We start from the raw sequence: 144,179 nt of genomic DNA, 5'->3' as shown, positions 1-144,179 counted from the left end.
TCCAAATTAAAAAAACAATAAACAAAATATAAATGCATTGACAGTATTATTCCAAAGTAAATGGAAATGGGAACAGGGCACTGGCTCTGTGCCTTTTAAGTCGGGCTAATAGACAAGTAGGCCATATCTATTATACAGCCAACATTACACATTGTGCCTTTGATATCTATATGTACATTATACTTACAATAACTGTTTTCAAGAATTTTATGACATGCCCAAAATTTCATTTTTAATCTGTGCTCAAGTATCCATTGTCCATAGGCAAAAGGATCCAGGGAAAAGATACAAAAATATATTTTGAAGACAGAGTAATAGCACAGAATAATTTTCAATAACTGTCCTAATCTACAAAAAGTAACATTCTAACTTTATGGTCAGAAAAAAATAAAAATATTCCAATTAAATTGCAATCCTGTGCACATTCATCTGGGATTAAATTTTATTAAACATGATGAAGTTTTCTTCTGAATAGGCACATACATAGTGTTGCATTATTAGTTTCTTTTTCAAATATTTAAATGTAGAGTGATTTTTATGGTAACTTTACCAGTGAAAATTCTTACAGACCTTCATATTAAATAGCATCTTTGCTGATTTATATTGTAGACCAGTATAGTACAGTTGTCTTTAATTTCAGGAAAATTAATAGATAAGATACACGAATCCTGCCAATGCATTATTTTATAATCTCATCTTCAATTACTATTAATTGTTTAATCCAGAGTTGAATTGTTCATTACTCTGAATTGTTTAATCCAGAGTACATGTACAGGATAAAATGCAAAAGGAGAATTAATTCATCTATTTCATATTAGCAACAATCAATAGAATTCTTCTCTCTCAGCTACAAAAAGCCAACACTTTCACAGGCAAGTTCATTTGAGCAGAAGGAGGAACTATTATGGGAACTGTTTCAAGGCCTTCACACACCTTAATCCAGCCATGAATAAACCATTTAATTTTCCCAGGATTGTTAGACTTTCTCTTTTTCATTTTGTTCTTGTTTTTTTTTCTATCTTATTTTTATCTTAGATGCTCTGTTTTTATTCTGTTTCTTCCTATCAAGTGTGTGTGTGTGTGTGTGTGTGTGTGCTTCTAAATACTGTTAAGTATGCTTTTACAAACATTGAACTATAACATAATAAGTAATATCTTCCACAAATAGTGAATGTATTTAGTCAATGATTTCTCAGCTTCTAATTTTAAGTCTATGAACTACAGTGAAATGGCTACCGATTAACTTAGGGTGTAGGTTCAAAGAATTCAAAAGTCCCACTTTGGCTACATCTGGTAAATTTATAATATTTCTTTTTTTCATAAACATTTAGGGTTTTAGCCCACAGAAAGAACCTAAACATGTTTAGCAAGTTTCCTGATTGCAAACATTCACCAGCACATAAATAGCTTGAGGACAGAGCCACCAAGCATATGATGAGGCATTGCTAATTGTTATGATAGGGAACCCTGAAGGGGAGTTTGTTAGCAAGCTAAACATTGCTTCATTGTACTTCTGGAAAAGTGGTCCTGGAACAGTAACAAAATAAATTGTCAAAGAAAATTCCTTTTTATGCAATATTCCTCTTTGTTCTTAAGTGTTTTCATTAAATTAAGCTTAATACTTTCATGGACAAATTAAACCATTTTGCCAGATTTCTCACTTGCCCACCTTTTCTATAAAAGCAGCATTCAAACTTTTCATTAATCGCTAACATGTCTGTTGATATTATAAAAGAGTAGGTCACTCAACATAACATGCTTACCATGTTATTACAAAGGAATAGATTCTGCTTCAGGTAGAAATGTAAGAAATGTGTTTCTATTGACAGATTGCATTGTATTTCAACAGGAGGCTGGGCTGTCCCAATATGGAACATACAAACATAATAGCACAGCAACCAACTTAACCAGAAATAGAAGAAACTTAAAAAAAACACGAGAGAAGGAATTTTGGCAAAGCAGTTGAAATCTGTCTATGGCTCATATGGTTGGTCAGTTGCTTTTCTCCATGACTGCAAACTACTCTATCCCTCCATCCTACTTTATATTGGTTATTATTTTAGCCAACATACAAACATTACAATTTGTAAGCTGCATGCTAACAAAGACAATTAATTGTTCTCAGCCTTTTTTTAAAAAATGCTTTCTTTCCCTTGGTTGGGTTATAGAAACCCAGGCTTTTCTTTATTAAAACAAATTAAAGGTGCTAATTTAATTTAAATTAATTGATTATCAATTTTAAGTAATTTATAAAATAAATTTTATTAATTCTGCTGTTCAAAAGAACAACATGTAATTTCAAATATATGGTACAAGGATTCAATTTTTGCCAATAGTATGCTAGCTCATCATAATGTTATTTTATTTCTATAAAAACACGCATCACCTTGTTTATCAGTGGATAATCTTCTTCCCCTTCATCTTTTCCTCTTTGTTGCCTGAAAAATAATAATAGTAGTAGTAAGGCTTTGAACAGAGAAAAGATCACTGTTTGGGATCTCAGGCAAAAAATAGTTTATTATTTGGTGTAAAAATGTACTGCAAGATAATCAATGGAAATAACTAGAAAGATGCAAATCCATCGTGTCTCTGCATTTTTCTCCAGTTCCCTTTTGTTTTAAAGGCTATAATTTCGCTTTCAGATTCAAATGTGCTGAATGATAGGGTTAAAGAAACCTACAGTCTATTTTTAAATTTATAGATCTAACTGATTTTATTGATAGTTTGCTGACATCTAGTGGAAAAGGTATATATTGCAAGCTTCATGGTAGATGTTTCCTTGAAATGTCTTGTCTATCTTCTTCATTATTGAATCTGGCCAACTTTAAGCACTAAGGCAGCATGAACAATTTGAAAATCTATTTTCTTTCCTGCAACACCCTCTTCTTCTCCTTTCTCAAAAGATCCTCCTTCTAAAGATCTACACTTGTTTCATTAAACCTAGTTCACAGACTTCTCCCTTCTCTTTCATTTTTGGAAGGTCAGCCAGAAGCTGAGTCCTATGAGGCTAACTGTGTGATTTCTGGCAGGAGAGGATGCTTTTCACTATTCTTGTAATTTATACAGATTTGTAACTTGAAAAAATAGCACCTCTGCATTGAGGCAAATTTGTATATTGCAGCAGAACCTTATGTGTTCTGCTATTTCTGCATGCTTCCCATTCCACTCTTAGTTTTTGCCTGAAATACCGAAAGGACCCCTTAAGTGAAAGATATATTCTAAAACCATGACCAACCTGGATCAAAATGAGTCTCAGCAAGCATAATTTGTGAAATGTCAAGTTCAAATTCTAAATCAGTATCTTTCTTATATTAAAATGCATCAACATGCATTTGAGACAGTAACAAGCAACACCTGTTTCAATAGACCTAAACCTGAGAGTCTTCTCCTTAGGACTAGAAGAAAGCACTAGAATCTGACATATGGCAATCCCAGATTAATTTAGATTAGTCTATTTCAACCTGAAATCCTGTACGAAACCCTCACCATCCATGCTGGCTAATGGTGTTGAGAATTATTCATCCAAATATCTAAATTTAAGAAATCTGATTTAAAATTATGATCTTTGTCAGAATTTATTCTCTTTCAGCAAAATGTAACTCTATCACTGTTTAGATCTGCTTCATTAGTTTCTTGTTTCTTCTAATGCTGTTTATAATTATTGTAGTATTATGCATTTTATGGGGTCAGTTCTGTGGATTATTCTTTTTTAATGCTAGTCATTTAATGGATTGGTCATTTTGACTACTTCTGTTCATTTTTAATGGAGGAGAAACACTATGCTAACAATACAAATCAGTTAAAAATTATCTCCCATAGAGAAGAAACCTAGAGAATATAAATTCCCAAGAACAAGTCCCAGAAGATAAAAAATATTGGGCCCAAATTAGATAGGATCTACAAAGTCTGTTACAAACGCTTATGAATAGCATGGAATAGGGGAACAGTATGGATGAGGAATGTGATCCCAAAAGGAATTTAAATTCCTCTACACATAGACCCCAAAATGGGGTTTTACTATTTACAAGTGTGACACATAAAAATATTATTACATCTTCTCACAGGGCAATTAGCAATTCCAATAAGCCCTATCCTTATATAAAAGAAGTATCTACCTTAGACAGCAGCAAACTGATTTTAATTTATTATATTAGTTGGCACTGACAGCAATTTGTGAATCTCTAAAAATCATGTCTATTCATAAAATACAGCATGATTGGCATATAGAATAGCATGAAAAAGAGGATGGAATTGTTCTTTAGAAATTATTGTGCCATACTTTTGCTATATATTCTGACCTTTAGCCAACTTTTCCAGCAGGTTAATTAAGTCTGCACATTAGTCATCCCTGACAAAGCAGGCATATCCATAATTTTTACTGTCACAGATTTAATATAGTACGCATGTGATTAACCAAAGAGACTGACATTCTATGAAGCATATTTCACACAATTAATATTAGACAGTTCTCTTGATTTCCTGTGGAATTATTTTTTTCCATCAAATCATTTAGAGAGGTCAAACAATTATAAATACAGGTCTGTTGTAAAATACTTTGTTTTCTCATACACTTTTAATTCAGCATCCCATTTTGAGAAGGTAAATAGCAAAGAGATAAAGTTAAGTGACTTCTTTTTCGTTCCCCATCAGTTGATTGTTTTCAGTTTCTCAAGATTGTTTTCAGATGTTTGGGGTTTTTTTCCCCTAAATTCAGAGAATACTTGTGCTTGTATAACTGAAATCAAGTCCTTTGCTCCAGCAACCTTTATTTCCCAGCACATGTTTATTCTTAAACAAAGAATGAATATGGATATTTGTTGGGCAATAGAGATAATATCTTGTTTGTTTAAAAAATGTGCAATTCAATAAAATAAAGTCTCCATACTTTTCATTCAGAATGTATAATGTGTGTGAGAGAGAAAGAGAAAAAAAGAACAGAGAGAGTATGCGAGAGAGAAAGAGAGGTGGCAATGAGGTTGCTATGGCAATTACTTGTCACTAATGATAGGAGGGCAATTACTGCAGTAGATTCCCACATAGCTATTCAGCACACAACTTCAACTTCTCTCTGCTGTTCATGTCTTAAGTTTACCAGATTTGGCTCATTTTTACTTTGGTGCATATTTAAAAACATTATTTGAACTTATCATATTTTAAAAATCCCATCAGCTTCTAGTAAACAGAATTACTCAGGTGTCAAGCTGAGCTCTCTGCAAAACATGGTTAAAATGGGAGAGAGCCAGTTGGTTCCAAAGTTGAATATGGGGCTAGGAGATCCTATACAGAAGCAGGGCATCTTGGCAAATCTGCAAAAATTGGTATCCAAGCAGTATCAGGCAAAGGTCAAGAGCAACAAATAAGGCCTGGAGGTTCAGGGACAAATACATTTTGCTGGGCTATGCTCATGCTTGTTACTTGATTGTCATCTTCCTTAAAACATGTAAACAAGTAGATAAGATTACATATATTTCAAAATCATTAGGAGAGTGATAAGAGCAGAGCTGAAGCACTACAGCACAAGCTCCACGCTCTTGGGGAGAGGGAGAATCTATTATGTCATAACCCAAGTAAAAAGGAGGAGAGGCTTGTGTCAAAATGCTGGGACACTGTAATTCATCGGTCTGAACTTCCACTGCAGACTCTGCTGTTAAGCAAAACAGAAGATGGGGAAAGCCAAAAAGGTAGACTGATCAAAGCTAGCAAGAATTGTTGGGACAAAGACAAGTTATTCAAGCTAGCAAGAATTGTTGGGACAAAGACAAGTTATTCAAGTTGAAGAGCAAGACTTGAGGACATGACATTATAGGGGCAGATGTCTGGTCTGCAGCCTAGGTGGCAAGGAAAGAAATTGGCTAGGTTTAAGGTAGCAACAAAAAGTTGATGATTAAGAAAGGATGTCCTAAGAAAGCTATGGTGAGAGTCTGGTTCTACTCAGTAACGCAGTGATTCTGAACCTTGGTAACTTTGAGCGCATGCCAACTCCCAGAATTCCCCAGCCAACAAAGCTTGTTGAGGAATTCTGGAAGTTGAAGTCCACACATTTTAAAATTGCCAAGGTTGAGAAACAACGAAGTAATGCTTCCTTACTAAAAATGCATTGCTTGAAGGCAGAGATCACCATGGGAGTAAAAAAAAAAGTCTTTTTTTGCTTCCTGTCCTATTCCTATTTTGATGTTTAGAAGCAAAGAAGTGTACAGTATATGAGGGGTCCTTGGTGCTCTTTGAGCTTGGTTGTTTTCTTGCAGATGTTTCATTATCCAAACTAGCTAAGTGCATATAAAGGCTATGGAGGAAATCAGAGGTCTGTAAGATCCCCTTATATCCATTCCTCTCTTCTTCACTATCCAGAAGCCATTTGATACTAGTTGTAGTATTAGGCCTAGCATGGATGAAGGGGAAGTTATAAAAACTAGTCCACATCAATAAACATATCTTGTTGGTTAGGTTCTAGAATGACTTATTCATTTGCAGGAGTCACATTGTTGTAACTGAAGGACAAATGGGAGTTATTTGTGAGCCTCTGACTATTAAGGGTGAAGGTTCGTTCTCCAAGCCTGTTTGCTGAGGGTTGGTGCTGGCTCTGATTTGGATTCTGAGGGGTTCGCAGGCTTGTTGTAGGTTGATGTGACACATCAACCTTCAAATCAATTGCACTGCCAAACAGAGACAGTATTGACCCCCAACCAACCCACACAAGCCCCCCCCAACCAGCACTTCACCTCCCAATGACCCTCACCTGATGTAACCTCTCCATCACAATACCCATCACAAGAGTCTCACTGTTGATGCACACCTGACCCATCACAAGACCTTACTTAACACACCATACCTGACCCATCAAAAGACCAATCACAAGCCCTTGACGTGACCTCACCATCACAAGACCTACTGATCACACAAAGCTCTTATAAACAAAGGAACACTGACACTGATACCCCTAAACTCCACTGAAGATGCTACCTAGCCTGGTAACAAAATGTTTGTAAGCCAACCCACAAGCTCAGAGAACAAACCTTCACTCTCATTCTACACACAAGCTACAGATATTCACCACTGTTGCAAACCTCTGGTTATTATTCAGTTCTATCATAATTTCTTGCTGATGTAGCTGAAGTATGGAATGAAGAAGACCACAAAAAGCTTTTGTCCTAAACTTCATGAACAATCTTTTGTCCTGCCAGCAGCTAGATTCCCTTGAAGGTTGTAGGATGGGAAATGCCAAAGACTAGCAGAAAAAAGCCCATGATAGGCAAGAATTGTGGACAGTAACAGATAGAGCAACAGCCATTCTTTCTCACTCTTATTCTTATTCTGACCCATCTACTATACAGACAGGAGCTGAGAAATAATGATTGATGTTCTAGAAATTAAATTTTGAAATGTGGATGAGTTCAAAGTAATTAAAGCGTTATATAATATATTAAGGAAATTTGAACACATTAATCTAAAAAATATTAATGTATCAGGAGAGCTAAAGTTGCACATAAAATACCCCAAGCGTGTGAAAAAAATACTTGTCTTTTAAGGAGTGTGTGACTAGGAAATGAAAAGTCTAGTATATAATTGAAAGAGTAAAAGAGAAACAAATGCCATCCCAAAACATTTCCTAACAATAGTTTGTCTATGGTTTTGGTTTTTTTGTTTACAAAGAGGGAATTGAAGGAGAAAAAAACAGAATTTGGAAAGAGAAGAATGAAAAAAGACTAGAAATGGTCTAAAAGAAGCATTGAGGATAATTTAGTTTGGGAATAAATTCCCAAAAGAATCACACAAAGAAAAGGCCAAAGTGACAGAAAAGATACCGGTAATTGATGCAACAGACATATTTTTGTGTAGGGTAGAAGAAATATGAGAAAGTAATTGCCTTGTAAGATATCTTTCTGTTTTTAAATGGGAAGATTAAAATCACTGTAGGATATTGCTTAGTAGTTACAGTACTAAGGAGGAATGATAATTTTACAAGTTTAACAGAGAAGGGTGGAAGAAGGAGAAGACAATAGCAAAAATCATAAAGTTTCCTCAGATCGTGCACAATTCCTGGTAACTTCACAGAGATGTCTATGTAGTAAGATTTACTAAAGTTGCTTGCAAAATCTCATATACATATTCTTATTTGGTATGATCTTGCTTGGATTCTGTAATGGAAGAGATTCCTCTTTGCCAGATTGGAACAGGCTGTCCTCTTGAGAATAGTTTCAGAGCAGAGGTGTCTCCATTTCTTCGCTTTCATAGGACTTTAAAAAATACAGCTATTGTGCTATATAACATGAATAATTGACTCTTTAAACAAATCAGGTAGGTTCACAAGATTATTTTTGCTTGTCCTGTTTATGCATCAAGTGAGATATTCATAAGTGTAGGTGATACCAACCCTGTGTGCAAAACCTTTGCATTACTTGTGCCTCTTATATTCCTTGGAGAACAGTGGAAGTTACATCCAAAAGCCTGGCCCTTGGAACTTTGAATCTCAGTCTCACAGGGATACTTTTGACAGCAGAATAAAAAATGGTAGGGCAAGGAACAAAAGGAAATGTGCAAACTTTGCAAAATATGCCACAAACACCAGCTTGCAAAACTCAAACAACCCATCCTGCTCCCAGGCTGTCACATAATAGGAGATGCTGGAAATTGTGAAACAATGTGTTTAAGTATAAATACTCACCACTGGTTTGAAGAAGTAAAACTGTTTTCTTAGTTCAGTCAAGACATTGCTTGCTGGGGAAACTGAGAAGCCAATGGCCCAGACTCACCAGTGATTTATCCCTGTAAAATGAAAGCAGGCAATAATTTGGTGTGTAATATTGTCTATTACGTGGCACATAAAGGCCTGCATTGATTGTTCATACTGTAGCTATATAGAAAACATTGCAGAATGAGCCTGCTTTTAGCCTGATGCCTCATACAGTGGTAATTAAGGAGAACAGCCTTTTGATTTGCTACTATTTGCAGTTCTGCAGGAGAAACAGAGTTTAGGCCATCTTGTGCTCTGTGTTGCAGCAATGCTTAAATCTTCTGATTTGCCCAGAACAATTATGGGCAATACCTGTGGAGGATTTAATTGCTTGCTTTCTTATTTCAAGGCAATGAATCTTACTGTACACACTTTATTCCAAGTTATTTATTTCCTTAGGGTACAGCAAAAATTGGGAAGTATCCAACACATGTTCCGTGACGATTTAGCCCAAACTGTCAGTGCAGGGAGGGATTAGATTTGAACGCCAGAGCAAATCCCCAAAACTACAGAGCCCAGGAATGTCCCAATAACCACTGAGGGGCACATGACACGCACCACCCTGAAAATGACATGTGATGGTCCCAAATTTATCTGTATTTAGGATCACCCTGAGTTGTAAGATTTGACGGAGAAAGACTTATTTCCGAGCAAATCCAGAGGAGCAGAAGTAAAGTCCTTTTTAGTCTTTAATGATAAATGTGCCATGAATTATTAACGTGAAATGTCCTTCAAGCTTGACTCTCGGTGACTTCGTGGGTGCATCTGTGTAATGTTTTCAGGGCTAGTACAGAAGTGGATTGTCACTGCTTTCTTCTGGAAAGTTTTATTCATCTTCCCAGACTACCCTCTAGCCTAGAGTGCCTTTGTGATATCCCATTCAGGTACTAAACAGATACAATCCTGTTTAGCTTCTAAGCCCAGACAAGGTCATCCATAACTTAAGGTAAAGGTAAAGGTTACCCCGCACATGCGTTCTAGTCGTTTCCGACTCTAGGGGCCGGTGCTCATCTCTGTTTCAAGCCCAAGAGCCAGCGCTTGTCCGAGGATGTCTCCGTGGTCATGTGGCCGGCATGACTAGACACCAAAGGCACACAGAACGCTGTTACCTTCCCACCGTAGTGGTCCCTATTTTTCTACTTGCATTTTTATGTGCTTTCGAACTGCTAGGTTGGCAGAAGCTGGGACGAGTAACAGGCGCTCACTCTGTTACGTGGCACTTGGGATTCAACCCGCCAAACTGCCTACCTTCTGATCGACAAGCTCAGCGTCCTAACCCACTGAGCCACCGTGTCCCTTCATCCAAAACTTACCACTTGCTAAATAAATTCAAAACTCAAAACTACATACAAGGAGGCAGAAAAGTGCATTTGCTTATTCACTGTAGAAGAGAATGGGAACAGCTATGACAGAGCATGGTGTAACAGGAAGAAGTGTCAAGAAGAAAGAAATGGTGAAGTAATACAAGTGAATTGTTGAAAGTGAGTTATTGTTATACCATGAAATATGGGGGCTAAATTTGCCTGTTTGTTCCATTTGGCTACTAGAAAGTCTTTAGCCAAATCTATAAAATAATCCCTGGGGGTATTCTGGGTGTAGTTTTTCAACACTGGGCAGCAGTTGAGCCCCATAGTCTAAGAAGGGATTACAAGTGAGTAAATGAGCACACGTGGAGAGGAATGTGCTAGACCCAGTTGTTGCCTAGCTTGCAGGTTAGGAGACAAAAGTTTAGCAGGTAAGTGATTAAGATCTTGTCAGTTTCAGGCACCACTCGAGATGGTTGAAGGTTATGCTGTCTCTTATCTGACTGTTCCCTTGGCAGCCTCTCTGCCCATCTCTCCCAACACCTTTCACATATACATTACAGTTTTCCAATAGGAGAGAATACATGAGAATACATGAGGACAGTGGGCTTCAATCAATAGAGAACCCTCAATGACCCAACCAAAAAAGGACAACTCACATAAGAAAAACGGTTGATGCCCAAAAGTACACATACCCAACATATCTTTTCATCCAATTGTATCCTTATCAAGGACTCCAACATACAACATGCTAAAGAACTTTACAAAAAAGCCTGGATATCTTATGAAAGGAGTAAAATATTCTATTGACTCCCCACTGCAATGCATCCAGAAAAATCAAAGACCTAAAAACAAAATATGATGAAATTATTATTTCATTCAATGTCACAGCACTTTGCATTCATAAATCCAGAACTAGCAAAAAACAAAACAAAACATGGCACCAGTACTGCACAACACACCAGATCTAGCCAAATACACTAAGATCAAAATACGCAGAATCATGAACTTCAGCATCCCCGTCTCATTACTTACTTTCAGCTGGATGATTAAATATACCAATATACTACATAAACCTAGAATATATATGTGTTAAGGTATATATATAGCTCTCAAATAGCTTGCATGTTTTTGCCCTTGATTATCACACGTCTTTTTAACACTTATAAATGACTCTTCCCGTAATTTTAAACAGATCCCTTTAAAATTCTTTGCCTGCCTTTTTTATTAATAATATAATTAAATAATTTGATGTCATCCACGTAGGCCCTGTACAGTACTGTACCTGAGAGTTTAGATAATTTATGGGCAATTTAAAAAGCATTGTCCCTAATATCAAGCCTTAAAAAATTAATTTCTCTCTATTAATCCCCCCTTTGCCTCTTGTTAATTGAACTTGTATTTACTGTAAAAATATTGCTTTCAAAAGTCTAAATAAATATTTTCTAATAAGCAGCCTTATCATATCCTGTTTTCTATGTGGTCCCTGATGTGTTGATATCACTCATATGAACTGATTCAGGTAGAAGAAAAATAGCAGCAATAAAAACAGAGTAATAAATAGAATGAATGAACTGAACATTTGCATTATTGCAAAAAAAAATGTTTACACTACCAAAACAACTATTTTTAACTAAAAACTGAAGCTGGAGAAAGAAACCATACATTAGTTGGAATTTTGTCTGGGTTTCTGCAGTTATTTTTAAACAATATGGATCCACTTCTGTTTCAAACAATGATCAACAGATTACATAAAAACATAATTAAAAAGGAAAAAGGTCAGTTTTGCAGCAACTGTTGCCTCATTTTCATTATGGTGATAGATCATTTCATATCTAGGAGAAGGAAGTTCACATAACAACTCCAGTGCTCATCAAAACATCCATTAGCCAAACATTTTAAGATGCTAGATAAATGAAACTGAACTGTATACAGGTATGGAAACAAATCCTTCTTCCTTGCAATATGCCTTGTGATGTCAACAGCTTCCATGATTTACAGTAATTCACAATAACAGCAGCATGATAACATTAAAAATGCTTCTCTGATGTTGGTGAGAACACACGGTTTGGCAGCAATGCCTGGAAAAATAATTGAGACAATGAACTGAAAATTGCAATGAAAACAGCTAGAAGCCGAGCTATCATTTTACCTACAAAAGAGTTAGGCATGGTGACTAAAACAAAGTGAGTCAATTAACTTCATAGCCAAGGTCTGAAGCAGCTTCTAAATGCAAAACAATATGATAAACGCTATGACCTATTTGACAAAATATGGGACTTAATTAAAGCAATCAATATGTTGTTAAATACCAAGAATTGTAGAACAGATAATGACAGCATAATCAGAATGAAGATAAATAAATAAGTAAAATGAAGGTAATGAAGATAAAGGCAAAATGAAGATAAATGGACAAATAAAAGTGAAGATCAACACAACTTCACATGCTCCTTTTCCCCCTACTAAAATATAGCAGAGCAGTCAGTATCCACCTCAAGAACTATTCCTGGGGATCTGTAGATTTCTGAAATAACATAAAGCAGAGCAAAAAATGTTATAGCAATGTGGAATAATTATAATAATTTAGGGGCACTGCTTTGTTGGAAGAGCTTTTTCAGTTGACATCCTCACTATTTGGATTATACACACGCACATGGAACCAATTTCTTAGAGAGGTGATAGGCTTTCCTCAACTCGGTGTGTTCAAGCAGAGGTTAGACAGCAAACTTGGGGTACTTTAAGTTGAGTTCCATAGAACAAAGTTGAACCAAATCACTTTCATTTTGATGACAATAGATTTGAAAAATCTGTCGCTGTAATTCTGAAGAAAGAAAATGGATGACAGTGGGGGGGGGGAAATCTTGTGCCTGACTTTCCACTGCAAATCTGTTAGTTTTCATAATCATGAAGGAAACCCCCATATACTTGGGTTTATTCAAACATAATAAAAACCTTCACTCATGAACATGTGGATAATCAAATGCTAGGCAATCAGCCAAAGAGGGTCAGCCTAACATCTGAATGCTGCCTTTTCCAGAGTTCCAGAAAGCTAGGATATATCCCGCCAGAGATCTCCAAATTCCAAATTGCAATTTCAAAATCCATGATGGCAGAAAAACTCTATTAACTATATTTGTTTTAATTCACAGCAAATGAAATCAGATCCAACTGCACTTTGTCTTGGCCCTCCATTACTCTCTTAAATGCAGACCAGCTTGTACCCAACACTACAATGTATATCTCCTACAATGAACTACCTTTTTTCCCCCACGTCCTTGACACTTATGGAGCGGGGGGGGGGAACTGTTCTATCTGCTAGCTGGTTGGTTGACATCATATTCCAAAGAATATGATGTTAAGAGATTCAGGAGTAATCTATTTTAAGATTACTTAAAATCAGAAGAGGAAACAACAGAATACCACTTACTGTACATCTATTTGTATATACAGTATGCCATTTTCATCATGTATCAATTGCTCTGGAAAACAAGTCGGAAGCTGCTTTTGATCATCAAGTTAACAGACTGCATTACAGCAAAGGCCTTTGATCTAATCCAGCACATTTCATTCTTTCGAATGCAGCATCTGCTTTGTATAATACTTTTCACAATTGCATCCATCTTTTATATTTAGTCACAATTAGATCCTTACACTAAATGGGCAGTTTCAGTTATACTTTTTGAGGTAAGAAAGTAGCCATTTATAAGAAAAGGGCATGCTATTTAGGAAGAAATGCCCTTCTTCCCAACTCTAATTTTCTTTATCTGTCTTGACACATTTCTGTATCAAATGATGCTGATGTAATCCAAAACAGTAAAAACAAAACAAAAAAAAGCTTTCTGCTATCTCGTTTGTCATTTCATAGGAATCAGAACAATATTCAGATGTAAATAGGAAACACTACAAACAGCCTTCCTTGAAACAGTATTTGCAGTGTATTTTCCTTTGCATATTTTCATATTAAATCCTTATAAAAGCACTGGTGTTTCTTCATTCTACCTTATTTCTGCATACTAGTTGCTGCTGAGTTGCAGTAATTTCTTTTCCAGTATGTCCTTGTGGAGAGAGAAAATGTCTAAACTGTAACCCAAAATTAATTAATACCAGCACAAAAGGATTGCAAATTAAAAAACAAAAAAGAGAAGGAGATGAATATATATATAACAAGCAGAAGCAGCTTGCCTCTATATGGAAGGAATGTTTAATATGCCAGAATACATTTCTTCTTTCAGATTTAAAGCCAACATGTGAAGTGAAGTGAGGGAAGCAAGATCATAAAAGCAGATGGTCCTCTTTATACACACACACACACACACACACACACATAAAACCTTTGCAATTGTTTATTTGTTCATTCATTTTATATGCAGAAATAAATCACTCACAATAAAGTAACTCGAGAATAATAATCCTAATAAATCCACTCTAAATAGCTGGCTAACAGGGCAGCAATCAATAATAAGAACATATAACTAAGGACAAAAAATTAATTAATTTGGAAATAAAAATAGGGTAAGATGGCAACAAGCATGTAACTGTACTTTATTCATTATTGGGAATCTTGAAACAACTACCTGCAGATTATTAATAGATAACTTCTATATTGAGCTTCGGATCAGCATACAGCAATAAGATGATCCCTACTCTGTGGCTACAATCATGCATCATTCATACATGATCAAGGAGGTCTCAATATCATTTTCAGTATTAGTTTAGTTCAAAATGGCCAAATCGCTTTTTTAAAAATCTTCTACAGTATATGTGGACCACAGCGTCATCACCAAAAGATGTTAGGGAATACTACAGAAGCCACGAGTTATCAAATTGTGTGTTGTAGGCACCAAAACATATGTGTATTTCCATTCTAATAACATTCATAGGACTCCCAAATCAGATGAGAGAGGGAGATAAAGAGATAGATTTAAAACATTTTTTCAAATATCCAATATGTTGGAAGATTGCCGAAGCTTATAAAATTTTTGGTGGGACTGTGAAAATCTCATATTGTAAAAATATTATTAGATAACCGAGGCTGTGGATCCCCTTGCCCTAAACTAAGGGTTGAAAATTATAAAAATATTTGACTCAATCTAAGACTCTCCCCTGCAGAATTTACCCATCCTATGTATGGAGGTGCTAAATATGGTGGAATAAATATGTCAGAAGGAATAAGCCAACCAAAACTGGGAACCAAATGCATGAATGTGCACCATGAAAAAAAAAAAATTCTGAGCAAACTGACACAAGATAAGCCATTGACCATTCCCATTCTGGATAATAAGCAATAATTAATACACAGTTTAAATCTGAACAGCTAACAGATGGAATAATTACAGACTGATTGTATGTCAGTATATATGTGTGTATGTGTATATCACTGCTAACAAGAGAATATGACAAAGTTATTTTAGGATGTGGATTCGATTTTGGGGGGAAAAATGGATATTTGCGAGGTTACTGAAAACTGTGTTTCTCAAATGAAAGTGTTAGCAAGCAGTGAATGATTTAGAGTGTGCCTAATTAAAAACAGATACCCATACATAAAGACACAATGAGGGTAAACAAGTGGCAGAGACCAGATTTGTTTCTAATAAATGTGGAGGAAATCACAAAACAATGCAAAGACTTTCCCTACAAGGGCCAAAGTATCAGACATGCAATAAAACAAACTATTTGAGAGAAATGTGTTTTCCTCAGCACAAATTGAGCAGGGAGACAAAGGGAAAATACACTAATGAACATGCAGCTGGAAGATAAAGGCCTAGTAATAGTGAAGGAGACAGCAGCAAACGTCTTGCCTGAGTCTTCCCACAAATGTACAAAGCAGGATTTTACAACAGACTGTTTTGTGACATGGAACCAAACGAGCAAAAATTGAATTTCAAAACAGATCCCAAGGCTGAATACAACATAATCACAGCAGCGGCAGAGACAAAAAGATTAGTGATTGCCTGCTGTTAGTACTGCAAATTAGACTTCTTTCACAAAATAAGCCCATGTTACAAAGCTATGCTGGCATGACTGCATAAGGAAGCTGCTCCTGCAATTCAGCAAGAGAAGAAATTTTATGCAAGTTTAGGTTAAATAGAAGTTTGCAAACACAGGTAACCCAATGGGTTTCCAACTTGTCTGGTAATGCAAGCAGAAGGGACACTGTTCCATACCATTTATTCTTTCCAGTCTTAGCAAATCAGTTTCATGATCTTGTATATTCTATGCAATGTCAGTGAAACTTGCCATTTATGGCATTATGCTCATGCTGTTACCAGTAGACTCCACTGAAAGCATTTGCAAATGCAGTCCCTGTCAGGATAAACTACAAGGATATAATTGGTAAAATTAATTTTGGGTTCCTTAAAGTTAATTTTGTATTCTTTTCAGAGTTGTCAAAAATATTTCACCATTAGTTCAAAAAATGCAAATGCTATGTTTAATCTATGTTTGTATTTTGATTGCAATCAACATATGCCAAGCATTTACCAATGATGAAAAACTCAAACAGCGGGAACCTTAAATCCCCATTGAGGGGTTGATCATACCAAGAAAGAATGAAATATTATAGCATATGAATTAACTGGAAAGTTTGCAAGCTAACAAGGTGTTTTATAAGATATAAGGTTTCAGCCTTTTAACACTGAAATTAACTACATAGCTTAAGACTCATTTGTAATATTATGTATATCAATTATTTCTCTCTCTTTCTTGCCTTCCTCATTTCTATTAAAAGCAAAACAAAAAAAGTGTAAGCCATGAAAATAATCACTGTTGTGACTAATCGTTGCTGAAAATTTAGACAGCTAATATGGTACTATAAAATAAAATTGTTTATCTACAGAGCTTCTCTTTTAATTTTTTGAATGAAAGTCTCTTCAAAACAAAAGGCAAAAATCTAGTGTTTCAAGAAAGAAAAGGGAATCAGCAAATATATTCCTGGTCAGATTGTTTAGAATTCCGTTCAAATTATTAGTTTTCTTCTCCAGAGACAAACAAGATCTCTGATAAATGCATTCAGAATTGAATAAAGTCATAATTAAAAATGAAAGAAAAATGTAAAATAAAACAGCATGAAAAAGAAGGCATAAAACCTAGAGCCATGGAAGAAACACAATTTAAATAAGAAGAAAACTTTTAGAAACCTGTTTGGAAAAGATTCAAACACCATCAGACGTGGATAGAAATATTATGTGATTATAGACACCACCTCTTTTCAGAGTCAATGGGACAATATCCCAGTTGCAAAAGAACAATGAGATATGAGCTTATAGAAGGGCAGTGGAACTGATCTGAGGTGTTTTTCTCGACCACGTTCTACTGTAGATTTATAAATTAATTAAATACTGTATTGCAAATACATACAATGTTTCTCCCAAAGAAACCCAAAGCTAGGAGATTTGATGGTCCAAATATTTCTCACTGCTGCTTGGGAATGTTGAAACTAAATTTTTTAAAAAGTCATTTTTTAAAAAAATTGTTATTAGAAATGGCCATCAATGAACTGGAGTATACCGAAGAATAAATTACTTCATACTCAAGCACAATAGTCAATAAAACTCAGGCCAGAATTCTGTCAACATATTTAAACCATTGTAACATTTGGTCAAAAGTACTAAGATGGAAAAAAAATATTTAAAATTGAACCAAACATTGCTGCTAATTTTATTTCTGTGAAGTAGTAATTACATGAAGCAAAGAGGTTTCAAGAAAAAGAATTTTAAACCTTCTTCTTTTTTGGTTTTTACTACCCCTGCAAGCAAAACATGTTCCATTTATTTTTAAATTAAGTGAAAATTAAGCCAGGTGTGCTAGATAAGCTTTCTATACACAGGTCTAAATATTGACAAAGGGAGATGTGTCACTGGAAAAATCACCAGTCTGGCAATTATCACGTTAGCATGTTAAATAGAAAAAGATGTGAAGCTTCCAAATGTGTCAATACAAATTATTTCATACATTTAATCACTACTGAGTCCTGGAAACAACAGTGAATGAAGGTGTAATGACAGAGAGTGAGTGTAGAAATGTTTTCTTGTTCCGGGACTCTTAGAGAATAAGTCTGCTCCAGAATAAGATCTTGAGTAACTCTTCAGGTTTTGTAGCTCACATTTGAAGCAGGAAATCACTCTTGAGGCAAAGGAAGAAAAACTCCTCCACTTAGAATAGACTGGTATTGAACAACATTTTCTAGTAACCTAGGTATATTGTAGCTACAGATTGTTAACGTAATGGTGGGTTTTTCAAGTACCAAATTTTCTGGATGACAGTGAGGAGGGGGTAAATCTTGTGCCTGACTTTCCACTGCAAATCTATTAATTTTCATAATCATGAAGAAAAACCCCATATACTTGCTAGGCAGTCGGAACAATATGTCTGATGGAATATATAACAGACTCTAGGAAAGAAGAAAAGGACCATTGCAAATGAGAAATCTCAGCCCAAGAATGGGAAGAAGCAAGAGAAATAAATTTAAAGCAACCCTGCCTTAATTACAGAAGATATATCTTGAATAGAATTTGCTTTGATAGGCTTTCTAGGGTCTATTACCTTATTAGCAATAAAGACTTTTTTCCTGAAATCCAAATGGTTCTTATTTCCCAAGTTTATCAGTCTTGCTGAGTTTGACTTTAAACTTAAAAGACTCATTACACACTTATCAAAGAGAGATTGGATCTTGCATTTGGGCTTAGACATGACCTCTGATCCTTGTGCTACCTTGTTGTCAGCAGAACAAATGACAAAGACTTTATTTAGTATATGACATTGTTACATTAGCCAGGAGACTACAATGCTAATGCAGAGTAGTAGTTTGGCTGCCTGTTTACCAGCTCTGTTAGACACAAGCTTGCACGCTTCCCAAAGTACACCCCAGGAGGGTGAACTAGCTTCACACCAGAAAGAAGGACGAGCAACTTTTTCCTGCAGCATCATTCAAGGCCCTCTCCCTCTACCAAAGCCAAAATGGGGGCCATAACCAGGAAGGCTCAGTGCTGGCATTAGTCTAACTGTCGCATGAAGTGCCAGCTTGTCTCCATGCCAAAGAGGTACCTATTTATCTACTCACATAGAACATGCTTTTGAACTGTTAGGTGGGTAGAAGCTGAGGCGAGTGAAGGGAGCTCACCCAACCATGCAATAATAGGACTCAAACCACCAGAGAGAGATCAACTCCAGCATCATTAAGCCACTGAGCCATCACGCCTTGCAAAGACTTTATTGAGATATGGTCATCAAACAGACACACAAATTATGAGGTTGATAATTAACTCAATAGTTGGGCCAGGATTTCCCTCAATCACAAGTGACCTGCTGCTACTCCACAGCCAGTGATCAAAGTAGTTTTCATTTAACAATCGCAATTGGGACCAGCAACTTGGTTGTTAAGCAAAGTGGTCACTAAGTGAAAATCACATCACCACAGCTGTGCTTATAATTTAAGTTTGGTTTTCCTTTGCTTTTTGCTACTTATTTTAGCTGAACTGTGTTTTTTCCCCTCTTTCTCTTTATGGACAATTTGGTATGGGATAAATAAGCAAATGAAAATAAGAGCTGGGAGGCACCACAAAGATCATAAAAGTGAGGACATGTTGCTAAATTGTCTTTTTAGCACCACGCTAACTCTGAACAGCCATTAAGCAAAGCAACTGCTAAGCAAAGACTACCTGTACTCCATTCTTCTAGAAGTTGGGAGGGCTCAGGACCGGGGGGGAAAATTCCGTGCAAATTGGACCAAAATAATATTTATTCTTAGTTTTTTTTTTAAAGAAGGTGTGGCCTGATGGGCAGTTCCATTCTTTGAAAGCAACAATGCTATATTAGACAGCTATTGAGACTTTATACAGAGCTTCTTTTGATGAATCTGTTAGGAGAGCAATTGCTAAATGGGAGATTTATAAATTGCAGTAAGAAAGACACTAAATATATGAATATACAGCAAATTTTAAGTTATATACCAGGGAAGAGGATGAAAGGATTCTGCCCTAATTAATCAGTTTCAGGAAGGCCTTTTCATGAACCAAAGATGAAATAGTGAGAGAGGGCATACCACAGTCCTTGGAAGGACTATTTCAGTGCCATATGGTGATCAGTGATAAACTATAAAAGTTGAGGCATGGAATAAATAATCAGGCAAAATAGTTTCTTCGACTATTTCATACACACACACACACACACACACACACACAAACCCAGATGCCTATGCAAACAGAAGCAATGACCAAATAGTTGTCTTTACCAGAGAAACATTGAAGACATATTTTACTGTAGTGTCTTCAGGCATCTAATGGTAGCTTGCCTCACTATGTTTCTTTGCTCAGAGGTGGCTGGAAAGTGTCACATCTATGGAAATTTCAAAGGCTTTGCGAGTATGCCAAAATTGCCCCAAAACTTTTATTCCAGGAAACTTTCAGGCTTCTTCTCAAGATCTTTGCAGAAGGTTTCTCAGATGATTAAGGAGAGATCTGACTATGTGATAGTAGGCAGTTGTATTTTGTTATTCTTGCCAGTGTTTGCACCCTCACAGGCCCAGAAATACAACTCTCAGCTCTATGGGACTTTTGAACTTGGGGGCAGCTGCTAATTTCATTGATGAGGCCATTGTGAAATAATTTGGCTTGCTCATATGCAGCCAATTGGAAAGGCATATGAAAGTGAGATGATTGAATGCAGGCCCTTCCAGTCAGGTCACATCCTGCAACATATGACCCTCTACAACCAAGAATAAATTAACACAAACAAGTCTTGGCCCTCTATTTGACTGCTCCTTTGCAAGACCCAATGGTTTTCTGAATAGACTTCTGCAGACACATAATATTGATATTCATTAGAAGCAAAGGATATTTCTTTCCATTCTCGATATCATAAACAATACAATTTGCAAATTTTGGACTGTTCTGTTCTTCTCTTTGCCTCATAGCAACCTGAACCTTCTTTCTTGGTAAAGAAATATGCAGATTTTGCTGATGCTTTGAGGAAGCAGGAAGCTGTGACCTTGCTAGCCCATCAAATATGTTATTGTACCATTAACATGGTACCTGGTGCTCAGATCCCAGCTACATGGCAATATATCATGTCTACACAAGAAGAAGCTCTAAAGACATTTCTAGACAACAATCTAAAGAAAGGATTTATTTGCCTTTCTTCCTCTTCTGTATCTCCATGAACATTCTTTTGCAAAAGAAAGAAAATACCGAGTATTCTGTATGATTATAGAGTTCTGAACTAACTATTAGTGATTATTATACTGCCTTTTATTCAGACCTGCTGAAGGCACCTATTTTCATTAAACTGGATCAAAGAGGAGTTTAAAATCCCATTCATATAGGGAGGAGATGAGAACGTAACAGCTTCTTTTTTTTATTGAAACGTTTTACAATACATTTTTAAATACAAAACCCCCTCCTCCTCCCCCTCCCCTCTCCCCAACCCCTCCCTCCCCTCCCCTCCCCCCTCCCCGACTTCCCAGAGCTGAATACAGGGTATAAAAATACAAACAAGCATAATCTAAAATATGCTAACAACAATAAAACATTAAATTCTGTCGCACTTTAACTCTCCATCGTCAAAATATTAATAAAATAACTACTAACTAGTTATACATCATATAGATCCACTACTTATTCAAATGCTAAATGAAACTTTTTAGTCCCATATTTATTCTGAATATATTCAATCCATCTCCTCCATTCCACAATGTATCTCTGTTGCGATTGGTCTTTCAAATACGCTGAAATCTTTGCCATTTCCACCAAGTTAGAAACTTTTAAAGTCCATTCTTCTATAGTCGGCAGTTCTTCCTTCTTCCAATATTGCGCTACTAAAAGTCTCGCTGCCATAATTAAATTCAACATCAACTTAGTATCTATAACAGAACGTAACAGCTTCTGATAAACATTATAGGGAGTTTAAATGCATGGTCATTCCTTTTGGCCTTTCTAATTATTCTACTGTTGGAAGTCAGCACCCACCCACGCTCCTAGAGAAGGAAATATTTTGGGGAATATTAAAAAGGCAAAATATTATATTTCACCAAAGGAATAATGGAGAAGGTCTTAAAAATGCAGAAATGTCTCCCTCCCCCCAGCCAGAAACTCAGCAGAAACCAGGTCTGTAGAAATGCAGATGTGATAATCCTTTCAAAGGCTAGAGCCAGGAAGCTTAGAGCTGATGGGATTAGAAAGACAAGATCCCTAGAATCAACAACCCCACACCCAAAAAAATCCAACACAGGACATAGTCATCAGCCACAGTTACAGGGAACCAGGATATAACATTTGGGACATAATAGGATTAACCAACCACCATTAGAATACCAGAAAGGCACACTGAACCTCAGGTCAAAGTTCATGCCACACGAACAGGAAACTTCTCAAAAGCCCCAGAAGGTATAAAAACCCACCACCCCCAGCAACATGTGGTCAGCTGCTCCAGAGCCTCATGTCTTGTGATTCTGCTCTTCAATAAACTACAACCTTCTTTCTAAAGCAGTCTCCATTTTGTTTATTCCTTGCTTGGACTGGACCCTGATGAAGATTTTTCATTCAACACTACAGTGGACAAATATGTTGTAGTTTATTTGGATTGCATTTTGACTTTTTCAGAAGATTCTTCCCTGCATTCTACTCATGTCAAAAAATTGTTTAAGTTCCTACATGTCTCACTCCATTGCACTGCATGTACCACATCACTTAGTCTGTGTCTGGGTGTTTTGTCCCTGAGGCGGACAAACTTTTGCCTTAATGTATTCCTTGATTTAAAGTGTATAAATATATATTGTACACACCATTCCTCTCCAGTCAGTTACAGCAGAAGAAGCTTCTTGGATGAGAAGTGAAATGTTTTCAAAGGAAAAAGAAGGAAGTCCAGTTGCCTTTTGGAAAATAATAAGGCTTAAAATACAGCATGACACTGGCAAGAATAACAAAATACAACAGCCTACTATCACATAGTCAGATCTCTCCTTAATCATCTGAGAAACCATTTATTAGGGAATAGTATTGCCCTCATTTTGTAATGTGCCAGTCACAAAAATAAGCAAGGTGATTGGTCTGCTCTGCTGGCAGCTCCTTTCCACATATCACCAGCCAATATTGAAAACATCCATCAAAAAGGCAGTAAAACCAAATGAGGAGAATCTGACTTTGACACTCTGCCTGGACTTCTCTAAGGTCGTTGGTTGTCTGCCCCTTTCCCCATACCCCACCTGGTATCTCCCGAGCTAAAATGATGAAATGTAAAGAAACATATGGAAAGTAACAAGGGCAGAAATTACCTAAGAGTGGAAACAACCTGAGAGTGGAATACACCAGTGTATCCACTATTCTTATTTTGCTTTCATACAGAGAGAGAGAGAGAGAGAGAGAGAGAGAGAGAGAGAGAGAGAGAGAGAGAGAGAGGGAGGGAGAGGGAGAGAGAGAGAGAGAATGAATAAAAAACACAGTGAGATGGAAAGGAAATTCAGATTTCCCCATCCAGTTATATGGCAGGCCAAACCCAGATCAGACTCTTTCAAGTGCTAGTTTATTTCTCATCTGCAAAAATCCAGATACCTACGAGATGGGAATAAAGAGTTAGCACTAACTTCTTCCTCTACTCCATTTAGAGTAACCCTTGCAACCTAAATCTGGCAACCATCATTTAATTACTTATATGAATTATTTGCCTTGTTTGTGTCCATAGTATTCAAAAACTATTCACAGATGCATCCAGGATATTGGCTGAAGAGGCTGAGCACCCTGAATATTCACTGGAATATCTTATCCATGGTTATCGCTTAGCTATACAGATGATTTCATGAAATTTCCTTAGCCAGTTATTGAATTCTGTGTTTGCACAATATATTTTCTATGAATGAATCATGCTAATTCTGGAGAGAGAAAAGTTCCCCGAGAATGGGCTCCAGCACGAGTCCAAAAGCTTAGAAGAAGAATAAACCTCTGGTCCGGGTAACCAACTCAGATTGAATTCTGTAACATTATCTGATATTTGGATAATTGTATCATATATTTGTCTTCATTCTCAAATCAAGCTAATGAATGGCTAATGTCCATTAATCTATGTAGATGCCCAAAACCAAATATGTAACAAGGATTTAAAACTAACCAGGCTAAGCATCTTCTGCACATGAAACCATTAGATCTTTTTCTGGCTGATTAAGATGCTTGTAAGAACACAGCATTAGTTTTGTGTGAAAACACTTCCATTATATGCCATGGTTAGAAATGCTGGAGGATGGTAGAGATAACCTACCACAAAGGCAATATACACAATACTAACATGGCAAAAATTGTTCAGAGAGGTCAGAATTCAAATGTTTCAGACAGTTTTAGGATGGCAGTTGCAATGTATAAACTAATTTTGTAAGAGAAGAACAGGACAACATAACACTGCTGTTTCCAATTAAGATGCTTTAGTTTAAACTACAAATATTTTAAACAAAGCGTGCAATCGGCCTTAAAGGTACTAATGAAACTCAGGATATTAACCAAACATACAGAATATGATGAAAGATATGGAGACTTTAGGCAACAGTTTTTCCTATGTTTAAATTTTAAGAGCTGTTACTATAGCAACAGCAAGATACAGCATATGGTATGTCTGCTACCTCTGAAATAACAGAACAATTTCTAAAGAATTTACTTTACAATATGGTGTGAACACTTGTACTTTTTACCAATTTTTCAGAGTGTTATGTAAGGTACTTTTGTTCCCTGACATACTTTTCATGTTGAATGCTCTTTTTTCCTTTGCTTTTTTTCATGTTAAATAAACATTTTCCCTTTTTGTCTTTCCTAATCTTACAGATGAAAAGTTAGAAAAGAAGTATTTCAGTCCAGAAAAAAAAATCCTACAGAAATTCCTATGGTGGGAGAGAGGGAGGAAAGAAGGATAGAAGCCTCAGAAGTAAGAAGGAACAGAGTTGGCTACACTTTTTATTAAAAAAAATCCTTTTATATCAATTTAGGTCAGCTCTCAAACTATTACATTTTCTCTGGGAATACAGATGGGGAGATTGGGATTGGAAGTTTAGCTCCAGCAAATCCTCAACCAATCTCCTTTTTTGAGGTTTGAGATTCTTAACTTTTTAAAGAGTTGGCCTCAAATGCTAGAGGGAAAATGCGAAGAGAATTGTTCTGTAAGGTAAGAGAAAGATATTTTTTTTTCTTGCACTGCATTCTTCCAGACGGCTTCTCAACTATCCAGTTAGGCTTAAATGTGATCTGATGTTACATATTCTGAAAGTCACAGGGCAGCTGCCCAAAATTACAAAACTATACAGATTTCTCTTGTCAGATTCATAATGTATATTATAAATTATTGCATGCTTTTCATCATTATACCCTGTTTTTTTCTGTTTCTGGGACATTATCAGCTGGATGGATAAAAACATTCACCTAAATGGTATCAGGGGACACAGACTTAATTACAGTAAGCATTCTTCCACAGGAAAAGCAAAAAAAAAACCTTTGCCAAAAACAGGTCACAACTTAAAAGCTATGGTAAGCATACAGTGAAGGATTTATCTGATTAGCCGAGGAGAAAGCTTAATTCTCTGTAATGTTTTAACTGTTCTTTAATCTGGAATAGCCCTTACCTAAACTAGTCTGAAATATGGAGGAAGTCTCAGGGATGGGAGGAATGTGTTGATGAACTCAAAGCAAGGGGTGATCTAGTGATTTAGAGGCCTTTCAATCCAATCAGCTCCAGAGCAGAAATAAGGTATACACCTGCCCATTAAGAAATTTCAGAGCAAGTGATAGCTATAGAATTTTGGATCCTATGGCTTGACCAATCAAAACGCATGTGTCTTAGAATTAAAAGAAATATACGAAAACAGCATATCCAGGGAAAGTGTCATTATGTTGCAATAAAAATTCAAGACATCATCACTTCTTGTGCAACTGAAGATTTTCCATCTACAGTTATTTAGCAAATGCAACTTTCTTCTGGAGGATTTGTATACTTATGAAATCAGAGATTCCCACAATATGTGCTTGTCAGCCCTTTAAGGTTATCCAGATCAAGAAACTAATTACACAAGGTTAAAAAGGTAAAGGTAAAGGTTCCCCCGCACATGCGTGCTAGTCGTTTCCGACTCTAGGGGCCGGTGCTCATCTCCATTTCAAAGCCGAAGAGCCAGCGTTTGTCCGAGGACGTCTTCGTGGTCATGTGGCCGGCGTGACTAGACGCCAAAGGCGCACAGAACGCTGTTACCTTCCCACCGTAGTGGTCCCTATTTTTCTACTTGCATTTTTATGTGCTTTTGAACTGCTAGGTTGGCAGAAGCTGGGACGAGTAACAGGCGCTCACTCTGCTACGCAGCACTCAGGATTCGACCCGCCAAACTGCCGACCTTCTGATCGACAAGCTCAGCATCCTAACCCACTAAGCCACCGCGTCCCTTTACACAAGGTTAGAATATGCTTTATTGTTAACAAAATCTCGCAAATTTGATCTTTTTCTCTTTCTCATTCTTATACTTCAGGAAGTCAGAGAAGAGCCAACCTAAGTCTCTTTTTAATACTTTTTCCTTTCCCAGAGCTTTTGTAGAAGTTTAAGCAGTACTACTTCTGCTTCATTGACTATGCTAAAGCCTTTGATTGTGTGGATCATAACAAACTGTGGCAAGTCCTTAAAGAGATGGGCATACCAGACCATCTTATTTGTCTCTTGAGAAACCTATATGTGGGCCAAGAAGCAACAGTGAGAACTGGACATGGAGCCACTGATTGGTTCAAAATTGGGAAAGGAGTCCGGCAAGGCTGTATACTGTCGCCTTGCCTATTTAACTTATATGCAGAGCACATCATGAGAAAGGCAGGGCTAGATGAATCAAAAGTTGGAATTAAGATTGCCGGAAGAAACATCAACAACCTAAGATATGCAGATGATACCACTCTAATGGCAGAAAGTGAAGAGGAACTAAAGAGCCTCTTCTTGCGAGTAAAGAAGGAGAGTGCAAAACTTGGGTTGAAACTAAACATTAAGAAAACCAAGATCATGGCATCCGGCCCTCTCAATTCCTGGTAAATAGATGGGGAAGAAATGGAGGTAGTGACAGATTTTATTTTCCTGGGCTCCAAGATCACCGCAGATGGGGACTGCAGCCTAGAAATTAAAAGACGCTTGCTCCTTGGGAGGAAAGCCATGTCAAATCTAGACAGCACACTAAAAAGCAGAGACATCACCCTGTCAACAAAAGTGCGTATAGTCAAGGCGATGGTCTTCCCAGTTGCAATGTATGGCAGTGAAAGCTGGACCATAAGAAAGGCTGAGCGCCAAAGAATTGAAGCCTTTGAACTATGGTGCTGGAGAAGACTCCTGCGAGTCCCTTGGACTGCAAGGCTATCAAACCGGTCAGTCCTAGAGGAGATCAACCCTGACTGCTCTTTAGAAGGCCAGATCCTGAAGCTAAAACTCAAATACTTTGGCCACCTAATGAGAAGGAAGGATTCACTGGAGAAGAGCCTAATGCTGGGAAAGATTGAGGGCAATAGAAGAAGGGGACGACAGAGAATGAGGTGGCTGGATGGAGTCACTGAAGCAGCAGGTATGAGCTTAAATGGACTCCAGAAGATGGTAGAGGACAGGAAGGACTGGAGGAACATTGTCCATAGGGTCACGATGGGTCGGACACGACTTCGCAACTAACAACAACAACAAAGCAGTACTTCTGAATGTTTGCCATAAGATCATCTCTGTGGCTCCCTGCAGTACTGAAGCAGTGGAAGTCCACTCATTTCAGCAAAAAGCTAGATTAAGAACAAAACTTTCTAGCTTGTACAACATAGCAGACAGAGGTTTTCCATCATGATTGAGGCCACTTAGGAGGAGATAAGGAGTTTGCTAAGAGACATAATACCCTTCCTATGTCAACAGTGAAAGCCCAGCAAACATTCTCAGTTCTAAAAAGTACAGAAGACAAGTTCAATGTCTTGGCAATGCTATTTACTAAATCACAGCATCTTTGCACTGTTTGCCAGACAGAAAGAACTTTTGGCCAATTTCCTATACAAAAAATAAAAGAGGGAGGAAACTGGATAATTAAAGTGGCTATAAGAAATAGTGGATGCCACCATCCTTTCCACCCTGCATGCAAACTTCTGAATGATCTTTACACCGAATAAGATAATACATGACTATAATATATAGTTTAAGTACTCTTGATGTGTTGCAAGAGAAGAAGGTGGAGATAAAACGTGGAGCTATTGGCTCTGTCTACTATTTAGCAGCCTGTCCTCTGCTCCACTCTGCCCTATTGAAATGTTTCTGAAAGATTTTATCCCACAGAGTTATATTCCATATGTGTGAATATAAAGTAGGCTATGAACTGTATGAAAATTTACGTGTCAATAAATAGGTTAGACATTAAAGTACTATATGATTCTGTTACATATGCTTCAAAGACCAACATTATGTTGAATGCTTTCCTATATGTCTATGATCCTTTATGAAATGCAAGTTTTTTGCATTATTCAGAAAGATCGTAATTATAAATTCTTCAACTCTATTGTTACCATTCCTTTTACTCTAAGTTAGGATTCTAAACAGTGGTGGGATTCAAATATGTGAACAACCAGTTCTCTGTGTGGATGCCATTTCTGGAAGTCCATTCTGGGTCTGGACAACAAAAAATTAGCTACCGATTCTGCCGAAGTGGTGTGAACCGGCTGAATCCCACCACTGATTCTAAAACATTCTATCACATGAATGTTTTTTAAAATCATTTCCTCCAGTTTAAAATTCTTATAGCTCTGCTTCATTGGAACATGGCAAGGGTGTCAAAGTGGTGGCCCACAGGCCAGATGCTTCATGCACAGGCCACGCCCACCCTGGCTCCGCAAAGGCAAAAAATGTCACAATACATCATAATACAGGGGTGTGATACTCAATTTCATTGAGGGCCGCATCAGCATTGCGGTTGCCCTCAAGGGGCTGGGTGGGTATGGCCAGGGTGGGCGTGGCCTACTGGGTGGGCGTGGCTAGAGTGCATATGGCCTACTGGGTGGGCATGGCCAGCTCTACATCGTTCGCATCAAGGGTGCCTATGGGGGCCTGGGCAGGAGTGGGACAGATCTGAGGGTCTCTGGCAGAAGGAGGGTCTCTGGGCCAGAGCCAAAAAAGTGGGGGCCGTTCCCTCACTGTTTCCAGGATGGCTTCATGGGCCACATGAAACCAATTCGCGGGCCGGATCTGGCCCCCGGGCCTTTTGTTTGACATGTCTGTCATAATATATCACATGACGCAATTGAGTTTGACACCCATGGAATATGGTATATAAATCTGCTTTTGAACTAGATTTATGCATTTAGGTATATATACTGTATGTATAAATGGAGGAGATGTGGAGCCATATTTCTTTATAAGCTAGTTATTTGATTTAAAGATACTAGGGATGAGGCATTCAAGTGCTCATTTTACTGTCTTTCTTTTCAATATGTCCAACACAATGACCATTTTTTCAATTCACAGATGCCTTTAGAATATAAAGGAGAACATTCAAATTTTAATGGTATCATTCTGCCAAAAATAATTTGCAAGTGCTTATAGGCTATTAGCAAATAGGATTAAAGCCAGAGGTAATAGGATCTGAACCAAAAGTGGGGGCATTATTTTTTCCCTATCATCCCTTCTCTCTTTCATCTTCTTTCCTTCCCTCCCATATCTTCTTTACCCAGAGAGATGATAGGAGAGAAATTTATTGTTCTTGTTAAAAAAAAAGTTTGGACTTACTGCTTGAAAATAACTGTTGAAATTAAGCCAAGAGCTGTTTCCTGGCCAACTCTGCCCTTTCATAATGTTGCATCAAACATGTCCTTTTAATAGTTACCCTATGTGGAAAATAAATGGCCTTAGGGAAGGCACAAACCTTCAGGTTTACAGCCCCCTGTCTAAAGCCCAGTCCATGTGGTGGAGTTTCAACTGACCAATACTTGTAATTTCCATTTGCATTTTTAATGGAACTTTTTAAAGATAAAAAAATACTTTATATCCTCTGTTACAATGGAATATTTTCAGTCTTACCTTTCTTACGCAGTTCCAGGAAGGTTCAACTATACCTCTAGATCACCAATGATTTGCAGTAAATTAGCTGAGCATTCTGAACTATAAATAATTGAACCATTTTAGCATAGAGGCTGTTGTAATAAGAGATAGATAGATGGGTGCTCAAAAATAATTGTGCACAAGTGGCACTGCTGACAATGAAAATGAAGAGAAACCAAATAATGATAATACCTTTCTGACAGAGTTATTCATGACACATTTAAATTGAGGCTGAATATACAGATCATTACTACAGTAGATAGAATGGAAGTATTAAGTTAATATTTAAGCATGGTTTTAATGGCAAAGAGCTTCTGAACTACTTTTTTGTTTCTGTGAATCTTAAATTACTATTGTATTTAACATGTTAGTATAACTGCCATTAGCCTTGAAGGTTTGGCAGTGTATAAATTCATTAGTCAACAAATAAATAAGATAAACCAGCTATCATCAAAGCCTGTGAAAGGGAAAGTCTTGTTATCTAGAGGGGGCTGTTGATTGTTGACAAATTTGATTGAATGGTTTTAGCTGAGAACTACCAATGGCATTCTCTTTTAAGTAAAGTTTCCAACTCATGGGGAATAACTGTTGCATCCTATTTTGCTTTGGTCAGACCTTACTTGCATATAATAGTCAGTTCTGGGTACTGAAATTAGAACAAAGATATTAGAAGAAAGAAATTAGAACAACTATAAATAAGGACAATGAAGATGATCAGAGGATTATAAACTGTAACCTAAAAAGAAAGCTTGAAATACTTGGTTATGCTTAGCTTTGACTAAAGATGGCTGGGGGGCTGGGAAAGAGTTATTCAAATATATGAAAGGATATCACAGAGAAGAAATGAAAGACACATTCCCTCTAGTTCCAAAATAAGGTGTGTTAATATTGGATTTATGCTACCAGAAGATAGATTCTGATTGATGTTTTAAAAAAGCTCCCAAGATCACAACCAATTACCCAGAAATGATAGAGGTTGTGGCTGTGTTCAATGAAAGACTAAGTATCTATCTGGGCTGCTTTAGTTCAGGTTCCTACACAGAGTTGAAAGTTGACTAAGTGACATATATGGTCCTTGCCAATGCTATGATTACTTTCTTGGGTATCTATAGTTGAATATTCCTAATCCTATTATCTGTATATTTTTCACTTCATTTCCTTCATCTTTAAATGCTAAGCCTCTGAATAATGATGCAGGATATATATCGTTATGTTATAGAGATAGACATTCATAATAAACCACAGTAACATCAAAATGCCAAAACCTATATAATAAGTTCATCACACAAATGACACAATTATGTATTTCTGAGATAATATCTGGTGCAAGTACTTAGATTGCATCATTTGCATGATATTTCATTGTTGACCTCTCCCTGAAATATTTTCTGGATAGTATTTTACTTAAAATATCTAGAAGTAGTTACAGCCAATCTTAGTTGACATGCACATTATCTTTCCATGCTTCTTAAGCTCATATAATTAAATTCTGAATTTGACACAAAGTCACCAGAAATCAAACCTGACTCAAAGAAGACTTTATCTTTAACTTAATGTATCCATATCAGAAGTAGTTCTCATCAAATCATGAAGAGGACCACTAACCTCATTGAAAGGACAGAATCTGAAAATAGCATGCCTGCTCCCAATTTTCACTTCTGGATATTTTATTTATTTATTTATTATATTTGTATACCGCCCTTCTCCCGAAGGACTCAGGGCGGTGAACAGGGCACATATAAAATGCAAAATACAAAAGTTAAAAGAGAATTAAATAGGAGCCCGAGCTAAAACAATAAATAATGGTATAAAAAAACCCACAATAAAAACCCCAACACATCCCCCATCAGGCCAGGCCGGCTTGTTCAAATAAATAGGTCTTCAGATTGCGTCGGAAGGAGCGAAGGTCAAGCGCCATCCGGAGCTCAACCGGCAACTGATTCCATAAGTCCGGGGCGCCCACAGAGAAGGCCCTCCCCCTGGGGGCCACCAGCCGACATTCTCTGACCGGTGGCACCCTGAGGATACATATTTAGGCATAAATTTCATTACATACATGCAGTGTGCTTATGCCTGAGTAAATCAACCACAGAACTGTAGTATAACAGAATGAATGAAATTTCTTCTAACTCATGTCATTTTAAATGAAATGAAGGGATTTTATTATGCTTAAGCTTGATGTTAGTAATATTGATATTAGTAGTGATACTTTGTAATCATATATATATATCTTTGTTTCTGTGCAAGCAGCTTTGTAGGTGCTTTATATTGGGAAATTAGTTATATAAAAGCAAACGTTTCATGCTTTAGGTACAGGGGATTGCTTACATGAAAAGAGCATGGTGAGGGGAGGGGGAAAAGGAGTTATGGTGGAACCTGGGTTGTTGTGTATGAGTCACCATCTAGGAATTATTTTTCTGTATCTTTTGGTTCCTAGTACCAAGACCAGATCTCTTTGTTCTGGAAAGGTATAAAAGGTGGAAGACATCTTTCCCGGTTGTTGCCTTCATCTCTCTACCAGCCACGAAGAGAGATGTGGCCACCCAACTCTATTTTGATCAAAATAAAAGTTGTTTGCTTGCTGAAACCTCGGCTCAGGAGTTTCTTTTGGCTCTTTTAAATTCCTGAGTAATGCTGGGGCAATTGTGAGGCTAAATGTAAAACCTTACATAAACATACTAGAAATATTAATAACACCACATGCTTGTACATGGATGAACTAATATAATTTTTATTCTGTTTCATTTTAAATATATATATTTTCTTTCTCAACCTGTAACATGTCACTTCCTTTCTAGCAAGTTGATCCCAGGAGGTCCTGTAACTGCAATTACCCCATTTAAATATTCCACGTATCTGTCAAGATTCAAAAGTATTCTGTGGTGTCAGTTTAAATATAAATATCTATAATTCTAGTTAATCGCCATCACTTTTAGTCAGTTTTGAAAACTCACTTGATGTCTGTTTTGTGCTTGTGGCCACATGCTGTTTAGACTGCAGCACTTGACATTGATTTATTGGTTAAGATGTTACCCAAAGCAGGTCTGGCACACAACAGGGTTCTGATAGAGAAGTGGCTGAGCCTCTCACAGAAGTAAACTTGTCAATAACCACTTTTCCCTAATTGTTCAAGAAGTTGGTCTGCTTTTCATACCAAACTGTAAATGAGTTTAGAGTTGTTACACAAACCCTGTACACTGGGCTCTACTTACAAAACACAAGACCTTCTTTCTAAAGAAATCCCATCTATTTACTGGCGACTCACAGGCTATCGATATTCAATGATTTTTTTTCTTTCTGAAGCAAGCACAGATTCTGTACAGCCTGTAATGACATCTTGTAAACAGCCTGAATGACCATTCAACAGAAAACAAGCATTTTAGAGGTTTCTGAAACCTGCAGAAAACCTTATTCTGACCTAAGATGTGTAGAAAGCCAGCATGTTTATCTTTAAACTTAGATGTGTCCATGTGTCGACATGTATTTATCCTACTTCAATAACTCTTGTAGTGCAGATAAAAGTGCAATTATTTTTACAATGCAAGATTCAGGGTGCCAGAACTAATATCCTTATGCCCAGCAGCCAGAACTAGCACCAAAGAAAAGCACTTCAAAGCTTTTAATCTCCATGACAACCTACATCCCATTCTTCAATAAATGCCACTGTACATAAACATATCCTTTATGCATACCTACTATCTATTCATAAATATTACCTGTCAGTAATGTAAATACAATCAAGGCGGGGTGTCAGCCACCTGGGGCACCAGCACAACGTGGCCCAGGCAGGACTTTAATCTTTCAAACACCAAAGCTTGTCATGGTCTGCAGCAGAGCAGCATCGGCCTATAGCCAAAACAATCCATATGGTATGGCAGCAGAGGGGCAGGCAAATATAATCACAAGCCTCATGTGTACTGACTGGGATAACCTTTGGATGGTAGCAAAGAATTTCAAAACATTTTCTTTTTTGCCATCAAATAGCATGGGGTCAGGTTATCTGTGAAATCGTGTTTGTCCATTACCTCCTACCCAGTCAGGCAGAAAGGGTATGTTGCTAGCCATGTCAGTTAAAGAATTCTGTCTAGTCGGGATCAGGAAGAAGGCCTGATGGAGTAGATGGGTGATGGACTGGACTTCTTAGGAAAGCTGAAGAAGATTGGGGAGTAGACTCATTATATGCAGTCAAAAGACAACAGTTGTGGGATGCTATGATTTGTGGGGAAAGCTACTGAACAACAGATGATGCAGACATGCTCTCAGCCGAGACTTATGACTGTGGGGAGTGAGGTGCAACTGTTTGGAAAGATCCCAGTTATAATTTCAAGAAAAAGTTTTATCATCAAGAATCAGTCAAGGATATTTGTTCCTGGACGGATTAGAGATAATGATTGCATTGGGTTTGTGGTATATAAGAAGCCGTCTGTGGACTTTCTGTGAATTAAATACAACAATAGATCATTAACAGAGGGCTTTGAACTTCACCTTGTTGTTTGGATTACCTGTTAAATGCTTTCTTTTACATTAGATAGATGGTAGGCCAAATTCATTGTTTGATAATGGATTTTCATATTGACAGAGATGGGCAATTTCCAAATTTGATAAATAAATTTACAAAATCAGTATCTGCAATCTAAATTTGGGTTAACTAATACTGGCCCAACCCGATATCATTAGTGCCATCTTGCACCTAACAGTTGTTCTTGCTGCCATTTCTTCTCTATAGCAGCCTGGCTGTGACAGCACCAGGCCCCAGAATAGGTTTTTACCACTGTTTAAACGGTGCAACAATTATCAAAACTTCTTAAGTTACCGTAATTTCAATATCATTGTCTTTTCTTTTTTCATAATTTATATACTAGCCACTTTCCTGGTTTATTTCCAAGCTCAATTTTTTTTACTTTACATAATTCATTTTTATTTCCATTTATCTTGCTATTAACATAAGACTATTGTCCTTGCAAAAGCTTGATTTGTTGAGAAATACTTATCTTCTCTGAAAATGTCTTTAATTATTCTTCTTTTCTCTTTACTTCATTCAAAATAGCTTGTGTTTTCTTCTTTCTTTTTAAGTTCACTATTATGTTGTATAAAATAACCTCTGATAAAACTCAACTTGCATCCCAAACCTTTCTTAAATAGTGCTTTCACTTAAGTTATTTTTTAAAAAAAGTTCTTTTATTTTTACAAACCTTCATTTTCTATAGTAACATTTCATTTAATCACCATTTAAAAGAATTAATTTTCTTTTATAAACCAAACCAAAAAAAGGTATTTTGTAATAGTTCTATTTTAGAAGACATAGTACCCAAGTTCTTAGATCTCTTTATTAAATCTGACACTTTGAGCCTGCTGATATTGCTGCTTTCTTTTGTTAAGGTAAAGGTAAAGGTTCCTCCGCACATGCGTGCTAGTCGTTTCCGACTCTAGGGGCCGGTGCTCATCTCCGTTTCATAGCCGAAGAGCCAGCGTTTGTCCGAGGACGTCTCCGTGGTCATGTGGCCGGCATGACTAGACGCCAAAGGCGCACGGAACGCTGTTACCTTCCCACCGTAGTGGTCCCTATTTTTCTACTTGCATTTTTTTTTTTACGTGCTTTCGAACTGCTAGGTGGGCAGAAGCTGGGACGAGTAACAGGCGCTCACTCTGTTACGCGGCACTCGGGATTCAACCCGCCAAACTGCCGACCTTCTGATCGACAAGCTCAGCGTCCTAACCCACTGAGCCACCGCGTTCTTTTGTTACAGATATACTAACAAACAACTCAATACCAACTAAAGTAGGAGTCATCAAACCTGGCAACTTTATGACTTATGGACTTCAACTCCCAGAATTCCCTAGACAGCTGAACTAAAGTAAAAAAGCAAAAGCTTTCAAACTGTAAACAGATATCTATTATTCCACACTGTAAGGAAATCCCATAGTTTTTACATTTTTTGCTACATAAACATTATTGAAAAAATACAGCTGGTTACCCATCAAAATGCAGGCAAATACATTCATTCAATGAATAACCTTCGTTCACGTAGTAAAGTCTGTTTCCTTGTGAAATCGCCTTCTCTTGATCAGAACATATCTTTCTTGGTTCTTAAGCATTAAAAGGTGTTTGCACATTGATATCAAAATACATTTTTAACACATTGCACTGAATTTTCAGCATAACGTTTAACTACTCTGTGCTGCAACCAAACCTGAGTCTCAAGCTGAGTCTGACTTTCAGTGACAATACAGACACATGCATTGAGTTCCCATGGAATTTGTTTGCCACTGATTTTGTTTTGCTTTGTTTTGTTCTGTTTTCCAACCTACCCTACCGTGGAGGATTTCTCAGTGGTTTCCCATTCACATACTAGTCAGCGATTTAAAATCAGCCAAGGTTAGCTAAATGCTGCCATCTACCTGACTCTGAAGCTAAACAAAAGCTTAAACATAAGCCCTGCATCAAGTATTTTTTAAAAATGACGTGAAAAATCATTTTAAAATAAATGAACAATTTTAAGGAGTGGATGCTTCTCTTTTTTTTCATAGAACAGAAGAGGGAAAGGTTTTTTTTTCCTTATTGAATTAAAACTCTTATTATCCTTTTTTTAAATTGACTAATGCTAAAGAGAGGTTGGAATCAGTAATAGAATATTCCTAAAAAGAGCATACAAATCTGTTTAAGTAGTCCCACATAATTACCATCAGGCTAATCATTCCATTCCAAAATAACAACACAATTAAGTGTAAGGCTTGTGTAGATTACATATTTGTTGTTTGCATGATGATGTCATTATGCCTGTGACATCCTCATGGCTCATATTGACACCTGTAGCCTAGACTGAATCTAGAGATAAATATATTTCTGGGGAGTGCCTTTAGTAGAATATGAACTTTTGTTTGAAAATTGAGTATGCCTGTGTGCGTGTCCATGTACATATATTACTTAACTATGCTTCATTATAAATAAAGCCTGTGAAAGGGAAAGTCTTGTTATCTAGAGGGGGCTGTTGATTGTTGACAAATTGGATTGAACGGTTTTAGCTGAGAACTACCAATGGTATTCTCTTTTAAGTAAAGTTTCCAACTCATGGGGAATAACTGTTGCATCCTATTTTGCTTTGGTCAGACCTTACTTGCATATAATAGTCAGTTCTGGGTACTGAAATTAGAACAAAGATATTAGAAGAAAGGAATTAGAACAACTATAAATAAGGACAATGAAGATGATCAGAGGATTAGAAACTGTAACCTAAAAAGAAAGCTTGAAATACTTGGTTATGCTTAGCTTTGACTAAAGATGGCTGGGGGGCTGGGAGAGAGTTATTCAAATATCTGAAAGGATATCACAGAGAAGAAATGAAAAACACGTTCCCTCTAGTTCCAAAATAAGGTGTGCTAATATTGGATTTATGCTACCAGAAGATAGATTCTGATTGATGTTTTAAAAAAGCTCCCAAGATCACAACCAATTACCCAGAAATGATAGAGGTTGTGGCTGTGTTCAATGAGAGACTAAGTACCGTATCTATCTATCTATCTGGGCTGCTTTAGTGGATGTTTCTCTTTTTTTTCATAGAACAGAAAAGGGAAAGTTTTTTTTTCCTTATTGAATTAAAACTCTTATTATCCTTTTTTTAAATTGACTAATGCTAAAGAGAGGTTGGAATCAGTAATAGAACATTCCTAAAAAGAGCATACAAATCTGTTTAAGTAGTCCCACATAATTACCATCAGGCTAATCATTCCATTCCAAAATAACAACACAATTAAGTGTAAGGCTTGTGTAGATTACATATTTGTTGTTTGCATGATGATGTCATTATGCCTGTGACATCCTCATGGCTCATATTGACACCTGTAGCCTAGACTGAATCTAGAGATAAATATATTTCTGGGGAGTGCCTTTAGTAGAATATGAACTTTTGTTTGAAAATTGAGTATGCATGTGTGTGTGTCCATGTACATATATTACTTAACTATGCTTCATTATGAAAATGGTCTCTGAATCAAAGAGCAGGTTTGCAGAAACTCACTGCTGACATTTACAGGACCTTCAATTAACTAATCAAGTCAAGTCTTGCCTCCTTTTTTGGCCATATTATATTGCTGTGAAAAAAAATTACATACTTTGCTGTTCAGAAATGGGCTTATTCTTTTTCCTGCAAAGTGCCTAAGGAGAACAAAAAGTTTTAGATATGAGGTGAAGGTAATACTTTAAGCTATGGTTTCTTGCCATATGTAATTATTTTCAATGGAGCAAAATCATAGTAAGAATAGATTTATTGTCATATTTTTTCACCAGTGGGAGTGAAGAATGATTTAAGTTACAGGTACTGATTATGTAATTGCATTAATATAGGGCACACAGCCTACTCTGTCTTCTGAGTCATCTAGACTGACATGAACTCCCCACATACTTTGGGCTTCACAAAAGGAGAAAGGTGCTTTCTTGGGGAGCCTTTACATAAAAGCGAACATGTCATTGCCATATGACACCATTATGGAAATGAATGGCTAAAATAAACCATGGCAAACACATCATTTTCTGAAAGTAAACTTGGGAACATATCACTTTAAAGGAGATCTTCATATCACATTATTCATCCTTTACTGTCCTTTGAGTAAACATATACAAATTACTAGCTCACTAGTTTTTTTTATTGGTTTGCTTTCTAATCTTCTGAACAATCACTAGTCTGCAAGCTGCCATGGAAATAGAACTCTGGAAAGAGTGCAGAGAAGAGTAACAAAAATGATTAGGGGGCTGGAGACTAAAACATATGAAGAAATTGAGTATGTCTAGTCTAGTAAAAAGGACTAAGGATGGCATAATAGCAGTGTTCCAATATCTAAGGAGCTGCTAAAAAGAAGAAAGGTCGATTTATTTTCCAAAGCACCAGAAGGCAAGACAAGAAACAATGGATGAAAAACAAGGAGAGAAGCAACCTAGAGCTAAGGAGAAACTTCCTGACATGAGAACAATCAATCACTGGAACAGCTTACCTTCAAAAGTTGTGGGTGCTCCATCACTGAGGCTTTTAAGAAGAGATTGGACAGCCACGTGTCTGAAATGGTATAGGGTTTCCTGCTTGAGCAGGGGGTTAGACTAGAAGACCTCCAAGGTCCCTTCCAACTCTGATGTTAAACGCCCCTTTTGGGTGTTTATTCGCTCTATGGTCCATGAAATAATGTATCTATTTTAATTTACATTTTTTGAAATTACATCATGGCCCATCGTGACTTTTTAATCTTTTTGTTTAGCAATATATCCATTCCTAAAGAATTGAGGGCTGATTAACTTTCTACTAAGTCCTAATAAACCCATTATCTTGTAAATATTTTCACTTGTGAATTTAAAAAAATAGTTTATCAGCCAGCATTCTATAAATAGATCCATTTACTCTAAAGCTTTATTTTTCTTGGCAAAATAACCATTTTCACTGCGAAATAATCCCCAAAGTCAATTTCCTTTGCAAGTTCACCCACAAGAGGTAAAATCACTAAGTAGTTTATCCATTCTTATACCATAAATAGAACATGTATTTATAGTCAGATGTGGCAGTAAGAAATGTTAGTGAACAGATTAGACATTTAGGTTGTGTCCTAGACACACTTGGGAATAAGCCTCATAGTACAAGTTTAAATATAGGAAAACAAATTATGTTATACAGTTTTCAGCTTAAAGACTGTTTCCAATATGCTTTAAATTAGGTAAAACAGTCAAAAGGCTCTAATAAACATGGCACTATCTTAATATATAGTAGTCTAGAGAATAAAAACAGTGGTCCTAGTACCAGATACTGAATTGCTAGATTTTTTTTGAAAGAATGACTATTTTCAACATCTAATAATAACAATAATAATAAAGGAAGGAAAGGACCTTGGAGGTCATCTAGTCCAACCCCCTGGTCAGGCAGGAACCCCTATACCATTTCATACAAATGGCTGTCCAGATTCTTCTTTAAAACTTCCAGTGTTGGAACATTCACAGCTTCTGGAGGCAGGTTGTTCCACTGGTTAATTGTTCTAACTGTCAGGAAGTTTCTCCTTAGTTCTAGGTTGCTTCTCTCTTTGGTTAGTTTCCATCTGTTGTTTTGTGTCCTGCCTTCAGGTGCTTTGGAGAATAGCTTGACTCCCTCTTCTTTGTGGTAGCCCTTGAGATATTGGAACACTGATATCATGTCACCCCTCACCCTTCTCTTCATTAAACTACACATACCCAATTCCAGCAACCATTCCCTATATGTTTTAGCCTCCAGTCCCCTGATCATCTTTGTTGCTCTTCTCTGTACTCTTTCTAGAGCAGGGGTATCAAACTGCCGGCCCACAGGCTGGACACGTCATGAGGAAACTGTGCCCACTCCATTGCCGGCAATGTGGAAAAAGCTCTGATACATCGCATGACGTCACGTGATGTTGCGAGTTTGACATGTCTGTTCTAGAGTATCAACATCTTTTTTACATCGTGGTGACCAAAACTGGATGCAGTATTCCAAGTGTAGCCTTACCAAGGCATTGTAAAGTAGTATTAACATTTCACATGACCTTGATTCTATCCCTCTGTTAATGCAGCCTAGCACTGTGTTGGCTTTTTTTGCAGCTGCAGCACACTGCTGGTTCATATTTAAATGATTGTCCACTAGGACTCCAAAATCCCTCTCACAGTTGCTACTATTGAGCAAGGTACCACCTATACTATACATGTGCATTTGGTTTTTCTTGCCTAAATGTAGCACCTTTTTTCACCATTGAATTTCATTTTGTTAGATAGCGCCCAATGTTCAAGTCTGTCAAGATCCTTCTGTATATCTTAAGCCTATCTAGACAAAAGACATTACACGTTCTAAAGACTTCATTCATTCAAGCAAACATCTAGGGAGATTATCAGTCATCCAGGTCATGATCAGACATTTAGCTATGCACTTTGGGATGGAACACCCTCAGATGTTGCAGGAGTATGAAAGGAGTATTGCAGAATACAGGATTCAGGGTGACCCTCAAGGCACAGATAAACCTCCAAGTGGCCTCAACTACTCTCAGAAAGAGGGCTAATGACCACATGACTGCAAGAAATATAAATCCTTCCATTCTCCACCATTTAGTCAGAACTGAAGAAGCTTCTTGGATGAGAAGCGTAATGTCTTATAGCAAAATAAGAGTCCAGATGCCTTTTGAAAGAAACATTCATTGAAAGGGACATTCATTCAAACAATTACGAAGTATTCTTAGTGGAAGTAGTAGAAAACAGTATGTCTTTCAAGATCAATTGCATATAGAAGTCAAAGTTGCCATATTCAGTTGGACTTATTTCCATGTAAATATGCAAAGGATTATACATATATATTCATACACTGGCATTAAACTTGTTTGGAAAAAACTAGCTGAAGCTCCAAGTACTGTATATCTACTGATATAGCCTGAAATAAAATGGAAGATAAATCAGAAAATAAAAATATAAAAACTGCAAAAACTGCTTTCTGAGTGAATGTTTTATATTTGTCTATTAAGTCTTATTCTGTGATTTTCAGCCATTTCTCTAACCTATCAAAATAACTTTATATTTTATTTCTATCCCACAGAAAATTATTCCATTCAATATTATGTTATCTGCAAATTGGATAAGAATTTTTCCCATTTCTTTAGCCAAGCTATGGCTAAAAATGCTGAGTGGAGAGCCCAAGGCAGAACCTTGATGGCTTAACTGTGGCACGTACAGTTCATGGGACGCGGTGGCTCAGTGGGTTAGGACGCTGAGCTTGTCGATCAGAAGGTCGGCAGTTTGGCGGGTCGAATCCCGAGTGCCACGTAACAGAGTGAGCACCTGTTACTTGTCCCAGCTCCTGCCAACCTAGCAGTTCGAAAGCATGTAAAAATGCAAGTAGAAAAATAGGGACCACTACGGTGGGAAGGTAACAGCATTCCGTGCGCCTTTGACGTCTAGTCATGCCGGCCACATGACCATGGAGACGTCCTCGGACAAGCGCTGGCTCTTCGGCTTTGAAACGGAGATGAGCACCGGCCCCTAGAGTCGGAAATGACTAGCACGCATGTGCGGGGGAACCTTTACCTTTACCTTACAGTTCAGACCTAACCAAATGCTTTGCTGAAATCAAAATATATTAGATCTGAAGCATTCAATAAGCTATCAAGGACTTGATTAAAAAGAAAAAGCAGGGGAAAAGCCATTTTTGACAAATCATTTCTGAATTCTTTTAATTTCAATTTATTTAATAATTAATTATTTTAACCTTTCATAATCTGCTCCAGAATTTTCTTGGGTATTGATGTTAGTGTAATGGGGTTTTAGTTACTGGATTCTTCTTCCTACTTTTGAAAACAAGATCATTTGCCCTTGACTAGTCAACTAGCACTTATTATTCTTCAGGATAGATTTAGTTAGGACCATTAAATTCTGTTAATTCACTAGGATGCAGCTCATCTGTCTTTGAATTCAGAGTAAATGGATATTTTCTGATCTTATTAGTCTTAAACTTGAGTTCTTTTTCATCATACTATTCTGTACTCTATTGTAGAAGACGAACACAAAATAAGAGCTGAGTAATTTCACCTTTTCTTCATTACCTGTTGGCATTTTTGCATTTTTGCTAAGCATATTTATTCCTTTGAACCTCATTTTAAAAAGCCATTTTTATTCTTTCAGTCACAACACAATGTTGGAAAGTAATTATGTAAAGGAGTTCAGACCTCTATTCCCCCAACAGGCTACCTCCCTGAAATTAGAACAAAATGGGACCATATCAAGTGTGGTAGAAGAAACTAGCAAAAGAAATATTTATTCCATAAAATTTGCAGTTGATCCCATAGATGGGACAGGTGGGCACTGGCTTAGAATACTACAGAAATTTCATACGAAGGCTGAGCTATGCCTTGGTGGTTCAGGTGGTGGATAAAGATCCTATATGGAGCAAATGAAAGTTAAAATGAAGCTGCCTAAGAGATTTTGTTTAAATAAAATATATGTAAAAGTATTAAATATGCCTTATGTATGGTAGAGAGGATTAAATCTACAGCCTAATACAAAAATAAATTCCATTCATTAATTTCTGGTTAAATGTGTTACCTTCTAAATGAAGGAAGGTCTCACATGATCTGTTTGCTCTCTCTGAAATATGTTTGCCATCTCTGAAATAAGGACATGTGGAACAGCATTTCTCTGGAGATCTGATGGCTCTGACCCAGTTGATATTTTGCAAGGCATTAATAATCTGGATTTTCCCCACAGTCATTTAGGCCAGGTTGTTACAGGAATCCCAACAACTGATTTTGTTAGTTACTGTTTTATTGACATGATTAATTTGACCCCATATATTTGATATTATAAATGTTATAGATTTTTGTATTTTGTTCCATAAATTATATTATTTTTGTTATGACCTTATAATCTGCCTGAAATCACTTCAGTGAGATGGGTGGCTCTATAATTTACATAGATAAATAAATCTATAACTGAATGAATGCATGCATGCAACAAAACTCAGTAGTTGTTTTATCCAATACATTTTATTACTATTTATGAAAGTAGTTTCTTAAGGCAACTCAAGTTAATCATCACCATCAGCACACATATTATATTTTTCTGTTTCACCTTACAGTTAATACCAGCTAGATGAGTAAGCTAAAAAGTGAGTGCAAGAAAATATATCTTTTACCAGAAACAGGAGTGACCAGATTTTCACTTGGTTCAGTTGATTCAAATTTCATCAAGTTCATGAACTTACATTCAGATGGATGCTGGGAATATGAACCAAGGAAAAGGAAATGAAAAACAAGCTACGTTTCAAAGGTGAAGGAATGTGACACGATGATGTTGCATTCATATAAGCACATTACATTGTGGGCCAGATTAGAGCCAAAGAATGGAAACCTGAAGGGAACACCTGAGCTCTCCATGGGAAACACAGTGTAGGAGAAAATATCATTTCCAGCTACACCACTGCTCCTGTAGTTACTTATTATCCGGGTATTTTAAATTGCTGTTTTGGGGGGGAGATGGGGGGGTATTAGAGACCCTGCTGCTAAGAACATTTGAATTTAAAAAGCATCCAGCACAGCCAGAGTTTATTTCTGTATCAAAACATTCAAATAAGAATGGAAAACTATAATAGAAAAAATTTCAAAGCTTCTATAGTAAAGAAAACCAAAATGATACACCTAAGAAATGCTGGGTTGGGAATTAGGAACTATGGAGGTTAACTGCCACAATTTGTAAGCTGAGATAAACTTATATATAACTTCCATGTGACTCAAGGTGACTTAACAGTCATAAAATTTCAAACAAGAACAAAAGCAATAACATCTGAAGAGCAAGTCCATAAAATAACTAAAAATAAGATCAAATAGTATTAGAATGTAATACAAACCTACCATACTCTGCCCATCAGAGCAATGTGAGCAAACAGTTAAACACTATAAGGCTCTGTTAAACAAGTCAGTTTTCAGTGATTTCCTAAAAAGCAGAAAATTAGGGGTAGGTCTGACTTCTGATGGAAAGAGTATTCCAAGAGATAGGTCATTATTGGAGTATTTTCAAACAGCCACACACATTCCTTTTGAAGGGGGAAACTGAGGCCCATTCTAGATAGAGTGTATTTGGGCACACACATTCAGTATGAAGAAGGCATTGCTTGAAGAACCTGATAGACAAGCTAAAGCTAACATTTTGAATTGTACTTAGGAATTTAGTGGTCACCTTCAACTAGCAGACAAGACTGAAATCAATTAGTTAAGCTCAAAAGAATGCAATAAATTTTGCTACCTGGCATTTATTGAAGAAAAATTAAGAAACTGTAACAACAGAATTTCAGGGTCACCATGCTCCATGATCTAATCTTTTTTTATAGAATCAATATTCAAACTCATTTCCACGTTTTTCTTTTTCCCACCTCTACATGATGGACTGATCAATCCATATTTTGGGCAGAAAGTCTAGTTTCCAGTTATGAACACTTTTTCCAATGGACAGATTAGCTATCGCTTTGTTTTTGTAAGAACAAACTTTCATATTACAGGTCCTCGACTTACCACCATTCATTTAGTGACCATTCAAAGTTACAACGGCACTGAAAAATGTGACTTAAAACCATTTTTCATAGCTGCAACTTCTGCAGTATCCCCATGATCAAGTGATCAAAATTCAGATATTTATGATCTTTGCTGTGTCATGTGATCCCCTTTTGCAACCTTCTGACAAGCAAAGTCAATGGGGGAAGCCAGATTCACTTAACAGCCAGGTGACTAACTTATCAACTGCAATAATTCAGTTAACAACTGTGGCAAGAAAGGTTGTAAAATGGGGGAAATTCATTTAACAAATGTCTCACTTGGGGATAATGCAGCCCTATATAAAGCCAACACAGGAACCAGCAGCAAGCCAGATGGATTTTGGACAAACCATGCTTATACCTTGCAGGAATTGTTTTATTATTATTTTTTCTTCCCATCCAATCCCCTACAGACTCCGGGCACCAGTTAGGGACCATTATCACACCTCCAGCTTGGCCCAGGGTAGAGATATAGAACAATTTTTGTTAACATATCAACAATATCTCATCTCAAACCTTTGGGGAAAAAAATGGCTTCATATTGATTTTGGGCAGCGGTTTGATTACTTTTCCTAAAGTACTAGTGTTTGGAACTGCCTGCTCAAGAAGATGGAACTAGTACAAAATTGTCACATTACCCACAACCAGGTCCCAGTGTAAGTTGTCCATCAGAGAAACCAATGTGATTTCTGCCCCATACTCAGGCGTAGGACTCCTGCTAAAAGAGATCCAAGCAGTGGTGGGATTCAACCAGTTCACACCAGTTCGGCAGAACTAGTAGCTAATTTTTTCTTGCCCAGGCCCAGAATGGACTTCAGGAAGTGGCATCACACAGAGAACCAGTTGTTCACATATTTGAATCCCACCACTGGGTCCAAGTAATATATTTCATCTAGGATACTCTGCAACTCATAGGCTACTTTCCCAAAAGAAAAGGCTCAAGACTAGGCACAAATTGTCTAATCTGGTTACATTGAGAGATGATTTCTTCAGCATTGCTTTCTTAAGTGCAGTTAAAGACAGCCCTCATGTGGCAAAACTCATTCTAGAGAGGTTTTTAATTACTTCTCTGTAATCCACAGACTCAAACAGAACCCAGATGAAAACACCAAACATTACAGTTTAGTATTTGTAAAGCCTAAACAAAGATGTTTCATTTACTAAATGCTACGCATTCATTCCAGCAGATTAGGGTCTTTAACATTATTGTGTAACTATTGTTAATTGTGTTTTTGTGGTTGTTTTAACGGCTTTGCTGCCTGCATTTAGGATATTTGCAGAACTACTTTATTCATCTATCCCTGGTTCAATTAAGCCATTGTTTTTTGTTAGAAAAGAAACTACGGGATCAAAAATAACACTTCTTTCTGATACACATTGTCCTTGACTTACAATGGCATTGGATCCAATATAAGTTGTACTTTTAGCTGCTCCCAATAGTTGTATTATAAATGAAACACAACTTGGAAATAAAGATAACCAGAGTTGTAGGAAGAAACACTTCGTTCTTATCACATGTTTTCTGAGTTCACATATAAACTTGGTTCAAACAATTCACTAAATCAGGCATGTCAAACTCGCAACGTCACGTGACGTATTGGAGCTTTTTCCCCATTGCCGGCAATGGGGTGGGTGCAGTTTCGTTGTGATGCGTCCGGCCCACGGGCCGGCAGTTTGACACCCCTGCACTAAATGATTATTAGTAGCAATTTGTCTGCTTTTAATTCAGCATAGTATGTGAATCCAAGCCACTATAGTTTGCAAACCATGTTTTATGTCAATGAATTGTGTAAACTAAGCTAATTAGCATTTATTCAGTAAAGCATGCTTCAGCAAACTGCTATAGTTCATTTGGGTATTGATAGCTAGCTAGATTGTAATACATTCATCCAAATATATACAGGAAATCCTTGACATACGACAATAATGGAGCCTGCCCATTACAGTCATAATTCAAGTGGATCACATAATTCAAGTAGACCCAATTTTTCTATCTTTTTTCTGGCTGTTATTAAGCAAAAGTGGCAGTCATGACTACCCTGGTCATTAAGTAAACCTATTGTAAAAGGAGACAAAGCCATAGTAAACTTGCAAAATGCTATAAATGTGGTCATGTTGCCAAGCACCAAAAGTGTAGTTATGTGATCACAGTTGTTTTGGCATGCAATGCCCTATACCGGCATCCTGAGGAGAGAAGTTAAAACAGTTTATGTCAAAAGATTTCAGAGGTCTGTAGATATTTTCTCAGTCCTCTTTATGGTTCGTGCAATATACAGGTCCTCAATGGAAGGCAGGCTGGTTGCAGTTATTTGTTCTGCAGTCCTAACTATCCATTGAAGTTTGAACCTGTACTGTTTGGTTACTGTGCCAAACCAGTCATTGAGGTGCAGATAACATACTCAATAATTCCTCTATAGAACTGTATCAGTAGCTCCTTGGGCAATCTGATCTTTCTGAGTTGACACAGGAAGAACATTTAAATAATGGTTCTAATGTTAGGTGTCCATTTCAAGTCCTGGGAGATTTATATAACCCCAAAACTTGAAGGTCTCTACTTTTGATATTGTATTATATAATATTGTAATAGGTGGTAAGAGAGCTATCATCTCTACAGTTTAAAGAGTGTTCAGCTCCAGATTGTTATGACTGCAACCAGTTGGTCTACCTCTCGTCTACATGCAGACCTATTGTCTCAAATGAGACCAATGACTGTTGTATCATCTGCAAACTTCAATACTTTTAAGAGAGGGATCCTTCGAAATGCAGTTGTTGATATGGAGAGAGCACACAGCCCTAAAGGGCTCTGTACTAATTTAATGAGTATTCAATGTGTGATTTTACCTAGCTTCACCTGCTGCTTCCTATCTATTAGAAAGCTTATGATCTACCAGCAAGTGTGGTCAGATACAGCTAGCTGAGTCAGTTTAGAGAGAAGGATTTCCGGAAGAAATAGTGTTGAATGCCCAGCTACAAGTCTACAAGAAGGACCTTTGCATAAATCTTTGGGTGTTCAAGATATTGTGAGATGTAGTTCAGTACCATATTGACAGCATCATTTGCTAATATATTTGCATGGTAGGCAATGAATCTGTTATGGCTTTCAGGTGGGGCAGCACCTTCTATGCCCTTACATATTTTGTGCTGCTCCATTTATATTGTAATATATCATACAATTAATTTTGTATGAGACACAATGCAAAAAAGAAAGAAAGAATGGGAACAGGCATGATGCTATTCTTTTCCATCCCAGTTGTGCATAGCCTGTTTATCAGTCAACCTGCATTGACTATTTGACTTCCAAGTATAATTCAATGTGCTGATTATCACTTATATTATCACCCATAAATCTCTTCATGGCAGATGAAGAGTGACAGTTTACTTGCATAACCACCTATTTCCAACTGAAAGTACCCATCTCACGAGATCCTACAGACTGGGCACGCTCCAGGTCCCTTCCATAAAACAATGTCTTCTGTTGGTGTCAGCCCTATAGAGTAGATCAGACTTAAGAAAGTGTCACATAGGTTTAAAACCACTTGTATTACATTAGCTATAGTTATTGATTCTTGCAAGTCTGAATGTGCTTGCCTCTTCCCTCACCTTGAGACTTTTCTCAAATTAGTTCCTTAGAATGGACCTAAGCCTAGTTTGTCTGATAAATGTATCCCCACTGTCTTTCGATGGGATACAGTTACACAGAGACACTCCTTCCTGCAATGGTTTATAATATCCATTAAATTTAGCTAACTTGACTTTGGGCAAAATCATTCTCTGTCAGTCCTCCTCAGTTGCTGGTGTGGGGAAAATAGGACAAAAGTGTGCTGGATATGTTCGCCATTTTGAGCTATTTGTAAAAATAATAAAAGGCAGGATAGAAATAATTTTTTTGTAAAACTGACATAAAGATTCAGGATTATAATGGAAAGCTGCAATTCTTTGCTATTTAAAATAAGCCTCACTAAAATCAATGGGTTTTTACGAGTGGCTGAGTAGAAAGGATCTCGCTATATAAGCCCTTACAAATCTATTCACCTCTTCCAATAAACATGGGCTGGTTCCATACAAGGAGACTATTCCCAAGTAAACGTGTTGAGGGTTGCTTATTCAAGGGTCCCGGAGCAATGAAGATTTGAATCACGGATGGTTTTTGCCAACTTCACAATACTGTAAACCAGGGGTCTTCAAACTTGGCCCTTTTGTGACTTGCGGACTTCAACTCCCAGAATTCCTCAGCCAGGCATGCTGGCTGAGGAATTCTGGGAGTTGAAGTCCGCAAGTCATAAAAGGGCCAAGTTTGAAGACCCCTGCTGTAAACCGTTCCTTTGTGCAAGCAATGCTGAAACTCCGGCAGGAGCAACTGGTTTTCCGGCTGACATATTTACATCGCTGAAAAAATTCCACCCCCCTCCCCGAAAACTTGATGGGGAAAAAAAGAGATGACAAATTAGCCCAGCCTCTTCCCCGCCCCGACGTGGTTAGCCAATAGCCGCCAAATGTCCAATCAAAAAATTCCACACCTCCAGCCCCTCCCTCCGATCTAAGAATTCTATCCAGACCCGCGCAGTAGAAAGTCGGCTCAATGGATGTGGCAGCTTCCGACGGAGAAAGGGGGCGGGGCTCTTTTCGCTCCTGCCTCTTTTTGTGACGCAAGCGAATGTCGGAGTTTGAATAGCGCGGCGGTTATTTTCCGAGTGGCCGTGGGCGTCTTACGCATCTTGGAGGTGAGGCTTCCAGATCGGGCTCTTCGCTGGGCCCGAGACGGGCGGCTCGGGTGATGGAGTACTAGGGCAAGGAGGGGGAAGGTGTTTTTCTCCGGAGGGATTTTATTTTATTTTTTTTGTACGGCCCCCGGCTTAGGTGGAGCTGCTTGTGCGCGACTCTTTTGCGCTTTTCCTGGTTATGTTACATTAGGGCAGCGTTTTCCAACCTTAGGAACTTGAAGATGCGTGGACTTCAACTCCCAGAATTCCCCAGCCAGCTATGCTGGCTGGGGAATTCTGGGAGTTGAAGTCCACGCATCTTCAAGTTCCTAAGGTTGGAAAACGCTGCATTAGGGAGCTGCTCTGTAGGGAATAATAAGCCCGTCCAACTCGGCGAGATATACTCGCGGAAAGGTGAAGACTCGGATAAAACAACAGCAGTGCAAAATGAGAAATGGAGAAGAAAGGGCTGCGGTTTGTTGAGACTCAGTCGGCTTAAGAGAAGAAGAATTCCCGGACCGAGGCTTTACTATTTTGTTGCAGCGAAGCCAAAGAGTGAGGTTTTATGAGTAAGCGAGATTCACCCCACCCCCTTTGCCTCTTTGGACACTTGTATACCCGCGAGTTCGTGTTGGTGCGTTCATATCGATCCTTCTTGTTGTTGTTGTTAGCTGCGAAGTCGTGTCCGACCCATCGCGACCCTATGGACAACGTTCCTCCAGGCCTTCCTGTCCTCTACCATCTTCTGGAGTCCATCTAGGCTCACGCCTACTGCTTCAGTGACTCCATCCAGCCACCTCATTCTCTGTCGTCCCCTTCTTCTCTTGCCCTCGATCTTTCCCAGCATTAGGCTCTTCTCCAGTGAGTCCTTCCTTCTCATTAGGTGGCCAAAGTATTTGAGTTTCAACTTCAGCATCTGGCCTTCTAAGGAACAGTCAGATATGGATCCTACTCCCAAGTAAATTGGGTGACAATTGCAGAAACAGGGTGTATTTCTTTCCATTCTTACTCGTAAGGAAGACATGTTAATTTATTTGTGAAAAGATATGCACGAGGGCAAGGCTTTAAAGATTATAGTCAGATTAATAATTTTGTATTTTATTTATTTTTATTTATTTATTTTAATCCCATTTATATCCCGCCCTTCTCCGAAGACTCAGGGCGGCTTACAATTTAAGCACAAACCAATGTGCTTAGCAATAGCCTTCATTAATAGTTTTGTAGACTTTGTTAAGGTAATTGTTTGTAATTTCCACTTAATTTCTCTTTTGCCACGGTATTTCTTTCTCTGTTTTTTTAGCAGCCTATTTAAAACTTAGCAAATTATCTGCATTACTGGGAAATTTTGTTACAATTTTGTTATAAGATCCTAAGATTATCTGGTAGGCTTGGACTGTGTTCCAGCTTTGGAGTGAGGTGTTTATTTTAGTTTTTAACTGGTTTAATGGTTGAATTATATGATTGTTTAGCTTGTATTTTAATTGTTTATTGGACCAAACTCACCTGCAAGTGAGGGGGACAGCTATGCAAATAAATACCTTGAAAGAGTCACTAAAATCCAAAACAATTGACAGCTTTGAATATTAAGGTAGATAATAGGTGAGAATGAAAAGGCTGAAATTATAGGTAGATAGCAATGCTTTTGGTCAATACAAAAACTGGACTGGAAGTAGTGATGCAAATATTTGGTTCTTAGCAAAGCAAAGAGGTTGGCATCCAGCATGAATAACTTTCTATGTGTTGGCTGGTGGTTAAGCAAATTGTGGACTCCTATAGTAGCCTGTCGACTCAGGAAAATTGATACTCCTTGATACCTTTAATCTCTAGGTAACTAAAGGGAGAGAGGAGGTTGGCTTATTTCAATTTTGAGCATCAGCTGTTGTCTCCTATAATACTGAGCCAGTTAAACTAAACATTCATGCCTAAACATTGCTTTGATCTTAAAGGGTGCTCGTAAACTAAAGTTGATTTTTAAAAAAAACAGCAGTAACAGTACTGCTGGACCATGTGTGTCTTCTGTAACTTAAAATATCAGAAATGGTTGCCAGTTGTGTCCTAGGAATTAGTCCTATTGCTTTTATATATTGATGCTTGTGAGGGGGGAATGCCCCTATTCTCTTTGCAGCTTCCGGTACTGCCTATCCTATCTACCTGCTTATTAATTTCCCAGTATCTTTCCTCTCTCCACACAGCTTTTGCTAATATTCAAATGCAGCATATCTTTTAGCTTGTCCACCTCCCCCCAGATCTTTCCAGTGCTTTCTCTGCTTCCTAATAGCCAGGGTGTCCTTTTCCTATACCAGGGGTAGGCAACCTCAGCTCTTTTATGACTCATGGACTTCAACTCCCAGAATTCCTGAGTCAGCATAGTTGACTCAGGAATTCTGGGAGTTGAAGTCCATGAGTCATAAAAGAGCCAAGGTTACCTACCCCTGTCCTATACCAACCAGGGTCTTTATCTCTGCCACCACTTCCCCACAGAGCAAAACAGTCCCTTTTTGTTTTATGCATGGAGCAAAACTCCCTTGTTTTGTTCCATGCATGGACCAAAATAGCTAAATGTTTGGTTCAGGCATAGAAGCTGGAAAACCTGTTCCACGGTTAGGACAATTTCTTGCACTAAGTATATAAAATGTACCTAGTTTAAATATTAAAAACTATAAACTATTTTACCTGAAGTGCTGTTGAGCTTTTCATGCATTTATTTTTTAATTCCATTTATATCCCGCCCTTCTCCGAAGACTCAGGGCGGCTTACAAGCTTAGCAGTAGCCTTCATTTTATGTATATGCCTGCTTGTTAAGGCTTTCACACACACCCCCCAAGCGGCATTATTACAAAGTCAGCTTAATTGCCCCCAACAATCTGGGTCCTCATTTTACCTACCTCGGAAGGATGGAAGGCTGAGTCAACCTTGAGCCTGGTGGGATGCGAACCTGTACTAATTGCAGGCAGCTGGTGTTTCTTAAGGAGGCATTAGCCCACTGCTCCACCAAGGCTCTTTTTTTTGTCTGAATGTTGAAGGAATCTTGATAATAAGCTCACTTGGAGATACCAGGAAGAGGCTTTCCCCTCCCATTTGATTGTCTGTTAAAATAGTTCTTTGGATTTCTTGAAAGAATTTCAAGATAAGATTCCTGCAATGATTACCATTTATTGTAGGGTTTTTTTATGGCAGCCTTGAATGTGCTTGTCAAAGACATGGTCTTCTGTTAGGAAAATGATGAACAGTTAACCTACAGTAACTTAGAGTTGGAAACTTAAATTAAATATTAAAGTTATTATAAAATAAGTCATTTCACACTCTCTACCCCTAATTCTTTCCCCTTTCTTGAGAGGGCAGAGTAATTGCAAAAGATTTATTTTAAGCAAGTTGCCATTTTAGGAGGAATGACAAATGGATTGACTCCTGTGGTTCTGAGAGCTGATAGCGTTGGCTATGTGATGGTTCTGTCAAAAAGGTATTTTGCTTGTGAACTTCTGGGCATCTAATCTTACTCTATAGGAAACAGGTTGCTTTTTAATAGGTTGTCTGATCTAGCTGGGCTGCTCCAGTATTTTGCATATTTGATTTCTACCCAGGTATTAAAAGCAAATGGACCCTGCCACAAGTAAAAATACAATCCTATGCAGAAAAAAAGCCATTCTGGGAAAAGGTTAATCTTCTCATACCATTCTTTATACATAGAAAGGAGATGACATTTCAACCGTTTCATAACATTTTTCAATCTCAAGAATATAAATGTTACTATAAAGCAGCAGAAAGTTTTGTCTAATATAACTCTGTTCCTACAGTGGTCAACACTTATCTAAGGGTAACACATATGCAGCCCATAAACACACTGATACTCTGCTATTTATGTTCCTCAGTATTTGATATGTGGCACATTCTTTAGTTTACATCATAGAAGTAATATGTCATCCCCATGATTTTGAATTTTTATAGTTGATGGATACCACAACTACTTGGTCTAACACATTACATGGTGTAGTAGTAATTCTATTAGGAATGGAGAAAAATTATTTTCTGTATATTATGAATAACCATAGGTATTTATTTGTTTTGCCTAATTTTCCTACACTATAGTAAGATAGTAATTACTCTTTTTGGTCAATTAAAGGTATAATTATTTTCTGGAAATTGCTCCAGGTTCTTTCATTTTGATTGCTTTTGTCAGAAAAAAGGGCATCAGCTTTCTTTTTTTCAGCTCTACAACAGCCTTTTTGGATATGCAGTTATTAGTGCATAGTATGCCAGGTATAGGTTTTGCCCCATAAAACTACACAGAATATTAATCTAGTTTTTCTCCTAAAAATCTTTAAGATTGAGTTTGTGTTTTTTTATAGCAATCATATACAGGGATGTTGAAAATATGGTATATGGTATCTATTATACCATCAAAACCATGTGCTTGACACTGAAGACTCCCATCAGCCTGAGACTGGATTTTCATGTGATAATCAAGACTGAACTTGGTTTTAATTCAATATTTTATCTGAACATAACTATTGTGATCTACAAATCATGTTTTGTGGTTTACCTTTCCCATTTATTCACCAAAATGTGCTTAAACAAATTTTATGTTTAAATAGAAGAGAATATACAGTATGTAACTCAGGGTTGAACTGTGGAATCATTGGTGCTCTCTGAGCTTGGTTATTTGCCTGGCAACATTTCATTATCTGAGTAGGTAACATCCATTTTTCTTGATAGCAGAAGTTCTGTTACTGCTTTTAGTCACAGCTAAAACACACTCTTGAGAGCCAGATTAGAAAACAGAACAACAGGAGTTTCTAGTTCTGCCTTAGACATGAAGCCAGCTTGGTGACCTTGGGCCACTCGCTTTCTATCAGCTGTAGGAAAGTGGCAATGGCAAACCACTTCTAAAAAAAACCTTGCCAAGAAAACATCAGGAACTTCTACAGGCATTCCCTAAGAACTGGACACAATTGAACAGAAAAATACCACCTCAAAGCCAGAACTCTGAATCTAAATTATTAATTGTTAGGAAATATCCAGTCTAAGTGGGACCCAATTCTGAATGAGCAAGTTGAGCATCAGGATGAAATATTTTGGTAATTTCTAAGTTCAAAAATTAGATATTTTCTAACTCGCAGAACATAATACTGTATATTCTGGATAATTTGTTCTTGGACACTGCTGTTCATCTCCCCAAAGCTTTTTGCTGAAAGATAAAAAGGTAACATTAGCCTGTCAGAAGGTACAATGTGAACTTAAGACCCTTTCTTATCTAAATGCAAAGCACATACTGTGAACTGTGAAATGGAAAACTTGCATCTAAAATTCTGCCGCATCTTGTATGTTACAAATAGTTTATTTAAAACTAACATGGAAATGTTTTGTTCGTGGCATTGTACACTTGATTTTTAAAGCCATTTATGTTCACTATCTTAGATTGTCTTTTTGATTTTTATGATTATAATATAGTTTTATTTTCTTGATACTGTTACAACTGCAATGAACAGATGTTGAACTGCTTTATTTGATGCTGCAATGTTTCATTTAGAATGTTGTAATTAAAGCATGAATTGAGAAGATAGGTGTCAAATAATAAAAGCTATTTAATATACAAAATAAAAAAGGAAATCCACCTTTCAAAATTGCTTTATTTATTAAATCTGGAAATATTCATTTTTCTTAGCCAAATTCCAACTGCCATTCACCTGGGTTCCAAGAATTTAATGGAAGTAAAATACTATCTTAACTTCATTTTAGTAAATTATCTCGCGGCGATGAGGACAGCGAAGTCTAATTACTTTGCTGCCCTCATCGCGTCTGCAGATAATCGCCCGGCCACCCTGTTTAGGGTGACTCGCTCCCTCCTTAATCAGGAGGTGAGGGAGGAGCCCTTGCAGGGGCGGGCTGAGGAGTTTAGCTATCATCTGATGGACAAAATCGCTCAGATTCGAGCCGGTTTGGATTCTGACTGGGCAGAGACTGACGGAGAGGAATCGAGCGGTCTAGAGAATGTTACCTGGAGTGAATTCGATCCTGTGACCCCAGATGAGGTGGACAGGATCATGAGGAGACTGAGTTCCGCCACGTGTTTATTGGATCCGTGCCCCTCCTGGCTGGTATATGCAGCCTGGGAGGAGACACGAGGCTGGTTCCAGGCAGTAATAACTGCTTCTTTGAGGGAGGGTACCTTCCCTGCCACCTTGAAGGAGGCGGTGGTGAGGCCCCTCCTCAAGAAGCCTGCCCTGGACCCAGGTATTTTGAACAACTATCGTCCGGTCTCCAACCTTCGCTTTCTTGCGAAGGTGATTGAGAGCGTGGTGGCACTTCAGCTCCCTCTGTTCCTGGAGGAAACTGATTATCTGGACCCGTACCAATCAGGTTTCAGGCCCGGGTACAGCACGGAGATGGCATTGGTTGTGCTGGTGAATGATTTTTGCCGGGCTCGGGATAGGGGTTGTTCCTCTGTCCTAGTCCTATTAGACCTCTCAGCGGCTTTTGATACCATCGACCATGGTATCCTACTGCAGTGTCTCAGGGGGTTGGGAGTGGGGGGCACTGTTTTACAGTGGTTCTCCTCCTACCTCCTGGGCCACTCGCAGTTGGTGTTGACAGGAGGGCAGAGGTCCGCCCCGAGGCCTCTCGTTTGTGGAGTTCCTCAGGGGTCAGCCCTCTCTCCCCTCTTGTTCAACATCTATATGAAGCCGCTGGGTGAGCTCATTCGTGGTTTCGGGGTGGGGTATCATCAGTATGCTGATGATACTCAGCTTTTTCTTTCCACCCCGAACCAACCCAGTGATGCCCTCGACGTGATGTCCCGTTGCCTGCAGGCGGTCCGGGTTTGGATGGGGAGAAACAGGCTTCGTCTTAATCCTGCCAAGACTAAGTGGCTGTGCATACTGGCATCTCAGATTAACCAATCTTTTCCATCATTAACTATGGGGGGTGAGGTATTACCCCCCTTGATAGGGCCCGCAACTTGGGCGTCCTCCTGGATTCATGGCTCAGTTTGGAAGATCATATAGGAGCCGTGGTCAGGGGGGCTTTTTCCCAGGTTCGCCTGGTGCGCCAGTTACGGCCCTATCTAGACCGAGATGCCCTACGCACAGTCACCCATGCGCTCGTGACCTCCCGGCTAGACTACTGCAATGCTCTCTACATGGGGCTGCCCCTGAGGACCACTCGGAGGCTTCAGCTGGTGCAGAATGCAGCCGCACGAGTTGTGATGGGAGTCTCCCGATACTCCCATGTAACACCTCTTCTCCGCGAGCTGCATTGGCTTCCAGTTGCCCTCCGGGTGAGATTCAAGGTGCTGGTGATGACCTATAAAGCCCTAAATGGCATGGGCCCGGATTATCTGAGGGAACACCTACTGCCAGCGTCAATTTCCCATCATCCTGTGTGCTCCCACAGGGAGGGCCTCTTCAGGGTACCACCGGTCAAGGATTGCCGATGGGCAATCCCCAGGGGGAGGGCGTTCTCTGTGGGCGCGCCTGCCCTATGGAATCAACTGCCAACGGAACTCCGGACTGCCCCTGACCTTTGTTCATTTCACCGGGACCTAAAAACCTGGCTCTTTGAGCTATCTGGTCTGGACTGAGGGGTTTTAATGTTTTTAAATTGTGATTTTAATTTTTGGGGGCTAGACTTAATTTAATTTTATTTTAATTTTATATTGCATTGTTTTTAAATTTTGCCTTGTAAACCGCCCTAAGTCCTTCGGGAGTAGGGCGGTATATAAACCGAATTAATAAATAAATAATAAATTAATTTGATGCCGTTATTTCCTGATGATTATTTAATTGAAAAGTATGTCAGCTGCAATTATTTGTTTCATTTGCAAAATTTTAAGTTGTTTTTTTTTCCAAAAATGATATTTGTTTAGTCACATTGTAACACAAATGTGGTTAATCTTTGTGGAACACTTTTTTCCATGTAAAATCCATTGATTGAACTCAGGTAAATTGAACTTGCATTATATGTGCAAAAGATTCCAGAGATGCTTTGTAAAGCACATTAGCATGAACAAAGCAATAACTTGCTTTGTAAGGCTTCCTTGTTAATCTGTAATCTGTAACTATGGGCACCTTTTGAAACAAGCACATGAGGCTTGCAAAGGATATGGTCACTTCACTTTGACAAATTTTTGCTCATATTAAAACGCTATTTTGCCTGTCTCTGTCATTACAGCCCTAATACAGAAATCACATTTACCAGTGGGTAGTTCAGTTTTCCACATCTCTGCACATAGAAATGTGGAAGATCATGGTGTAACGTATCTTACAAATTTCTTCTTTGAGAGAAGTGATTAAAGTTAATTAAGAGTGTAATTTCCACACTCCATGATATCCCCAAATGAGTTAAAATTCTACATTCCTTCATTATCTGTCCAGGAAATTTTATCTGTACAGATGATATCATTGTTCAAGTACTTGGAACTTGTGGACCCTGAATACCAGTGGACCTCATTGGGAAAGGAATCTCTGTTTAGAAGCATCAGGAGAAGTAAGGTTATTTGTAATCATCCAGCAAAGAAGAAAGAGTTAAATACCTGAATTGCCCAGACATGTATTATTTAATGTTCTATTTATTTGTTATTGGAATGAATTTCTTTTTTTTTTTCTAATCTGAAACTGACCAAGCACATTTCACTGGAGAATTCCTTAGTTCTTCAGACAGGGTTATCAAAACCTTTTTCCCACCAATAAAATAATGAAATATATTTAATGTAATAAATACATCAAGTTGGTCTTATACATATAAGAGCAGCTGCAGTTCAATGAAATGAAGCCAGCAAATGTATTTGTTTATATTTCAATTTATATGACTGCCCATCTCAAATATGTGACTCTGGATGATTGATTGAATATATTCCATCACGTTGTTGACTCTTAGCGACCATATAGGTAGATTTTCTCCAGGAATTGTGAATCATATTACATCCATGTGATTTTTTTTAGTAAAAATATAAGAATAGTTTGCCATTGCCTACTCTCATATTATGACGCCTTTGCCATTGCTGCTAAAGTGATAATGTGAATCCACCATCTTCCTATTTTGTGATTGCTTAGCACAGGTGCCTGTTTGCTTTTGATGGATAGCTGGAATGACATATATATATATAGGCATACATTTCCAATGTTCTTCACAGATTTTTCCCAGGAACACTCATCACCCTGAGGCAACATAGTAGGACTTATGGGGACCAGGCAGCTAACAGCAGTTAAAAGCACCATAGAACAATTTTAATTGTGTATGGACTTCTAAAATTTCCAACCAGCTTGGTAACTGCTAAGAATTATAAGAATTGATGCCCAAACATCTGAAGAATTTGGAAGGCTGACATAGAATCAGATTGTTTTGAGTATTATTTTTGATTCATAGGGGAACTAACATTTCACTTTGTAATATTTTTACTAACAATAAAGAATATGCTTTTCAGATAAAATAACTGTCATTGTGTTTTTTCTAATCTATAGAATGCATATGAAGGAAGATTGGTGATCAGACTCAGTCAAGGCGGAGAACACAAGACCCCTATAATTTACACAAGCTTCTAGAAAACAGCTTTAAGTTCTGTGAGTACTTTGAAATGTGATATTCAGTTATTGTTGCGCTGAAGATTTGTCTTGGAGATCATACCCCCTCATGAATGAACAAAGAAGAAGTGTGTGTGTGTGTGTGTGTGTGTGTGTGTGTGTGTGTGTGTATTTAAAATTTGTTCCTCCTTGCTCATTCATTAACTTATTGTATAGAATTAGACCGACTAATTAACTTTCCAAAACCTATTTTCTTTGAAAGACTTACAAACTAAATACAAATTGCATGATCATCAATAGTGCCTTAGTACTGTATTCAAAATAATCATGAGAAAACCAATGGTTTGTTACTTCTCTCAAACATTAAATTCTTCTTAAGTTTTTTTTTTTTTTACTATTGGAATCCTGGTAACAGGCCACTTATTTTGAAAGTGTAGGGGAGATGTAATTTGTTTTCCTTATTCTGTCTTAATATTTCTAGAAAAGGTGCTCTGGGAATTGGGGGGGGGTAAAACCTCAAATGTGGGACTAGAAATAGTTTAAAATGCTGAGATAGGGCTTTTGCCTGCTTCTGTAGGCACCTCTGTATTCCTATTTTCAAGAAGAATACAGATTCCATCCGATTTACAGTTTTCACCAAGATAAGAACCTTACATGTGTTCCATATACAAATATTGAAACTGTTGCATGTACATTATATTTCCTAACCAACAGAAGTTGTTTTATTTTCTCACGTTAAAAGTATTTGAGTTGGTAAAAAAAATATTACTGCAAATTCATTTATTTTATTTTCAGTTGACAAGAATAAATTGTTTTGTCTCCACTTGTTAGATTTGCCTTTAAATCTCTATCTCCAAACACATAATATAAAGGTAGCATAAATTAACAGCTCTAGGAGGAAAACTCCAAGCAGAATAGTATTGATTTAACATAATTTCGTAAATTTTCCTTTGTTCACTAAATTATTTTCCAGTTCTTTGAGTCTTTTTAAAAATGTAGTTTGGATTTGACCCTTAGCATTATATTCCAATAGGGTTTGCTACTCTGTCTAACACAGTATTGACTTATGAGATCCCTGACTTGAGTACTTGGAGGACAGTTGTAATGCCTCAGAGCAATACCTTTGTGACCTAATTGTGCCAGAGTAGTAGCCTTTATGATCTATTGTCTCATCTGCCTCCTTGCTTGTTCATTTGATATAAAACATTTAACTCCCCTCTACTCCCCTCCCCTACCCCTCCTTCCCTTTCTTGTTTGCTCTGTCTTTTTCTTCTTTTGCTCCTCATCATCTTTCTTATCTGGATGAAGACTGAATGCAGGACTGTCCACAAATTTGCAGAGAAAAGAACAGCAAAGAATACCTTATTTTTTTTCCAGGTAATTTTGTGTAGTCAAAAAGAGACTGTATTTGTATTTTTGACTTTTGGTTTATGCTAAATTGTACTGTTGCTATAAATCAAATAGTTAGAAATAATGAAAAAGTTCTACAAGTTGCTGATAAAGCTGCATTCATGTTACAATTGAATTTATATAAAATGAACAGTTCTTTATTTTTCTTATCATATGGTTTGTTTTTCATTAAAACTGTAGAGCAGGGGTGTCAAACTCAATTTCATTGAGGGCCGCATCAGCATTGCGGTTGCCCTCAGGGGGCCGGGTGGGTATGGCCAGGGTGGGCGTGGCCTACTGGGTGGGCGTGGCTAGAGTGCGTATGGCCTACTGGGTGGGCATGGCCAGCTCTACATCGTTGGCATCAACGGTGCCTATGGGGGCAGGAGTGGGCCAAGGCAGTGGGGGCCGTTCCCTCACTGTTTCCAGGATGGCTTCGTGGGCCGCATGAAACCACTTCGCGGGCCGGATCTGGCCCCCGGGCCTTGTGTTTGACATGTCTGCTGTAGAGGATTAGATAATTCACAAACTAAAAATTTAATATCATATAGCAACTGATTTTTCTCTCGTATGACTTAGTTGAATGGAGAACTCTAGAATGAGTAAGAACATTATTGGATGCCTCCAGAATCTATGTAAGTGTTTCTCACTATTTATGTTTGATTTAATTAATGTAGCTTCTAGCCTGGTGCCTTCAGTTAATGAGTCTGCAATAGCTATTCTGGTTGGGATTTATGGAAATTGTATGGTTCCCAGATTGCAGAACACTAAACTATTTCTGGCCTTTCCTGTACTTAGTAACCTTGGTGATGAAAGAACTGATAATTTAAACATGTGCTTTGGGGTGTTTTTACAATCAAGCACAGTAGTTATTACTAATAATCATTGCATTTTTAATAACTATACAAACACTACAATGTTAATGTTTTGAATTCTAATTGGATTAATAAAGTTTAATGCTAAGTTCTCCAGATCAATAACTATGTCTTGTACTTGCTCAAAGACATGGTCATGGTAGTTCTCCAAACTGCATTTTCTTGAGAAGGCTGTTAAGACAGTGGTAGACTTGGCGCTCTCAGGGTTTCTCAAGGAAATAAATTATTTAGATGTGATTCAGTTGGGTTTCAGGTCAGGTTACAGCAGTAGGATAGCATTAATCATTTTTATGGCAAGTTCATAATGGTATGTTGTATATGTCCTAGCCCTCCTTGGTTCCTTTAGTGGCTTTCAGTACTGTAGATATGAAATTCTACTAGATCAGCTGGGAGAATTGGGAGGGGATACGCAGACATGGTTTTTGTGGTTGTTTTCCTTTCTCTTAGCTGAATTTCAGTCTGTATTATGGAGGGGGAGGTTGACAACTAGCCCTAGGCCAGGGGTAGGCAACCTCGGCTCTTTTATGACTGATGGACTTCAACTCCCAGAATTCCTAAGTCATAAAAGAGCCGAGGTTGCCTACCCCTGCCCTAGGCCCTCTACCTACTCCTATTTACATCTATATGAAGCCATTGCATAGGATAAAGTATCAGAATTTTGATGATACTCAGTTATGGATTCCTGCCCAAGTGATGTTTGAAAAATCTAGATGGGGAAGAAGAGGTTTTGTCTCAATTTTAGCAAGACTAAATGGCAGTGGGTTCAAGAGCTCCCTTCAGCTGGACATCTTCTATTATTTGTATGGAATAGCATTCCCACAGACAGAGTTGATGTACAGCCTGAGAATCCTGCTAGAGCCACAGATCTCTTTGAAGCAGCTGTGCCCAGGAGGCTCCTTGCACAAAACAATTTTGTACACTAGTTACATCCATTTCTAGATCTGGAGGCCCTGTTCACAGTCATTGATGCCTTAGCCATTTCCTGATAGATTATTGCAGTCCGCTCTGCATGGGGCTGTTCTTGAATTCATTTGGTAGCAGTGGAGAACATCCACATAATACCACTGCTACATGAGCTGCACTGGCTTCTGGTAAGTTTCTAAGTTTAGTTCAAGTTGCTGGTTGTCGCTTGATATAGAACCAAGTACTCGAGAGCTTATCCGTCTCCAGTGGTTTCCGCCCATTGTGGCAGATCTGTATGGTGGGCATGTTCCACATATCTTCTGTGAAACAGTATTATGGGAAACATGCCTTCCTGAAGGCTTTTCCATTAGCCAATTAACCAAGTTACTTCTAGAGCCTAATGTGTGCATCTTGTTATACTGTCAGAATACTTGAGATTCCTTACAGAGAATCTGTGAGGAGTCTCAACTATTTTAAATAGATTGGTGTTTACTCTATTTTTTATTTCATTATTTATGCTTTGTTGGCTAACTGGTGTTAGTTGGTTAAGATATAAATTTGTAGCCATATAAATTTGCTAAATAAATAACTTTCCAAGTGACCTTGGTTATATATAAATGCAGTCAGAAGTAATTTCTGGGGTTGTAATTACTATAATTTACTTGTCTTAATAGTTCAGAGAAATTTATAAAATATACAGAACTATTGCATGATGTTCTGGTTAACTTGTTATATGCCCAATAACCAGTAGAACTACTTAGTGTCCACACAACATTCTTTTTATCTTTTAGCCTGTGAATTCTGTCAACGGACTGATGACTGTCCTGAAAAATATGGGGAAAAAAGGACCTATGAGGACTATAATCTCACTGTTCATTATTACTGTGTGGTAAGTACTTCTTGCTACACCTGAAGAACTTTGGGAGTCTATTGGAAAGTTAGATAATCTACAGGCTGCTCTTATGGTATCTGTGTTATAATATATGTCTATTTAACAAAATCAAATAAATAGATTTTATTAGCGAGCTCAATTTCCTTTCAAATTACTAACTAAAAGGAGTACAGGTAGGTGCATAAACCTAGCTGATATAAGATCCTGTTGTTCCTTCTTTCAATCTAGGAAATTCAAGAGAAATGTGAATCTTGAAATATTCTCAAACTTTATGCATAATCTTTCTGACAATAGAGAATTCTTTTTAACGCCATTAAAAACATGGAACATCTGTCTTTTCTGTTGAGAAATGTCACCCTTCACATTAGGCACTGCTGTCCTCTCTGAATTCAGTTTAAGGTTATTATTCATATTCAGCCAATTACTGGCCATACACTAATATTAGGCAATCCACATGGTTACCTGAATACATGTTATTCCTGGCTGAAGACACATCCGTAGACAAGAAAAGGTGTCTTAAAGAAGCGGTCAGGGAGTGACACAGAAAGCTGAGCCTCAACAGCAAAGGGTGATGTCAGCATGGGAACAAAGGGGTACAACCCCATTGCAGGAATAATGCCAAAGCTCCATGTGCAGATGTGTCGTGTGAAAGTCAAAAAGGATGCAGGTTTATTCTGAATTCATTGAGAGTGAGAAGCATGCAAAGATTCTCAGCAATATATACTATGCTGAAGCAGAAAAAATAAGCTTATTTTTAGCATGAAAAATTGCCAAAGATCTTTTATTTGTTTATATGCCACCCATCTCCCTGATGGGGTAACTGGGCAGCTTACAGAACATAAAAAGATAAATAGAAAGCAATTAAAAATTTAAAAGTATGCACATTAAAAATTTAAAACTATGCAACTAGAAAGTGGCAACGATCTGGACATCATTTTGTACAATAAAGTTGCAATGCTAGCTTTACACTTGATAGTGAACCTTTTTGAAAACAATGGGAATTGTCAGCAAATCATGTCTGTATTTCCTTAGAAGCAGGTTTTGCCATAAATGAATTATGGGAACTATCTGAATTTGTTCTTAGTTGGCTGGAAAATATGGACCAATTGCAAAAAGGTATACTGGTAGTCTTTGCTTACTGACCACTCAATAACCATTTGAATAATTGTGTTAAAGAAGGATATTTACAAGCAGTCCTCAAAGATACAGTTCTCACAGTGTCCCCATGGTCACATGATCATGGTTCAGGCAGTTGGTATCTGGTGCACATTTACAACAGTCACAGCATCCCGTGGTCACATAATTGCCATTTGTGACCTTCACAGTCGATTTCTGACATGCAAAGTAAATGGGAAAGCCAAGCAGAAGTTGCAATCATGTGACTTTGCACTGAAGTACTTGTGAGATTTTGTTAACAACCACAGCCAAAACTGCTATATTAAGTCAGGTACAGTTACATGACTTTTCAGTTTACAGCTGATGCTTAGTGACTGTTGTGGCTCCCAATTGCAGTCGGTAAGTAAGGACTACCTGTGCTGAATAAATGGCAACACCTATTGCCATATTGTGATGACAAACATTGCAAACATCATTCAATAATTTGCTGAAAAATCACACCTAATTATAATGCAGCTAAACCTCAGTAATGATTAAATTATATGCTTTCTTATGGTGAAAAGTTAATGCAGATATGTCTGGAATGTCACTTGATTTAATTCATCATTAAATTATAGTTAATGTCAAGTGGGATTTGGCAGAGAGGTGAAGATGAAGAAGGCTTTTATGGTTTTTTACCTGAAGATATCCAAAAAGAAATTAATCGAGCTGCAAGACTGGTAAGAGATTTTGAATAATGAATCTGTTCCAAGGAGTTATAAATATTCATAAATTTAAATATATCCTAAACTTACATTAGCAGTAACAGATGTAATTAAGCTATTTTGGTTGAAAAAGAAAAAAGTAAGATTTTGTTCTCAACTATGCAATTGGAACTGTGTTACTTTTAAACCAGCTGAATTAATCAGGTCTTTGCCTTAGATATGTCCAAAGCAGGTTTATAGTTTCTTGCAAAATGAGCTTTTCATACAAAGGTTCAGAACAGCCTTTCTTAACTGTGTTTCCATGAAGCCGTAGGGACTTTATGAGAGAGTGTGATATATTTTTTTTAATATTGCATGCCACAAAATACAATAGGAATGTTTAGTCCTGTGACTCCATTATCAACCTCTGCTTTGTTATGGTTATGAAGATGGTGAAATGTAGGTTAGAGGAGAATTTATTTTGAAATGTTTATATTTTTTGTGATTTTCGTGTAGACGTTTTCTGAGCCCTGAAAATTATTTCAAGAGTTCCTCAAGGATTAAAAAAATTGAGAAAGGCTGGTTTGGAATAAGATTTAAATGGTGGTCTATTGCTCTTTTTTCCTGTGTGTATCCTTGCTGTAATACACAGAGCTACCATACTTTTGGGAACGCATTTGAAGAGGGAGCAACAAATTGAGATGAAATTAGGTTCTGTCCTCTAAACAGAGTAGCAACCATTAAGTACTTAATTTAACTTCAGTATTGTGGCTACGTTTCATAAATCTATTGACTAAAATAGGTGTCTAGACGAGCAGCAACAATAGTGTTCTGCATGTTTACCAGGTCTACTTGTTTTGGGATTGCTTTCACCTACCTAACTACAAGTTACCAAGTTGTGATGCGATGGGTGTTTGTTTATCAGCTGGTTTGTTGCAAAGCCTGTTATTGATTAGGTCTGAGAGGGAATATCAGACTTAAGCTTAATGTAAAAGAGAAGATACTTTTTATTTTATGGGATCACATTCTTGAAAACAAAATGTTAGACGGTTATATTCTAGACTGGCTATGCAATAGAGTTTATAGGATTTGTGTCTGTAGGTGATGAAATGAAAGAAAAGAACCGTATGGTTTATTTGAAAAGCTTGCAATTTATAGGAGTTGATAATAATATTTTATTAAATAATTTAATAATTTATATTAAGATTAGAATTTATGCAGGTATATTACATTTATGAATTTAATAATTTATTAAAAATTGTCTGCATCAAATATTAACAAAAATATCTGGGTGCAATTTGACTGTCAGTGATTTTTTACCAGTGTTTTTTCTTGTATAAAGTTTGATGTAAAATACTGTTTATCAGTTCATTACAGATTAGATTCATAAGTATTGTGGTGAAGTCTTCTTAGTTTACAATTATTTAATATGGTATTTTTTTTAGAAATGTACTGTCTGTAAGAAAAAAGGTGCTTCAATTGGTTGTATAGCATCCAGATGCAAACAAAGCTACCACTTTCCTTGTGGAATAGAGAGAGGATGCCTTTTCCAATTTAGAGAAACTTTTCCGTAAGTTTATTTTGCTTCATTATTTCAAAACTATTTCAAAAGTACTGGAAATACGTTTTCTAAAATTGCAAGGTTCCACTTAATAATACCAGATTAATTTCAGTTAATATGAGAGCACATTGGTCCATACAGCTATATCTGAGAACATCTTTTTCTAAAGTGCATGATTTACCTGAGTAACAATTCTGGTTGTTTTTTTAAGTGATGTGATTTATGCAATTTTATCTCTGATTTAAGGTCATTTTGTTGGAAACATCGACCCACTCAAAAACGTCTTGCTAATTGTAAAGGATCATCACAATGTACAATATGTTTGGAGCTGGTTGAACAAGCACCTACATACAACATTTTGACAAGTCCATGCTGTAAAAATGCTTGGTTTCATAGGGAATGCTTACAGGTATGTCTGGATTGAGGTAGCAGAAATTCTTTTTCACTACTAAAAACAAAATCTGTAAATTGTTATTGTTAAAAAGTAGGTCTGTATTCAGAGTAGGTTGGAAGTGAAATGGAAATCAGTGTATGACATGTTCCAGGCAATTCTTATAAGTTTGATCTACAAGGTTGCAATGAAAAGTAATGCCTCCACCTCCATAACTTTAGTTCATATGAGGATATTTTAATAAATGAAATAGGGAAATAATCTTTAAAATGAGCTCTTTTGTTACCTACATTTACTTATCCACATAATCATCACCATTCATTATATCCTTATGCCAAGGATGGACAAGCTTCTGAAAGCTGTCACAAAAGAACTCCATACTTTGTCTCTTCAACCAGGTCCTGGCAGTCCTTTCCATTTCTTCATTTGACTCAAACAGATGCCCATAAAGGTATTCCTTCAATTTGGGGAAAAGATGGAAGTCGCATGATGCCAAGTCTGGACTTTATGGCCAATGGGGTAAGGTAGTAAGATCCAGTTTCACAATTGCCTCTTGGGTGGCTCATAAGCTACGAGGCCTACCATTGACATGGTACAACAAAATTTTCTTCTTGTACTTCCAAATTCTGCTTACATTTATATTTCAAAAGTTTGAGTATTGCAGTGAAGTACTTTGAGCTCATAGTGGTGCCAAATTAAAAGTAATCTGTGTCCCAAAAAACTAGTCATGTATTTTCCTGCCAAACTGGGATTTTGATTTTTTTTTTACAGGTGTAGCGTTGTGATAATATTTCATGAACTAATGCTTCATTTCTGGATCATCAGGATAAGTCCATGTTTCATTGGCTGTCCTGATGCTATGAAAAAAATAATCATCACCTTCCTTCTCTTAGCATGACAACAATTGCTGGCAAATTTCAACTCTTGAACGTCGCCCATCATCTGCAATCCATCTTGCCCAACCTTCTGCTACTATATTGAAATACATTGGTAATGTGACTCACGTGTTCCTGCTAAGCTGAATGATAAGCTTGACAGCAGTGTCCCTTTGAATAATCTGCCAGTTGTCTTTAATCAATTCAACAGCATTTCTCATGTGTTGTCATAATTGTCCATTTCATTCTGACCACACAAAGTAGATCTTCCCTGTTCACCATTTTCTTTTGATCCAACAGCACACAGTAATTTCAGTGCAGTCATTGCCATTAAAAAAACCATATTCTACAATGAAAGTCCTAAGAGAGACTACTTCAGTCAAAAATTAAACATGGAGTGTTGCTTAAAACTCACTGATGAATACTTGCAGGCTTTCATTTCAAAGAATGAAAAATATCAATGTAACCTTTTGTCACAGTGATCTTCTATCAACTGAAGTGAAAGGGCAGACGTTAAAGAACATCTTGGAGGTTTTAGTGCATTAGTATTGTCATCTTGGTGACTGTGAAGGCATTACTTTTCATTCAACCCTTGTAGTTAGTATTTATAAAATATAAAGGAAATAGGAAAAAAAATGTCTCACGCTTTTATACCTGCATCATTTATTTGTTCTTATAGATATTATGCTTTAATCTTTAAAGGCATTTAGTTTTTGTGTGAAGTAAATAACTTTTATTGATCATTCTTTATTTTTCTCTTGGATTCAGTGTCAAGCTCTCAGTGCAGGGGTATATTTCTTTAGATGTCCTGTATGTAATAATAAAGAAAAATTTCAGAATGAAATGTTAAGAATGGGCATCCATATTCCAGAAAAGTAAGTCATTTAAATTATTATATATTATTTTCTCTTTTTTTATTGAAAAGTTTTACAGTACATTTTTGAATACAAAACCCCTCCCCTCCCCTCTCCCCAAACCTCCCCAACTCTCCCCTCCCCCCTCCCCGACTTCCCAGAGCTAAATACAGGGTATAAAAATACAAACAAACATAATCTAAAATATGCAAACAACAAGATATTAAATTCTATTGCATATTATTTTCTTAATTGTATATTTATATTATATTTTATGCTGTATTTTGCTGTTGTTTCTTGTTTAACAAGAAAAGCTAAACTGTAGAATTAAAGTATTCTAATAAATGTTTGAATGATTCAGAGATGCCTCCTGGGAACTGGAAGAGAACGCCTATCAAGAACTTCTTCAGCATTACCAACATTGTGATATTAAAAGATGTCTTTGCAAAAATGGGAGAGACTACAATGAATCTGATAGGTAGTAATTTATGCTGTCTTTCTCACCATTCATGTATAATTTCTTCGTAGTTTTTCAAATATAGCAAACACAAAATTGCAATTAAAAAAATCAAATGATTTATAATTGAGTAAGCCAAAGAAATCCTGGACCATTTTCTGTAATTGCTGATAGGGATTTGTTTTCTATTTATAATGATCCTATTACTATTACTACCGGTACTACTACGATGACGACTATTATTATTATTTAGAGTTTTATCCCACTTTTATTACTGTATAAGTAACTCAAGGGAGGGAACATATATAATACTCATTCCTCCTTCTATTTTCCCCACAATAACAACCTTGTGAGGTGGGTTGGAATGAGAAAAAGTGACTGGCCCAAGGTCACCCAGCTGCCTTTTGTTCCTAAGAAGGGACGAGAATTCACATTCCCCTGGTTTCTAGACCAGCATCTTAATCACTGCACCAAATTTATTGTATTTGGCAAAGTCACTGTTTATTTGAAATGTTGAATAATTCTATTTTTATTATAATAATAGTTATGAAAAAGTTAGGTTTTAAAGGAAATATACAGTAAGTATATACCTATCTGCAATCAGATAAAGATTAAAGATCTCATCTATATGCTACCCTTTGGAGTTAATGGGATGTCACTTCCCAGTGAAGCTAATCAAATGGTGAAAATTTGGCTTTTTCAGAAAGCTTTTAAGGATGACAGCATAGATTATCTGTAGGAATGAGTTGCCCATAGATTAGATTCTAAAGGGCTTGTGACTGTTGCTGTAGCTTTTTCTGTGACAGTTCTTGTTTGTAATGTATGTCAGCCTGTTTCTTAGCAGTTATTCAATAACAGTGCATTGTAGAACAAAATGTAGTTGAACAGTTGTATTTTTTTTTTATTGAAAAGTTTTAAAAATACAGTTTTCCTTTAAAAAACCCCCTTCCCCCTCCCTCCTCCCCTCCCTACCTCCCCCCTTCCCCCCCCTCCCCCCCTCCCTCCTCCCCCCCCACCTCCCCCTAACCCCCCTCCCCCCCCGGACTTCCCAGAGCTAAATACAAGGTATATATATATAAAAAAGCAATCATAAACAACCATATACTAACAACTATAAATTCTAAAATCCATCACTCTCTAACTTATATAGGATCAAACAAAACTTAGCATTATTAAATATATATAGAAGACAAAATAAAAAAAGAAAAAAGAAAACGAAAGAAGACTTATTCAAATGCTAGGTAAAACTTCTTGACCCTATACTTATTCTGGATAAACTCAATCCATTTTCTCCATTCCATAATATAATGTTCTTGCGAGTAATCTTTCAAATAGGCCGAAATCTTCGCCATCTCTGCCAAGTCGGAAACCTTTAAAATCCACTCTTGTATAGTCGGCAGTTCCTCTTTCTTCCAATATTGACCTATCAAAAGTCTTGCTGCCGTAACTAAATTCAACATCAACTTAGAGTCCACAACTGTAGCGTCAACAATTATTCCCAACAAAAAAAATTGCGGACAAAACTTTATCCTCCGTTTAAAAATCTTCTGCATATTCCACCAGACTTTTATCCAAAAAGCCTTGACCTTTTTACATGTCCACCATATGTGAAAATATGTTGCCTCTTCATCACCACACCTCCAACATTTAGGCTGATAATTCGGATACATACTTGCAAGCTTTTTAGGATCTAGATGCCATCTATAAAACATTTTGTAAAAGTTCTCTCTTAAACTTTGAGCTTGAGTGAATTTTACATTCCTCACCCAGATCTTTTCCCACGTGTCCATTGTAATAACTTCCTGAATGTTTTGGGCCCATTTTATCATACAATCCTTAACAAGCTCTGTTTCTGAATCGATCTCTATCAATGCAAGATATATCCGTTTAATATGTGCTGGTCCTTGATTTCTAATTTGCTTTATCAAACTTTCATCAGTCGTTGCAAATCCATTTTTTTGATCTTCTTTCCACCTGGCCTGTAACTGAAGATATTGAAACCAAGTCTGAACAACCTTCTCTTCTCGCAAGAAACTATATGATTTCAAGCACCAAATATTCCTTTCCAAACTTAAAATTTCCTTGTAAGTAGTCTCATCATGTTTGAAACCAGCATGTATATTTTCTATTGCGTGTTTTGGGATTGCCCACAATGGTATCTTGCTGCTTAACTTATGTCTATACTTCTTCCAAACTCTCAGCAATGCCTGTCTTAAAATATGCATCCTAAACACAGTATCTACCTTCTTATCATACAACAAATATGCATGCCAGCCAAACAACAGATCATGGCCCTCAAGATTTAATAACCTCGATTGTGTCAAATTAATCCAATCACTTATTCCTACTAGTGCAGCAGCTTCATAATATAATTTAAAATTAGGCATTTTAAGGCCACCTCTCTCACGAGTATCCTGCATAATCTTAAGTTTAACTCGTGGCTTTTTCCCTGCCCACACAAATTTATTGATACCACGCTGCCATTCCTCCAAGTTAGAGTCTTTCTTAAGAATCGGTATCATTTGAAATAAGAATAAAAATTTGGGCAGGACATTCATTTTCACTGCTGCAATCCGTCCCAACAAAGACAATTGCAATTTTTCCCAACTCTCCAGTTCTTTTTGAATTTTCCCCCATAACTTTTCATAATTATTTTTATATAGCTTTGTATTAGAGGGCGACAAAATCACCCCCAAATATTTAACCCTTTTAACAATCTCAAATCCAGTTAATCCTTCTAGGAGAGCCTTCTGCGAAACTGTCATATTTCTAGCCAAAATTTTAGTTTTCTGTATATTTACTTTAAATCCAGAAACCTTCCCATATTGTGTTATTATCTCCATCAGGTCCACAACAGAGTTCTCTGGCTGGGTCACTGTAACAACCAGATCATCTGCAAATGCTCTCAATCTGTAATCCTGATCTCCAACTTGTATCCCCTTAATTTTTTCCGAATTCCGAATCTTAACCAATAATATCTCTAATGTTAATATAAATAACAAGGGCGATAGCGGACAGCCTTGCCTTGTGCCCTTCTCAATATTACATACTGTTGTCAAACTATTGTTAACTATAATTCGGGCAGTTTGTTTTTGGTATAATGCCCTAATCGGTTGTAAAAATTTTTCCCCAAAATCCATTTTGTCTAAAACTTTCAACAAAAATTGCCAGTTCAATTGATCAAAAGCCTTTTCAGCATCTAAAAAGATTAGCGCAGCAGAGATCTGGTTGTGCCTTTCCAAAAACTCTAACACATCAACTATATGTCTCACATTGGTTTTCATTTGTCTTCCACTAATAAACCCCGTTTGGTCCCCATGAATCACCTGTTGCAGAACCCTCATCAGTCTATTAGCCAAAACCTTAGCAAATATCTTATAATCTGTATTTAAAAGCGATATCGGTCTGTAATTTTTAACTAAAGTAGCATCCTGGTCTTCCTTCGGAATCAAAGAGATAAAAGCTGTTCTCCAAGACGGGGGCACCTTTCCCCCCCTCTGGATTGTCTGGAACAGTTCCTTTAACGGTTTTATCATCTCTAATTGTAAGTTTTTATAATAGGCCGCAGTCAAGCCATCAGTGCCTGGTGCTTTATCCACCTTCAGTTCCTTAATAGCTGTAAAAATTTCTTCTTCTGTAATCAGTTGGTTAATCCCCTCTTTTTGTACTTGCGTAAGAACCGGGATGCTAGCCTTCTCCAAATACGTATCAATATCTTTTGCATTAATGTCCTCTTTAGTATATAATTTCGAATAAAAATCCACAAAGGCATCCTTAATAAGATTCTGTTGATACACAACCCTTCCTTTATGCTCAATCTTATCTATATTAGATGCCCTTTGTTTTTTCCTCAGTCTATAAGCCAACCATCTGCCTGGCTTATTAGCATTGCAAAAAGTATTATGCCTAGCAAACCGCAGATTGGTCGCCACTTGATCAGCCATTAATTTATCAAATTGTCCTCGTAACAGTCTAATAGCCTCCTTGATCTTCACCTCCTCTGGGTTCAAAATCAAAGCCTTTTCTTTTTCCTTTATTTCATTCTCCAGTTCTTTCCTTCTAGTTTCCACTGCACGTCTATGTCTATTATTCATATATATCAACACCCCTCTCATATAGGCCTTGCTAGCATCCCAAACCATATCCATAGAGGTACCCTTATTCATATTCATCTCAAAAAAATCCTTCATCCGCTGTTTGCATTCTTCCACATTTCTCTGATTTCTAAACAAATTCTCATTTACGCGCCATGAGCGTCTATCTCCTCTTTCCTTATCAATCTCCAACCACACTGGACTGTGATCAGAGATAATTCTTGCGCAGATTTTCACCTTTTTAGTTCTCAAAAGAAGATCATTAGTCAACAAAATAAAATCAATCCTTGAAAAAGATTGGTGTCTATCAGAATAAAATGTATAATCCTTCTCCCGCAAATGTCTCTCACGCCAAATATCTCGCAATTCCAGGTCATCCTTCATTTCAAAAAAAGATTTAGGCAGTCTAGCGTGACTTGGAATGCGTTTAAAGGCTCCAGCCTTATCCAACTGTACATCCATAACTCCATTCCAGTCCCCCATAAAAATAAAGGATTTATAATCCAACTGGGTAAGCTTTGTATGAAGTAAACTAAAAAAGTCAGCTTGTTGTTGATTTGGAGCATATAATCCAACTAAAAGCGTCTTTTTACCTTCAAACAACAGCTCAATCATAACATATCTTCCATGCTTATCTGCTTCAATTAGGTCCGCTGTTAAGGCACTTTTAACATAAACAACCACTCCATTTTTCTTATTCTCTGCAGAAGCAACAAATTGCGTACCCAGCCTCGAGTTCAATAAATACTTTTGATCCAAAACTCTAATATGCGTTTCTTGCAGGCATATAACATCTATCTTAAATTGTTTTAAATATTGAAAAACTTTCTTCCTCTTCTGCGGTGAGTTTAGTCCATTAACATTCCAGGTTAAAAATTTAGTTGCCATGTATATCCTCGAGAAGCTCTTGGACCACAGCTTTGATAGGACTGGTTACTTTAGGCCGTGCTCCTCCCACAGCTTGGCTATGAATGCGATGTGAAGAATCTGAAGACTTTTGCTGATCTTGTTCTTTTATTTTCTTTGCTCGTTTTAAAGCAGCACGCGTCACTCTTTGCTCTCTAGGATCATCCAAAGAGATTGTAGCTTGATCTCCTCCAGCACCATTTTCCTCTGTTTCCTCCTCTTGTTGTTCTTCTTCTCCAGATCCCTTTCCAGCTTCCAGGAGCGTTAATGGGGTTGCTTTTAAGACATTATTGTAGAAATCACGTGCTTGTTTCACAGTAGTCAGCCTATACCTTTTACCTTCATACATCACCATCAGCCCCTCTGGAATCTCCCATCTGAACCTTATATCTCTTTGCTTGAGCTCTTGCACAAGAAATGTATAGTCCTTTCTTCCCCTTAAAATCCTTGGAGGAATTTCTTTTAAAACCAAGACTTCTTGTTCAGCAATCACAACCTTAGCATCATAGGCAGCTTGTATAACTTGATCTCTAATTTCTCTTTTTGCAAAATAAACCACCACATCTCTAGGCAACTTTCTCTGTCTGGCAATCCATGAATTCACCCGAAACACTTTATCCATAGCTGCTCTTATTTCAGATGCTGGCTGGTTCAATACCCCTTCGAGAGCCTCAGAGATCAGCTGCTTTAAATCTTCTTTAACATTCTCTTTTAAACCTCTAATTCTGACAGCAAACTGCATCTGGTAATATTGGGCATGGCTTAACTCCCTTTCCAACTTGCCTCTTTCAATTTCATTCTCCCGTGCTTTTACTTCTAGTATAGCATTCCTTTGAGCCAAATCATCCACTTTTTCATCTAAATCTTCCACACATTCCGCCACTTTATGCACTGAAGTCAAAATGTCTACCTTCATCACGCTGTACTTCTGTTCCATCCTCTCTTCCATTCTTTCCTCAAATTTCTCCAATTTCTCCTCCATCTGTGCAAATTTATCAGCAATTGATTGATTAATTGATTCCAAAAGTACCTGGGCATGTTTATCCAAGGCATCTCGCAAATCCTTCGATGTCAGCACTTCAGGAGGGTGCAATGCCTGTAGTGATGATTGTTGCACCGGCGAGGATCCTCCACTCCGAAGAGTTTTAGAGGGAGGTTTAGCCGCCATCTTTTAATCCTCAATTATGACGCACTTTCAATTAAAGTTTAAAAAGTCCAACAAGTTAGAGAGTACAGTAAAATAGTCCTCTTCACCTTTTCCTCTTGTACCGCTCTGCCTGCTCCTTTAAATCATAGTCCTTTCTTCAGGCAGGGCTGGTTCGCAGACGCCTGGCTCTGCTCCAGGAAGTTCGGAGCAGAGACGACGGCCAGCTGGGAGCAACCCAGGCTTCGGGGGAGTTCAATCCTTCAGCCGCCCAAGCTCAAAGCTCAGGCGGCCTCGGAGAACTCTACCCCTACCTGGGGCCTCACCCCCTCCTCTTCTCCCGAGGAGGGGGCTTCAATTTCGCCCGAACAGCTGATCGGCGCTGTTTCGGGCAAAAAAACAAACAGCTGAGCCGCGGGCAGCCAGGGGAGGCTGTCTTCAGCGCCGCGCCGCCAGCGGAAGTCAACAGTTGTATTAAGTATCAATAAATTCATTTCCTGATAGAAAGGCAGTCTAGAATGCTTTAAAATGCTATTAGTCTTTCACTCTTGCATTTTGTTCCACTCTAATAAATGTGTGGTCTAATTCCTTTTCAGAAAGAATGATATTGCCTATGTAGCTTTGTTGAATTAAAATTATTGTTAGAATTTATAATACATTTTTGCTTTTTTTTTTTTAGCAAATGGGAAATAAAACGCTGTCAGTGTTGTGGTTCTAGTGGAACTCATTTGGCATGTTCCTCACTAACAAGCTGGGAGCAAAACTGGGAATGCATGGATTGTAGGACCATCCTTGCCAAATCAAATGGTAAGAATCTACTGCTCGTAAAGCTTGAATTAACTGAAAGCTGTTAATAATTTATGGGGAAAAACACATTTGATTACTTTGTTATACAGGAAGTGCTCAGAAATGGCGAAAGCGTTCTTTGAGTATTCCAGAAAAAGCAAATGGAGACAGTCTGATGGAAGATCCATCACCCAAATGCCCTAGACAGTCTCCAGGATCCCACCTTGGCATCCATATCAGGCATGTGATTTCCATCTTCTCACAAGCATGTGAAACTGTTTAGAGGGTCAGTTTGGTGTAATTAAGGTGTGGAACTAAGAACTCGGAGATCACAATGTTCTAGTCCGCTTCTAGACATAGCAGCCAGCTGCATGATTTTGGGGTCTCCGCTCATTCTTGCCTCACAGGTTGGATGTGGGTAAAATAGATGGAATCATGTCACCTTAAAGTGTACAAAAAATAAATAGGATATAAGAACAATAATAAATTACCTATAGGCTGCACTTATGCTACCCAAAATTGAACATGATATAAATAAGCTGAAATGTGCCACAATGAGTCCAGGCTCATACACTGTGGGTTTTTTTTTTCATTTCCCTACATAACCATAACAACTTGATGATTTTATTTTCTTAATTTATACGGTTATGTCACTCACCTGACAATCTGTAGTAAATATTTGAAACAAATCCTTAAAAAATGTTAATTTCAAACCATATTTCAAGAAAGAATAGATTAGCCACAGCTTTGAGTTGAACTGTAGGTTGTACTGCATCAAAAGCTTCCAAACATTTGTGCTCAATCTATTTCTTATGTGTCAGTATTTTGCTAAATTATAACTAATCAGAATGTATGTTTTAAGGTAAACAAACAAGCATTTTATGGTGAATTCCATGCATCGCTTACAAATTGCTTAAAGCAGGATTTTAACCATCAAAAAAGTTGCTCTCTTAGAAGCTTATGTGCTTGTTGTTTGTCAGGAATCCATAAATGTTTATGTCACGTTAACAACCCTTTCTATGAAACCAGTATAGTTCTTTTAAGGTCATTTTTTAAAAATATAACCTTTGATGAATTATATAATATAGATAAAACTATTTAGATTATGAAGAATTGCATTCAAAGTAATTTTGGGGTTAAATATGCTTGAATGTGTACTTTTTCAGTTTTTGATTTGTAAAAAAATCTGTAACGAGTAAAAATTAAGTTATTCTTGAGGATGTTCTTTTTCCCTTCAGGTCCCCAAAGATGGTATGTTCCAATGGTTTTACTCAGTGTTCACAATTAGATCTTCCCTCGTCTAATAACAGATTTTTACCCCCATCTGCCTTCATCAGTCCTTCAGTAAGGAATTTGTCTCTAAGAAAAATGTAAGTTAATAAAGAGTTGCATTTAATGATTAAGTTTTTTTAAAAACTTTTCTTTAGATCGTATTGCAAATTGCTTTGAATTCTTTTATCCCAAAAGATTCCTTCCAATCATAGATCAACCAAGTTGATAAATAAAAATTTCTTCAATATTTTAAGAGACGGCATTCTCCAACCATACCTCAGAATTGGGCCATGGAAAACTGAGTGGGTATATGGAAGCACTTATTGAATACCACCCTCTCCTGCAACACTTTCCCATTATTTTTCATAGGACTGATTTGGCTCTACTAGTTTGCTTTTTAAAAATAGTTTGCCTTCTAATACAGGGAACTGTAAAGTAATAATAAATATAATTTTAGCTTTTAGGATCCTGCCCGTTGTTTCAAAATTAGTGATATAGACTTTGAATCTAAATGGATTTATGCAGATAGATAGAATCTTCCATTATGAGACAGGATTACAATCCAATGATCTCAGATGTAGAAGGGGAGTATTTCACTCCCATAAATATTTGGAAGTGACTACACTATTTCAGGAAGATTATGCTCCATTCCACATTTTCAAGAGTTATAAAGAGCTATACTTCTGTTGATAGAAATATTACTTAATCAGAATTCCATTCAGGACTTTCTGCTATCTCAATAGAAATGTGATTTTAGATGCTTCTTTAATAAGTCTTTTCTCTAAACTGGTCTCAAATTAGGATGCAGAATAATTCTTTTCCTTCCCTATTTACAATTAGTCCATTATTATAACTATTAAATAATTTTATACAAATTCGTCCTGATACTTGCTTGCCATCAGAATTATTGCTGAAGTTCCTAAATAGATGCTTTGCTATCATATAGGCAGCTTGCAATGCACAAAAGAGAAGTCTCCAATATTCTGAGGGAATTAAGATTACAGATTAATACCAAACCAACAAGACTGAATATCAACAGACAAAATATCTGGGGTAGTGCTCTAAAAGGATTTCAGAAGCGGAACTTCAATCCTGCTAATACTATTGAAGTAAAGTATATAAACTGCAGGAATGGAATGGAGATGGGTCTCTTTTGTTCATCAAAGGAAGATTTTTTTCAATTACTGATGCTTCATCTTCAGAATTCATCATTATTTGAAGGGGGCTACTCAAAGAATTTGTCCTTTGATTCTCAAGGTAAGCTTGACATAAATATTTGAAATATACACCAGCAGAGGATGTAGCTTTGATTGCTAGCTATGTTTAGACATAAATAATTGTGGCAGAAGTAGGAGTCTTTATTCTAATATTAACTTTTTCAGATGTTTGGGCTAAGTACAGAACAAATAGTATTTATTGTAAGTTTTGTCTCAAGTTCAGGGTAAATAGTGTCCTGTTTCACAATGTTTTAGTTACTCCCAATACTCTGGAATTGGTGTGGCTCATTTTAAAAATTCTTTCAAATTGTGAAGGCTTGATTAGTATGTTATCTCACAATGCATCACTTTTGCCTTTCATTAACTGGAAAAAGCTAATGAATGGTGAAGAGTTCATAGTGTATGTCAGGCATGTCAAACTCGCAACGTCACGTGACGTATCACAACTTTTTCCCCATTGCTGGCAATGGGGTGGGCACAGTTTCAGTATGATGCATCCGGCCTGCGGGCCAGGAGTTTGACATGCCTGCTGTATGTTGATAGACTTTTCTTCACCATTCATCAGGACAGCTTACTCCAGCCAGTAAGAATTAAAATGAGGCTTACTGGTACATTGTGAGATAATATATAACCAAGTCAACAGGAGAAAGGCTTTTCCCAGCCTTTCTACCCTTCAGAAACATTGCATTCACTAGTTTTCTATCCAGAAAGCTAGCAAACGTAGCATTTCTGAATGGTTGAAAGAGGCTTTCTACACCATTCAGAACAATTGCAAGAAGAACACCAGCGTTCATAATGTTTCTGAAGGCGAGAAAGGCTGGAATGATCCTTTCTACTGTTCAAAAATGTGATGCTTGCTAGGTTTCTGGCTAGAAAGCTAGTGGACACAATGTTTCTGAATAGTAGGAAGGCTGGAAAGAAGCTCATTTTTTTCCCAGTGGGAGGAGGGGAGAAATCCAGTGCTTGGCTGGAGGAAAGTTTGCATCCTGAAGATCATTGTTTACCCAGCCCCCACAGGAGTTCCCCTTCTTGGACGGAGGGGAGAAGAAATCCTTCCGCAGGTGGCAGCAGCTTGTAATCTTCCCTGCAGGCTTCCCCATTGACTTTCTGGGGAAGCCAGCAAAGAAAATTGCAAATAGTAATCAATTGTGCATGAACACAGGATGCTTGACAACCAGTCATAATTGTAAATAGGTTGCCAAGCACCCAAAATACTATTACATGACGTGTGTGTGTGTGTGTGTGTGTGTGTGTGTGTGTGTGTGTGTGGCAGTTTTAACTTCAAGGAGAGGATGTAAATATTTTTTTCTGAGTGTCTTGTAACTTCAAACAGTCATTAAGCAACCAAGACTACTGCAGTTGTAGTTCAGTTTCCTCTATTGACCTCAGCTTGCTAAGACAATATTTTTCCCTGGGTAGTTGCAGGCTTTAAAGCACTTTTCTTATAATGGTTTTGGGGGATGCAGTAATAGAAAGAATTAAAGAAGTTAGAGCTCAAACAGAACTTGTTTTTTTCTCCCATAAAACTAGTTTTATTGAATGGGTTTTATTGAATGAAATGTAGTGATGGGATATTTAAGGATTCAGAACAGAATGTCTAACTATCAACAGGGAATAATAGTCACCTGTGTAAAAGAAGAAGCAAAGGGCATACATTAAAAGGAATCATCATAACGATCATAAATCATAAATGAAATTTCAGAAATGACTTGATTCTATTCTTGCTGATTCCATTCTTAGATTCTAAACTGAATATCCAAGTTCACAAACAAATCATATCTTATATTTATTTCTCAGAAGAGATGAAAGAGCCATTTTTTGGCCTTATAAACTTCTAATTGTAACTAATGATGTAGAAAAAAGAATACTAGGTTTTGGTCTAAATGTCCATGGAGATTCACAATCATCCAAGTCATGGTTGTCCCAAACGTGCTTTTCAAAAGGCAACCAGACTTTCTTGTTTTTTTCTTTGAAAACGTTTTCCTTCTCACCCAAGAAGCTTCTTCAGTTCTGACTGAATCATGGGGAATGGAATGGATTTTGGTCTAACTTTTTTCTCATATTAAAAGTTTCTATCAGTCATATTCAGTAAGTGTAATATACCATTTTTACTTGCAGCTCTTAAAGATAATCTATACTTCGAAGCAGGGAAAATGATTGCAGTTTCTCTGGTTCATGGAGGCTCATCTCCTAGCTTCTTTTCCAAAACCTTGTTTCACTGTCTCGCCTATGGCACAGAAAATGTGAAGCCAACAATAGAAGATGTTGCTGATGTAAACATTTTGCAGGCAATAGAGAAGGTGAGCAATCGCTCTGTAAGACAGTAAGATATATAATCGTCTAGTAAATAGGAGGAGAGAGAGTCCTCATGATTGTGTGTTGTGGTGTGTTGAAGGATGTTTTTGACTGAGGTGGCACATAGCTGAGTGGACGTTGGACTTGTAGCTCTGCTTGGGCTATTTTTGGACTTGTTCAGACTGAAGGAGCAGATTTCAGGATGAACCACACTGCAGAATTAGTCTTGCCTACCGAGCTGAGATGCATCTGTCAATCTGGCAGCAGTTTTTTCAACAAGACAGTGTTTTTTTCCACACCAGCTCAGTCTGCTTCTCAGGGACCTGTTCAGGCTGCACTGGAGGATGGGCTGCTGCTCTGGCCATACCTGTAATACCAACTGCGCTTGTGAACAGTGGTTGTGGGCATGGCGCTCCTTTCTGCACCATTTGTTTATCACTGATGGATGCTAAGGCTTTGGAGGTATGAGGGTAGCAGAGGGGTGTTACAGTACAGTGGAAGACTATTGTCTACCCCCTCTGCTATGGAGATCATTTTGCCTATTCTAGTAACCCAAAGGAGGAAGAAAGCAATTGTAGATCATGTCATGGCTTCTATATGATGGCTAAGTGCCTTGATTGCTAGCCTATTGGTTTTCCACTGAGGAGTGAGGACTGATTTTCCCTCTGGGTGAGAGCCAATTGGTGAGAACAGCAGGACCAGGATCCCCTGTGAGTGCTAGCGGTGGAATAGCAGGTGGTTACTGGGAATCATTATGACACTGAGAATTAGTGAAGTTAAAGTTCCTCAGGGTACCTAGCTTCTCCTCCCAGAAACTGGTTTAGAAGACAGTGGGAGATCTCTGGCCATGGGAATTGGGGGACCTCCATTTGGGGATAGGGCTGCCATTGGGGAGATGGGATGGAGCAGAGTATTACAGTGGTGACCGACCTGGAGAGATATGGTGGGAGGAAGGGAACAGGTTGTTCCCAGGGAATGTGTTAGCCTGAATGGTTCATTAATGTTGCAAATATGCTTGGTTTTCTTCTGCAGATAAAATCTGCCACAACACTGGGCAGCTTAGAGTCAGCAATAACTGATTGCTCTGACTATCTTGCTTCTATTGGATGTTTGAAATCTGTAACAGCACTATGTGACAAGAATATATTGGTGAATGAGATTCTGAATCACCATGTCATCAAAAGAACTCTCTTACCATTTGAAAGGTTTGCATGCTCTGGAAATCATTCCTATCATTTTTTAAATTTTAACTAATTAACAATTAGTTAGAATTTCGACCTGTTTTGCAAGAAAATATTATGTGATGTCCTGTAGGTATACATTAAAACATGTTTGCTCATTATGTCTTATTTTCACTGAATTGCTTTTTTTCTCTAATCAAGTAGTATTGAAAAATTAACGAATAATTTTGGTAAAGTGTAGGTTAAAAAAAACCTGTTACTCAACACTTGGAAATCCTTTGAGGATTGTTTCAACAATCATACGTTATTCAAGCAAAAAGGTTATGAAGCTTTCTAATATATTTCAAGAGATTTTAGTAGATTTGGAACATATGGGTGGAAGGATACAGAATACAGGTTATGAGTAAGAATGTATGGGCTTGCTTTTCTAATTGAAACAATCACAGGAATCATTTTAGTAAACATAATTGTAAATCTTCTTGCTAATAGAGATTAGTTAGAAGGTTTTTGCTTTAAAATAACAGGAATCTGATGTAAAAATAAATTTGGTAGCATCCGCAAGGGTTTTTTTGTTTTTTTTAAAAAGCACTAAAGACTCACAGCACTTTCTTTCTTTGCATCTCTCTTTCTATTTCCCCAAAAGTTTTAGACAAGGTTTGAAAACACTTGGTGTTTTGGAAAAAATACAAATGAATCCCAATGCATTCTGTAGCATACTATGTCACAAACCGGAGAAACTTTCAGCAAAACTTCTTGGTGATCTCTTTACAATTCACTGTTTATCAGGACCAGACAAGGCCAGATGCCTTGATTTCTGGATGGGTTACTTACAGGAGACAGAAGGTAAGAAAATGGGATATTGCCTACCTCTAGAATTTTGAACTTTTGAAATATATTTGTACCTGTAAAATAAGAAACATCAGATTGCACTGTTGGTGGAGAAAGGCTTGTTTTGCACTTTTATTTTACATTATATTTGCAATTAGGATTTCTTGCAGTCAAAATATTATTCCATTTCATCTATAACTTCTTAACTAATGTGATATTTTGATTAACTACAATGGCTTTTTCAAAATAATCTTCATATTTCTTGATGTAGGTGGTGAGTCATCTGTAACTCTAGAGGATATCTTAGTATTTGCAACTGGCATCCGCAATATTCCACCCATTGGCTTTGATCCTGACCCTTCAGTTAAGTTTCTGCATATAAAATATCCCATTGGAAATAGAGATTTTAACTGCTTAGAGCTTCCAATAACAAAATCTTATGAGAATTTTAAAAAAAATCTGGATATTGCCATCCGACGTGCCCTATTACAGTCAGAAGTACGTTAGTCACTACAATGGATACTGAAAATTCAATGATGAAGCACACAGGAAGCTTGCTACTTGCCTACTGGAAAACAGACATATTCATCCTCACAGGTTTAAAACTTGATCATGGAAATGCATAGTTTCAGTCTTTACATTTTGAACAGTGTTTCAAAATGATGAGCAAACAAAGCTTTTAAATCAATTTTCCATTATATTTGTTCTGGATTTTGTTTTTGCAAAGTAACTGGTTCTTAGTGATTGTAGTGTACCTTCCATTTTATATCATAAATGTTACACATCAAAACTTCTGCAAATGCATTCAAGAACCCTTTCCAATTTTCAGTATATCTACTTTTATACGTATATTGTATAAAGATTTGAGGTGTGGGTTTATTTATGTGGATCCCTGAGACAGGAGATGTTAATTTCACACACACACACACACACACACATACACTCCTTTAAAGTATTCTAGCTATTAATTATAAACACGAAAAAAGAAATTAAAGATTACCTCATGTTATCTTTTCTTAAATATTTGTAATGCTCTGAACATTTGTGGAATTATGCCCAAATAACTGTTTCCGTTCTGTAATCATTCTAATTTTTTTAAAAAATATATAGTTTTGAATATGAAAGGATTTTTAAAAACTGCATTGTAGGAATTCTGTATTCAGAACAGCTATAATTGGCATCAGATGTGTTTGTTAACTAAGTTTCTTTAAGTTCCACCCGTTATGGCCAGAGGGATTGTAGCATTATTTTGGCTATAGCAGACACGATAAACTCGTGATGTGTGACATATTGGGATGTTTTGCCATTGCCAGCAATGAGGTAGGCGCGGCTTCTGCATGGCACGTCCAGCCCATGGGACGGTAGTTTCACACCCCTTGGCTATAGTGAGAGAGGTCTAAACTTTAGTCTCTTTTACACTAAAACAGCTATTTCAAACTTAGAATAGGATATTTCATACTGAAACTTCTACAAGACTATGCACACTGTAGCAAATGTACATAGATGTTTTAAGAATTATCCTCACATTTATGTAAATTGAAGTAAATATTGGTTTAAATTAGATATTTAGAAGAAGGCTGAAATGAGTTAGCTTTATAAATGTCTCAGAAATACCAAAGTTAGAAATGCCATTCCCTAGTCAATCCTTAACTAGAAAGATTATGCATTTGATTTCATTTTTCTAAAATATATCTATTATGTTGGATGCATTACGCACCGTATAGAGTATTAAATCTTATGAAATAGGTGATGGAATCATTTGTGCATCCACATAACACTTTCACACACATGTATGGAAACACCAACCTCTTTAAAGGCTTTAATCCAAAGTGATATGACATTGCATTTACTAGGAGGAGAAAAAAGCAAATTCCTGTTTTCCCCTGGGCCACATTTCCCTGTTGGTTTTGTTGGGTTGTGCTGTCCTGAAAGATTAATCACAGTAATTCATAATTTAAAAGTAATTTCTGTCATCACTTATTAAATTGCACAATAGAAACCTCTGGAGCTTATCTATGCTGTTCTAAATTGTTTGAATTTCAATTATTGAAAATTAATTGTGGATAAAAGTATACAGTATACACTATTCTGAAATGTTCAGAAAAATATATAACAGACCATAGTGATAGCTGCTTCATTAGTGGAGCTTCATACTTAGCCAGCATGTATATTAGTAGTTTGCAATAAATAAACAAAGCTTGCAGTAGGTACAGGATATTTATTTGAATCACTTAAATTCATCTGTAGAGGAAGCGCTCAAGGCAGGTTGGAGTTAATATTTCAGCAGAGTGGATGGAATGCTTCTACTCCCACAGTTTCTAACCACAAATTTCAATTTTTTTATATTAAAAAATAAAAAATGTACTTGAAAGGGAACATTTATTTCCTGGCTTTCATACATCTAGTTGTACTGTTGTTCAGTCCTCTTCTTTAAACAAGCAGTTTGGTCTGGGACCTTTTTTTTTTGATGTGATTCACATTTGATGCAAGTTTTTTCCTCAGTGTGAATTAGTTGAATTCTGGCTACCCAACCAGACAAAGCTTGTGGATCAATGACAGAGTATATTCCAGAAGTCCTCAATTTATGACAATAATTGGGACTGGAATTTCCATTGCTAAGCAATACGGCTGTAAAGCACAACTACATTGCTTAGCAAAGGCAATTCCTGAAGTCCTGATTGTTATGAACTGAATCCCACAATTGTTGGATGAAGCGACTTCCTGGCACCTTCCCACAACCAAAGGGAAAAGTGCAAGTCCCAAGCTGGCAGGCAGATAAGTAGCTACTGCCAGGCAGGAAAGGGTCCACGAGAGGTGCTGCGCAGGTGAGGGAGTGGTGTGGGAGGGATGCAATGACTTATTCCAACAATTTGTAACCTTCCCTGCAGCTTCCCCATTGACTTGAGCATATGATTGCAGGGTGCTTGGCAACCCACTACGTGCAAACTGGTTGCCAAGTGCTCAGATTGTAAGCATGTTACTGCAGGATTGCTGGGATGGCCAAAGCTCCAAATCATCATTATTGAAGACTACTGTAAGTTTGAACAGTTGCTGAACAAATGGCAGCTACCTGAGGATTGCCTGGATATGGTATTTTGTAATTTTTGTTTTTTAAAAAATCAGTTGTTATGCATACTTTTGAATATTCCACAAGTACTATGCTTATGTAAATACCTTGGAGATACTTTTTTTAATATACTTTTTTCTTTCCATTCAATCTTGTTGGATTTTTAGAGACTATTTGGACAAATTCTTACAGGGTTTTTTTGTGTGTGTGTGTTTGTTTTTGGCCAGAAGATTTTCAGTATTTTCAATTGCCTATTTCCTAGGGCTGAGAAAAAGTGACTGATCCACCATTACGCAGCTGGCTTTATGCCCAAGGCAGGACTAAAACTCGTAGTCTTATATATGACGTTGCCTAGAAGATGTTTCATGTTTATATGGTTGTTTTATATTTTCGTTTGAAAAGTGAGATTTTTATTTTAGCATTTTGGCAATTGACAGATTTAGTTTAAATATCTTACTTATCTTTATTGATTTCCACTGAGGTTTTGACTGTATTTTGGAAATTAATCAGAATATTGTTTTAAAGGAAGATATGTCTGAGAAATATCTTATAAATGTACAAAATTGGCAGTTTGCTCCCGGTCGTGCTTTTTCTACACAAGGACTGTATTTCAGCTAATTTCTGATTAGTTCTAGTGGAAACAAGGTTGTAATATAAATCACAACTATTAACAATGATAAAATATAGGTATAGTGGTAAAAAAGCCATTTTTGTTCCAAAAGTTCATAATGGGTAAGGACAACTAGAATTAGCTACTAAATGTTCCATCTCAGCAAAGTTTATTATTGCTCCAGTCACAAATTATTTTACAGTGAAATTGGTGCAATATCATACTATTGTTTTATGACACTCATAGTCTATAAATATTGAGATATCCATTGTTGCCCAGAGTTGATAGTGGATGTTTTTCTTATTATCTATTCTTTGTCTTTTGCCATGTGATTCTATCATCTAGCACACGGGTATCAAACTCGTGACGTCACATGACGTGTCATGACCTATCGTGACTTTTTTCCCATTGCCAGCAATGGGGTAGGCACAGTTTCAGCGTGATGCATCCAGCCCGCGGGCCGGCAGTTTAACACCCCTGATCTAGCAAAATGTTATAGCAGTTTATGGGGATGGACAGTAAGGAAATATAATATATCATCTTAATCATCTCTCAATGTAATTTATATGTACAGAGTGAATATCTCACATTCTTCCAATTATGATTATAGTACTTGAATTTGAAATTTGATAGACTGTATAATACTCTTATCTACTGATTATAACAGATAAGTACAAAGCATGAAGCACTGTATATTAACAGGATTTATATATATATATATATATATACATATATATATATATATATATATATATATATATATATATATATATATATATATATATATATATATATATATATATATATATATATGTCAGCACAGGACAACAATATTCCTTTTGAGCTCAGGTACTTGAAATAAGATTCATAAATTCACTATTTCTTCTTACACAAATATCTATTGAGAAAAATTCATGTGAAAAAGCAAACACGTACTATTGAAAGATGAAACGACATTAAGAAAAAGTGGAATATAAATCTTGTCTGTACAGTTACAAATTTGTAAATTATGTTTTGTGTAAAATTATTATTTCCAGAAGTCTTTTGTAACTTTCAATGTCAGTTGTACTTTGCTCTTAACTTACTTGTAGCGATATATGGGACAACTATCTTGTAAAGTGCAATAAATCAAGGATTTCTAGTTAAAAGTATTTCATGTATAATCCTTAAGCACAGTTGGTACTTAATTTTTTTGAGAATAATTATTGTGGGTCTAATGACAAAAGTAAATGTGAGATAAACCTATAAAGGTCAGATGAATCAATGGATATCACAATTTGATCCAATGTTACTTATTTAGTTTTCATGTCCAAATAAAAACTTCAGTGTTATTTATAGTTTCTTTGGAATACATGAAAATAATTATATATAATTCTCGCCTCAAAGATAGTGCAAAGGCTGTTTAAAGTTGCTGTCTCATCAAAAAGAATTTACTTTGAAAGTGAAAACTTTAACCATACTAACAACTTTCAAAGTGAATTTGTACTATTGCAATACGTTACGTTCTGAAAAGTTCAAGTGAAACCTAAGTCCTAATAATTTCAGATACCCTAAAGCAAGGCTTTTCAGCCGGTGGTACGTGTACCACCTGTGGTACTTTGCCACAAGGCAGGTGGTATGCAACTGCTAGCCCAGTGTAGCAAGGGAGGGGAATGAGCCGATGCAACCCAAGCCTGAGGGAGAGGCAGCTGCAGCTGTAGGACTGTCTGGGCTTGGCAGAGGCCCCAGGAGCCAACAGGTCTCCAGCTGATTGGCGCTTCTGGAAGAAGCACAGAGCTGGAGGTGAACTGAAGAAAAAGGGGGGGAGCAGAGGAGAGGCTATAAAAGGAGGTTGTTTGGGCAGGAAAGGGGGGGGGACAAAAAGAAGAGAGGTCAGCCGGAAGGGAGGAAACAGGGACAGAGAAGCAGCAGCTGTTGCTGGAAGAAAAAGTCCCCTGGTTCGTTTTCTCCAGCCAGGAGAATGCAAACAGCGCTGATGAAATGAAAAGCTGGCATGTTGGAAAGGAGGTGGGTTTCTTTCGTTCTGGATCAGCTGGCAGCTTGATTGGGTTACCATAAAGATTTTTGTACAGTTTTTACAGCGTTTTGCAATTCAGAGGGTCCTTTGTGTGCTTTGGTTATTGAAATATTTTAGTCTGTATTTTAGGCTAGCAATGAGTGCAAGTGTTGATTTCTGCAGTTTTAATCCCTTTAAACAAATATAATTAGTTTCACCCCCTTATCTTGAGTCTGTTTTCTTTTAAGGTAAACAGGTTTAATTTTAAAGCTAAAGCTTTTCGCAATTGCCAGAGCCTTTCAGTCTTGCATTGCAACATTGTGACACATGACACCCCTGAGGCAGCTTAGAGGGGAAAAAAGCCAGGGTTTATGTTTTTATTTTGTGAGCCTCTTTTGCTTTGCCCTTTTCCTGTGCCTTTAAGGATACAGGGAAGGGATTGGGGGGGGGGGTGTTGAATTCTTATTACACTGTGGAAGGAGAGCTAACAAGGGCCGACCAGCTAGCTCAGGAGTCTACAAACTTAGCAACTTTAAGACCTGTGGACTTCAACTCCCAGAATTCCTCACCCAGCCATGATGGCTGAGGAATTCTGGGAGTTGAAGTCCACAAGTCTTAAAAGAGCCAAGTTTGAAGACCCCTGAGCTAGCTGGTAGTGGTGCATATTAATAAACATGGATAAATTCATCATATATTTGTCAGTGCAAAGGGAAAGTAATTCAGCAAAGGAACAGCCACCAAAGAAATTAAAACTGGTACTTTTTTCTTACAGTTTGTAATATTTTATTAGATTATAGAACAAAATACAAAAGCAAATAGTAGGACACAGTGGGGAGGAAAAAGGGGGGAAGTGAGGGGGAGAAGAGAAAAAGAACAGACTTCTTCTGTTGCAGTAGAAGGAAGCATTAACATTGTACCTCAACTTTTCTAAAGAACCCATATGCTACAAGAAAATGAATGATTGATTAGTAGTAGTAGAGTTGGAAGGGACCTTTGAGGTCTTCTAGTTCAACCCTCTGCTCAGGCAGGAAACCCTACACCATTTCGGACAAATTTTGGAGAATTCACAACTTCGGGAGGCAGGTTGTTCATTGATAAATTGTTTTGTCAGGATTAGTTTCCATCTTGATTCTATCCCTCTGTTAATGCAGCCTAGCACTGTTTGGCTTTTTTGGCAGCTGCAGCACACTGCTGGCTCATACTTAAGTGATTGTCCCCTAGGACTTCAACATCCCTCTCACAGTTACTACTATTGAGCAAGATACCACCTATACCAGGGGTAGGCAACCTCGGCTCTTTTATGACTCATGGGACTTCAACTCCCAGAATTCCTGAGTCAGCATAGCTGACTCAGGAATTCTGGGAGTTGAAGTCCATGAGTCATAAAAGAGCCGAGGTTGCCTACCCGTGACCTATACCGTACTATGCATTTGGTTTTTCTTGCCTAAATGTAGCACCTTTTTCATCATTGAATTTCATTTTGTTAGATAGCGCCTAATGTTCAAGTCTGTCAAGATTCTTCTGTATCTTAAGTCTATCTTCTGGAGTGTTGGCTATTCCTGCCAGCTTGATGCCATCTGCAAATTTGATAAATTTCCCATCTATCCCCTTGTCCAAATCACTAATGAAGATGTTGAAGAGCACTGGGCCCAGAACACAGCCCTGGGGCACCCCACTACACACTTCCCTCCATGTAGATGCAGTTAGATTAGAATAGTGTGCCAATCCAATTCCTTTTGCCTGATAAAAGATAGCTGTAAATGAACAAGGAATCTACATATATTGTTTCTTCTAGTACACTTGAAATTTCTTTTCCTATGCAAGCACAAGCATATAGAAATCAGATCAGGAGAATTTAGTACTGTTTAAACAATTGTATTACACATCAATCATAATTTGAAAATGAAAAGCTAATTCTAATTGAATTAATATGGAGTGTTTTGCTTTTATGGCAAAAGCAGCAAAAGGTTGTCATACAAAAACACTTCATATGTGAGATTTCTAAGCAGTAAAATTAAACATTGCCATGCCATTTGACTTGGTAATATTAAACTATCAGTTTAGCATGCCTATGATGAAAAAGGTATCCATCTATCCTTTTGATCACATTCAGATGCTGAAAATGGCTCTTCGTAGCTGCCCTAATTACACAACAATGAGAACTATCAAATGCTGAAAGTAATAATAGACATTTTGTCAATGGTATCAAAGGCTAGATTCATGATTTTTGAAAAATGGGTGAACTAAATCAATTGAATTCTCTAATTGTGTGTATCTATTTGTAAAATTGACTCGGCATCTTCCATGTCTGATTAAATCTTGAGCAGTAACAAAGTTGGAGATCTTAATATTCCAGTTAAGACAACTGTAATCAGATGCTTCTTCCAGCAATCCATAAATGTGACAAACTGATCTTTAAGTGTTAAGTTTATTTAAAATTTTAAGTTTTTAGGCCTTCTAAAAGTTATATTAAGGCATATTTGCAACCAATGTTGTATAATCAATTTATAAGAAATTGGCCTGTTCCTGCCTTTTGGTGAAGGTGTGAAGCCATAGCAAGGAAGAATAAATTTCTTGGATCATTTTTCAACTAGAATTATATTAAAATGTGTGTAGAAGTTATTTGTTGCCATATTCAGTAAATTACTCAGAAATCTACGGTTTTGATGCTATGACCAGACAATATTTAGACAAAAAAACAATTCCAGAATGGGAACGGATAAAGGGAAGACACTAATTTTTTTAACAAAAGTGCTTTAATTCTAACAAAGATTTCTACTGAAAAAATGAAACTCATATAGTTGATATGTAGAAAAACTATACTTTAAAAATATGGGAGTTAATAGGGCTTTAGAAGTCATGTTTTAGATTCTGCCTGGAAGCAAAGCTAAGAAAACATTTTCTAACAAAGGAGTTACATGATCCAATAAAAGCTTTTCTATTGCAATCGTCAGAACACAGCTTCTGAGACAGCACTATATAATTATTTTATCAAAATGGAATGTAACTAAAGTCATTTTGCCAAAAGATTTTGTGCAGGTATTACATTGGCTAAATCTGGAAAAGTGCTCCTTAGATTCAAGGTTAGAACTGGGATTACACCAAAACTAAATCCAAATCCTATTCCCATTTTCCTTTTTTATTTGCTGCAATTTCAATTTCATTTATTATCAATGTCAGACATTTATTTAAAAATAAATTGCTTTGAAGGAAATCAGCTCTCAGGTGTTTTTTTTTTGTTGTTGTTGTTTTTGCTAAAGATGAGGTAACTACTGGATCCCAACTATCCTGATAATAGAAACAAGATTTGTTACAAAAATGCTTAAATCTTCCTTTCTTCATAAATTTAATGCCTAGAAATTAGACTTCAGATACAGAAATTGCCTGTGAAGTGCAGGAATAATTAACCATTGCTAGAAGAAAGAGGGGAACTTAAATCATTCTTGGTATTTTGGAGAGACAAATACAATCTTGTACAGTCTTATTTCGTTTATTCCCGAAGCAATTACGTTCAGTGCCTGATTCGAGGTAGGCACAGGGAACTGTGGCTCTTCTGATGTTAAAGCCAGTTCCAGTCAGACCTCAGCCACCCTGAAAAATCAAAGAGGTAAAGGGATTTAGTTAGCATTCTGAAAAGTTGTAGTTTTGCTTCTGTTTTAAGGTGAAATAAGTGAGACTAAAGTTTAAAGAACAAGATCCTACGCCTCCTTTCCAGTTTTAAGAATGCCGTCGTCGTCATCATCATCCTAGCGCTTTTCCCGCAGGTGCGGGGTCCGGTAGTTGTAAGAATGTATTGGAGAGGGGGAAAAACACGATCAAAGCTTTTTTTTTTAACTTTTAGAATGTAAGGCAGTCCCCTAAAAGCAATTGCTGCCCGAAGCGACAGGTTTTGACAGGATGAAAGCTTCAATGCGCCAATTCGCTTTCACACTCAAAAAAAAAATCCCATAAAACGGTGCCGAGGGTTATCGATCCAGCTGTCCGGCACCAGCCATCCGACCAATTGTCGCCAACAAGAGCCTTGGTGGAGCAGTGGGCTAATGCCTCCTTAAGTAACACCAGCTGCCTGCAATTAGTGCAGGTTCGAGTCCCACCAGGCTCAAGGTTGACTCAGCCTTCCATCCTTCCGAGGTAGGTAAAATGAGGACCCAGATTGTTGGGGGCAATTAAGCTGACTTTGTAATAATGCCGCTTGGGGTGCGTGTGAAAGCCCTAATAAGCAGGCATATACATAGAATGAAGGCTACTGCTAAGCTTGTAAGCCGCCCTGAGTCTTCGGAGAAGGGCGGGATATAAATGGGATTAAAATAAAATAAATAAATAATGTCCGAAACGAGAATCAGACCCAGAACACGACAGGAAAATGCCAAAGCCTAACTCGTAACTTCCTCAAGAAGCAGAAGCGGAACACTGATTCCGCCAAGATGCCGCATCGCTTTCTTCCTTTCTCCGAGGGAGCAACCCGGGCCGCAGCACCGGCGCCGACAGGTCGAACGAGAGACTCGGCAGACTCCGCCCGCCGCGCTACCGCAAGAACCCGCGTGAAGCCCTCTCGCGCGCCACGTCTGCCGGCTGGTGATGGCGCGGCGGTGAGGTGGGCGGAGTCGGCCCGAACACCAGGCGAAGATGGCGGCCAGTATCCGGGAGAAGCAGACCGGTGAGTGCCCGGCGTTAGGTCGCCCGCCGAATTCTTTGGTCTGGTCGCCTTACTTTCTTCGGCACTCCTGAAGCCGGGGCTGGCTCGAAAGAGAAGGCTTAGGAGTCTCCTTCGAGTCCGTCCGGTGTGGATTGCGGCCCTCCCTTCGTCGCTGTAGCTTACTTTTTGTGAGAGAACTGATTTTCTGCCTCGTCGTGAGCGAGCTGTCTTGCCCAGCCTCGCCTGGGCTGACTGAGCCCCCACTGCCGGGGTGCCCTCTATTGGGATGCTCCTTGTGTGCCTCCCGCTTAGGGTGCTTCTGGAGGCCTGCCTTTATTTTCGCTTTTCCCTAGCCTTGGCGATTATCGGCTAGGAAGGATTTCGTGAGCTAAAGTTTAAGGCAGGGGTCTTCAAACTTGGCCCTTTTATGACTTGTGGACTTCAACTCCCAGAATTCCTCAAGTCATAAAAGGGCCAAGTTTGAAGACCCCTGGTTTAAGGGCATAGTGCAAAACAGGAACCCGGCCTTCCACCAGTACTGCGTTGCAAAAAGGATTGTTTTGGAGAGAAACCCATACTTGAATTAAATTTTAGTGTGGTGTCCCGGTTTAATCTTTTAAAAATCGACAAGACAGTTTCAAAATGAATCGGGTATAAGAAGTGCGTACTTGGAGTTTGTAAAACAGAAGGTCCTTTAAGGGGACACTCCCCAACCAGCTGCCCCTCAGAGTTGATGCATGGCTGCATCTATCATTCCCACCCAACAGTGGTTATGTTCATTGGGATTAGGGGGTTTGTCATCTAAGCCATCTGGAAAACACTTGGATCAGGAAAGTTGCATTAGAGTCAGGTTGTTTTTTTCTTCAAGGTAGACAATAATCTCTCTTACTGTTAAATTGTAGGACTTTTATAGCTTGCTTTACAGCTCGATATCGTAGGTGAAATATTATTTTCCAAATAAAGTCCAAGTCAAATATGCTTCGGAGGTTGAGTTTAGAAGTAAAAGTTAACTGCTATTATGCTACAAAAAAAGGAAGAATGTGTCCAGTTCAGAGCAATTAAATTATATATGGAGTTAACATATAACTTTAAACTAATCTCATTTTGCACTAATCCATATTGAACTCGTTTTGTCAATTTCTTTCAATAAGCTTCATTTGGAGGGATCCTTTGGTAGGTTTTCATGGTGTACTTGAGTTTTAGGATATACCTTTCTTGCTCTCATCAATTTAGTAACTTGTAACCGCTATACCTTTGCATAGGGGCTTTTCAAAGACATTTACAAAGTTGAACAGGTTGCTTTTAGAGGTCATATATTCCTAAAAGGTAAGATGTTGACCTATTAGCAAAATGCCACACTGAATGTGCTAGCCTAGCCTCCCAAGATACAATATTCTAACACTTAGATGTGACCATAAAAGGTTATTTTTCTTGCCCCAACTGGGACACATACAAAGAAGGGCTTTTCATCATGTCTTGGTAAAATGGCAGTATGAAAGGAGATAAATCCTAAGGTATCAAGAAATTAAGCTTTAAAAATGTCACCTAAATTTTGAATCATGCCTAGAAACAAACTGGCAATCTGTATAGGACTGGTATAATTTGGCCATTTCTATGAATATTCATCAATATTCCATTTTGGTTAGAAGTCTTCATTCCAGAAATTGCTCTAAAATGCAACCATAACTAGAAATATTAAACTTGCATGGATTTATGTATGCTTGTAAATCTGCCAAGAAATTTTGCATATAGAGGAATACAAGCCTAATAAATAAGCTTCCATCCAAAAAAGGTGCCGGAACTCCATTCTGAGCGTTCTATGAGAAAAAAAGCCCTGGCTACAGCTAACAGATGCTTCATCTAATCTGATGTCTTCTAGTTGTGTCTGATCACAGCTCCCATTATTCCTTGCCACTGCATCCAAAGATCATGACAATTAGCAATGGTAGAAATGTTAATAGGTGACAGGTTGAAAGAACACCCTTAAAACTTTGGAAAGCATGCCAGAAAGAGGGACTTTCCTGATGACAATCAGGAAATTTTGGGCAGTCCTTCAGTCATAGTAATTAGGTAGATGGAAGAGAGAAACACCATAAAGATAGATACCATAAATAATAAACCAAACAAACCTAAAAATGGGGATGTCAATATAGGGAAGAGGGTAGAAATATAATACCAACTTGCTGTGATGGCATGAAAGAAGCTACGCTAAAAGTAGGCCTCTGTAAAACTCACACCTTTCTCTGTAAAAATGCCAGATGGGTTTGCCTTCCTGTCCATTGAAACCTCACTGCCAAGAATCAAGGATGAGCACCCAGCCACACTGTTAGATGCAGTGGATCACTGTTCCAAGACTTATAACTTGTTGGGTAAACCATTTTCCTATCCTAGAAATACTCAGTGAACCATTCCCTGGCAGCACCACAATAGCACACTCAAAAGGCCTGGTAAAACATGGCAGGTCTACTATACATTGTCAGTTTGATTCCTGGTGAGCCTGGGTGGACTTTAATGGAAGAGTCCAAGACAGGCCTGTTAAAAATTTCTCCTCATCCATTTGACTTTTGGTAACAGCTGCTTGTTATATTCCATCCTAATTATTTTATTATATAATAATGTGAAGGAGGCATACATTTTATTGCTCTCCCTTAGTTATTGATTGGGGGGGGAGTATAAATGAAACTTTCTGCAAGATTAGTGCTTACCATGAGAGGGGGGCAGTCTACACATAAACATGTTTTTATAAATGTCCCCTCCAATATGAGGAGAGCAGCAGAAGAAAACTAAAATTACCAGTCACAACTATGGTCACTAAGCGAGGACTACTTGTACATGGAATAGATCTTCCAATTGCATTTACTCTGCCTGCTGCATCTGATAAAAATGGTGCCAAGGGCTTAGTGAGACATTTGTATAATGTCTTGCACATGTTTTCATTTCTTTTATAGTTGTCAGTTTTAGATATTAATGTCCATAAACAAGAATTCCTCTAGTCCTTTAATTTAAAAGAAGCATTTGTGTAATAGCATATTCAAAAGACTATAGGCCCATTCTCTGCATTGCCCTCCAAATATAAATATTTTAAGATTGCGATCATTATAATTATTAGCAAATAAAATGGAACTCTTTCTTTTTTCAGGGGCTTTGAAGCGCATGTTGAATTTTAATGTGCCACCTGTTAAAAACACTACAGGTGAACCAGTATGGAAAGTAAGTCAAGTTATGAATTGATCTTTTATCCAAGATAATTTATATTGTCAAATTAACTTCCTTGTCATATTTTTGGAAAATATATTTTATAATTCTAGCTAATAAAGTGACATGTTGTGAAGCAACATTATTTGTGAAAAACAAAGAAGTAAATAGAAAAAAAATGACAATTGAAAATTAGTTGACCTGAAATTTTGATGAAGGTTGTATAAAAAAACAGAATTGTAAACATCTAAGAACATTTATTTTCAAAACTATTCTTAATATTGCAGCTAAAACTGTTTAACCTACTATTTTGTTTATATTTTCTGTTAATTCATCCCTTCCTTTGTTTAAATAAAAGGTATACTTATTTTTTGAATGGGAGAGCTGTATAGTACCATATTTTTAGGTAGTTGAGGACTACCTGTAATATTAACTATATAATAAGTGTTAGTGGGAAAAGAGCATACACAGAATTTATTAAGATTATATACATAGTATATGTCTTAATATTATTTGTGTTTCCATTTTAGGTTCTTATTTATGACAGATTTGGCCAGGACATAATATCTCCATTACTGTCTGTGAAAGAATTAAGAGATATGGGCATTACTTTGCATCTGTATGTATTGTGCATATTTGTGTCTGAATATATATTGTAGTACATAGTATTTGAAAGATTTTATGTGATTGAAAGTTTATCAGATTAAGTTGTAAATTGGATATCCTACCAGTGGGGCAGTAGATGAAAATGTTATAAGGGCTCAATACTAATCAGAGCCATTACTCTGTCTTGAAGCACTAGCGTGCCAGTCAGTATAATGTTAAACAAATTTGATGAGATTGATGACAAAATTATTAGTTTGGAAGATACTGAAGAACACCAAGAGAAAAAATATATGTTTTAATCATGTATCAAAACAGTCTTTCAACAGAGTTCAGAAGTGTTCATGGATGTTGCTGATAGGAGAAAATATATTTCATTAAATAGTGTATCTTATTTTTTTCCGGGCTATGATACAATCACAGAGACTGTCATGGAATAAATAAAAAACTTTCTTATTAATTAGTCCCTGTTCTTGAGTTTTTGAATAGAACCTAAAATGTATCTTTTACACATTAATGTGTTCAATGTTGGTTTAACTTTTTAAAAATGTTTTGTTATAGATTGTTCTGTTTGCATTTTTGCATAGTTAATTGTAGCCAACATTTATGGAAAGATGATAAAAATAATAAATAATACTCAGCTTTTTTGTAAAGCTTAATCCCAAGTAAGAATTCATAGGATTAAAATGATATCTTTTTTCTTTAAATGGCTTTTTAGTTTATTTACTTGGTATTAAATAACTTAGGTTTCTTTTCTTTTCAGTCTTCTTCATTCTGATCGAGACCCTATACCTGATGTTCCCGCAATATATTTTGTAATGCCAACAGAAGAAAATATTGATAGGGTGTGCCAGGTAGATTTAGCCTATTTAACATTTTCTATAAACAGTAACAAAATTGTAATATAGAATTCAAGGGAATACAAATAAGATAAGAGGGTGACAGCTGTGTATTCTGAGGAATTGTTAAGAGATAGACATTTCATCTCAATGTTAACGTGTGAGGTATACATTTGGAAAAGTGATCATCCAATCCTGGATTTCTTGGTTTTCAAATAAGATAAACTTGAGTATAATCAAACTTATGGCTTGAATTTTTGGATGATAAAAGCTATCTTCAAAGCTTAACTAAACAGCTGGCTACATGTGGTACTAATAAAAACAGTTTAGATTTCTTGATAATTGACACATTTCCAAGAATGATGGAGTCCTTGCAAGAGATGGACCTATAAAAACTAGGAGGAATGTGACTTGAAAATGCTTTGAAAACCTAATGGTAGAGTTTTAAACTGAATACTGTTGGAAGAGGAGAATACAACCCAGCAAATAGGCACCATCAAGTACTAAGAACTAGATTAGAAAAGCAGGATGTAGAGTATCTGATAAAAATGTATATAAAAATAGGAAGGAATAAACTAGTTATTCTACTTTATTTAAATGCATGAAGTATGGAAAACAACAAGAATCGTGTGAAGGAAATACATATGTGTTTGAGAATCAGGAATTTGAGCCTGAGAATCAAGACAAGAATATTAGTCTAATAATATACGGTAGAGTAAACAACAGATATGTTATTGTTAGAAGATGTTACAGATTTTAGACGGTACATAAGTAAATTGCATCCAAAATTTGAACAGAACCAAATGTCTTGGAAGCTGTCATGAGTTTTCAAAGGCTGAATGCATCAGGCAGAAGTTTTGTTGGGGCATAATCCAAAGATCTCTGTCTTGGGTAGGTCATCAGCTGGTCTGTATCCAGAGTTTCCACAGGCAGGAATTTGGGGTACAAACAAGCGAGTTTTCAATAAGCAGAGTGGTATTTCCACTGAAGGAAGCCAGGCTAGCAGTTGCCCTTAAATAGAACCCATGTCAATGGACTCGGTAACTGTTGGGAGTTTCCCTGGCTTGTTAACTGCTGCTCTGCTCTCTATTCTTTATTGCATATGGCACATACTGGAGCTTGATGGTCTTTCCAGTTCCAGTGATTTCCCAATGAATCTACTTAAGGTATTGGAATGCTGGATGCTTCTTTAGGATGAGGTCCATCCAGCTCTTCTGGAGCAAGTTGGGTCAGAGTTGGAGCTGATCCTAACACTCCTGGACCTCAGTTTCAGTAATCAGTTGTATTTAATAATGCCTATTTATTTCTAATTTCTCAATTATGCTTCTTTGAGCTCTCCAAATAGCTTTTTATTCACAAACTGAAGACGGAGCTAATGAACTGAAGCACTAACTGAACCTGTCTTTGGAATAATTGGGAGGGAAATACCCACTTTCTCATGTTTCTTCTATAGAAAATGCTTCCTGGCCATGATACAAATTCTTCAACCAGCAGATGTGGTCAACTATATTCATATTTTTAAGAACCATCCACATCACAGAATTTTGATGAATTATTCCATATTTTGCATTTCTGTAGCCCAGGTGACATTCATTTTAAAATAAATAAGCACTTTTTCACGTAAAAGCATTTTTTAACAATATATTAATGCAGGCCAATCTTATCAATAAGGAACTAAGAATATTGAAATTTCAGTACTAATACATGACTCAGCAAGGGACTAGAAAAATGTATTTAATCATGATGCAGGACATCCCAAATTTAATTAAAAATACCTCCTTGGTTTGTTTTACGAAATGTCATACAACCACATCTGGTCAGCTGTTCAGTTTTATGCATCCATTTTCAACTTCTCATGGCATTCATTAAAGGTAATTTCTATATGCTTAAATTGATAAGAAAATAAAATTGTACTCCTAAATAAGGCAAGTTCTTGACAGTTAATTTGTCCAATGGAGAATTGCATAAAATAATTACATCTTTACTGTATATTTTACAGTAATATTTTAATCTTAAAGCATTCTTGTTTACTAAAAGCCCACTTATTTAACATTATTTTTTCTTTTTTTCTTTCAGGACCTTAGAAATCAACTTTATGAATCGTATTATTTAAATTTTATTTCTGCCATTTCAAGAAGTAAACTGGAAGATATAGCAAATGCTGCTCTTGGTGCCAATGCAGTTACCCAAGTTGCTAAGGTACAAAATATAATTTTAAGTTATATTAACACAGGTGAACATGACACACATGCTTATGTATTTCCAAGAGATGTATTTGGCACAAATCTATAATTAGTCTAAAAATACATCTCTGAAGATATATTGCTTGTGCAGTGACTGGTACTGTATATCTTTAATTCCAAAAAGTAGTTTCAGCATTTAAATCTCTAACACATATGTCGATTTGTGATTGCCTGATGCTGTATAAGGCAACAAGACTATCTCAAGAACTCAATGCGACTGTGGAACACAACACTGGAAGTCAACTCAAAATATCTCACACAAATGGCCATCAAGTATGGCATACACCAACTGATGCACTGTGCATATTGCTGTTCTGCATAGGTCATATAATCACAAGGACTGGATATGGATACGCAGATGTTCAGACCAGTTGCAAATAACTTGGTATCTCACAGTTACATGGAGACCATGATGACGCAAGAAAGATAGCAATATCCAAGTACCAACAAAGGATAAGCAGGTCCTGAAAACCTAGCTCAATGGGAAAAATAAGATCACCCTTACCACATTTGGTCTGCCAGTCATCAGATCCCCTGCCAGTATAGTGCACTGGCCACCATAATATGGGCATGAAAACTGTTGATGTGAAGACTCAAAAGCTCCTCACAGTGTACAAAGATTTCCAGGCCAAGTCAAGTACCCAAGAACTGCACACCAGCTGGAAACGGCAGGTGGTGTCTGGTGAACGTCAAAGCCACCATCCTGGACAAAACCCAGAACATCCAGGAATATTCCAGAAGCAGCAGACTTAAGAGGAAGATCAAGCAGAGAAAGCGCCATAGCAAGACAAACCCTGCATGGGATGTACCAGCGACAGATAGCTGATGTGGCAGACATTAGAGAATCTTACCAGTGACTGGAAAGGGCTGAATTAAGAAACAGCACTGCAGCACTGATCATGTCAGCACAAGAAGAGGCAAGACGCACAAGATCATAGAAGCAGACATTTATCACATTTGATAGAAGTTGAGGTGCAGACGATGCAGAGAAGCTTCCAAGACAGTCCAACAGACATAGTGATAGGATGTAAGATGCAGGCAAGAACAGCATATACTGAACAGCATGATCAAGTAGCTGGCATTGGGTTCAGGAATGTACACAGGGTATGGGCTCAACAGAAGATCGTAGAGAATAATGGAACTAAGATCTTGTGGGACTTCCAGATACATTTAGGCAGGTACTGGCCAATCAACCAACATCATGGTGTAGTCGAGGGCCAGAAAACAGCAGTGGTGTTAGATGTAGTGGTGCCAAGTACAAACAACATCAGTATGGAGTATGAGAAGCTGGAGAAAGTACCAAAGGAATAACTAGAGAGAATGTGAAAAATAAAGGCCAAAGTGGTTCCAGTGGTGATAGGAGCACTCGGGGCTGTGACTTCTGAGTTGGGAGAGTGGCTCCAGTGTGATCCCAGAATCTGTGATATCAGAGTCCAGAACAAGGCAGTGCTAGGAACGGCTACGTTACAGCACAGAGCCCTCTAATTCCCAGGTCTCTGATAGAGGATCCAAGATTGAGGAAGGCTCATACCATCCATACGGGTAATAAGGTATTTTTTTTCAAAGAGAAAAAATGGGTTACGCATAAAGACATATAGCCAGTTGCAAAATTAGTTGAGATAACTGTCACATATCATTTATTTATTATGAAACAAATAAATACTCACAGATGGTGGCCGTGGATGGCTTACAAAATTAAAAAACACAGTACAGAAACCCATACAATACATACTGAAGTGGCAACAAACAGAATACTTCTGGAAAAGTATCAAATTGGGAATAATCTTATTTCTGGAGAGAGATACTCTATAGGGAGGGAGTCGCCACAGAGACGCATAATGCATGTGATAGTTTTGTTTTATTGGAAATTCTTTGCACAAGTTGGAACACCTATATTTTTATAAATTCTTAGCTACTATAATCCTCTGTATCATATCTTTTTGTAGGATTGCTAAAGAATAGTAAAAATGAAATAATAATGTTTATAACTAGAATGTTTTCTATAAAGTAGATGTACGCAGTATTTGGATCCAAAGGAGGAAAAGTCAGGAGTTAGTAGCTCCTTGAAGATACTGCTGCCCTGTGATTATGTCCTCCTCAATACCTCTTTAATCCACACACGTACTTTTCCTGAGATTGCCTCGCTACTGAATGTATTATTTCACTATGCTTATTTCGTGTGATATTTCTCAAATATGTTAATTAAATATGTGTAATATCTACAAAGATGTTTCTGTAGTGATGATCATTTTGTCTTGATGTATAGGTTTTTGACCAATACCTCAATTTCATTACCTTGGAAGATGACATGTTTGTGTTATGCAATCAAAATAAGGAGCTTGTTTCATATCATGGTAGGTGATTCTTTTATTTAATGTAATGTGTGGTATTTAAATCAATATTTGTTAGACTTTTTTTCAGCCTACCCTTTAAACTACATTATTGAGAGTGTAGTACAGTTAAACTGTATAAGATCTTAACCCTGTAACTCTTTACATGCATACAAATTTTCTATCACTGATACAGAATTTTGCTATTAAACACTTAAGACCAAATCATTAACTATACATTTGCTATTAAGATGAAAATGGATCTTAATGAGACAAATTGTCTTTTTTAAAAAACCTGCACTCTTTTAGCTCCTGAAAGAATGTCCCAGAATCTTAGGAGTTTTGAATATTTCTTACAAAGAACAAAAGAAGGATGTTTGTTGGTTGGATAATCCTCAGAATTTCAAAAAAAATTAATCCTTTGAGATGGCTTATATATTTTCTTTCCATTGGGATAGATGGAAGAGAAATAATGATAGTCAAACCTAGGTTAGGCAATGAGGGGGGGGACGGGTTGCCTGATCCAAATCAAGAAAATGAGAAAGAAAAATGTCATGTTTATTAAATCCTTCGGTGCATCTACCTATCAGTAGACTGGTTTATCTAGCCTTCACTTATCTGGTGCTCTCTACATTAATAGCATCAAGATACTAAATATCTCTTTTTCATTATGCAAAGAAGAATAAGTAGTGCTTTTCAAGTTGTATGTGTTGCTTTTGTAGAAGTTTATCTTTGAGTGTAGGATTTCTTACTTTATTTCTTTGCTAGAAATAAATCACTCTGATTATTTTGTTTCCTTCTTGATACTATAGCCATTAACAAACCAGACATAACAGATACAGAAATGGAGACCATTATGGATACAATTGTTGACAGCCTTTTCTGTTTCTTTGTTACACTTGGTAAGTGTAAACTTCTTTTTACTTTGTTGTACTATTATTAGTAAAGATGATTACTTCTACTTCAATATACTATCTGGAGTAAATAATAAGAAAACAGGATTTGTCATCTATTTTGTGTATTTCCATATTCTTTTCTCATTTTCCCATTAGTTGTGTTATAATGTTTAAGTTTATCCTATCCAAAGTTCCCCTTCATGGATTACTGCCTTGTCGTGGCGAAGGGGCTTGCGTAATTCAATGAAGCTATGAGCTATGCCGTGCAGGGCCACCCAAGACGGAAAGGTCATAGCAGAGAGTTCTGACAAAACGTGATCCACTGGAGAAGGAAATGGCAACCCACTCCAGTATCTTTGCCATGAAAACCCTATGGACAGTACCAAAAGGCAAAACGATATGACGCTGGAAGATGAGCCCCTCAGGTCGGAAGGCGTCCAATATGCTACTGGGGAAGAGCAGAGGGCTAGTACTAGTAGCGCCAGAAAGAATGAAGCGACTGGGCCAAAGCCGAAAGGACGCTCAGCTGTGGATGTGTCTGGTGGTGAAAGGAAAGTCCGATGCTGTAAAGATTTTTTCTCCATAGGAACCTGGAATGTAAGATCCATGAATCAAGGAAAGCTGGACGTGGTCAAACAAGAGATGACAAGACTGAACATCGACATCTTAGGTATCAGCGAACTAAAATGGACAGGAATGGGTGAATTTAATTCAGATGACCATCAGGTATACTACTGCGGGCAAGAATCCCTCAGAAGAAATGGAGTAGCCTTCATAGTCAATAAAAGAGTAGGAAAAGCAATACTGGGATACAATCCTCAAAATGACAGAATGATCTCAGTTCGAATCCAAGGCAAACCATTCAATATCACAGTAGTCCAAGTCTATGCCCCAACCACCAGTGCTGAAGAGGATGAAATTGACCGGTTCTATGAAGCCCTACAGCACCTTATAGAACTAACACCAAAAAACGATGTCCTTATCATCATGGGGGATTGGAATGCTAAAGTAGGAAGCCAAAAGATAACTGGAATAACAGGCAAGTTTGGCCTTGGAGTACAAAATGAAGCAGGGCACAGGCTGATAGAATTTTGTCAAGAGAATACGATGGTCATAGCAAACACTCTTTTCCAACAACCCAAGAGACGGCTCTACACATGGACATCACCAGACGGTCAACACAGAAATCAGATTGACTATATGCTCTGCAGCCAAAGATGGAGAAGCTCTATACAGTCGGTAAAAACAAGACCAGGAGCTGACTGTGGCTCAGACCATGAGCTTCTCCTTGCAAAGTTTAGGCTTAAACTGAAGAAAGTAGGGAAAAGCACTAGGCCAGTCAGGTATGAATTAAATCATATCCCTGTTGAATATACAGTAGAGGTGACAAATAGATTTAAGGAATTAGATCTGATAGACAGAGTGCCTGAGGAACTATGGACAGAGGTTCGCGACATTGTACAACAGGTAGCAACCAAAACCATCCCAAAGAAAAAGAAATGCAAGAAAGCAAAATGGCTGTCTGAGGAAGCTTTGCAAATAGCTGAGAAAAGGAGGGAAGCGAAAGGCAAGGGAGAAAAAGAAAGATACGCCCAATTGAATGCAGAATTCCAGAGAATAGCTAGAAGAGATAAGAATGCCTTCTTAAATGAACAGTGCAAAGAAATAGAAGAAAACAATAGAATAGGGAGGACCAGAGATCTTTTCAAGAAAATTGGAGAGATGAAGGGAACGTTTAATGCAAAAATGGGCATGATAAAGGACCAAAATGGCAGGGACCTAACAGAGGCAAAAGAGATTAAGAAGAGGTGGCAAAATTACACAGAAGAACTATACAAGAATGAGCTTAACGTCCCTGATAATCACAATGAGGTGGTCACTGACCTCGAGCCAGACATCCTAGAATGTGAAGTGAAGTGGGCCTTAGAAAAGCTGAGCAACAACAAAGCTAGTGGAGGTGACAGTATTCCAGCTGAGCTATTCAAAATCTTAAAAGACAATGCAGTAAAAGTGCTACACTCAATTTGCCAGCAAATTTGGAAAACTCAACAGTGGCCACAGGATTGGAAAAGATCAGTTTACATTCCAATTCCAAAAAAAGGCAATGCCAAAGAATGTTCAAACTATCGCACCATTGCACTCATTTCTCATGCTAGCAAAGTCATGCTTAAAATCCTACAAGCTAGACTTCAGCAGTATGTGGATCGAGAACTACCAGAAGTACAGGCAGGATTTCGAAGAGGCAGAGGAACTAGAGATCAAATTGCCAACATACGCTGGATCATGGAGAAAGCTAGAGAGTTCCAGAAAAACATCTACTTCTGCTTCATTGACTATGCTAAAGCCTTTGATTGTGTGGATCATAACAAACTGTGGCAAGTTCTTAAAGAGATGGGAGTACCAGAACATCTGGACACGGAACCACTGATTGGTTCAAAATTGGGAAAGGAGTCCGGCAAGGCTGTATACTGTCGCCCTGCCTATTTAACTTATATGCAGAGCACATCATGAGAAAGGCAGGGCTAGATGAATCAAAAGTTGGAATTAAGATTGCCGGAAGAAATATCAACAACCTAAGATACGCAGATGATACCACTCTAATGGCAGAAAGTGAAGAAGAACTAAAGAGCCTCTTGTTGCAGGTGAAGAAGGAGAGTGCAAAACTTGGGTTGAAACTTAACATTAAGAAAACCAAGATCATGGCATCTGGCCCTCTCAATTCCTGGCAAATAGATGGGGAAGAAATGGAGGTAGTGACAGATTTTATTTTCCTGGGCTCCAAGATCACTGCAGATGGGGACTGTAGCCAAGAAATTAAAAGACGCTTGCTCCTTGGGAGGAAAGCCATGGCAAATCTAGACAGCACACTAAAAAGCAGAGACATCACCCTGTCAACAAAAGTGCGTATAGTCAAGGCTATGGTCTTCCCAGTTGCAATGTATGGCTGTGAAAGCTGGACCATAAGAAAGGCTGAGCGCCAAAGAATTGAGGCCTTTGAACTATGGTGCTGGAGAAGACTCCTGCGAGTCCCTTGGACTGCAAGGCGATCAAACCGGTCAGTCCTAGAGGAGATCAATCCTGACTGCTCTTTAGAAGGCCAGATCCTGAAGCTAAAACTCAAATACTTTGGCCACCTAATGAGAAGGAAGGACTCACTGGAGAAGAGCCTAATGCTGGGAAAGATCGAGGGCAATAGAAGAAGGGGACGACAGAGAATGAGGTAGCTGGATGGAGTCACTGAAGCAGTAGGCGTGAGCTTAAATGGACTCCAGAAGATGGTAGAGGACAGGAAGGCCTGGAGGAATGTTGTCCATAGGGTCGCGATGGGTCGGACACGACTTCGCAGCTAACAACAACAATCCAAAGTAACATTTTCTCAAAAGAATCCTCATCAGCTTGAACCTTAAATTTAAACTTTTTTTTAATATTCATCATGTTTTCTATTTTCATGGAGGGAGATATGATATTGTAAGCATTAATTAGATAGAATTGATATTGTTCATTTGTATGAAATTTGAAATTATTTCTTTTTCATTGTTTTACAATTAACATAAAGTTTTAGATCATGTCAGAATTTTTAAAATACATTTTTCATTGGAAGTCCTGAAATCCATGTTAAGAGACAATATATATATACTGAGGTTATAATCAGGTATTAAACAAGCTGCACTGGTCTCCAGTTTATTTTTGGACTCTATACTAATGTTAATTAGTTAATTAGTTAACTAATGTTACATTCCAGAATGATTGAAAACAGAATATTTGAAGAACTTCCTTTTCCAGTATATACTGGGCCATTGATTAAAATTAACTTTGGAAGCCCTTTTTTGTATTCTATTAAACTTTTAGGACTATCTAAGGCTGGGGTTTTGGTAGCTTTGCCAGTGCTTGGAAAGTCTACTCCAGGAGAATATTAATGTCATTCTAGCAGTTAGTAAAGGCCTTCTTTTTAAGCAGAGCCTCCAATATATAATTTTCTTATTGTTTTATCAATTTGCTGTTTTATTTTCTGAAAGGTGCTATAGACTTTGTCTGTTTTTTTAATATGTATGTATGTTTATATGTTGTTTTAGCAAAGTTGTGGCCCACCTGTTTCTTTAATAAAAAATGCACTGTGCAGCATTGCAAACAATATGTCATCTACCTTAAATATATGCTAGACTTGATCAAAGGATATTTATTGAACATTATTTTTATAGGAGCAATTCCAATAATTAGATGCTCAAGAGGAACAGCAGCAGAAATGGTGGCAGTGGTGAGTTATGAAATATCACAACTGAATTAGGGATTGAAATAAACATTGTAGGTGTTTTAATAGAAAATGTAGAATGGATTTTATACAGTAGTTAGTGTAGTTTCTGTAGCTTATGGAAACAAATTTCATCCTCTTTCAAGGGCCCAATCAGACCTTTGATTTTATTTATACCAACTTTTGGACTAATATTAGTAGGTCTTATTTACTGACTGCACATATTGTTCTATTACAATGTGGACAAATGCTTATATTGTATAAGTATTAACAGACTATGTGTCTTAACACTTTTTCACCTAATCTTACAGTAGGTCAGTGGCGTTTTTATTTGTATATTCGACTTGTATTGCAGAAGAGATTTGGCATTTGCTTGATAGTAAATTCACGTGGATGTATCAAGTCAAGCACATTTGAAGAATTTCCCAATTCATCTTATTCAATGAAATCTTAAACTTTCTATTGTTTTGTTGCAAAATAAATAGTTTTAGGATTATATACTTTTCTCTCAAATCTCATCTAATACATTTGCAATCTGATTTTCTTCCATTTTCAGTTAATTGTTTTTAATTCTTCTATCAGACTTGGACATAGTTTAAAATTCTGGCTTGCTCAAATACTAGAGATAACAACATATCTATTTTATTTCCTTCTGTTCAATCATTTCTGATTCTTGGAGACTTTCTGGACAAATCCCTACAATTTTCTTGACAAGGTTTTTCAGAAGTGTTTGCCATTGCCTCCTTCCTTGGGCTTTGAGAGAGTAACTAATCAAAGGTCACTTTGCTGGCTTTGTGCCTAAAGTGGGACTAGATCTCAAGGTCTCCTAGTTTCTACCCTGGTGCTTTAACCAATACTCCAAACTGGCTCTCATATCTATTTTAACTTTCATCAAACAAACCAACTTTATATTCCTTCCTTTTACTTCTAAATATCTTGATCTTTAGTCCCTCCAAATAATGTCCTAGAACTAGGTTTCTGTTCATTTCTATTTTGTTCCTTCTCACAAAATTCTTCAAAGCCTCTTTTGTAAATCCATTATAGGAAAATTATCCAGGTTACTCTCTTGATTTCTTATCTGTATATACCTTTTAATTATTAAGACATCAGCCACTTACTTTTATCTGTCCAGTGTAACTTCTTTTTGCGTGTTATTCCGGTAGCCTGCCATTTTTAAATCCACTTTCGAATCAATCTCAACCTTGTCAGTAAAATTGGTTCCTCTTTCATTACAAACACGTGTTAAACAGAGTCTGTCTAAAGAGGCAGACACTATTGGAATTAACTTCTGGATCCATTGTTCACAAATACCCTTCACTATATCCAATATTAAAAGTATTTTGTCCCATTCTGTATTAATAAATCAATTAAGTGCTTGTCTCCTTTAATTGTAATCTTAGTTCCTTCCTTCTGGCTCTTTCTAGTGTCCAAAATTTAAAGTTCTCATGTTTTTTTAAGAATTCAAAATAGCATTTTTCTATGGGAAGGATTCTTATTAATATTCAAATTTATCTGGATACTTTGTCCATTGTAACTTTCTAAAGTCAAAGTTTTGATCACACTTTTGTTGTTTATTCAAAAAATATTATTTAGTCTGTAAACTTGTATTGAAAACTAATTTTTGTTAAGGATTGAAGGAAACTTACTCAGTGCTATCAAACTAGTCTATCCAAAGGCCCCTAATAGCTGGAAAGCAGTTAACAAGCAATTTCCAAAAGTTATTGGAAAAGGAAGTGCAAAACCAAAGACACAGACCATGGATTGAAGAAGATGGCTATTTTGCTCATCTCCCAGAGCTCTAAACCCACTGGGGACTGCTGTCGGAAGCACTTGTGAGCCATCTTTCTTATCCAGCTGCCAGCTCTTCAATCCGCCGCAGTTGTCAGCTCCACTTTTTGCAGAGCTGTCTTCAGTTCACCCTTTTTTCATTGCAAGTCAGTCACAAAGAAAAGGTTCTGAAATGATACAGGATTGCTCTAGAGAAAACAATATTCTCAGTAGAGAGATCTGTTGTTAATGGTATCTAGAAGAAAAAGGAATGATTCTGGATATAACTTATTAATTATTGAGAAGTCCGTGAGCCATCTTCCTAATTATTTTCTGCCTTTGTCCCAGTTTTGCAAGAATTCTACAAGTGCATTCCTCTTCCGCCTTCCCCCATATAGTACCAACCTTATAGGTTTTTGAAAATTGTATTTTGTTTCCACAGAAATTGGATAAGAAACTCCGAGAGAACCTTAGAGATGCCAGAAATAGCCTTTTCACTGGCGACACACTTGGGGCTGGTCAATTCAGGTAACATTTCATTAACCTTTTGACAATATTTAAAAAAAACATTATTGGTACTTGGTAGAATTAAAATATGTCACTGCTTGTCCATAGCTTACTTGTTGTGGTAAATAAAAGCAGTATTTTAAAAATGTTTCTTGAAGAAAATTGATAATTTAAGAAGATTGTTTTGGACAGACTCTTGTTAGTTTTTAATGTATTTTTATATACAAACTTTTCATTTTAGTAAAAACTTTTGTATTCAATGGGGAAATGCTTCATATTCATTATAACTCTTACAGTATTGCAATATAGCTGTAGTCATTAGAATTTTCTAAGTATATAGATAGCAATAGAGATTCTAAACAGATACTTTTTATAGTTTTCAGAGACCTCTTTTAGTACTTGTTGACAGAAATATAGATTTGGCAACTCCTCTACACCATACTTGGACCTATCAAGCCTTAGTACATGATGTATTGGTAAGTACTGTGTGCATTTTTTTTTACTCCCACCTTCATAATACAAACGTATAATGCAATGCATGCACCTCACCCACTGTTCTTACTTGACACTGATAACTTAAAAGTCAGTTTCTTCCCAAATAGCTGAGATCCCAAGAGATATACACATCAGTAAATACAAGTTTTATTTTTGCTATATAGACTTAGGAATGTAAGTAATCCAAGATGTATCATATAGTTTTGCTACATATGATTATTATTTACTTTGACACAGTGGATTCCCCAAGTTTTGGCTGAGCTTGGTCACCAGCCATTATTTCTAGTTAGTGAGATTCCATTTTCTCAGTTCCTACCCAGTAATGAAGTATCTGTATCAATTGTATGGCAAGAGGATTTTATCTAGGAAAAACTGTGTCCTTTGGAGGAATGTGCAGTCTGATGCCATGGGGAGTTGGGGAGGGGAATAATCTTCCCTAATTTGCTTTCAAAACTTCTGGAAATTTTATTCTTTCAGTGGTTTTTAAGATTTATTGTACTAATCACCAGAATATAGCAGAATAATGGTATTATGTGAGGACAGTTACCACTGTTTCATATACAGTATATTGTTGGTATAGTAAAAGTTTACTTTCTGAACTTGGAAGGTATTGTGGAAAGTGTACTGAAAATAGAATTTAAGCATATAGAGTTTTCATATGTCAAAGCAATTGGAAAGGAGAGAAAACATGGTTGTATCTTTGATTAATAAAAGGAAATAAAAATTTAGAAGACGGATTGTATAGAAAATCTAGAGAAAAGTTAAACTGGCTACAAGCCTTCCATTGCTTAAAATTGGTTTAATTACTTGAAATAAAGCTACTGCCAGTCTCTACCAATGCCAATAATATTTCTTTAAAATCATGTTGTTCTGTCTGATACATTTTCCTGTTATTAACCCATGATTTAAAATCCTGTCTCATAGATTGATTGTGTCCTACTAAAATATAAAACATATTTCACTTAGTAATAAGAATTTTCCTGTTATTTAGATTTTTGTGGTATGTTCATAAGTAATGTTTGATCTTTACACATTAAGTTACACATTAAATATTAAAGTATCAGTAATCACCACAAGATGGTGTAGGTGTTACATATTAATAAACTCAATGGAAAAGTAGTTTTTCAGAGTTATGAATGTGGTCCAATAAAAAAAAAATTAAAATGTGCAATTTTATAGAAAGAATTGTTCCAAGCAACTGGATTAAATTTAAATTTATAATTAAGAAAGATTACAAAGTCTCAGTATTTCATTATATTGATTACTTGTCAAAATAAATACATATTTTGTAGTCTGTGTAATTGGCTACATAATGATACATAAAGAAAAAATTTAACAGGTTAAATTAAATTCAGTATAAATAGAAAGTTATTTTTGACATTGACACGTATTCCCATAGTATAGTCCACAATTCTTCTAAAGAAGGGATTGTGTGCAATTTCCATGTAGAAGTATATGGTATTCTACCAGCTGTTATCATTTACAAGCCAACTCCATATACTTTGCAGCATTCATATAAGGTTTAGTAATTCTCAATGGAAAAATAGCCAGTAAGAATTAAAATTAGTATTTTAAATTTGTAGCTTCTATAATGAATCAACTTCCAGGATTATTTATCTTTATGACCTTGCTACTAAGTATGAAAAAATGATCAAACTGATTGTCATTTACAGCACTTGTATAATATGAATTCCCAGTTTTAGCAATCAACATTGGTGTAATAACATACCAATGGAAAAATCCTTTGTTCTAGACAATAACAGAAAGCCAGAAATAATAAGTAATTTTCAGAATTACTCAGAATTTCAAACTTTACTAGAAATATGAGTAATTAGTGACTCAAAACTACTAATTCTGAGTGTGTGTTGTGACATATTTAAACAGAAAAAATACATGTTTTGTATATAATATCTACAAAGAAATTTAAAAGCACAATTCAGATGTTACCTTTAATTGAAAGGCTGTCTTGTTCTATTTACAATTGCAAAACATAACATCAATTTGGTGTTTTTACTAATTCATTTTTAATTTAAAATGATTTATTCAAATATTAAGTAACAGGCAATAATATCTAATTGAGCTAATCTTTTCTAGGATTTTCATTTGAGCAGAGTTGTTTTGGAAGAAGCTTCAGGAACAGAAAATTCTGTAGCAGGTGCTAGACCAAAGAAAAAAAATAAAAAAACATATGATTTAACTGCAGCTGATAAATTTTGGCAGAAACATAAAGGAAGGTAAGTTGAATATTTTATATCACCAGTTCACTATTTATGTTTCAATTTATATTACTGTAAATTAAACAAAGTGTAGAATGTAGTATTAAGAAAGAGCTGCAAGTAATTTTTTTTAAAAATGTATGTTTAAAGTACAGAGTATGAGTTAAAAACATTTTACACAATATTTATTTAGCCCTTTTCCAGAGGTAGCAGAATCTGTCCAGCAGGAGTTAGAATCCTACAGAACTCAAGAGGATGAAGTCAAGCGGCTTAAAAGTATAATGGTAAGATTTATTGATACAATAAAATACCCGTATATACTTGAGTATAAGCCGACTCGAGTATAAGCCGAGACCCCTAATTTTACCCCAAAAAACTGGAAAAATTTATTGACTCGAGTATAAGCCGAGTATAAGTATAAGCTTGGCCCCTTCTTAGCAACATACCTATCTATATTCTGTGCCACCACGAGCCGCTCGTTGACTCTGGCAGCATCCCGGAGCTGGCTCGGCCGCGGTTCGCAGGGTCCGCTCATCAGGCTGCCAGGCTTCCTGGCAGCACATCCCGCAGGGAAGGTCTGCTAGGGAGGCGGCAGTCAAGCGTTGTTTCCCTCCGCGTGTGTGTGTGTGTGTGTGTGTGTGTGTGTGTGTGAGAGAGAGACCTGCGGGAACGGCTGGTAGAGGTGGCGGCAGTCCGGCGTTTCCCCCCCTCATGCATGCGTGTGTGTGTCAGACCCGCGGGAATGGCTGGTAAGGAAGCGGCGTCCCCCCCCTCCTGTGTGTCGGGCCCACGGGGCTTGACACACAGAGAAACGCAAATGCCGGACTGCCGCCACCTTTACTAGCCATTGCTGCGGGTCTGACACACACACGCACACGCACGAGGGGGAGAAACAACGCTAGACTGCCGCCACCTCTGCCAGCCCTGCAAGCCTCTGCTTCCTCCGGGCAAGTCGGGGGCTTGCGGGGCGAAGGCACCGGCCGGGGGGCAGGCAGGGCGGGAGGGCGGCCGCGCAGCTCAGCGCCGCCCCAAAGCCACAGCCAGCCGCCGCCGCCCGCGTCCCGGCGGAGAGAGCCTGCCCTGTGGAGCACGCTTGCTCGCTCGCCCGCTGCTCGCCCGGGACGCGGGCGGCGGCGGCTGGCTGTGGCTTCGGGGCGGCGCCGCCAGTCCCAGGCGAGCAGCGAGCGAGCGAGCGTGCTCCGCAGGGCAGGCTCTCTCCGCCAGGACGCGGGCGGCGGCGGCTGGCTGTGGCTTCGGGGCGGCGCCGCTGGTCCCGGGCAAGGCAGCGGGCGAGCGAGCGAGCGTGCTCCGCAGGGCAGGCTCTCTCCGCCGGGACGCGGGCGGCGGCGGCTGGCTGTGGCTTCGGGGCGGCGCCGCTGGTCCCGGGCGAGCAGCGGGCGAGGGAGCGAGCGTGCGCCGCAGGGCAGGCTCTCTCCGCCGGGACACGGGCGGCGGCGGCTGGCTGTGGCTTCGGGGCGGCACCGCTGGTCCCGGGCGAGCAGCGGGCGAGCGAGCGAGCGTGCTCCGCAGGGCAGGCTCTCTCCGCCGGGATGCGGGCGGCGGCTGGCTGTGGCTTCAGGGCGGCGCCGCTGGTCCCGGGTGAGCAGCGGGCGAGCGAGCGAGCGTGCTCCGCAGGGCAGGCTCTCACCGCCGGGACGCGGGCGGAGAGGAACATGGCGGCCGCTCCTCCTCTTCAGCCGCAGCGCCTGCCTCAGTGCGGGGGCCCTGGCCTGGGTCTCGGGTGTCCCCGCTGCCCAGCACCCCGCGAGGTCTGCCAGCAGCCGGCCAGCCCACGGGAGCTGGTCACGCCCTCGGTGACAGAGCTGTCTCGGGCCGTCCGCAGCAACATCTTGTGCACGGTGTCCGGCTGCGGCAAGGTGCTGCCCAACCCGCCGGCACTGAGCGTGCACCTCAACAAGGCCCACCGCCTGCAGCAGGATGGAAAAATATATCCTGCAATGAGGAAAGATTTGAAAATGCTACAGAAATACTACTGCTGTCCAATTGAAGGTTGTCCTAGAGCAGTGTTTTTCAACCACTGTTCCGCGGCACACTAGTGTGCCGCGAGATGTTGCCTGGTGTGCCGTGGGAAAAATTGAAAAAACACTGACCTAGGAGACAGAGGTGAGAGCAGGAGGAGGAGGAGGAGGAGGAGGAACAGCCGCGGGCGGAGCGGCGCTGCAAGACTCTCTGGCGGGGAGCGCTGGGCACCAGAGCCTTGGCTAAGCTGACGGCCCTACTTCGCTGGAAGCAAAAGCCCGGGAAAAGAAGTGGGCTCGACCTCTCTAGGCACCAGGGCTCCACGGCAGCATAGCTCCGCCCCCTTCTCTGGCTTCGGAGGGTCTCTTGCTGAAGAGAGAGAAGCTGGGGAGAGGCGACCGGCTCGCTTATCGGAAGAGGACGGACGGGCGGCCAGCCCGGCTCGCCTGAGCTGTCACGTGGTTGGTTGCCTGCAATGTTCGAAAAAGCTCTTCTTCCCCAGCACGCGCCGCTTACTCCTTACTCCCCGCGCGTGCTGGGGAAGAAGAGCTTTTTCGAACGTAAGGAGTAAGCTTACTCCTTACTCCCCTGGTCGGCTGCCTGGCTCCTCTTTCTTTGCTCGCCGCGACCCCTCGCCCCAGCCCAAAATAGAAGGATCTGACTGCTTCGCTCTTGGAGGCTTCACTTGCGTCTGAAAAATTACATGGCTGATTTTTTTTTAACCTGTCCTTTTGATACGTTGCATAATAAAACCTTTGGGGTTTCCCCCCCCTCTGGAGTGAAGTGCTTTTGATGGTAAAGGTGAGAAAGAAAGAAAAAAGGAAGGGAAAAAAGGAGAAAGGGGGAAGGGGAAAAGGGAGGGAGAAAGAAAAAAAGGAGAATAGAAAAGAAAGAGAGAGAGGAAGGGAGGAAGGAAGGAAAAAAAGCAGGAAGAAAAATTAAAAAGAAATGCAAGTAGCTTCCAGTTTCCACAACAAGTAGAAAGCAAGAAATTCAGAGAGGGAGGGAAAGAAAGTGGGAGAGAGAAAGGCAGGAAAGAAAGGAAGGAAGATAGAAAGAAAAATAAATGAAGGAGAAAAATGCAGAAAGAAAAATTAAAAAGAAATGCAAGTAGCTTCCAATTTCCACAACAAGTAGAAAGCAAGAAATTCAGAGAGGGAGGGAAAGAAAGTGGGAGAGAGAAAGGCAGGAAAGAAAGGAAGGAAGATAGAAAGAAAGGAAGAGAAAAGAAAGAGAGAAAGAAAGAGGAAAGAAAGAAAGAAAGAAAGAAAGAAAGAAAAGAAAGGAAAATAAATGAAGGAGAAAAATGCAGAAAGAAAAATTAAAAAGAAATGCAAGTAGCTTCCAATTTCCACAACAAGTAGCAAGAAATTGAGAGAGGGAGGGAAAGAAAGTGGGAGAGAGAAAGGAAGGAAGGAAGATAAAGAAAGAAAAGAGGGAGGGAAGAGAGGGAAGGAAGGAAGGTAAAAAGAAAAGAAGAGAAAAAAGAAAATACAGAAAGATAAATTAAAAAGAAATGCAAGCTTTCCTTTTCCTTCACAGCAAAAACAAACAAACAAAAGCCCCAAAATAAAATAAAATAAAATAAAGAGGCTAATAATAATAATAATAATAAGAAGAAGAAGAAGAAGAAGAAGAAGAAGAAGAAGTTGGAAGGGACCTTGGAGGTCATCTAGTCCAACCCCTTGAGAACACAGGCCATCCTCGACTTACGACCGTTCGTGTAGCGACCGTGGGGAGGTCCAACGGTGCGGAAAACGGTGGAGTGCCTCGTGATTTTTTTCATGAAACAAGTGTGCCTTTGCCCAAAAAAGGTTGAAAAACACTGTCCTAGAGGACCCGAAAGGCCGTTTTCACAGTTTTCTCTTGTAAGGCAGGGACCCGCCCAGCAAGAAAAGGAAAACTGAAACTTCACTATCTAACTGCCTGCTGGAAGGAAAAAAAACAACAACAAGCAAGGCCTCCGCCAACATCTGCCACAGCAGATATGCCAGCACGGAGGATTTGGAGACCTCTGAAACCAAGTCTACGGCTTCTTTTGACGACCCCAACCAATCTTACGCTATTCAGCAAACGCAAGCACAGCGCAAAAGTGTACCCAAGTTTCTCTTGCCTAAGCCAAAAGTGGGTTTGGTTAAGCTCCCTGTAATGCAGCTGACTCAGTTGCTCATCTTGGTGCCAGCACCGAACTCTTCTGTGAAGCCTGTGGTGGTGGCTGTGGACTAGAGAGGTTCTCTTATGAGTACTGTTCACTTGATGCCACTGCCAGTCAGAATTATGATACCTGCCCTGGAGGCTGAAACGCTGGCATTGAAAACCCCCTCAGCCCTTTCCAGAACCAAAACTGCCAATGGGACTAAGCCAGTTAGCACCGGCATCCAGGTGAATTTAGGCAAAGCTACTCCCCATAATCCAGTCCAGGATCTAGAAGCTCTGTGCTATAAAAATGGAATCTGTTCCACGAACGTTCAGACTGACCTATCTTACATTTCGCAAAACTTTGTGCCTTTGGCAGCTTGGCCTCCCAATTCCTTGGTGTCCTCGTGTTCTCAGATAGACTTGACTTTCAGTTCCCAAATGTTACTATTTTACATCGCTTTCTGGGCAACCAGTCAACTCTTTGCACCATTACTTTTATTACGTTTTACAAGCTCACTAAATGAAAGAACACAAAAAAACCCAACCAACTTGATAGCGGTCACACAACACACTGACAAATGTCTTCCTCTCAGCTTTAATGCGTGACATCAATAACTGAATCCTACTGTGATCTGATTGGCTCATTGCCAAAACAAGATGACACCTGATTGGCTCTCTAAACACTCATGCTCATTGGCTACAATCAGATGAAGGAAAGCTACCTGATATCAACCTAAGCAAGTTGTGCTTCCTTTTTCTGGTTATTTGTCTATAACTTGTCACAGAATACAAATAATTGAACAAACTTTGTTGCATTACATTCTTGATTAAATTATCTTTCCATTGTTATATAATTTTATGGTACTACTCCAAAACAAAGTGGTGTTATTAGCCATCAAACCTCAAAAATACACTTTTCCCAAAAGGTTTCCACAATTTTGGCCACTACTGTAATCTTTAAATCCTTCTGCCACAGAAAAGACAAAAGTGAGGAGTGAAATTGGCAGCGTCAATGGTTAGGTAGTTGGCTTTAGAAATCATGTCTGTGTGAGTGTCAGAGGGGTAAAAAGTGGCCTGGGGAGACCAAAACCTGTCTGGCTGCATTTTCTTAGCTTAACTTCTGGCTCAAAAGGCCAGGGGTTAATAAAAATACCAAAAACTTCAGAATGGAGCAGAAGGGTTCTGTTTGCATGCCACCATTGCTCGGCCTTTCCTGTTATGCAAATATCATCTAACATTTATTTCTCATTGTATGTCTAAAAAGATTAATCAGAGAAACATTCTTTCGAATAAGCTGCCAATCAGGTTTACAAATTAGTTGCTTGCATATAATCAATAAGACTTCATCATGATCTTTCTGAACTGCTTTAATTGTCTCTTTAAAGTTATGTCAAACGAGAATTCCATTCTGTGTAAATTAAATACCCTATTTTGTTTTTAAGCATACACATATGAATAAAAATAAATAAAAATACCATTTTTCTTATTAGGGGTTGGAAGGTGAAGATGAAGGAGCAATAAGTATGTTGTCTGATAACACAGCTAAACTAACTTCAGCTGTTAGGTAAGTATGAAACACTTTTAATGGGCAAGAAGTTCTCCATGTAATCAGCTTCCTTCCTTATTCTGATGTTAGACTAGATTTCATACTAAGTGCAATGCTATTCTTTAAATATCTCAAGAAATACTAAACTACTGTAGTATAATAATGTACAACAATATGTTCCAAATCTACGTTTTGGTAAAAATATGAACTCTTAGCTATTGAAAACAATTTTATGGGTTATTATGTGTTGCGAAATTAATTTTAGTTCCTCTACTGTAACCTCATTTGATTTAATGGATATACCAAGTTATTAAGAAGGATTTGAATCTATCTTATGGCCACATGATGAGACAGAACAGATAATTTACAACAAAACTGGCCACATGTGTTTTCTGCAAACTCATACTGGTTAAAGAAGATGGTTTCAAAGCCAGATATGTTATCTGTAAAATCATACTGGTAAAAGAAGGTGTCAAAGTCTTAATAGCTCGTCTCCTAAGCAATTGTAGGTCAGAGATTTCAGAACATAAAGAGAAAGATTTGGAAAGTATATGATCCAGGTTCATATTTTCTTCATGTGCAGTGCATTCTATGGCTAATGAATAAGGACAAAACAAGATCTAAATATTATTTAACTCATAAGATTTTTAATAATTTCCTGAGGCCCAGTTCTGAGATGCACCTTCACAGATTCTCTGTTCCCTGCTTTTATTTGTATGTTTGTAGTATTTGAAATTGATTCCCAAATTGCCCGTTTGTATATATAACACTAATTATGTAATTAAAATAGAATAAATAGAGAAATTAATTTGAATGAAATCTTTTTCAGCTCTCTTCCAGAGCTTCTAGAAAAGAAAAGACTCATAGATCTTCATACAAATGTAGCAACAGCCGTTCTGGAACATATAAAGGTATAAAACATTGCCATTTTAAAGTTTTATCAGATTTAAAGTTAATCAGTCCTTTTAATTGAGTATACTAAAAGGAATGCTCTGCCATATGTTTTATTCCTTTCAAAAATACCATACAACAAAAACACAGAGAGGTACTATGTACTATGAAATTTGATTCCAAGTTTTAGCTGTGACTGAATCAGCGCAGAGGAAATGGAGAGGACAGAGTTTTTTTGGCAAGACAGTATGCAGCAGTAGTTATAATGAACAATTGGTTGCATTATGTTTCTCTTATATGTACTGGTTTGAACATAATTGGCACTCTGCAAGATAGCTTACATTTATCAGATAATAAAAGGCTTTGATATTCAGCCATTACTAATTTTCACTGCTTAGTTTTCTTGAGTCTTCTCTCCCAGATATATTTTACAAAATTAGGCTACCATTTAGAACAGTATTGATTTAAACTTTATTATCATTTTGGAGCATTTATAGAGCAGAAAAGGAAAAAATTTAAAAAAATGTCAATAGAAATAAAATTACGTTCTGTTATGTGCTTAGTAAAATAGCCCCAATTCCTAGTTCCTTAAATTTTAATCTGCTCATCATGGTTTGTGAACTTTTGGCAATTCTTTGAGTCTCAAGAGTTCCTGTGGACTTAAACACTTTTTTCTTTCTCTAGATAAAGTAATCATTTAAAAATGAAAGAGTCTCAGAGGGATACATTAGTACTATGCTGAAGAGTAGTTGACATGGTTTAAAGCAGGGGTTCTCAACCTCCCAGGCTGTGCACTGGCACCAGTCCGCACCCCACTGGGAATCAGTCCGCACAAGCAAGAGAAGTGCTATTTACATATGCACAGGATCCAACCAGTGTACAAAACCATGTCCCCACCCCCCATTCTGCGGAAGAAATGCTGCACAGCCCCTGGCGCACAAAAGGTTGGGGAGTACTGGTTTAAAGTACAGCCAATATGTATATGAAATTCTAGCCTCCATGCTTGAAAAATATGATTACAAAATAAATTACCAAATATTGTCTTATATTGTCCATCCCAAAAGAAGAAATAAATCCCCTTCATCATTCACAAGAATGCCATAGTCATAGTGAGTTAGATAAGTAGCATTTTAGATTCTGTGCAAATCAGTTGCTCTCAAAATAAAATGTGCTTTGCAATCAAAGTATCCTTGTCATGTGAGATTGGGTGGCTGTATTTTATAATTGTATTTATTATTAAGCCAAATAAAATAGCTGGTTTTAAACAACCATAGTGCAGGTTTTTTATTATTTATAAAATGATTTAGTATAATTCATCCCATCATAACAGTTTAGCTTGCCTGGATTTTTCATTTCCTTCTCAGAAAACAAACTTCTTTTTTAGTGGTCCTATATTTTTACCATTGTTTAAAATGAATGAAAATTTTCATCTATTCCAGAGGCTTTATACTCAAGCTGCTGTTCTGCCAGACTGAATTCTCATTTTTGTCTGGTTTTTTGTTAAAAATAATAATAGTAAACTTAGGCAGAATTCCAGACCACTATCTCATGCTGCTGCAAAAAAAGCAATTCATAAAAAAACCCTAAACAATCCAGTCGTCTTTCTTCCATGACCTTTCTGGATATAAACTTTTGAGAATACCCTCTTATTGAATAAGAATTGAATTTTGGAAATTGATAATCAAACCAACAATCTAATTAATATAATTAAAAATAGTACTGTATTATAATTACTTTCTTTAATGAGTTTGAATGAATTTTTATTATAGCCAAAGGCCAGAGATAAAAGGTACAGCTGAAATTTTAATGTTTAATGTGATGATAATGTGTTTAGAATATTCGCCTATTATTAAGGATATTTCCCCCTGCACTTAAGAAGTATAATCATTTTTTCTATTTTTTGTGCATAAAATATTTTTCACAATTGTCACAATTGTCTTTAGATAACTGAAGCTTAATTCACTGACAATCTGTTTCCATAGAAAGTAATATTGAAAATAAAGTTTATTTTTTCTTCAGCATTTTACATTGGATCTCTGTCAAAATCCAAGGCAGGATGTGGTTTGGAAATACTTCCATAGTCTTTTCCTCCCAAGGCATAGAAATCAGATGGCCTTACTGAATTAGATGCTTTTGACACTGCAGAGGTGGAATAAATTATTAGCATGCTTCCTTTCTGCTTCGGAAAGTTTCTTAGAGAAAAATAAGAGGAGAGGAAAGCTAGCTAACTTTTCCCTAAGTTTTCATCAATTGAAGTCTAAATGGGGGGAAAATATAATTTTCTAGGATCCTTAATTATCTCATGTCTCCATGATTTTCACTACAGTAAGAGGTAGCAAATTATTTTTAATTTTTTATCATTAATTTTGTAAACCTTTTATTTTGGAATACATTTGTCTGCCCTTAAATCTGTATTTAAGAAAGTTCTTGCTCATATACATGCACATATATAGGTGAAACTTGAAAAATTAGAATATCGTGCAAAAGTTCATTTATTTCAGTAATGCAACTTAAAAGGGGAAATTAATATATGAGATAGACTCATTACATGCAAAGCAAGATAGTTCCAGCCGAAATTTGTCATAATTGTGATGATTATGGCGTAAGGTAAAGGTAAAGGTTCCCCCGCACATGCGTGCTAGTCGTTTCCGACTCTAGGGGCCGGTGCTCATCTCCGTTTCAAAGCCGAAGAGCCAGCGTTTGTCCGAGGACATCTCCGTGGTCATGTGGCCGGCATGACTAGACGCCAAAGGCGCACGGAACGCTGTTACCTTCCCACCGGAGTGGTCCCTATTTTTCTACTTGCATTTTTACGTGCTTTCGAACTGCTAGGTTGGCAGAAGCTGGGACGAGTAACAGGCGCTCACTCTGTTACGCGGCACTCGGGATTCGACCCACCAAACTGCCGACCTTCTGATCGACAAGCTCAGCGTCCTAACCCACTGAGCCACCACGTCCCTTTATGGCGTACAGCTCATGAAAACCCCAAATCCACAATCTCAGAAAATTAGAATATTGTGAAAAGATGCAATATTCTAGGCTCAAAGTGTCCCACTCTAATCAGCTAATTAAGCCCTAACACCTGCAAAGGGTTCCTGAGCCTTTAAATGGTCTCTCAGTCTGGTTCAGTAGGAATCACAATCATGGGGAAGACTGCTGACCTGAAAGTTGTGCAGAAAACCATCATTGACACCCTCCATAAGGAGGGAAAGCCTCAAAAGAAGTTGGATGTCCCCAAAGTGCTGTATCAAAGCACATTAATAGAAAGTTACGTGGAAGGGAAAAGTGTGGAAGAAAAAGGTGTACAAGTAGCAGAGATGACCGCAGCCTGGAGAGGATTGTCAGGAAAAGGCCATTCAAAAGTATTGGGGACTTTCACAAGGAGTGGACTGAGGCTGGAGTCAGTGCATCAAGAGCCATCACACACAGACGGATCCTGGACATGGGCTTCAAATGTCGTATTCCTCTAGTCAAGCCGCTCCTGAACAACAAACAACGTCAGAAGCGTCTTACCTGGGCTAAAGAAAAACAGACCTGGTCTGTTGCTCAGTGGTCCAAAGTCCTCTTTTCTGATGAGAGCAACTTTTGCATCTCATTTGGAAACCAAGGACCCAGAGTCTGGAGGAAGAATAGAGAGGCACACACTGCAAGATGCTTGAAGTCCAGTGTGAAGTTTCCACAGTCTGTGTTGATTTGGGGAGCCATGTCATCTGCTGGTGTTGGTCCACTGTGCTTCATTAAGTCCAGGGTCAACGCAGCTGTCTACCAGGAGATTTTGGAGCACTTCATGCTTCCTTCCGCAGACGAGCTTTATGGGGATGCTGACTTCATTTTCCAGCAGGACTTGGCACCTGCCCACACTGCCAAAAGCACCAAAACCTGGTTCAATGACCGTGGGATTACTGTGCTTGATTGGCCAGCAAACGCACCTGACCTGAACCCCATAGAGAATCTATGGGGCATTGCCAAGAGAAAGATGAGAGACATGAGACCGAACAATGCAGAAGAGCTGAAGGCCGCTATTGAAGCATCCTGGTCTTCCATAACACCTCAGCAGTGCCACAGGCTGACAGCTTCCATGCCACGCCGCATTGAGGCAGTAATTGCTGCAAAAGGGGCCCAAACCAAGTACTGAATACATATGCATGCTTATACTTTTCAGAGGTCCGATATTGTTCTAAGTACACTCCTTGTTTTATTGATTACATGTAATATTCTAATTTTCTGAGATTGTGGATTTGGGGTTTTCATGAGCTGTACGCCATAATCATCACAATTATGACAAATCACGGCTTGAACTATCTTGCTTTGCATGTAATGAGTACATCTCATATATTAGTTTACCCTTTTAAGTTGCATTACTGAAATAAATAAACTTTTGCACGATATTCTAATTTTTCCAGTTTCACCTGTATATGGAAAGATATGTCAGTGAATAATTCACACATCTGCATATGGACAGAGATGTGCTATCCCCTTTATGGCTTTTTACCCATGGAAGACTGCTTGATCCAGTGTTCTATGAGTGGAAAATAATTCTTGCAGAAAACGTAAAATAAGTGAATATTGCCCTTCTCCCATTTCTATCCATAGAAGCCTCCCATCATAAAATCTAGACCTTACCATTTATGGAGGTAAAGAATTGAGTACCATCCATTCCATATATCTTTGAGTTCAGAGTCATTTAATAAAGCTTTATGGAAGTGTAATTACAGTGTAATTTATCAAGACCAAAATAGCTGATATGCTAATTTATATTTTCTATAATGAATCTTAAATTATACTTTTGTAGTAGTTCACTGTATGGCTTACTTTCAGATTCTCTTTCAGATTATTTTTGAAGGCATAGCGAAAGGAACTCTGAGATTAATCACCTTTCAGAAATTCTGGCAGTTTTTTGGCATATTTCAGTGTTTAGCAAGAAGCTGGAAAGAAACATCATTATTTCCCAAGATGGGATTACCAAATATTTATCGGAAAAGCTTAGAAGAAGAGAGACCTTGTTTTAAGTTATTATTTAACCTAGTAAGATTTTGGCAACTCAGAAATATAATCAGAATTTAATAGACGCAAGGAAAATATCTGCTTTTATTGGAAGCATTTTTATTCTACTATTTTGGACATCTTTATTCATTTTTCTTTTCATTGGTTTTAATGTGACTTAAACATCAGAAAAAGAGCAATTGTAGTTTCAGTGGGTTTCTTTTTTTTCCTCTGTGGGTCTCTGGTTTTTGTTGAATATTTTCATGGTTTAATGGTAATTTCCTGTAACAATAATGCAAAGTTTTGCCTTTATTTTGCAAGTTACATTTTATGAAGTTAAATTTAAGAAACAGAAAAAATTGTTAGACTTCTACATTTATCATTTATCAATATCATGTAAAAGATACTAAATTATAGAAAGCTCTAATATTATTTATTGCATTCAAAATTTAAAATGCCTTAAATATGAACCTCTCCTTCTCACTAAACTAAACCATTGATTTGAGATGTATAATATTGTTTTACCAGACCCATTGAATAAATTCATTTGCAATTGGTCTGAAATGATCGCACAACAATTAGTACTTTACCATATATTCTGCCCATTAACTTTGTTTTGTTTGGGGTGGCTAAACTGAGCTTCTACTTACTTACTTACTTATTTATTTGTATCCTGCCTTTATTATTTTTATAAATAACAACATGGCAAATATATGAAAATGCCTTCTATTTTTCCCACAATGACAAGCTTGTGAGCTGAGTTGAGCTGAGAGAAAAACGATTGCCCCAAGGTCACCCAGCTGGCTTTCATAGATAAGGTGGGATTAGACCTCACAGTCTCCTGCTTTCTACAACCCTGGTGCCTTAACCACCAGACCTAATTGGAAGTAGTTTTAAGTTTATTTTCAGATGATTTGGCTGTTTGATGTAAAGTTAGACCATTTCTGGATAGGCAAAAAGTTATCCTTTGCTTAAAATCTTGGGTTTTTTTAACCTAATAATTTAATCAGTAAATAATAATAATAAATAATTTTAAAGTATATAATAAAATAGTAAGGAAAGATTTTGTGCTGCAGCTGCTTTGAAGGCAAGGGATATATAGCAGCTGAATCTGATGAACCCCTAGATCAGGCATGTCAAACTCGCAATGTCACATGATGTTGCATGATGTCATGATGATATCATGACTTTTTCCCCATTATCGGCAATGGGGTGGGCACGGTTTCAGTGTGACATCCAGCCGATGGGCCGGCAGTTTGACATGCCTGCCCTAGATGAACATCTGTAAATCCTTTGAGTTTGAGTTATCATGGAAGAAAACTATAATACAGTTTATGTATTCTATGTACTCTCTGTTTTCTATGAAAATGCATATTATTTATATGTATATTATATGTATTTACTGTACATATGTATTCATATGTATAATAATACATGTTATATGTATTATTAGAATACATTTATTTTATGAACCTTACTACTTATTCAAAAAAACTATGTGATTGTTCTTAGTTTTTTACTATGGAAAAATGTATTTAAAAAGTATGGAAACATTTCTTACTTTCTAATAGAAATGGGTGTGTGGCTATGTGTGTATACAAAAACACTTTCCAATGGCAACTTCATTTCATTCAGACTCGGAAACTAGACGTATATTTTGAATATGAAGAAAAAATTATGAGCAAGTCCACATTGGATAAATCGCTTTTGGATATGATTTCTGATCCTGATGGTAAGTGTATAATTTGAATTTATTGTAAAGTTTGTTTCTGTTAATGTTCTGAAGAAGAATTAATTAATTTGCTTGTATAGCAACAAGAATCTCTACCTAAAAACTTGAAAAACTACTGTCACTGGTGAAATAGCAAAGCTAGAAGAACCAAAGGTCAGTTACTATATAAAGTCACAGTTCAGTTTAAAGCTTGTAGAGTATAAATGTTACAGACTGTTGTTTGTACCCTATGTATTTCCAATCTTAACTGTTACATTGAAAAATTTTCTGATTAATTATTTTTAGCTTTCCCTGTGAACAGAGGAATCTCATTAATTTTGTCTTAGAGGACTCAGTTTGGTGCTAAAAGTCAGCATTTAAAGCTTGTAGAAATTGTTTTTTTAAGAGATGTAATACTTTTGGGGGTAGTGGTCTGTTGCTTTCTAGCAGACCAGGTTTGTGTATTGGTCAAAAGTACAATCAGTTATATTCTCAATAGAAATAAGTGATGCCAATTTCTCATTGTTTTTCCTGTTGCCCATTTTGCTATATGAATAGGTTTTACTCAATTGGTGTTACTACACACACACACACACACACACACACACAACACACACACACACACACACACACAGAGAGAGAGAGAGTGTTGCTCCATCCATTATGCAAATTGATGGATAGGATTATCTCCACTCTGAAGCAATTATCTCAAAAGAATCACAGATAAAGCGGGTTCAAGATGAACAAATGCTGAATAAGTAGTTACCAAATTGATTCTTGTTCTATGTCATGGCTTCTAATTTGACAATACTTTGCCTCCTGGTGTGAATGCCAAAAGTGAATTGGTAAACTTTTTATTATAATGATTTTTAGTGAAATGTATTTTATGATAACTTTAAGAAGATTTTTTTTCAAGCAAACCTTTTCTCTGAACAGCGGGAACTGCAGAAGACAAGATGCGACTCTTTCTTATCTATTTCATAAGTTCTGTACAGTTACCTTCTGAGGTATGTGTGAAGCAAACATCTACAATTAGGTAATCGTAATGTAATTTTGTCAGTAACAGGTGAATTTATAGTTTAGTTGTTTGGTCAATAACATTAAGTCATTTCCTGTTGCACTCTAAATACTTTGTTTCAAATCTGTGAACACTCTACATAGAACCATGCAAACATAATAGATCATTTATGTATTGCATTAAACTTTTTTTTCATTTGTTGAATAAAAATAGTTGTTCAGGTTTAGACTTATTTAGCCATTATGATAGAATTTACATAATGTGCTACAGGCCACACAGTGATTTAGCAATATGTAAACTATTTTGGTATTTATTATGTGATCATGTTTAAAAGATCAAAAATATCCTGTGGATATCAGGGAACACAGGAAAGGTTTTTATATCAGCAAAAAAGCTGTAGAGCCTTGGTGGAGCAGTGGGCTAATGCCTCCTTAAGTAACACCAGCTGCCTGCAATTAGTGCAGGTTCGCATCCCACCAGGCTCAAGGTTGACTCAGCCTTCCATCCTTCCGAGGTAGGTAAAATGAGGACCCAGATTGTTGGGGGCAATTAAGCTGACTTTGTAATAATGCCACTTGGGGGGTGTATGAAAGCCCTAATAAGCAGGCATATACATAGAATGAAGGCTACTGCTAAGCTTGTAAGCCGCCCTGAGTCTTCGGAGAAGGGCGGGATATAAATGGAATTAAAATAAAAAAAAAATAAAACTATAAAAGCTAGCTTTTGTGAGCATCTTTAAAGAACAAAAATCCCATTGAACTTAACAGAGCTTACTGTTGTCTAACTTGGTTAGTTTATAATTTACATTATAATCACATTTTAAATATTAATACTAATAAAAATCCCAAATGATTGGTGATATGCTATCAAGGTAACCAGATCAATTTTCTCCATGGAGTGTCTATTGCAGTCTAACCTGGTTTTTCAGGTTCTCCAAAGGCTTAAATCACTGTACAACTTGATTGGTATACATAAGACATTCAGTAACAAAGTAACAAAGAAATACAAAGAAGAGTGTTTACAGACCTCAAACTCAGAAAATATTACAGGTAGCATTCATTCAACAACAGTAAATAGGGCTGGAATTTTCATCACTAAATGCCATCATAAAATACTCTATTCTTTACTTGAGGGAAGCTTTTTCACCTTTTTCTTTTCTGTACTAAATAAATAAATAAAAACAAATATGGGACTTATAAACTTAAATTTTATACAATTTAAGGAAAACTATGCCAACAGATAATATCTGTATAGTTATTTATTAGTTATCTATTTACATTTGTTAAATGAGTACTATCTGTAATATTTTCTGAGTTTGAGCTATATGAACACTATCCTTTGTATTTCTTTTTTTTAATATAAATTTTTATTGAATAAACATTTAAAACAGGTTGAACACAGTGTGACTTTTCTGGCTGTTATTTTGCCATACATACTATACCATATACCATATATCTCCCAAGTCGTTGATTTTTTATACCATTTACATAATGTATTTTATACTATTTACATATTTATATATTTACATACATATTTACGTCTATTTACAACATAACTTCCATTTCCATTCTTATTTCATATTCTTTCTGATCTCTATCTTACACTCATTTTGGGGTTGAAAATCTACACTTTCTCTCTTCTAGACGAGCTTTCTTTGTCCTGACTTTTTCTCCTCGAGTCTAACCAATAATACATCTTATCCCAAATTTCGTAATACTCTGTTTCATCCTTGTCTTTAATTTCTAAAGTTAGTCTATCCATCTCTGCACATATAAAAAAAATTAATTAATTCACTCTCCACTGGAGAATTTCTGTTTTTCCAGTTCTGGGCATAGACCAACCTTGCTGCTGTTATGATATGCAACACTACATATGTCTCTCCTTTGTTAAACTTCCCATCTATCATTCCCAGTAAAAACAATTCTGGTCTGAGATCTATCTTCAGTCCCAACATTTCCTCCAACCAAGTCTTTATTAACTGCCAAAATTCTTTTGCTTTGGAACAAGTCCATCACATATGATAATAAGTCCTTAACACTTTCTTGCACTTCCAACATTGTGGTGATATATCTTTTCTCATCTTTGCCAGTCTTGTTGGGGAGAAGTGCCACCTGTAAAACATTTTGTACAGATTCTCTTTATATGAGGTAGCCAAGGTTAACTTTCTATTTCTTTCCCATAATGTTTGCCATTTGTCTAAATCAATATTATATCCGAAATTTTGGGCCGGTGTTATCATCACTTCTTTTACCTGCTCCTCTTCCATTTTATATTCCAATAAATATTTATACGTTCTTTTGATTGCTTTCTCCTCCGTTCCTAATAATATTTTATCTAGTGTTGTCAGATCCCTCCGTATACCCCATTCCTTTTTGTCTTTCTTATAACATGACTGGATTTGCAGGTACACCCACCATTCCAATTGTACCCCGTTTTCTTTTAGTTCTTGTCTAGATTTAAGTTCCCCTTGTTCATTTAAAATATATCTGTACGTAACTACTTTTCCCAAGTTCATGAAATTTGGATGCACTAGCGCTTCCAGTGTTGAGAGTCATACTGGTATTTCTATACAGTTCTGTTGTTTAACTTTAATCCACACATTAAGTAATGCTGCTCTGATATGGTGTGTCTGAAGTATTGATGAACATTATATCTCTCATCCCACAAAAATGCGTGCCATCCAGATTGTAAATCATGACCCTCTAAAGTTAATAGCCGCCTGTCTTTTAAATTTATCCAATCCCGCACCCAGGTGAGTATTGCAGCTTGGTAGTACAACTCCCAATCAGGTAGTCCGAATCCCCCTCTCTCTTTGGCTTCTTGTAGTAGTTTTAATTTAATTCTAGATTTCTTCCCCTGCCAAATAAATTTCAATATTATTTTATTCAAATTTACAAAATATTTTTTTCTCTAATTTTATGGGGACATTCTGAAATAAAAAGAGTAATTTAGGTAAAATGTTCATCTTTACTGCTGCAATTCTCCCCATGAAGGAGAGTTGCAAATTTTTCCATCTTTCTAAATCTTTCTTTATCTGATTGTTTAAATTAATATAGTTATCTTCTTTAATTGTAATACACCTTGCTGTTAGCTGTACTCCCAAGTATTTAACTTTCTTCACTATTTGGATATTTACTTTCTCCACCAGGTCATTTTTCTGTGTACTAGTCATGTTTTTAACTATCGTTTTCATTTTGTCTTTGTTGATTTTCAGTCCAGCTACTTCTCCATATTCTTCTAATATTTCCACAAGTTTTGTACCAGAATATAGCGGTTCCTCTAAGATAAATACGAGGTCATCCGTGAATGCTTGCAGTTTGTAGGTTTCTTTCTTAATATTTAAGCCTCTAATTTGACTTTCCTTTTGAATCATTTTAGTCAGAGTTAGTATAAACATTAGCGGCGAGAGCGGACACCCTTGTCTTGTACCTTTCCTAATTTGGAAGCTTTGTGTCGCTTCTCCATTGATTATAACTCTCGCCTCTTGTTTATCGTATATAACACTGAATATATTTATAAAATTTCCGCCAATAGCCTAACTGCCTCAACATGAAGTTCCAATTTACATTGTCAAAGGCTTTTTGTGCATCCAAGAACATCAGAGCTACTTGTTTTTCACTGTGAATCTCGTAGTATTCCAAAATATTCAAAATCATCCTCATATTGTTTCAAATTTGCCTTCGTGGTAGAAAACCATTTTCATCTACGTGTATAAATTCGTTTAGGTATCTTTTTAGCCTTCCCGCAATTATTGCCATAAATATTTTGTAATCCGAATTTAAAAGCGATATTGGCCTATAATTATTGATTTTTGTTAAGTCCGAATTTTCTTTTGGGATCAGCACAATGTTTGCTTCTATCCAGGATGCTGGCGTTTTTGGTTCTTTTAGGACTGCATTGGACGTCTCCAGTAATATTTTGCCAAATGAATCTTGAAGTTCTTTGTATATTTGTACTGGCAGTCCGTCTGGGCCCGGTGCTTTATTGTTCTTCTGTTTTTTTCAGTGCCTCAGTTAATTCAGTCATTGTTATCTCCGCATTTAACATACACTTTGTTTCATCTGAAATTTTTGGTAAATCAGCTTTTTTAAAACATTGAAGTATTTTTTCATCTGTAGCCCACTTATTCTCATCGTATAGTTTCGTATAGTAATTTTGAATTATCTTTTTCTTCTCTTCACTTTGATGTTGTATATTTCCCTCTTCATCCTGTAATTTATTAATCCACCTTCTTTCTGCTTCTTTAGCTTAGCTTTTTTTTACTATCCTTTGTATTTCTTTGTTACTGAACTTCTATGTTGTACCAATCAAATTGTGTTTATAGTGATTTAAGCTCTTGCCTTTAGAGGACCTGAAATGTAAATATATCTTAATCCTTAAAATTTGAATTTGGGAAAGTTGATCTATATTATATTCAATCTGATGTTCTCCATATATTTTGGACTGTAACTTTCTTCACATCCAGCCAGCATGGCAACTAGTCTAATATGATGAAATTGTCTTGGACCATCACATATACTAAAATGCTTAGTAAAATAATTTCATTTTATAGGAGTACTTCCTTTCATTTTCTCAAGTAGACTCTTGTTCAAAAAGAAACAAAAGTAACTGCTTTCAATCATTTGTTGTAGTGATCTTGTTTTCTTGATTAGCAATTTCACAGCAGTAGTTGGGAGGGGGACTAATACATTTGCTTTTATATGTAATAGCTCATTTTTTATATTGGAAGATGAATATTAGCTTATTTCCTGTCATATTAATGTATTTATTATTAATAAATTTTAAAATGTCATAAATTTCAAATGTCCATTTCATTCCAGGCAGATTTAGAACAGTACAAAAAAGCACTGACAGATGCTGGATGTAACCTTAATCCTTTAAACTACATTAAACAATGGAAGTAAGTAACTTGTGCTTTCATAATATAAGAAGTAGTAGACTGCTAAAATTTAGATCAGAATTTTGCTTTGGACTAAACCTAGAATCCATCCAGTCCTGTAAAAAGAGGTATTTTTCCTCCAAGCTATACCTAAGGCTGCAATTAAGCCCAAAATTTCTTTTGCTAAGTGAGACTCTTAAGTGAGTGTTGTCCCATTTTATGACCTTTCTTGCCATAGTTGTTAAGTGAATCACTGCATTTGTTAAGTTAGTAACATGATTGTTAAGTGTATCTGACTTCTCCATTGACTTTGCTTGTCAGAAGGTCACAAAAAGTATCACATGACCCTGGTACAGTACAATTGTCATAAATACATGCCAGTTGCCAAATGTTCAAATTTTGAGTACATGACCATAGGGAGGCTGCAAGGTTCTAAGTGTGAAAAACATTTATAAGTCATTTTTATGAATGCCATTGTAATATTGAATGGTCACTTAACAAATGGTTGTAAGTTGAGGGCTACCTGTAAATGGGAGAGGAAGGGGGTGGTCAGGTGATGAAACATGGGTTGCAATATTTAGATGCAAACTGCCTCTGTTGTACTTTCATCACTGCACAAGTATGAAAACAGAGTTTTTATCATGATGTCACAACATACATTCCATTCACACATCATTGTTGGAATAACCGCCTACGGTTTCACTGCCATATGTTCATAGTGCTCAAAATTGAGCAGTAACAGCTCTCAGCAGTTAGGAAAAGACTTAACTTGAGAGTATAATGAATGAACGGTTTTAATTCTTCATTCACATTGTGTCATGGTTCCGATCGACAGAGACAAATAAAGCAGAACTCCGAGGCTTGCAAATTCCTCAAAGAACATGTTTATTGATACAGAGTATCGGTACTTCAAAAGTGAAACCAAGTCTGAAGAGATGCATAACAATTCCCCAATACAAAGTAAGAAATCCCATCCCCAAAGCTATGCAAGCAACTACGTATCCCCACTCAGCTGGTTGGCGGGCTTTTCATGAAACGCCCAGCCTGTAGTCTTGGAAGCAGCTGATGACCTTGGCTCCCATGAGAGAAAGTCTGAGAGAGAAAATCTGTTTTGTCTAGCACAACACCTGGCAAACCTCCTCCCCCCCGTGCTATGTGGCAACTAGGAGTGAGAAGGGAAAAATTGGTTGCAACCATGCTCATTCTAAAGTTGACACATTGTTTATAAATTTTTTTAAAAATGATGCTCATATATGCAAGACTCTGGAAATTTTACTTCTTAGCTTTGCTAGAACTCTTCCTTCCCTCCCTGTATCATGGTGTATGCTTGCCTAAAGTGTTCCCAAATTCAGTGGAGCAACATATCAGTACAAGTGGCTATACATGGAAATAGATGCAATCAATAGTAATACAATTCCTTGCACAAACATAAGTACTTCTCATCCAGCTACCTATATTCTCACACAGCTTGCATTTCTCTTCTTACCAATAATATCTACCATTGTATTTGCTAAGGATTCAGGAATCTTGCTAGCCACCACCACCCTTCAGATCCAATAGTATATCAATAAAATCTGGTTTCATTGTCTTTGAATGAAGTTTCTATTCATTTACTGGGGCATGTGTGGAACAGATGATCTGAATAGCTACATTATTAGAACATATTTTCACTCAACCATAAATAAGATTTTTCAAATCTTCCCAGCCATATATGTAATGTAATGAGATCTCCAGATAAAATGTGTAGTCATATGTGGCCAAAAATGGTTTGACTGCCATTTTCTTTACCTGAAACAGGGAAAATCTGTTCCATGTAAATAAATTCATCTGCCAAGTGTATTATTATAGAAACTCTTTATTATTTTAATAATATGTACTACAGTTTTATAGTATGTGTGATTAGTTATGATAGTATTGTCATTTATGTTAAAAGAGCAATTTCATCCTCAAAATGACTAGGAAGTGTTTTGTTAATGAACAATTTATTCATTGTATGAGATAATTTGCTGTTTTGTAGTTTACTGAAAACCAATCAGGTATATAAATATTTCTTTTTAACGTTTTGCAGAGCTTTTGCAAAGATGGCTTCAGGTCCAGCTATGTACGGAACTAGTGCAGCAAAGTCATTGGGGTGAGTTCCAAATGTGTTTTGTTACTTTTGGTATCCTATGTCGTAGTTTCAGTCTAAAACATTCCCCACCCAGGTTAAATAAGAAAAAAATGCCATAAAACAAGGGAAAGAAGCTGACTGATATTCTTATATTTATGCTTGGTTAGTAGAAACTATTAATATGATTGCCACACAACTGGACTACTTCAACACATTCTACAAGCATTTGGAAACAAGTTGGGTGCGGCAAATGTTCTAGAATGCACAGCCAAGCTCCCAGCAGGACAGTCCTTCCACTGCAAAATAAACCTAAAATCACTGCACTGCTTACCAGTAGGTTTCCAGGTCCATTTTAAAGAGCTGATTCCCACCTATAGTATCCTAATTGGTATAGCACTTGGATACATTAGATACCACCTTGTTAACATTAAATTAGCCCATCCAATCTAAACTACTTAAGCAGGTCTGCTGAGAATCCTGTATGGTAGGCACTTGTGGGTGAGCTATGCAGTAGCCCCTCTCTGTAGCAGCCCCATTTTGAAACAGTCTTCCCTCTGAAATAGGGAAATTCTCAAATTCCCTATTAGAATTTTGTAAGTTAGTGAAAACAGGGTTTTTCCCAAGTTGTTGGTGGATGTTCATCTTGGATATGCATTGATGCTATTATTTTTCATTATTTTGTTACTGACATGATGTTTTATGTTTATCTGTTAACTTCCCAGGGTCTTAGTTGATTGGGGCAATTTATATATTTTGCCAAATCAATAAAAAATAACAGCAATATATGTATGAGATTTCTTTATATTTTGACATGCAGACTCCGTACTAAAGGTTTGTTACATAAGTATATGGACACAAACGAAATCTTTATAATTTGCATTTTGTTTCAGTCTTTTCTCACGTGTTATGAATACTGGATCTCAGTTTGTGATGGAAGGAGTCAAAAATTTAGTACTAAAGCAGCAGGTATGTTTTTACATTAAGCATATTCATTATTTTTGAATAAACATATACCCAAGACTACAGACTTTTCAGACTGGGATAAGCAGGGATAAACACTTAAGCATTTTATAAATTGCATGTTTCCCACTTAGTCTGCAATACCTAGAATGCTTAACAAAGTGAATAGAATTAAATTAACCTGCTTAGAATTAACCCGTGTCGAAAGGCTCCATTTCAGTTCTGTGCTTTATGTGACATTCTCTGGCTCTCTGAAATAATATGGATATTATAATATAATAATATAATATAATAATAATGCATAGTAATTTAATTGCACATTTTCATAAACTCCCCTTTTTTTTCTTTAGAAGTTTGGTTTGTTACTATTTCATCCAGCTCAGCTTTTGGATTGTCCTGATTTTCTCGTTACATAATTCTGCTTCTCTAGTTTATATTGTTACTAATACATACAAAAGTTTCTTGAAATAATATTTTAATATTATCACAAAATGCCCGAAAGACTTGATTGAAATAGGCAGGTTGAAATTATTATTCTAATAATTATAAGCATTATTAGAAAATAAAGTTTTCTTTATTTTCTTTATAAAGAAAATAAAAAAGAGAATACTTTTTCCATCAAGAAATGTATCCAAATTATGTAACTCAAGATGTCCACTTTTTCATTTTGCTGCTCCTTGGACAGCATGCAGAATATTAAAGCAGAGTAACAGGGTAGATTTCTTACTATTCCAGAAATGGTTTTCATTAAAGCTAATGCAACTTTATATTTTAAAAGATGTGGGGGAAAGAGAAGCGAACTATCTTTGAATTAGAAGCAGCTTATCACTTAATAATCATACATATTTTATCTATGCAATAAGAAATACTTTCTATAGATTACGGGATGTGCTTTGATTTTATAAGCACCAGTGACTGCACAAGAGGCTAAATCAGTAATCATAAAATGCAGACTATCTGAAGTTGCATTTGTTGAAGCATAGCTGACTATCCATAAAAAAAGATTCAAAATATGTGGCTATTGTTACATGTATTAGTGGTGAATAGCTTACTTGAACTGTGCATTTCATTAAGAAAGTACTTTTTTATTTGCCCTACATTATATATTTGCTTCATTAATAACCCTGGATTTTATACATTTCTTAATTTCAGTATTACCCACCAAGCATAATTTTAAAAAGCAATGTCCTTTTTAAAAATATACATAAGAGTACACCTCCATTATCTGTTATATTTGTTCTATCATATAGTCTGAAGTGATCAAATGCTTTTTAGGGGGAGCAAGCACAAGGGAATTGTATTCAAACCATATGATGATTCAGAAAGAATTATCTAATGATAATAGAGCTGAATAATGATGTAGTTCTGTTTTAAACTATAGCTTTTGCAGCTCGCTTAAATAAAGGTACTTTTTTATAGAATCTTCCAGCAACCCGCATTTTAGATAACCTTATGGAGATGAAGTCAAATCCTGTGAGTATAGATAATGAAAAATTACAGTAGACTGAATTAAAATATTCCAAAAAAATTATGGTGCTCTTTCAAATGTTGTTGTTGTTAGTTGCGAAGTCGTGTCCAACCCATTGCAATCCCATGGACAACGTTCCTCCAGGCCTTCTTGTCTTCTACCATCTTCTGGAGTCCATTTAGGCTCACACCTACTGCTTCAGTGACTCCATCCAGCCACCTCATTCTCTGTCGTCCCCTTCTTCTCTTGCCCTCAATCTTTCCCAGCATTAGGCTCTTCTCCAGTGAGTCCTTCCTTCTCATTAGGTGGCCAAAGTTTTTGAGTTTCAACTTCAGGATCTGGCCTTCTAAAGAGCAGTCAGGGTTGATCTCCTCTAGGATTGACCGGTTTGAACGCCTTGCAGTCCAAGGGACTCAAAGGAGTCTTCTCGCTCTTTCAAATACTATCCATGTAATACAATAGAAAGAAAATCATGAAAGTTCTTATATGAACCACTTCAGACTCTCACAGAGTTAACAGATGCAAAATGCTGAATAATAGATAATCTTCAGCAATATATTGTTTTTCAGAATAATTTCAATTCTCTTCTTGGTTGTTATGTTCAGTCTTTAAAGATACCAAAATCTATCCAAGGTTGTTGAATTATTTAGATATCAGATAGAATTTTGAAATGTTTAGTAATGCCTACAGGCATTGGAGTGCTCTACAGATATAAGTTTTGAAATCAAAGATAAATCCCCAAAAGATCATTTGGCTTGTTATGCACATTATATTTTTTAAAATGTGGAATGCAGTAGAATTAATATTTTCTTAAAATGCCATAAACAAAATTGATCTATTTCTTTTTTTCTTGCTATGTAAAATAGTAAGTGCATTGTACTCATCAGTGCTAATATTGAATTGATTTTTTTTAAAAAGGGAAATATTTTTATTTAACAGTGTTAAATCCAAAAGTGTCCTAATGTCTCACATCTATAAACAAGCTTCATCTTATTTTAAATGTAGAATGAAAGAAGAAAGATTTTGATTGCTGTATTATTTGACCATTAATTATGAATATATTTTCAAAATAGAATGGATTATGAGTACAAAATACTTTGGGGAAATGTAGTAACATGAAGCTTGAAAACTAGGACTGTTGCTTCAAATAAATATATGAATAGTATATTTTGAAAGATTTAGCAACTACTAATGTCATGTCTCACCCTGAGTGGCAGCTGCAATAGATGTTTTAGTTCTTTTGACTGAATAATATTTCCAAAATATTTCAGTGAAATGTAAATATATTGGGAAATCAAAAATAAGATAATGAAAATGTATTTCAACCCATTTTCTCTTTTAATAGGAGACAGATGACTATAGGTATTTTGACCCTAAAATGTTACGAGGTAGTGACAGGTGAGTTTGATACTAAGTTACTTACAGTTTGAAAAATGGCAATGTGCAGACACTAATTAGTGTAAAAATATGCAACAACATAAAAATGTGATATTCCATTTCACAGTTTATATTAAATATTTGAATATCTATTTAGGCATATTTAACTAGTTTACTTTGTTCTTTTAGTCACTCCTCTTGTTAAACAGTTTGCTAAGTATCCCAAAAAATGACTCTAAAATGTACTACAGGTAGTCCTCAACTTACAACTGTTCATTTGGTGACCACTGAAAAAAGTGGCTTATGACACATTTTTTCACACTTATGACCATTACAGCATCCCCCCATTTGATCACATGATCAAAATTCAGAGCTTGGCAACTGGCTCATATTTATGACAGTCGCAGTGTGGCTGGTCATGTGATCACTTTTTATAACCTGACAAGCAAAGTCAGTGGAGAAGTCAGATTCACTTAACAGTTGTGTTACTAACTTAACAACTGCAATGATTCACTTAACAATTGTGGCAAGAATGGTTGTAAAATGGGGCAGAATTCACTTATCAACTGTCTTACTTTGCAACAGAAATTTTTGGCTCATTTGTGGTTGTAAGTCGAGGACTACCTATATAGGCAGAAAGCCAGCTGGGTGACCCTGCGCCAGTCATTCGCTCTCAGCCCTGGAAGCAAGCAAAGACAAACCGCGTCCAAAATTGCTTCCAAGAAAACTGCACAAACTTGTTCATGCAGTGACTAGGAATAGACTTGACTCTCAGATAGCCTCTAAAAAGGTAATTTAAAAAATTACCTAATTTAAAGTGAGAGAACTTGACCCAGAAAGTTCATTTAAACTTAATATATATTTAGAAAGGGACATAAAGGAAGAAATAGATGAATGTGTACACATAGATACAAAATTTGTCTAGTAAAATTGGGGTAAATAACCTACTGGGGAGAGGGCAGCACATTTGGAATGTGGTATTCATGCTAAGACATGCGCAGTCAACAAATGCATATTTACACACACACACACACACACACACACACACACACACCCCAAAAAAATCCCTAGAATGTTCTCTGACATTCCAGTGTGATATCTATATGATGCTGAATGCTAGTAGTTTCTGTTGCAGCTTCCTATTAATTAATTATTACAATCCATTTTTAAAATGTTGGGCCTAGTAGGGTTCTGAGGGAGGAATCTTAGGGCAACTAGACATTTTATGCTGACTATAATTCAGTTTATTTTTAAATTTTGTTTCTAAATGCTTTGTTTGATTTGGTTTTAAATCATAGCTCAGTTCCACGAAACAAAAATCCGTTTCAGGAGGTAAGACTTGTTCATATTTTTTCACACAATTGATGACAAAAAATTGGTTTTAATTATTTATTTAAGAAAATTTATATGGCCACTCAACTCACTCTCAGCAACCCCATGTGGCTTACAAGGATAACTTAATAATTGTTAAGTTATTTTTAAGGGAAAAAAATCAAAGCCCATTATTTGAAATTATTAGTTTGATTACAGTTTGTAATGTATAATAATAAGAATGTATAATCTTTTCAATTTCAAAAACTTGAGTAAGCATTCCTAATCCTCATAAGGATTTCGTGACAAAATCTTAACATAATACTCTTCGTAAATTTATTTTCTTAAAACTCAATTTATCATCAGAAATGTGATTACAAACAGGTATATCTAATGAGTAGTACAAATAATAGTTACCAAAAATTTCACCATTACTTTCCAGACAAGTGGATGACCCCTCCCCCTTAAAACATTCAAACTGCAACTGTATGCATTTCTCTTCACTTCAACTCAGTTCTACTATAATACCCATCTATAAATAATATTAATCGGGAAGTTATCAAAAGCTAACCAAAAATACCATTTTTTTCATTGTCTGCTGCTCATTGAGGGGTTTTATATCTTAATGAAGTACATCAGGAAGACTTCTAATTTGAGATATAGTTGAAAGTTATCTCCCAAGGGTGTTAGCCCTGCAAGGTAGTCCGGAGAAGAAACACACCCAAGGGTGTGCTAGCTCTATCTTTATTGTAAGGTTACAGTAACAAAATCCTGCAAGACTGAAAGTATTTCTCGCCTCCTTTCCTTTTTCTCTCCAGAAAATTAGGGAGGTTCCCTTGCTGAAATGTTTCCCCTGCCATCCATACCCTTTTGTTTGGGCTGAGAAATCTTTTATATGCCAATTGTCCCCTCTGGGCTCTCTCTCTCTCCTGTCTCCCAAGATCATTCACACTTACCATTACAAAAAGCTACCTTAATGTTACTACCAAATAAATAATCCTCTATTCTGTAATAGCCTGGAATTTATGCAGGTATCAAAACCCTTTCTTCCATTAGGCTAGAATTTTCATCTTGCGTATATCCTAAACGCTATGCTGTACTAATATGGTAAATGTTTTTTTTCCTTTGAATCTTAGGCAATTGTATTCGTAGTCGGAGGTGGCAATTATATTGAATACCAAAACCTTGTTGATTACATAAAGGTACATGCCTTTTCTTCAGATAGTTGCTTAGGATTACATTTATGTTTTTCTTTTCTTTGATGTATTAACTCCAATACTAGTGGGCTCTATGAAGCTCTGTTCTTTTCAACTGAAGATGGAAAAATATGTGGAAAGCTTTTCCTTTTACTGAACTGAACAAAAATTTAAAATGTCCACAATACTGTACATACGAATAGAAATAATGGGGTGGCTAATTATACAGTTTACAGACTTCTAATATCATCCTTTCCCATCAAAGCATTCAATTATGGTTTCACTATAGTCTGGAATATAGGTAATATATGTTCCTATTATTAAGTAGTAATCTGCAAATAGGCAAATAAAAACTGCCCATAGAATTATCATCACTTGCTTTATCCACCCTTATTGTTTCTCAAGGATAAAATATTAAGTAAATTAAAATAAATGCTAACTATAAAATTGCTTTTATATAACAAGTTTTTTCACCTACAAGCCTCTTCAATATTTCCATACAATGCATAACAATTATTTTTCCTATAAATTTATAGAATATGGCATATCATCAGAGCTTTATTTATTCTAAAATAGATATTTAACATTTTTGATACCTCTGCTTTGTGTAATTACTTCAGGGTTTTTTCCCCATTTCTGTACTTCATTAATGTCTCAAGTTTGATTTTATCATTTTTTTATAAAGATAATGTGATGTTCACAATAATTTTATGATGGTACCTTTGATAATAACCATCTTATAATTTCATAATATACGTAATAATTGTATGGTATTAGTGCAATATAATCATAATCGTAAAGTTGGAAGGGACCTTGGAGGTCATCTAGTTCAACCCCCTGCTCAGGCAGGAAACCCTATGCCATTTCAGACAAATCGTTGGCCAGTCTCTTCTTAAAAACTTCCAGTGTTGGAGCATTCACCACTTCTGGAGGCAGGTTGTTCCACTGGTTAATTGTTCTAACTGTCAGGAAGTTTCTCCTTAGTTCTAGGTTGCTTCTCTCCATGACTAGTTTCCATCCGTTGCTTAGTTATTGTGTTGATAATGTAAAACAATATAGTAAATCACAGGCTCTCGGGGAGGTATTTTCGAAGAGGCCAAAGACTTTGTTATATTAGTGTTCATTTTTAAATTCCAACTGTAGAAAAGAGTTCAGATTCAGCCGCTCTTTAATGGCTTTAAATGTTTTTGCATTTAACTGAATTGTAATTAAAATTAAATGCAATAGGCTCAGAAAATTCCCCAAAGCATTCCAGTATTCATTCCCCTCTGAAAACATATTACTTACTGCTAGAACCTACTTTTTCGTTTACCCAATTATACGTTTCTACTAGACATCTCATTTATTTCTGCTTTACATTAATTGTATGTTATCCATGTGCTGTCTGATAGTACTGTGGATGATGTGATGAGCTGTATGCAGTGTAACAGACATGTCAAACTTGGGACGTCACGTGATGTCGCGCAACGTATCAGGACAGTTTTGCCATTCCGGCAATGGCTTCCAGATGACGTGTCCAGCCAGCAGTTTGACACCCCTGCTGTGTAACAAGTAGACATATTTCTCTACATAGATACATTAACTTAACCCCCTCATACACAGTGCCTTATTGCTTGTTGTGACTAAAACAAATGAAATTACATTGTATCTGCACTACAGTTCTTCAATAGCCTGTTTGCCGAAGTTGCTGAATTGATACTGTATCTCATGCTCTTTTAGTTTAAAATAATTAACAATGTCTTAATGAAATTATGTTTTTCAAAGGGCAAACAAGGTAAACATGTCTTATATGGCTGCAGTGAACTCTTTAATGCTGCACAGTTTTTAAAACAGGTAAGGATTTAAAGTAAAACATAATTTTAAAATACATTAATATGTAGTCATCTAAAATATGTTAGTGAATGTATTCTAGGATTTAATATGTTTTATCTTGGACTCATTCCTAGAAAATAATGATTGACTTAACAGGGTGCTCAGCACTGATCTAAAGGAAACAGGAAGCATATTCCTATATGATTATAGGCCCATGTGTCATTGTGTTTAAATCAGTAATTAGCCTCTTGTGAGAATCTGTTCATGAAGAGGCTCAGTGGCTTAATGAGATGGTCTCTGCTCCAGTGGTTCAAGTCTTAGCATTGTATGTCAGGGTAAGCTCCTGTCACTCTCCTCAGCTTCTGTCCACTTAGCAGTCTGAAAGCATGTTCTATGTGAAGATAAAATAGGTACCACTTCGATGGGGGGACGAACTGGTGTGTTCCATGCAGGCAGTCAGATTCCTGTCCTCTGAACCTTGGTGAGGTGGCTCTGGGGAGGGAGGGAGCCTTGGATGATGCTGCAGGAAGAGCCACTTATCCGGTACAAAGCCAGCTCGTCCTTTTGTGGTGCACCATGGGACGTGTATGAGCGTTTCCCTCAGCAGAGCTAGTGCCTTGGCAGCCAAACTACTACTGTACAATAGCATTGTGGTCTCCTGGTTACTGTAATAGTGCTACATTATTCTAATAATAATAATACCTATTCAGTAAATCAAACATTCAGCACAAAAGTCTCATTGCTTCCATTTGCTTTCAGTACAACAGTCAGTGCATTCAGTGCAATAGGGAAAGTCTTTGACAAAGTGAAGCATCTTAGTATATCTAAATCTTAATTCTGACGAATTTGTCAACATGACCGTACCATCACATGTAGTACATGTAAATCAGTTACAGGTGTACAATATTTTTTTTCTCCTGATGCTCTTGAAAATGTTTAACTGTTCAATTTGCTTAATATTGCTGAATCTGTTAGTTTTGATGTACACTAAATCTGCATACAGTAGGCTCATGGCACTGTAGATTCAAAGTTCATTTGCAAACACATAAAAATGTGGTAGAATTTTTCCATATACTATTTAATTGTTTGGTGGGGCAGCCCTTTCTTGTGTGGGTTTTACCTATATTTAAGAGGTATCCCATAGGATTTGACAGAGTCTTATTAGTCACAGGATGCCTGCTATGGATGCACTGTACCTGGTGAGTCCTGGAAATGAGGGTTTGTCCCAGGTAATTTGACCTGGTGGAAAAAATAGAAAGTGTCAGGTTGAGATAAAGGAGTAGAGCAGGAAAATGTGTAACAGATTTTGCTGCTTGGGAGTACTGTTGAATAAATGAATGAAAAAGGAAACTCTTTATGTTTTGTGTAAGTACTTGTTCTCTCATGCTTTTTCCTCCCATGGGGAAGGATCTTTACCTGTGAGAAAATCAGTTGTCTTGAATTTTAATCATTTCTGTTTGTTCTTTTTTTGGTAATAATCAAGCACTAGGGTTTAGTCAAATGTCTTTTATATATTAGAAAGTAATGAGCAAACTCATTCTTTTTTTTTCTTCTATATTTAGCTTTCCCAACTTGGACAGAAATAGGACAGAAAAGGAACATTTTGATGAAGTTTGAAAAAAAGATCATGGTAGCCGATAACATCTTTACCTGCACATATATTTACATTTCAACTCATTTATTTGTAATTTTTATGAAATAACACTCTGTACTTATATATAATGCATTCCACATTTAAAACATATACTGCAAATAAATTACAAAACTTGAATTATGCTTATCTGTTTATGCCGGTTTCTTGTGTTCATTTGCAGGCAGTTACATTTGGAATGTAAATTTTTTTGGGGAAAAATTTCTGAACTATTATATGAGCTTTCCTGACTTTAGACTTGGGCATAAATGCACTAAATATATTTAAAATATATTTTTAACTTAACTTATTTACATTAATAGAAAGCACATATACCTAAAAGTTATTTTACCTTAGCCTTAGCCACATTTCTACTAGCTAAAAGTATCCAGTAATTTGGGCAAAGATTTGTTTGTTTATGCAATTTAGAGGCCACCCAACTTTATTTACTTTTCACATATTATATTCA

At 37.2% G+C, this 144,179-nt stretch overlaps 2 protein-coding genes across 3 annotated transcripts; both read left to right on the top strand.

Annotated features, from left to right (window-relative positions):
* The first annotated feature begins 59,269 nt into the window (after positions 1–59,269).
* Positions 59,270–87,444, top strand: G2E3 (G2/M-phase specific E3 ubiquitin protein ligase). Its single transcript, XM_081312794.1, is given in 19 exon segments — positions 59,270–59,370; positions 60,640–60,708; positions 61,300–61,355; positions 63,290–63,387; positions 65,124–65,225; positions 66,635–66,759; positions 66,997–67,159; positions 68,785–68,891; positions 69,232–69,348; positions 76,151–76,278; positions 76,368–76,497; positions 77,496–77,627; positions 78,476–78,786; positions 80,865–81,046; positions 82,074–82,246; positions 82,866–83,065; positions 83,322–83,542; positions 83,545–86,140; positions 87,073–87,444. Coding segments are annotated over 16 exon segments (2,373 nt in total). The 5' UTR covers positions 59,270–59,370; positions 60,640–60,708; positions 61,300–61,303; the 3' UTR covers positions 83,677–86,140; positions 87,073–87,444.
* A 5,864-nt stretch (positions 87,445–93,308) lies between these two features.
* On the top strand, positions 93,309–143,855 carry SCFD1 (sec1 family domain containing 1). Of its 2 annotated transcripts, XM_081313879.1 has the most exons (25): positions 93,309–93,380; positions 96,499–96,569; positions 97,085–97,173; positions 97,921–98,011; positions 100,073–100,195; positions 102,506–102,593; positions 103,382–103,471; positions 107,665–107,720; positions 109,924–110,009; positions 110,365–110,464; positions 112,578–112,717; positions 112,893–112,983; positions 118,309–118,382; positions 119,194–119,275; positions 125,874–125,970; positions 126,886–126,956; positions 131,788–131,867; positions 133,915–133,977; positions 134,847–134,922; positions 136,336–136,389; positions 137,730–137,782; positions 139,060–139,093; positions 140,209–140,274; positions 142,033–142,101; positions 143,643–143,855. In XM_081313879.1, exons 1-25 carry the CDS (start codon positions 93,350–93,352, stop codon positions 143,664–143,666), a joined length of 1,899 nt encoding a protein of 632 aa, XP_081170005.1. In that variant the 5' UTR covers positions 93,309–93,349; the 3' UTR covers positions 143,667–143,855. The 2 variants fall into 2 exon arrangements, with proteins under 2 accessions (XP_081170005.1, XP_081170006.1); XM_081313880.1 differs by lacking the exon at positions 97,085–97,173 and having other exon boundaries at positions 93,325–93,380.
* Positions 143,856–144,179: the final 324 nt, after the last annotated feature.

Source organism: Vipera berus, assembly GCF_964194415.1.
Source record: "Vipera berus genome assembly, chromosome: 1".
Taxonomy (NCBI): Eukaryota; Metazoa; Chordata; class Lepidosauria; order Squamata; family Viperidae; genus Vipera; species Vipera berus.
The sequence above is the reverse complement of the archived record's forward strand: the minus strand, read 5'-3'. Positions and strand labels throughout refer to the sequence as shown.

Bases quoted from the DNA above. Each gene is read 5' to 3' on its own strand.
- SCFD1 (XM_081313879.1), top strand. From the start codon at position 93,350: ATGGCGGCCAGTATCCGGGAGAAGCAGACCG. The intron at 133,978-134,846 runs GTGAGTTCCAAA...ATTTTGTTTCAG, and splicing joins AGTGCAGCAAAGTCATTGGG to TCTTTTCTCACGTGTTATGA. The intron at 142,102-143,642 runs GTAAGGATTTAA...TTCTATATTTAG, and splicing joins CTGCACAGTTTTTAAAACAG to CTTTCCCAACTTGGACAGAA.